This window comes from Micropterus salmoides, unplaced genomic scaffold (genome assembly GCF_014851395.1).
Source record: "Micropterus salmoides isolate LMB-PRFRI ecotype aquatic unplaced genomic scaffold, ASM1485139v1 Ms_hic_scaffold_21, whole genome shotgun sequence".
Classification (NCBI taxonomy): domain Eukaryota; kingdom Metazoa; phylum Chordata; class Actinopteri; order Centrarchiformes; family Centrarchidae; genus Micropterus; species Micropterus salmoides.
In genome coordinates this window covers 10,118,758-10,227,666 of record NW_024041262.1, presented here as the reverse complement: position 1 = coordinate 10,227,666, position 108,909 = coordinate 10,118,758, and the positions used below count along the sequence as shown (strand labels likewise).

Below are 108,909 nucleotides of genomic sequence, written 5' to 3'. Positions count from 1 at the left end.
GTTAAATAGCCTCTTAAGCTGTCTTTTGAAAATGGATAACAGTAGAAAACATTAATGAGAAATTTAGAAAAGTAATCAAACTAATTTAAACACTATTCTTACATTTTAAATAAGGTAACTTGTAAAAACACTGGAGGTCGAAAACATTTTCAGTTTTTTTATACTGTATTTAATCAGAAATGTCCCAGATATGTAACAATCTCTCTTTCTGGCAGCAAAACATACAATAAAAATGTTTCATGTAAAAGAACAAACAGGAACAGATAACATCACAGAAAGCATACCAAAATACAACAGATACAAAACATACAGGGATCAGGGGCTAAAAGGAATCATCATCATCAAATGATGGCACTTTAAAAGCAAAAATATTGTTCTGTCAAAACTGATTTTAAAATATTTTTGAACATGTCAAGAGAGGGTAAGATTCCAAGTAAAGTATACCTTGCAGCTCATTCCAAGTGTGCGGGCGTGAAAGGAAAATGTAAATTTACCCAGCTCTGTTTGGTTGTTAGGAACCATGAGGTGAATATCCTTATGATCTGGTGTTATAGCCACTGGAGAAATACGTCAGTAAACTGGATATGTACTGTGGCAATTTACCCAGGATTGCCTTTGAAATAAAATGGGGTTTTCTCCTTAAACACAGCGATGTTCATTTCATATAAGTTACAATGTTGTGTATGGACACTTGCACCAGTTAGCCAGCATGATTGACAACATCCAGTTTTTTCAAACGAGATGAAGATGCATGCATATTAATAACAGCACCACAGCAAAAAGGTACTTTTTGAAAGGAGAACATTTCATAAAACACAGGTTTCTGGAGGTTGTCAATATGGTCAACTTGTCATCAAGTCAGATGCCACGGTATTTGTAAGAGGTAATCCATTCTAGATGAGTGCCACCTAGTGTTAAGATTGTACAATCATAAATAGAGTCTTAGTTTAAAACTATTTTAGTTTAACATGTGACATCTGCAATACGTTAAAAGCAGTCTGTAAGTAAGTCTTGTCAATTTTAAATATGGTGCCACAGTATAATTAATAATGTCATCTGCATAGAGGTGTACCTTTGCTGTCATTACTCCTTTTATTTAATAGGAAATAAAATTGGTTCCAAGATAGGTCCTTACCCAGTAGTATTTTGCCATTATCTTGCAACTTTTACAGGTTTTCTAATGCTGTAAATGGTGATTCTATTATTGTAATGTCATATTGACTACTAAAAGAATGATGCCAGCTAGCATTTGGCTAATGTTAAATAGGGTCTTACTGATGCCAGCAAACCAGGCTTCTTCTTAAATGACAACCACATAATGTGAGGTTTAAATGTAAGGTTCAGTATAGCTCCTAGTAATTGTTGTGGTGTTGGTGGACCCAAGTTCAGGATACAGACATGGAGGTGAGGGAAGTTATGAAGGTTTATTGTAAAGTAAGAATGGAGGCTGGAGATGAGGAGAGGAGATGATGGCTGGTAGGGAGCAATTGGAGATGGTAGAAGGTGACCAGGCAGGAATGGAGGAATGGGTGTGAGTGTGGCTGGCTAAAGGGGTGAAGGGATAGCAGGCAGGCAAGCAGGCAGATGTAAGGTGTTGATCCTGAAGCACTGGAAATAAATAAATTAATCAGGCATAAACCTGGCACAAGGAATAGTTGCAGTAAATGAACAGACAAAGGCTGAGAAAGCCAATTAAAAGCCTTTAAAAACTTAATCTCATTTACATGGTAAATTTGATCGTCTTAAGAGACAGAAAATAGCTTTAGTATTTTAGTAGTATTAAGTAGTATTAAGTAGTATTTTACACATACCATAGGAATTTGCTTGCGTGATTAGATGCTACACATAGACAAACACACACATTGACATAAATAAATGTAGAAATATATAAATATGGAATAAACAGATGCAAGTTATATAATGACAATAAAAGTATTTGCAGAGAAAGAACAATGTGGCAGATATTTATATGTGCATTACTCCGGGTTTGTGTTGTGCAGACGTATTGCAACAGAAGAAGATATTGTTTACATAAATATATAAATTGACCAAATTAAAAAATATAGAATAACAACAACAAATGTGTAGTATTTTACAACAAATATTGTATGTTATATAGCTTGGATACAATATCATATTCACAATATCATTTAATAAATCTTTTAATTTAACTTTTGTCTTTTCATGAACTGACTGTTCATGTTTTCGTGTTTAAAACACCACATTTGTATGTAGTCCCTACGAAACTGAATACAAAACACAATCAAAGATCAGTAAAGTAACATTTACTCAAGTAAAAGTCAGAACAGAAATTAAAAAATGCTTGCATATAAATATATTTTAAAGAGTTACACCAAGATCCAGAGGCCTCAAGGCCTTACAGTTGCTTGATGATATAAGCATTTTCATGTTCGATCTATCGGACGTGTAATTGGGTATAGTAACTGGGTATATGGATACACTACAAGCTTTCATTTTATGTACGTACTGCTAATTTTGTTGGGAAGCTCAAAGTGAAGAGTGGCTTTTATATTACAACTAAATCTTGTTTCACTTTCAATGCCAAGAACAAATAACTTGTGGAAGCTACTTTTCTGTCTGTGATTGATTACGGTGACATACTGCATGAGCATGCATCCTCATCCATTTTATGGTGCCTTAATTCAGTGTACCATGCATCTCTATGTTTCATTACAAATGCAAAGACCTATTCTTTATAGTTTGGTGGGTTGGATATCATTGAAACATTTGTATCCACTGATTAATTTAGGGGCATAAAGAATGTGCTATTGGAGGTATGTGGTTGTTTTTCTTGAGCAATTGACTGGTCGCTGTGTATGAATAGCTGTTCTTTAGTTTTATTGTGGATTCTTGTATATGATGTTGTATATGTTGTTTTTTTAATATGCTGTGATTTTGTATGGCTGCTACCTTTTGTTGTAAAAGAGATTTTTGATCTCAATGGGACTGATAAAATAAAGTTACAATTTAAAAAAACATCAAGGCCTGAAATACATGTTTTCCCAGTTGTCAGAAAACTTGATAACTCTAAATGCAGGTGAGTTTCTTCAGTAAACCAAGCAGTGAGGAAACAGGATGTGGTGGTAAACAATTAGCAACAGCTGCCTTCCTGGCTGTGAAAGGTCAATAAAGCCTGGTGTGCAGGCTGGAAGACATACCACTGTGCTTTGAACATTGCATCCAACCATGCTCCACATCACACAGTCAATCAGAGTTTTCTTTATGACACTCAGGGATGGCAGTAGAAGCCGTTTGGTTTTATTCACTACAGAGTACACATTGTTCAGTTCTGGGCTTTAAAACAGCAAGGAACTAAGAAGTGGGAGTTCTAATTTGCCCTAAATAAATGATTTGATGATCAGTGGTATGTTTTCAGAGCCTTTACTTAATGGGGTAGGAAAGAAGAAAACACAAAGTTCTGCTTAACATTATTAACATCTGAGAATTTTAGAAATGTATGAATTCATGTCTCATCTGGGACACGTCAAGGGGCCCAGACATAGCTTTTTCATGAGGGGCCCAAACAAAAAATGATTGGAACCACAGGTTTACCATAAACAATGCATTTTATTTTATAAGCTTATAGTGTGTTTTTTATGTAAAATTATTACCATTTACATAACTAATAACTTTATCTGTAAAATAAATGTTTTGGAAAGAAAAGGAAAGAAACAGGATCTGGCAACACTGATTGAACAGCAACACCTACAGTTTGCTGTACACAGGGTTTGGTAGCTTTGCAAAGCCTGTGTAAACCAATTACCATCATCGTTGACAGGCTCTGCCACCCACGGTTAAACACAGAATATCCTACTTTGACTTGACACCTACTTTCTGGTTATTGGGTGACAAAGACAAAAGGGACCTGGCAGTTCAACGTAAACTCCAGTTGTTTATAAAGAAGTAGTGGAAATTGAGAAATCAACATTAATTACGCTAGGGACAACATATCTCCAATAACAACCCCATTCACAAAGCTTCTACAAAACTGTTTATCTGCCTGGTTCACAGAGAACTCATGTTGCAGACTTCAGGAGTGCATATGGGTAAAAAGACTGAATGTGCATGGGAGCTTTAGATGCATGAATAGATTGTCAGGCTATTGTTAATGATTCAGACTCAGTCTCAAGGAAAGTGCACTTCTTTCTATATGAGAAATAATGCTGGGGTGATCCGGCTTCATCATAAGGGCATCAGCAGCTGGAGCAGTGCGCTGAGAAAACACAAATCTAATGGACAGATGAGTGGTTTTGGAAAGACGGAGAACCAGTGTGTCATCCACTCTCCCCTCTCAGGATAAAGCCCCTGTCAGAAAAAAACCACTAATGAAACGAACAGGACAGTGCAATAAACCTGAGACAAACATCTTTTAGCAGATCTTTATTACTTAGGGAACAGAGCCAGAAAGAGAATGAGAAAGTCACATTATATGTCAAATTACCTCTTACATTATATATGACATTCACGGAAAGGAACATCTCATTCTGCAGTCTTTTGCCACTGGGTTTACTCTATATGGTGGAGGAGAATTGTGAATTAAAAGCCATTAGCAAAGCAAGTGGGCAATAGACAGTTTTGATAGATTAGCCAAGATAAATTATGACCATCTTTCAAGCACTGTGAAAGGAAGATCCCAAGCCTTGCTGCCATATACACATTTGTGAACCACAGAAGTGTGCATGATAGAAGCTTAATATGGTGACACTGAAATGTGGAAGCAATCTTTAGAACAATCACAAAATGTAATATACTCTGGTTTTAGATAATGACTAACTTGACTGGCCAACAGGAAAAACAGTCTAGAAGATCAACCAGAACAGCTATTAAAAATCTGCATTTTATTGGCAGCTAACCTCTCAAATTATTTTAAAAAGAACAAAAAATACACTAAACATAAATTAAACACAATTTGGTATTGACTATATAACCAATATTTGACCACTGACAAAAAAGCCCCACACTGGTGTTCTTAATAATTTCACAAACCTGTGTATTAAACCATCTCCCTACCAAATTATTGAAAAAAACACAATACCCCCTTCACCAGTTTTAATGTTGCATATACTTCCTCTCTCATGAAAATCTGAGTTATTTAAAAAATCCTCTCTAAAGATCAAGATCTGAGACCAATTTCCTCTGTTTCATTCATCTAAAAAGAACATCCTTTTTTACACCAGGCACCAGATAAGAAAATGATGTGGAAGTGTGCATGTTTGCATTACCTCTGCTTTTCAAAGGGGTCCTGCAGCATATGTTCAGGGCTCAGTTTAAGTGAGGAAATGCAGTCCCTGGCATTTTATTTATTCATAAAAGGGATGGCATTATGTTTGTTTTACTTTTCAGAACACAGAGAATTGACAGACCCACTGTCTCCTTCAGTGGGCTGCCATCTTGTGGTAAAACAAACCACGCTAACTAATGCAACTATATGACGAAATTAATTAAAACAACAACCACTTCATTCTGTTCCAGGTTCATTCCATCCCTCATAATGCTTCATGTAATATCCCCCTGGCTGGTGTTAATTCTCCTCCAGCATGACACTTGCATTGTATTTTAAGTCCTTTAATTTATTAGAAAGACTCTTCCACTAAACCTGTTGACCTCTGATCTTCCGTAAAAAAAACAAAAAATAACTGCAGGGCATCTGGACCAAATGTAATTTAACAACATATAAACATTTACAATTACAGATCTGTTGTAAAAACATTATTGCCTATTACTGACATTTATAACTACAGACTTATTGGGAAAAGGCAAAACTCATGACCCAGTAAGTAAATGTTTTGTTAACTATTAATGAAGCCTTTACTTAGAACTTATAGCAAACCAAATGATAGTTGCCTAATTCAACCCCTAGCCAAGCCTGCAGAATTATAGGCATACATGATATTATTGCTGGTTAAGTTTATGATTTAGCAAATAAGCAGTATAAAGTCTAAGGAATACTGCAAAAGGAATACTGCAACAGGTGTTGGGTGAAATACTTTATATGCTCGATTGTACTTTGATAAAGCACATCTCTCTCCCAGAGGATACTACCCATGGACGTATACCACCGCCGGTGACCAGGCGCAGTTACCCGCACATTTGTTTCCTCTGCTAACAATCCTGCTAGCAAGCCAGAAGACCATCGAAAACGACGGTCTTATTGCCGCTGGTTTTCACTGTGTATCGTTCCGCTGGTACTAGAATAAAACGTTTTGACCAATAAAACCCAATTTACAGAACTGAACATCGATTGTGTCGCTTATGCATACAAACATACGCCAATAAAACACTATTACACTATATTTCGATAATAATAGTGAACGTTTGATACGCAACACGCGGAGGGACATCACACATCTTTGCAGGTCGCTAGCCCTGAGCAGCAGCGCGAGCGCAGCGGATACAGAGCGACAGTTTCCTGTCCGTGGCGCTGGGTGAGTGCAAATGGTTCATTTTTTCTCGTAAACTTTGGTTAATGTTACGTGTTTTTCACAGCCTCCTGAAAACGAGTAGACTTAAATCAGGTTCTTGTGGGAGAAAAGGTGCTTTCTTCCTCTGGCCTGTGTTTAATTTCTCTTCAACAGAGTTTAACGTTAGGGGGCGAGCGCTTTCTTTCTTTGGGGAAGCTAGCTTATTAGCTAACGGTTGCTAACGTGTTCTGCAAAATTAATATTGTTTGTGCCATTTATGGCTTTATTGTTCGGATGTATACGTGTGCAAGACCTCTTAGTAATAGAATGTTTTACATTTTGACGCCGAAAACTCCGTTTTTAATTCACAAATATTGTCTGAATGTACAAAAACTGTGCTAGCTGATGCTTCTAATGATGTCATCACTGTGCGCCAATTAAGAGGCATGTTTGTGTCTGTTAACCGGCTTGTTTGTCAAACCCTGTGGTTTCTCTGCAACAGCGCTGATTTTTGTCTTAATGTTCAGCAAACATGCCTTTAATTTCTTCATGTGTATTAACCCTTATGGATCTCTTATTTCTTCTCATTTCTGTAGTGTTCATGAGACCACACTGAGGTCTGTGCAGACTCCTGTCTGCTCAATTTCCCACAGCAGCCCAGTCTGTCCCTGCTGCCACCATGGCCTTTGTACCCGCACCCATCCCCACTGTGGTCGACCAGACTACACTTATGAAGAAGTACCTGCAGTTTGTGGCAGCACTTACAGATACAAACACACGTAAGTTCATAGACCTCAAAGTAAATTGCTGGACGTGAGGACTTTATACAGGGTTAGGGTTACAGTCACATCTGAAAATGATGCATTTGTAGAAAACATCTAAATAAAATTCATTATTTTATTTTTGCTTCCTTTATGCTAACTGTTGGGCTTTTGTCCTATTGAGTGTGAAACTGATCAGCTGCAGTATGGATTAGTGTAAATGCAACTTATACCTTTTTGAGTGTCAGTTATTTTAAATCAACGGTTTAAGTAAGAGTTGTAAAAAGATATACAAACATCTTTTTACTAGATCTTTTAAATAATAAATAAACAGTTCATGTAAGAATTAATGTAAATATGGTCTTGTAATATTCCTTGTTTGTATTTGAGTAATTAAAGTTACACATTTAAAGAACACATTTCTCCTACATGTGATATTAATTAATTGCATGCATTTTGTCATTGCATTGAACTTTTTTCTGCTTGGTGTCATAAAAATAAATGACTGTTCAGATGAGGCACTTGTGCTTAGCATGGGCGATGTGATGAGAGCGATATTCTTTAGTCCAGTCAAAGGTACGTGTGTCTGGGAGAGTGCATGTCTGTGTGAGCGTGTTAGAAGTGTGAGTGTGATTGTTGATGTACCTTTTGATCAATCTGGACGCTGAAAGTAAAACTGATAAGATCTGAGAGTCCCAGCAGAGCACATGGAGATGGCCATGAAAAGAGGAACTATGTCATTAGCAGGTTTGATTAATGGCGACATTCTGTCCTTCAACTTCCAGCTGATGAAACTAAGCTGAAGATGATGCAGGAGGTCAGCGAGAACTTTGAGGTAAGTTTGATGAATGCTCTGTTTGATGGAGAGGATTCATTTTCTTTGTCTCTGCCGATGGATTATCATGGCTTTTAAGAAGTTTTATAGATTCCACAAAAGTGTAATTCTCTATGGATTTCTTGAGTTAACTCATCTCAGGAAAAATACTGTGTTTTTTAAGCAGTGAAATAAGCCTGCAGCATCAGAGAGAAACTTTGATAAAGATATGCACAGCACTGAAACTGTCTGCAGGATAAAGTGAGTTACTACATGACATAACATGTCTTGAGCTTGTCAATTTCAGAATGTGACATCTTCGCCTCAGTACTCCACCTTCTTGGAACACATTATTCCTCGCTTCCTCACGTTTCTCCAGGATGGAGAGGTGCAGTTCCTTCAAGAAAAACCAACGCAGGTATGTGGCTAAAGACAAAGATTCGTCCTTCACTTGCCGATTTTAATCATTTCATCGATGTTCAACAACTGCATAGACTTCCAGTGTAGCAGAAATACTGGTTTGGTCACTGACACTAGTAATAAATGCACAAGACACGTTACATGAAGACTGTAGTAGTAAACATGATCCAGCATTCACAAACTAGCTGACTTTCTTGCTGTGATTATAATCCCGTAAACCCACTTGATTTAAAGTAAAAGTTAATTTTTGGTGTTTTGGAGTTGTTCAGTCACTGAAGTTCATCACAGCACATCCCCTGAAATGAGTGAACATCATTATCTAATAGTATACGTGTACGTAAAGCTGGATCCTTCGCTTTAAAATTGTATCCATTCTTTCAGCAATTACGGAAGCTGGTGCTGGAAATCATCCACCGCATTCCAACAAATGAACACCTTCGTCCACACACCAAGAACGTCCTGTCTGTGATGTTCCGCTTCTTGGAGGTATGAGTCCTATTCTCAAAGCAGAGCATTTTACATTTTATTATTTTACATCTTTCAGTTACTGTTTTAATGTATTGTGACTATTTTAACCGCTACTTGTTGATTTTGCCTTATTTTTCCAACCGTTGAGAAGGTTCCAAAGCTTAGTAAATGCACATTGCTGGAAAAATAATATAAACCAACTCCCAAAGTCTGTAAAATGTAGCCTGTGGTGGTAATAGTTTTGTGTGTTCGAATTTTAAAAAAGAATTAATAAAATAAGTGGGCTTCACGTTCATGTTTTTACTTTTTTTTTCCCTTCACAGATTGAAAGTGAGGAAAATGTTCTGATATGTCTTCGCATCATTATCGAGCTGCACAAACAGTTTCGGCCTCCAATCTCTCAGGAGGTGAGAAGCTCAGCCTTATTGCTTGGGGATTAAAAACATTTAATGTGTGATTTTCCTTATTTTATTTTTTTGAAAGTGATTTTATAGGGCTGTCTTCAAATTAAGAAACACTTAGCTTGCTAATTGTGGATTTGACTGAAAAATCTGTCAAATTGTTTCCCTATATTTTGTACCTGTGCTGGTGAATGCAAACTTGCAGAGTGATCTTTTATGTTCTAGTTCTTATTAAAGACAAAAGTATTTCATATATTTAGTATATTTGTTAATATTCTTGTGATGCCAGATATGTGATTACCATTAAAGACAATACCTCATTTCCTACAGTAAACAACAGGCATAAAAAACACAAGTGATCATTTTTTCTGACTAAGTCCTGAAAAAGAAAAATCATTTGAACATTTTCTCTTGAGTTTATATGATTTCCATTTTCCTGCCTTCTCAGATTCATCACTTTCTGGACTTTGTGAAGCAGATTTACAAAGACCTTCCAAAAGTTGTTGTAAGTACAACCTCCACAGCAGGTGTCTTTGCTTTCAGTGAACAAGTGTTTGGCTCTGATGTGAGTTTTTACTGGAAGCACAGAGTAACTTGCCATTGTCTTACCTTCATTACCATTTTTTCCTTTCCACTTCTGCCTGTGTTTCTTCTAACCACTGTCTCTATCTGCTCCCAAAAGGCCAGGTACTTTGAGAACCCACAGGTGATAGCAGAGAACACGGTTCCCTCCCCAGAAATGGTAGGGATGATCACGTCGGTGTTGGTAAAGACTGCACCTGAGAGGGAAGACAGCGAAACGCGAACAGTAAGCCAACCAACAGATTGTAGGAGTTTAGATCTCCACTGTTTTAATCTTTGCATACAGTACTGTCTGGGACCACCGGATGGTAGTAGTGCACTGTGTTGGCACACTAACAGGAGCGTCCACAAAACTGGCCTTTTACTTCCAAATTGAAAATAAATAAAAAGTACTTTATGCTCTATTTCAGCATACATTTTCAGAGTTGTGTAACACATGCAGTTATGTCAGTTAAACATGACGCGTTACTGAATTTGTCTCATTGAGGAACTTGGTCCTTTATTGACTACCTGTTTGTGGTCTTCATTTTAAAATGTAAAATAACTGCCAAGGATTGACTTTGTTTACTGAGGCACTGGTCAATATATGTAGATGGGTGTTGCAGGTGTCCAACAGCCCTCCTCATTATGTTTCTCTCTTTGTTTCCTCTAGCACACCATCATCCCACGGGGGTCCTTGTCTCTGAAGGTGCTGGCGGAGCTGCCTATCATAGTGGTGCTGATGTATCAGGTTAGTGACATACTCCTGAACTTCTCTAAATATACCCATCACACAGTACCCTTCAATAACAGGAAAATTCCGTTTCCATGAGATAAGTTATTGCAAAATGTGTTATCTGCGTTTGCCTTAAAATTGCAATTTAAATGCAAAGGAAACCCAAAAATGACAGTGAATTACAAAGTTTAGGGTAAAATATACTTCCTTTTTAGGTGTGGAAATAATGCTGCCATTCATTTCAAAGATTTCGACACTGCTAACTCATCTGCATTTTTAGATAATTTGAGTTTAGGAAGTTTTAGCCCCCCCCCCCCCCCCCCCCCATGAAATGACATTTAAAAGCATGGAGTTTAGGAATGAATCACTTAATCTGCAGTAATGCATGTGTATTAAATTGAGGTTAGTTCTTCATTAACTGAGATTGTGTGTTTGCTCTGTCCCCTCAGCTATATAAGCTGAACATTCACAATGTGGTGTCAGAGTTTGTACCCCTCATCATGAACACCATCATGCTCCAGGTGTCCCCGCAAGCCAGGTGAGTGTACGTGTGTGTGTCCGTGCACGCTCGTGTGCACCAGCTGTGCAAGTGTATCTCAGATAGGAGTTTGAGCGTGCCTTTAACAAATGTAATTTTCACTTTAGAACCTTTAAAATGAGTTTGGGCACATTTAAGAGAATTAAAAAAAAAAAAAGTATTCCCCTCTTGCACCAAATTGTTGATGGTGTTGCTTGGCAGTTGCCTGGCTAAGTTAAAAATCCATTTAGGGAAGTTAAAATTGTAGAAATTGACTTAGCAGGAGGTGAAACCTCTCAGGGTAGGAAAAGGGTTTCAGGAAGCAAATGGAGCAGAGTTAATTTAGAAAAAAATACCTCAGCAGTGTCTGGCAGGTGTAGAGAAAGTTTCTTCCTGACCTGCAGTAACAGCTGTGACGCAAACAAACAAGTCACCCATGTAGAATTCCCAAAAGCCCCAGCATTTCATCCTCTATAATTGCCACCTACTGCAAGTGTACAACATGATTAATGTTTCTGATCGGACTAAATGGTGTTTGTATGTAAATTGTGCCGTTTCCTTTGCAGGCAACACAAACTTTATAACAAGGAGTTGTATGCGGACTTCATTGCTGCGCAAATCAAAACTCTGTCATTTCTAGCCTACATCATCCGAATCTACCAGGTACACCTGTTTGATGGCTGTTTGTTGCATCGGTTTCCACTGTCAGTGAATAGTGAATTGAACGAGGCATCCTGCCTTAAAGGAAAATAGTTGTCCACTTGCATCACTGTATGGGTTTTCTCACGAGTATTTTGCGATGTGTAATGTATACACTTAAAAAGTTTTTGTTGCTTTTGAAATGCATTCCATTGTTAGACCTGGCTTAAAAGATGTAGTAACTTAGGCAGACATGTTTTGACAGATTGTTTTATGAATATTGTGGGTGTTGGGTGATTGGCAGGAAGCAGAGTTTAACACAAGATAAAACACACATTGAAAATAATGAATTTACTTACATTTAGCTTTTCACACTGAAAAAGAATGAATGGCACAAATGCCTTCCTCTGGAGCAATCTCCTTCTGCACTGACTGTGTGCTGACATTACCAGGAACAGTGTAAAAGACAATAAAAACTCAATTGATACAAACATCAGAAACACTGATAATACCATAAAAAGGACTTCTAACCAACCTTTAATTCTATTAGTAGGGGATTTAGTGCAATGTTTTGTGCTGTTATAGGCACCCTGCCTGTGGGAATTAAAATGAAAAGATATTAAATTTACTCAATATACAGTAATCTAAAAAAATTCATTGTGCTTTTAATCATATTTCATGTGTATTTGTGTCTGTCTGCCCGCCCTATAAGGACCTGGTTGGGAAGTACTCTCAGCAGATGGTAAAAGGCATGCTGCAGCTGCTGTCCAACTGCCCGTCTGAGACCGCTCACCTCCGCAAGGAACTGCTCATTGCAGCCAAGCACATTCTCACAACTGACCTGCGTAGCCGTATGTTACACACACACACACACACACACACACACATATCTGAACTTGTAAACAGGAAAGGGAGAAGGCTGAGTGACATTTGTTTTGCTCATTTTTTCTCAGTGAAAGTTGAAGAAACTTATAGGCTAAATGTAGTTTCATGTGTTCTTCCTGGTCAAAACATAATCAACCTGGTCACACACTGAGTTTGAATAACAATTCTCTTCCAGCCAAAGCTGAAAAAGTGGCAGTAATACATTATTTATATTTAATATAACCAAAATTTCTATTATTTTTGTATGTTTATTACTCTCGTCTTGTAAAATGACTTGAATGTCTTGAACCATACCCTGAAAATATATCTTCCCGTGTTTCAGAGTTTATACCTTGTATGGACAAACTTTTTGATGAATCCATCCTGATCGGTTCTGGTTATACCGCTCGGGAGACTCTTAGGTGAGTTTTGTGTGTGTTCACGATCATTTGATCTCCTGCATGTCGGCTCTCTCTCTCTTGGTAGATTGCTCAGCCAGGTGCATGTTAAGTGTCCTACCATATTAATCAGGCAGTTCTGAGTGCTGCTGAAATTCTCAAGGAAGCTGACTCCCAACACTGCAGCGCAGATCGCACTGTCAAGTTGTCATGTACACCTGCATCTCCAGAGGGCAGGCTGCTCGCACATCCCCCTCCTTCGGTCGATTTCAAAACCCCATTGACCCTCTTCAGATGCCAAACTAGCTCACCTCATCAACAAAATTGCTGTCATTTCACATTAGTACTACATGGGAAACAAGGCAGTTGGCTGAGACCTGGCAGGACAATCAGTGTCACTCAATAGCCCCCCCACCCCACCCTCCACCCCCCCCACCACCATCTTCCTCACAGTTTCAGTTGCATCCCAAAGCACCTGTCAAGCTTTTCCTGACTTCTGCTTTCTTGATGACCTTTTAGAAAATGTCCGTTCACTGGAGCACAGCCTTTTCAGTATTCACTACTATGAAGTCATTAATTATCATGAAAATTCTGCTCTGAATGTCATTATTAACATGCCTCTCTTTCTCTCCAGACCCTTGGCCTACAGCACATTAGCAGACCTGGTGCACCATGTTCGTCAGAACTTGCCCCTGACCGATTTGTCCCTAGCTGTGCAGCTCTTTGCCAAGAACATCGATGATGAGTCCCTTCCCAGTAACATCCAGACCATGTCCTGCAAGCTGCTGCTCAACCTGGTAGACTGTATACGCTCGAAGTCAGAGCAGGAGAACGGCAATGGACGGGACATCCTGATGAGGATGCTGGAGGTAGGCAGTACAGAGCTTGCATCAGTAGAAAAGACACTGATGTATATTTCGCACACACATTGATAAAGAGATATGGAGTGAATTAATCCTTACTTTCTTCTATAAATCAGGTGTTTGTGCTGAAGTTTCACACCATCGCACGCTACCAGCTTGTCTCCATCTTCAAGAAGTGCAAGCCCCAGTCAGAGATGGGTGTGGTCGACCCAGGGGCTTTACCCGGGGTACCGGCCACACCCACTCCATCCACCACCCCTGCCATTGCACCTCCCGCTCCTCCCACGCCCGTTACCCCGGCGCCTCCGCCCCAAGCAACGCCTTTTGACCGACCTGGGGAGAAGGAAGACAAGCAGACGTTTCAGGTGTCGGACTGCCGCAGCTTAGTCAAGACTCTGGTGTGCGGAGTGAAGACAATTACTTGGGGCATCACTTCTTGCAAGGCCCCAGGAGGTGAGAGGACACAGATCTGTACTCAACAACCATGATGGCATTAGGCACTTTGTTTAAAAGCATATAGTTTTGTGTCCAGCATATAAATACATATGTATTTAATTCCTTTAAAAAATTTTTTTTACAGAGGCTCAATTCATTCCTAACAAGCAGCTTCAGCCAAAGGAGACCCAAATCTACATCAAGCTGGTAAAATACGCCATGCAGGCCTTGGACATCTACCAGGTACAGCCAAAGATCTTGACTCAGTATTTTTATTAAATCTAGGTTAATGGAGGTGCAAGCACATATAAAAATAAGCATATGGTACTTTATTTGTCACATACACACATATGTAGTGAGATTCATCTTGTGCATTTAACCCATCCCTGAAGGGAGCAGTGGGCAGCCACTGTACAGCGACCGGGGACCAACTCCAGATTGAAATGCAGTGTCTGGTCAAACGGCACTGACTGGAGAACCTACCTAACACGTCTTGGTGTATATGTATAACAGCTCATGTTTCTCCTGGCCAGGTACAGGTTGCCAATAACCAGCAGACATACATCAGGGTGGCCAACTGTCAGACTGTACGCATGAAAGAGGAGAAAGAGGTTCTGGAGCACTTTGCCGGAGTCTTCACCATGATGAACCCCCTGACATTCAAGGAGATTTTTCAGACCACTGTACCATACATGGTGGAGAGGATCTCCAAGAACTATGCACTGCAGGTATCTGCTCTTTCCCATAGTATTAGGTGTGATGTATTCTTCAGTCATAATCACTTGTGCTCATATTCCATTTCTGTTGTTTCCTAGATTGTGGCAAACTCTTTCCTTGCCAACCTATCGACGTCTGCTCTGTTTGCCACCATCCTTGTGGAGTATCTTCTTGAGAGACTGCCAGAGATGGGCTCCAATGTTGAGCTCTCGAACCTATACCTCAAGCTCTTCAAACTGGTCTTTGGCTCAGTGTCACTATTTGCTGCGGAGAATGAGCAGATGCTCAAGGTAAGTGGGGATGTTTTTGTGAGGCTAGTTTTAGTCTTTATCTTTGTCACTCTTTACTAATATCACTGTTTTCTCAGCCACACCTCCACAAGATAGTGAACAGCTCCATGGAGCTGGCCCAATCAGCTAAGGAACCCTACAACTACTTCCTGCTTCTCCGGGCTCTCTTCCGCTCCATTGGTGGAGGCAGCCATGACCTGCTTTACCAGGAGTTCCTACCCCTTCTACCTAACCTGCTGCAAGGTAAAGCCTCACACACCATTACTCAGAATTGAAGACAAGTTTGAAAAAGTATACCCCTCTGGTATACTTTTTTTCTCGCCTAATTACCAAGCTCCCCTTTCCATGCTATTAGGTCTGAACATGCTGCAGAGTGGCCTTCATAAGCAGCACATGAAGGATCTGTTTGTGGAGTTGTGTTTGACAGTGCCAGTGCGCCTGAGCTCCTTGCTGCCCTACTTACCCATGTTAATGGATCCACTGGTATCTGCCCTCAATGGCTCTCAGACTTTGGTCAGCCAGGGCCTTCGCACCCTGGAGTTGTGTGTGGACAACCTGCAGCCTGACTTCCTCTATGACCACATTCAGCCTGTCAGGGCGGAGCTCATGCAGGTGTGTGTGTGTGTGTGTGTGTGTGTGTATGGGGGAGGGGGGGTTCTCATCATCATGACCAATCATTGCACTGTCCTATGCAATTTTTAATAAGCTGCTTGGCAGGACGCTTAGATCTGAAAAGTAACTAATTCATATCCATTCATCAGGTCATTTTCTCAAATTAATGTAGCATACCTGACCTCTAGTGGTCAACAGTGAACATGGCAATATCTGAAATCAATTCACTGAATCAGGATCACTCAAACAATTTTCCCCACAATACTGCAAACAAAAATTATGACTGCTGTGCTAATAACAATAATAATACAGTAGCTAGTAACCTACAGCGGCTTACTAACTTTCCCAAAATTTTAGGTTTTAGAGTAGCAGTAGTGATTATAATCAGTCATGATAGTTTTGACAGTGATCAGTTCTTTTAAGTGATAAAGTTTAATTCCCTGCTTCTCTTATTTGCTGTTAACACTGAAACCAGTAATTTCACTCTTCCTTTTCTTGTGCTGCAGGCCTTGTGGCGTACCCTCCGTAACCCAGCTGAGAGCATCTCTCACGTAGCCTATCGGGTGTTAGGCAAGTTTGGTGGTAGCAACAGGAAGATGCTCAAGGAGTCTCAGAGGCTGCATTATGTGGTGACTGAGGTTCAGGGACCTAGCATCAAGGCAGAATTCACTGACTGCAAGGCGTCTATACAGCTACCCATGGAGAAGGTAAGACCATGCTGCTATTTTTGGTAGTGGATACTTGCATGATATTTTGGATGATTTCCTGAAACCAATCTGAAGACCCTTTCTCTCACTTTTTCCCTTTTGGTATTTGAGGTTTAGAAAGAATTGAACCTAGCTATAGCTTGATATTCCTCATTATTGTGCCCCACCGAGAGCAATATATCTTTGTCAGGGGTTTGTGTGTGAGACAGAGTGAGTGAGTGAGGGAGGTGTGTGTGTGTGTGTGTGTGTGTGTGTGTGTCCTCCAGGTAATTAAATTCATCTCCTGTTTCTCCTCCTCATCCCCAGTCAGTAATCATCAATCTAGTGTGGGCCACCATGACGGCATTATTTACTCTCACTAATGGCTGCTCCTTCTTTCTGGCTATCCATCTGTGTATTTGCCATCATCACGGGCGCAGGCAGCACACAAAGACTCGCGCACTTTCACATGCTGCACACGCATGTGCACAGGCTGAAGGCATGAGTCTCTAGCAGGCTCATGATACAGCCATACGGTTAGTTGGCACATTGAGGGAGAGACAGTTAAAAGTGCTGCAAGGTAGACAAAGATCAAATAACAGGCATTTGAATAACTTGAATCTCTTCAAGGTTGTGTAAAAACAAATCACATGGGATTTGAGCTGCACATCTCTGTATTTCTTTTGCTTTTACCTTTCAAGGTCTCTTCCGATTCCATTGTGCCTCTTGAATCTCATTTCTTACTGACCGCTTCAGAAATATATTCCAGGAAATCTGTGATTTTAAAAGGCTCAAGTAGAAAGCTGTGTTTATTTCTGAAGTTTGCATTCAAAATCTTCTTCTTCTCTTCAATTTCATACCCATACTCAGTCCTAGTAATGGAGAACTTGTTAGAGTCTCAGTCCTGACAGGTCTACAATTCAATTCTGCTGTGCCCTCATCGCTCCTCAATTCTTGTGCCCTCATCTCCCTCAGCTCGTGCATAATTTCATCTTCTCCACCCCGATTCTGAGTGGCATTAATTAGTTGATTTTCTCCCTTTTTAAGTGCCTGGTTGCTCTTGCTTGTCAGCTCATAATGTAGAAATCACAATGACCTTTGCTCTGCCAGATGGTGCCCTGTGTTACCTTCTGCAGGTGAATCACGTATATAGTTCGATATCGCAATTTAATTCTATATGTCCCCTGAGTATTGACATTTTGCAAAATAGGATCTTGTCATTTCAGAAAGATTAAGTGAAGATTCTGAAGTAAGATTTGTCTGCATATTCTTTCCCAGGCGATAGAGACGGCTCTAGACTGTCTGAAGAGTGCCAACACAGAGCCCTACTACAGACGACAGGCCTGGGAAGTCATTAAGTGTTTCCTGGTGGCCATGACCAGTCTGGATGACAACAAGCACGCTCTCTACCAGCTTCTGTCTCATCCTAAGTAAGTAAACATTCTTGGTCTGATTTGTTTTTCTTTCTAATTGTCTTCTGTTTCCCTTTTTTACAATAATGCTTTCTTTCAGATGTAATGCAGTTTTGAATACTAAATTATAGATGTTTTTACTACAGAAATTAATGTATTTTAACGAACATCTTTACAATCACCATAGATTGCTACTTATGTCTTTACAAATGGCAGGAGGGGATAACATTACATTTCGCACATTTGTTGTTGAGTCCATACATTGCCAGGTCTCCGATCAACCATCCCTCTATTCAAACTTAAAACCTAGTTCACACTACACGATTCTAAGCCCAGTTTGCCGGTTGGAAACTCAGCGACCATCAGGCTGTGATCAGGGGTAAATCGGTGATTGATCTGCGGTCACCATTCGTTATGTGTGAACTACTCAACGAATGCATCAAAACGGCTCCCTGACCCATCACTTACACATCGCCCATGTCTGCCAGATATCTAGCATGCCAAATATCTGGAAGAGTCGGCCGACTCGACAGCCACATCCAGCCAATCAGAGCAGGCAGCTGGCAGAACAGGCAGCTACTTTTTCACAGCAAAACACTTTTTACTCACCTCCAGCTCTCTCTGTAGCACAAATGATCCCTGCTACCTGCGTGTGCTAATCCATCTTTTCGCCCATATTCTTTGTCTTATAATTGGTATCTTTATAATAACAAACAACAGCTGTTTTGTGTGTAGGTTCGTGTCATTTCCTGTTTCACATTTCACGTGTGTTTTATTGATAAAATGTGGTTCGGAGACCTGCGTCGGGTTACACAGCCGTTGTCAGCACGTGTAGTGTGTGACCCCCTGTCACTGATCAGTCGCTTAGTGTGAATGCCACAACGACTTTAAGACTTCCGTCACAAGACGGCAAGTTGTGTAGTGTGAACAGCACAGCCGTCGGCCGACGCTGAAAATCGTGTATTCTGCAGGAGCCTTAACTTGACTCATCGTGACCTTGACCTCTGTCCCCGCCCCTGCTTCCCCACCATTCCTGTCTGATTGCTAGCCAACCCCACCCACTTCACCAGCTCTGTGTATTTTGTCCCACCTCGCCCATTAACTCCACCTGTAGACATTCCCGTCTTTCAGTGTCTGACGTCACGTCTTTACCTCTCTCCCCACCACACATTTCCTCATCAATTCCGTCTCGAGAGACGGAGCTGCTAATTACACCCTTGCAACCCCCCCACCCTCTGGCAGGCGTCACTGCGAGGCGGAGACACATACATGAACAGACAAACAGGAAGGGGGGTTGGCTGTCGGGTGGGTTAGTCACATTACTATCATTGATCCCTGGGCAGGGGCTAATTGACTTTCCCCTGTCTTGTTTACGCTACACCATGCCCCTTACACTCTCCTGTCATTACGCACTAACACACACATGCACACAAAGAGACGTCTGTGTGCACATTTCTGCCGGGATAATGAAGTGTGTCAGTTATGATCAGGGGCCCTGCACCTGCCGCCTCCTCTTGTCAGATGTCTCGATTTGTGGTGTCCCCTCTCTCTTGAAAGATTGTCTCTTTTTCCTCCCTCTCTCTTTGCTTCACAAGTGCTCTCTTTGCCTTAGTATTTGGTCACTATAAGTATAGCCTTCCAGTTTCAGAAGGAAAAAAAAGAAGTTACATAGAGCATATCACGAATGCCAATCTGGGAAACACACACACACACACACACACACACACTCACACACTCACTCTCAGCCCCCCCCCACTTCTTCTCTCTCTTCCTCCAAAGAGTAGTCTTTTAAATAGCAATAATGAAATGAGTCGATCCATCAGGTCTGCCCCTGGCGTGTGGCATTATAAAACACAAGCTCAAGCATTGAGAAAACAGCTGCTCAATCACACTGCGGCCCAGTTGCCTTCAGCTGCAGTAAATAACAAAAATACCAACGGGGGACAAAGAGGGAGGCAGAGGAATAGAAAGGCAGAAGGTGCTAAGAGGAGAAAGAGAATTTAAGGAAAAAGAGAATCTGAGGTACAGGTTTGGGGACTGCAGGTATGCAGCTGAAATGGATCTTTTATTTTGAAATATTGGGTGAATGGGTCATTAAATGATTTTTAGGTTTTCATCTTAAAGAAAGTTTCAGTGCCACTGCCACATGTAATTGTGTTGTCCTTGTTAATATGTAATCCTCTAATTCAGTGTGTGGGTTTTTCTCCCCCATTAGCTTCAATGAGAAGTGGATCCCCAATGTCATCATCTCTCACCGCTACAAAGCACAAGACACGCCTGCCCGCAGAACTTTTGAACAGGCCCTGACTGGGGCATTCATGTCTGCTGTGATAAAGGACCTGAGGCCCAGCGCACTGCCCTTCGTAGCCAGCCTGATTCGCCATTATACCATGGTCGCTGTGGCTCAGCAGTGTGGTAAGGGACTGCTAGTGCTCTTTGTACTCTCTACATTGAATATTAGCTTTGCCTTGGCATTGGCATTTAGTCTTTCTCTGGTTTTAAAATTCTGGCTTTTTAATCTTACATTAGACACAACGTATAAAAAAGATAAATTTAAAGTTATGCGTTACATCTAGGTGTAGTTGACAGTGGATAAGACACATGCCTTTGGTGTGAGACCCGGGTTCGAATCCACTGTGAGACACCACTGTGTCCCTGAGCAAGACACTTAACCCCTAGTTGCTCCAGAGGTGTGCGATCTCTGACATGTATAGCAATTGTAAATCGCTTTGGATAAAAGCGTCAGATAAATGTAAATGTACTCGCCCTTCATCCCAGGTCCGTTCCTGCTGCCGTGCTACCAGCTGGGCAGCCAGCCAAGTACGGCTATGTTCCACAGTGAGGAGAACGGCTCAAAGGGCATGGATCCGCTGGTTCTGATTGATGCCATAGCTATCTGCATGGCCTATGAAGAGAAGGAGCTGTGTAAAATTGGAGAAGTGGCCCTGGCCGTCATCTTCGATGTGGCCAGCATCATCCTAGGCTCCAAGGAGAGGGTATGTCATGTAGAGGAGGGTTGTTTGTGAATGTAATTAAGACGTTGGCTCATGTTCATTGTGCCAATTGTTTTGTAGCTCCGGTATAGTTTTTAAATGTGAGTCAGTTAATCATCCTGGCCTCTTGTCTACATCTTCAGGCATGCCAGCTGCCCTTGTTCTCCTACATTGTGGAGCGTCTGTGCGCCTGCTGCTATGAACAGGCCTGGTATGCCAAGCTTGGTGGTGTGGTGTCCATCAAGTTCCTAATGGAGAGACTGCCTCTGATCTGGGTGCTACAGAACCAGCTCACCTTTCTCAAGGCCCTGCTCTTTGTCATGATGGACCTCACAGGAGAGGTGAGAGGGCATGACTGAACAATCTAATATTTAGCAAATAATTCCAAAAGGAGTAGATTTACCTGCTTCTATTTTTTGTCAGCTTTTGTCTTCACGTGATGTTTACAGACTTGCAGCAGGTGCAATTTAACAACTTGTAAAATTGCTCTCTGTCTTACAATTGCACTGTCACTACAGTGGCCTTGTACTTACTACCGTATTGATTTTCACAATAAGGTGTCAAATGGAGCAGTAGCCATGGCTAAGACCACCCTGGAGCAGTTGCTTGTGCGCTGTGCCACTCCACTGAAAGATGAAGAAAAGACGGAGGAGCTGCTGGCTGCCCAGGACAAGTCTTTCCACATGGTCACGCATGACCTTGTCCGAGAGGTCACCTCCCCCAACTCAACCGTCAGAAAGCAGGCCATGCACTCCCTGCAGGTGCTCGCCCAGGTCACCGGCAAGAGTGTTACCGTCATCATGGAGCCACATAAAGAGGTGAAACAAAAGACTGTCAAGTTTTCTATGTATGCCATGATTTCATGCTGTGCACGCTTATATAAAATGTAACTGTGTTTTCATCCTAAACACAAAATAGGCAACAATCGAGGAGTACGTTTGATCATCCTGGACTGATACCTTCTGAGAGTCTTCAAAGTGAAAAACCAAATATCTACAATAATTAATGGTTTCCTTCTTTTCAGGTGTTGCAAGATATGGTTCCCCCGAAGAAACACCTGCTCCGCCACCAGCCTGCCAACGCCCAGATCGGCCTGATGGAGGGCAACACCTTCTGCACCACCCTGCAGCCTCGCCTTTTCACAATGGACCTCAATGTCATGGAGCACAAGGTCTTCTACACAGAGGTATGCAATATGCAGAAGTCACAGACATTATTCAAATCTACTTTTCCTAATTGTTTTGTTAATTTTATCTCATATTAGTTATTTTGTTCTTGTTTTTATGGCTGTTGAATCAAACATAGTCAAGCAGAAGCAAACTTTTTTCCATATTAAATGTATTTAAATTACATTTTGCACAGTGTTATTGCAAAGGCATCTCACACATGATGATCTTGCATGTTTTCACAAAAGATAAAAACAGAAATGTGTTCTACCTTCCACCTTTTTACAGACAGTGGACCCCTTCAAACATTAATATCTTAAATCACCACCTTAGCATTCTGATTATTAATTTCTCAGCTTGGTGTGTGTCTTTTCTCTCTTTTTAGCTGTTGAACCTGTGTGAGGCAGAGGATGCTGCTCTGATGAAGCTGCCCTGTTACAAGAGCCTCCCCTCCCTGGTTCCCCTTCGCATCGCTGCTCTCAGTAAGTAGGCCCTAATGCTTGAAATTGGTCCCTTGTATTGTTGGAAATTTGCAATTGAGGTTTGTGTTCATTGCAAGTTGTTCTGGATAAAGCTAAATACATGAAATTTGCAAACTATTCATAATTAATTATAATTTAATGGTCCAATTACTGTTATGTTAGCGGAGACTGTTTTTAATAATTAACGTTGACCATATTTTGTCACTTGGTTTTACCACTGTGTGAATTGATTTATTGACTATATTAGTAAAATTGTTAAAGTATTTAAATAATCTGATTTAATCTGATTATGTTTGGATTATTTAATTGACCATCTCTTGTCTGTTTCTTGCCAGAAAGGAACTGATTAATGCCGCTGTTGTTCTTTCTTTCCGGTTTAGATGCCCTGGCAGCCTGTAATTACTTGCCACAGTCCAGAGAGAAGATCATTGCTGCCCTGTTTAAAGCCCTCAACTCCACCAACAATGAACTGCAGGAAGCGGGCGAGGCATGTATGAGGAAGGTCAGTGCAACATAACACATTACATTATGACCTACACAAAATGTTACACGTAAAATCTTTGTATTACGCGTGAATGATTTCTCATTTTCAAAAATCACTTATTAGACTAACTATGTAGAATACCATGTTGTCATACATCCAAAATCCCATTGTGCTGTGTCATGGAACTGCACATTTTCAAGTGGCCTTTTATTGTGGCCAGCCTAAGGTACACCTGTGGGATACCCATGCTGTCTGATCAGCATCTTGATATGCCACATCTGTGAGGTGGATGGATTATCTCGGCAAAGGAGAAGTGCTCACTAACACAGATTTTGACAGATTTGTGAACAATATGTGAGGAAAATAGGCCTTTTGTGTACATAGAGAAAGTCTTTGATCTTTGAGTTCAGCTCATGATGAATATGGGCAAAAACAAAAGGGTTGCATTTATAATTTTGTTCACTGTATTATCATTTGCACTTATTTTATTTTCTCTTTTGCTTGTTTTGTGTTTTCTAAGTATAGTTTTTTATTATCTTGTTTCCCATTGCTCTCTTCTTTCCTGATTCATTAGCCTTTTATCAGTATCACTCATGTCGTTTGCCATCTTAGAAGTCCTTTGTTAATCCTCCCCTCGTAACATTTCCCCACCCACTTATCTTCATATGGACCTCCCTCTGCTTTATCACAGTCTCCCTGAACCTGTCCTACCTCTATTTATCAAGTATCCATACCATCTTCACCATCAATCTACCCTGAGCTTTTTGTCCCTTTTTTCCTTCCATTTCTACGTCCTTCATTTTCTTTCTTTACCACCGTCACTTCTTTTCACTATCCTGGTTTTTTTTTGCCTAGCCATTCTTTGCCCCCTCCATTCTTTCATCTCTGCCCTGCTAGCACTAATGAGCGTTGCCATGGCCCGATCGATACAGGATGGAGTGTTTGTTCTCGGCACAGAGAGGAAAATGAATGTGGCTGCCATGCATCATTCCCTCTCGTCTGTGTGAGGGTGTGCGTGTGCGTCATCAGTGTTTGGTGTTGTCATGTGTGCTTATTTACGGCTGGTCATGCCCTCATTTGAGTGGCCTTAGTTACTTAATGGAGACACAAGGGGTTGTGAGCAGTTCAAAGGGCTAGAAAGCTTGACAGGGCCAGATCTAATGGTGGAACATTCTGTGGAGGCATATATTTACAAACTAAACCTCAGATTTTAAGGGTATCTTGTTTCTTTTACAATATTAATTTTAAGAGTTGTTAAAAAAAATGTTGAAAGTTTTTGAAATTGTAATGGGACTTTCCCTGTTACCTCATTTTAGTTCCTGGAAGGTGCAACCATTGAGGTGGACCAGATCCACACTCACATGCGCCCCCTGCTGATGATGCTGGGTGACTACCGCAGCCTGACCCTCAACGTGGTGAACCGCCTAACCTCTGTCACACGGCTTTTCCCCAACTCCTTCAATGACAAGTTCTGTGATCAGATGATGGTGAGAAATGTCAGCCTCTGTCTTCCTCCCCTCTCACAATATCTTCTGTTCAAAACACTTCACAGCACAGAATACAGTTCAACATGGCGACCAAACCCTTTAACTGTGGCAATGTTGGTGCCAGGTCTTAAACTATAGATTATTTAGTATGTGAGTATGTAAATATTGGATTGTCTGTCTTTTTTTAAAATAAACAATGTTCAGTTACTAGTTTCTTGTATAATGTTTCAAATATGTATTAATATTATTAGTAATAACCGCAATAAGCAGTAGGAAAAGTTTAGGGATACGATTATTGTTGGTAGCTGTCCCTTTTTACCTGTTTATATTTTTGTGTGCCAGTAGGGCTCATGGTTAGTACAATGTGTCAGGTCATAGTGTGGAAATAATTATTGTCGCCACACTTATCTGCTGTATAATAGTTGTATGATTAAACATAGTACACATTTAGTTTATTTGGTGTAAATGTGTTATTTAATACTTGAATTTCTTTAGTAAACGTTCAGTCCTTGTTGGTGCCCTGTACTACTAGACAGATGTGTAAAAGCACTTACAAACACGCAGTCTCAATCTTATCTGTCTGTCTCTCTCAGCAACACCTGAGGAAGTGGATGGAGGTGGTTGTTATAACACACAAGGGAGGCCAGCGCAGCGATGGCAGTGTAAGTATATACATTTCAGACAGACCAGACAGTTACACACACCCACACCTTACAGCACTGGGAAATTGAATGCAAATTTGAAGCCAACATCACTCATAACATGTAGCTGTGTCTTGCTTCTTTCATCTACTTTTGTAGTAGCCTTGTTTGAATACAGCACAGAAGCAGCCATCTCCTATAGGAGCAGGTCAATACAGCTGTCTACTGACACCATTTTTTGTTCAGTTGATCTGCCCTACCAAAATCAAACAGCACTCACTGAAGGGGCCGAGGGGCAGAGAAATTGCACCCTTATACACACAAAGCCATAGTCGCATAGTAGTAGTAGACACCTCCTCAATGTGGCCTCCTCCCAGATGAATTGTGAGTGGCCATATTACAATCAATGATTAATTAGGCGCCAGGCAGGCGGTGGTGGGCCCAGCGCTGCGTCTGCTCATTATCTCCCCGACAGATAACCTTGTAAAGGCAGAGAAAAGGTGAGAGAGAAGGAGGGGGGGAAACAGCTGCCTCTCCCTCATAGAAATAATGCCCATTTTTTTCATCCCTTCTTTTAAAGTGAGTTCTTTCTGCGGCATCTCAAAATGGTGTTATAATTGGATGCAAATTGGCCCATTGTCTTTCCTTCCCTCCAACTCGTGGTCTTTGTGCATGTTGACATCAAGGCTGGCAGTAGCAACAAAGCCAGGGTCATGGGGTCAGTTAGCTTAGCCTGATAAAGACAAAAACTGTAGAAAGAGGGATGGAGAATGGCTAAAGAGGATAGTCTGAAGACATATAGGCATGGAAGAGGGTTTTGACAGAAAGGAGAAGTGTTTAAGGAGTTAAAGAGCGCATATGAAGGAAAAAGAACTTATTTTGCTTTGACTGAACAAAAACAAAATGTCAGTTTCTTTGTTGCTCGACTTAAAGCCCAAATATACTCTGGAGCGGACGCACACACGGACAGCTGCTGACAACTTCTGTTTATACTACTTTTTGGAGTCAGCTTGGCGGACTTGTTCCACACATGCACAGTAGATCAGTTGGTGCCTTGGTAGCATCCGCGCAGTCATAAAAAACAGGAGGCACGTGGACGTCCGCAGATAACGATTTTTTCGTCACATGGACCCTCCCGTACTCGTGGATGCAGAAAGTGCAGAAAGTATAATCCTTGCTTTACAGTCCAGTACGGCCCCTGCCTTGTTACTCACTCAGTGTTGAGAAAAGTTGTTCGCGAGGTCACTCGTAAAGGTTGCTGCTGTCTCTCCATTCATTTCATTATCACCCTGTCTTATCTGCTCACCTTCCATATGGAACAAAGACAGACATCACACAGCCACACAAAAATGCACACATACTGCTCTGCTGACTCTGATCATTGTCTCCCGTTCCGGTACAGCCTGCGTTGGAGGGCGTTGAGGTGAGATGTGATCTCGTGTTGCGCCCTCTGTTGGTGACACTCTGTCAGTGATTTGAACTTAGTTGAATCAATGTCGTGGTAATGGTGCCGGTGGAGTTGCCTTATATTTCTGTGTCTGTGTGTCAGTGGTTGTCTTCAGAAATTTTACTGTCATCTCAGCCTAACCTCACATTTTGACTGTTTTGGAAATGTCCAGTTCTCTCCCTTCCCTTTGACTTTTGCACCTCTAAGATATAAATAACACAAGGTTTATGAAAATTATCATGGAACTATCCGTTATTTGTTTGTACTTGTACTTGTGCGAATGTAATCTAAGAACTTATCCTTCCTGTGGGAACTTAACTGTCCAATGAGCACAGATTGCATTGTCATTTGACTAAATCCTCGTCTTTCCACAGTGGCTGTCCATCAAGACGGTCTTTTTGAAATAATGTCCTTGTCTAGTTCCATCATACTTAGAAGAATTTCATCCACTCACTTTTTTCCTTGCTCCTTTTCTCTGACTCTTCCTCTAGGAGATGAAGATCTGTTCTGCCATCATTAACCTTTTCCACCTGATCCCAGCCGCACCTCAGACTCTGGTCAAGCCTCTGCTCGAGGTGGTCATGAAGACAGAGAGGGCCATGCTCATAGAGGTAGGACACCAACTCCACTGTTTAGACAGACTTCTCGGGATTGTACAGTCCTACTTCAAAAGTAGCATAAAAAATAGATCATAAACATGCAGACAATAAAGGCAGAGATGCTAGAGTTCAAGAAAAGGGAGGCTTTAGTTGATGATAATAGAAGCTATTCCTTGTTATTCATACTATCCCTTGGCCTTATAAGGGCAGTTGTGTCGTGTAGAATGAATCAAGAAAAGAAGAGATTGGTCTAATGGAAAAGATGATGAAAATGTCTTGAAGAAAAAAAATTAACAATGCTTGAAAAATGGTAATTAACATTAGTTGAGACATGTTGTAGGCAGAGTAAGCAATGCAGGATAAATTTACAGTAAATACTTGTTAATCTCATGATTTCCATCATGAGATAAGCTTCGCAATCCTATTTGATCTGTATCTGATGTATAGTATTAATGGCACGTTAAGCTCTGCTGTTAAGCACAGATCTTCACAAGAAAGTGATAAAATCTAAATCTGCATTTGCTTTCATTAAAATGTTTTCCATTCCTCCTCCTTTTTTGCCTGTTTCTTTTTGCTATTTCTTTTCTCCCCCCTCACTCATCCCTCCTGTGCCAGGCTGGCAGTCCATTCAGGGAGCCTTTGATCAAGTTCCTGACGCGTCACCCATCTCAGACAGTGGAACTATTCATGATGGAGGCTACGCTGAATGACCCCCAGTGGAGCCGCATGTTCATGGTCAGCCGCCAGCAGCTCTTAAGTAGCATTCCCTTCAATCTTTTCATTGACACATTTGCCATTAAAACTGCATTTTGCTGACTATCTAATGGGCTATATTCAGGGATATGTTGAGTGTTTTGGCTCAGTGATCCTGTTGACACTACATTTAAACTGATCACTCTCAGTAACAATTCTTAATTGTCTGTTTAAATGTGTTTTTGCAGTTGTTGATCCAGTGCAGCAAACATGGTCTCTAGTCTTACTATATGTAATTTTGTGTTATAGTTAAAGTATGTGTATGTGTTTGTATACAGAGTTTTCTGAAACACAAAGATGCCAAGCCTCTAAGAGACGTGTTGGCCTCAAATCCCAACCGCTTCGTCCCCCTGCTGGTTCCCGCTGGCACTGCAGCAACTGTCCGACCTGGATCTCCCTCCACCACCACAGCCAGATTGGACCTACAGTTTCAGGCTATCAAGGTATACAGATTTTCATTACAATTCTATCAATTAATACATTCTGTAGGACACACACACACACACACACACACACACACACACACACACACACACACACACACACACGTGTGTAAAGCTAACTGTCAGGTGTCAGTGGTGCTTAATCCTAATGTGAATACTACACAACTCTCAGTAATACCATCATACAACCTCTAACCTCTCAAACCTTTCTTCTTCATTCCCTCTGCACAGATCATAAGCATCATTGTGAAGAATGATGAGGGTTGGCTGGCAGGGCAGCACTCCCTGGTCAGCCAGCTGAGGCGAGTCTGGGTCAGTGAGGCCTTCCAGGAGAGACATCGCAAAGACAACATGGCTGCCACCAACTGGAAAGAGCCCAAGCTTCTGGCCTTCTGCCTGCTTAGCTACTGCAAGTATGTAGACTCATTCAAATTGTAATGGGGATGAATATTTCCTAAATGTTGTCGCAAGTGCTGACAATGGACATTTCATATGAAAATCTAGGAAACAAAGTGATATGACACAATAGGGCCAAGCCTATCTCTGAAAATTAGTGTAAAACTTAAGTGACCTTGAGTAGCATATTTGAGTTATTAGCTTGTGTAAGGACTACAAGCTAATAATGCAATTAGTATTATTATTACAACAAATGTTAGTGCAGTTTCTAACTAATTTAATGGAATTCCAATCATGAATGGCCTTCTCACTCCACCTCTCTGTCTGCGCACAGAGAAAGTGCTTAAACATTTTGTGCACTAGGCACTTAGCAGATGTTTATTTCACACTGTTAAATTAACCTTCAACCGCTCAGCCAGTAATTTTAAAGTGTATGTATTCACTCAACCTTTTTTTGATAACAAAGTGTAAAACTAGGTAATAACCGGAGTCTCACTGGTATAATATTATTTGAGAGTTCTGTTCATATCACAGTTACATTACATTACACCCCCCCGTCTCCTCAATAGGCGTAACTACTCAGAGATCGAGCTGCTGTTCCAGCTGCTGCGGGCCTTTACAGGTCGCTTCTTATGCAACATGACCTTCCTGAAGGAGTACATGGAGGAGGAGATTCCCAGGAACTACTCTATTGCCCAGAAACGGGCCCTGTTTTTCCGCTTTGTCGAGTTCAACGACCCACACTTCAACGATGAGCTTAAAGCTAAGGTATGTACACAGGAAATCAGAGTGGGGACGTTAATTTATGATTTCATGCCACAGGTACCTAAAATTCCCAATGACTTACTATTTTGCAAACATCTTTTGGAATTGACATTCAAATGATAGTCAGAGGTTTATTACTTCTAACCAAACCACATGGGGGAATAATTACCTGTATTTGACTTGTGGTACGAGTTCAACACCGAAACTAGCCTACTACTCGCGGGTCCACCAGTTGAAGTAAGGAGAGAGTGAGATTAAATTTGTTTGTTATTACAATGTGTCTAAATTTAAATGGAGTTGTTATAATGTGTGAGAATTGGTTAGTTTTAGTGAAACACTCAGGTTCAAGTCAGCAATGAAGGAGTATGCAGCTTTGTCATGTTTCTCTTTTCTTCTAGCACAACAGTTATTACTGATCAATGGTCTTATAAAGCCTGCTAAATAAATAAGTAGATATTTAAATTAATATGCTAATATAGAACTGTAGGACATGTGTAGCCCTAATTGGAAACAAAGAAATATGTTTTGGTGGGGGAAAAAAAGATTAAAATCTTGTATCGTCCATAAGCTTACCCAGTCCTACACTGAATAATGCACAAAAAAATCAACCAGAGTTCTAAATTTTTTTAGCATCTCCTCAGCTTACTTACTTACATTGCTTCCTCAGTGTGGGGCCTGATCTGTGTGACCTTTCTGGTTGGTGCATTTTGTACCAGAAGTTGTTTGATAGAGTCAGGAAGGTCATTTTGTCTGGTTGTAGACCCTCAGAGGCTCACAGATGAATGCTTCTGTCCTCTCCACCTGACCTGCTGCTGCAAGCATTACAATCATTCGGGCTGCTTTTTAATTAAGCTCACTCTCCCGCTTGCATGCTCTCATGCAAGCACACACAGACAGATGCGCACACACATACACACGCATATTTTGCACAGCTGTAACAGGCACACAACCTGGCACAGAGGAGCAACAGCACTGCTGTTAAGTACAAACGGGTCAGTGGGGAAGGCCTGCCCTGGCACACTCCAACTCATAGCCAAATGGCTGTGTGGCAAAAACACAACTATATATACACACACACACACACGAGAAGCTGGAAAGTGCACACAGACCCCAAAATTCAAGGACATACACTTGATGCTGCCCACCCTTCCCTTTTTGCTCTTGTTCAGGTCACGTTGCTTCAGCAGCATATGGACAAGGGAGAGACAAAATAAAGGCAGGGGAAAGAGTTCAGCCAACTCACTGTGCTGACCAAAATGCTGCGTTTGAATGTACTCACTCAGCTAGTGGAGCCGCAGCACCCCCACCTCCCGTCAGAATTTTGCTCATATTGTTTTTCCATTAATTGTCCTCCTCTGGTATGCAGCAGATGCTAGCTGTGCATGTGAGGCAGAGAGACAAACAGACAGCCAGAAAGAGACAATGTGTTTCTGTGTGAATATGTTTGTGTTGATTTGTGTACGAGTCACGAGAAAGTAAAGGAGTGTGGGCGTTAACGCTGCTGACATTTAAATAATTGCCTTTAACATTTTCCTGGAAGCATAATATCAAAGGGGTGTGTGTGTGTGTGTGTGTGTGTGTGTGTGTGTGTGTTCTTAGTATGCTTTCAAGTTAGCTGCTGAGGTTCTTGTGTAGCATCACGGGATCTGGGAGAATATTTTACTTTGAGCTAGACACAGGAGAGGAGGCAGTGTGGGACAGCAGCAATGAATCATCTATGATGCACAGACTGACCTCATGCTGCTCCTGTATTGCTTCTTTTGTTTTGTCCAAACAGTTCTTATAGAAAGCAGCTTTTGTGCTGCTTTTTTGTTCACATGTGTTTGAAAATTCATGGAATAGATTTCAAGCAGGCAAATAAATAAACAAGTGAAATTGTGGTAGCACAGCACGTCTGTTTTCTGTTCTGCTACTTCATGACATACAGTGTAGTAGATTTTTTTTGTGTCTATATGCTGTGCTAGTATCATCTCCTCAGTGGAGATTGAAATCAAACTGCAGTGTTAAGTTGAAACAACAAATGCATATATTTTTTAGTAGTTAAATGCCTCCGTATGCCTTCTGTCATGTGAACTACAACAAAGTAGATTAAGATTAGAAGGAATCTAAATTTACAAGCAAAGACTTTCCCCTGGAACAAACCGACAGGTGTGTGTGTGTGTGTGTGTAAGGTGTGGGTGAAGAAGCATAATGGTGTCACTGTTTTTCACTCACATGGAGTTACTCTTCATTTTTTAATTTCACATTTAGAAATGACAAATGAAACAATAATAGAAAAATAACGCCAAAGTACTTTTAAAAACAGGTGTTGATCTTTTTAAACGCTGTACTGAAACATGAGTGGAACTGTATTATCAATACAGATTAATTCATTGAATTAAATGATTGAAGCAGTGTCGTTAAAATATTCAGCTTACTTTGATGTAATAATGAGTGAAATATTATCCTGCTGCTCTTCACCTAACCATGTGTAAAACTCATCCACTGACAAAAGAGTAAAAAAAGAAAGTGCTTTGAACTGAGGTTTTCAAAGTGGCGGGCCGGGGGGGCTCCAAACTGTTTCATGGGAGTCTCTGAAAAAATTATATTAGTTATTACATTTATTATCAAAAGGAGATGTAGAATTTCCTTTTTCCAAGCTTTGTCTGAGGGGAGGCCCACAATCTCAGCCTTTTGAAAACCCTTGCTTAGAGTATCTAAATGTAGACTTGTAAATGTAAACCACCTTATAACTTACAACTAACCTGTGCGACTGTTGAGTGGCTATCATTCAAGACTTTATGTGGCTACAACAAAAGCCATACATAATTTGAACATTAATGTTGTTTAGGGGGGCATAATACATTTTCTGTCCCACCCTTGCTCCCTTGCCACTATCTCCCTACTGTTGTGTTTGGAGAGGACCCTAGTGGCACTGCAACACACACATGTGTATGTGCACACATGCAGTAACACACACAGCAAACAGGAGCACAACATCTAATGGCATTACAGAAATATGCTGTGTTCTTCTTGATTGATGTCAGAGAAGCTTAAAATGAACAGAAACAGATGTGACTGATGAACAGACTGGTGCTCCATGCATTTTCTATGTGTCTTCATTTCGGGCTGCGTGTGTTTCTGCATGCCTGTGAGAGTCTATCAACCATGCATGTATATTGCGCAGAGTGTGTGTGAATAATGGAGGAGCTTGAACATATGCTGCCACAGCTCGTCCTCGGCTGAGCAATGCCCTGTCCCCACCCCAAATGATGGATTGAATAAGGGGGTTCATTAACAGATAGCAGCTTCTTTAATAAATGCAGTCGTTAGCTATATTGTGGTTGGTTTATTCTGCATTTTACCAGCTAATCAAGCCTGCGTCTTCATTCACAGATCCCTGGGAACAGTCCCTGCTGGTTTTAGGGTGTTTGGAAACTGCATTTTAAACCTTTCCTCTGTGATAGTTTAGATTTTTTTTTTGGCTTTCAATGCTCATGGATTAATTAAGAGAAAATGTAATGGTTCTTTAGTATTGTTTCGTGTAGAGATTTTTTTCTTCTTCCTTAAATGTGACTCCTTTTTATTACCATTGTTTCATACATTTGACATTACTGTGCCTCAAAGTCTGTCTTGAAGTTCTTTTTTCCTCTCTAATGAATCAAAGTTTTCCTCTGTTATTATCATTTGGAAGGTGTGTCCCTCTGATTTTAGAGTAGATCACTGCTTCATCACTTAATTATGTGCCATGTAGAGCTGAGAGTGTGCACATTTTTCTTTTATGCAGCTTTTAAAAGACCACACCAGGCGATTTCACTGATTAGTGATTTTACTGATCATTTCTTGAAGGTGTGCCATCAGTGAAATCATCCATTGTAGTTTTTGAAAACCTGAAGGAGTGAAGGTTGCATATTCCCCTAAGTAAGTGGGAAAATGTGTGTGTTTTTTTTAAATGAGCAAAATCAGTTGAAGATGTGGTTTTGCTGTTTCATAGGTGCTTCAGCACATCCTGAATCCAGCCTTCCTGCATAGCTTTGAGAAGGGGGAAGGTGAGCAGCTGCTTGGACCTCCCAACCCCGAAGGAGACAATCCAGAAAGCATTACCAGTGTCTTCATCACTAAGGTACACATGCACACACGCTTGCAGGTATATTTTTCCTGCTCTCAACAGTCTTCACATTCATTCTCCCCCCTTTTTCCTTTGTTCATTATTCAACAGCTTTGTCTCTCCATCCGTCTCTCTGATTTCATTAACTGCTGCATTTCCTCTCATAATGTCTTATCAGTCCAGTACATCTCTATACTCTCAGTCACCATCAACTACATCCCACTTAGTCTGATTCTTCATCTCTCAATGCATCCACACATTACTTTATCACTTAATTGCTGTCATTCCATCTCTCCCTCCTTCCTTTTCATCTCTTCCGCCTGTCTTAGTTTTTCTCTCTTCCTCCCACCATCCCACGGGTCCCTCTTTCATTAGCTTTTGTTCGTCAGGCCAGAATATAATTCCTGGTGTAAATGTCACGGTGTGACCATGCTAAAGGTCAGCATATATGTTTGTGCTGTGGCAGATCTCATCACTGACTAACACCGGTCCTGATGGCTGCTAATGGCTCCTCTACGGTCTGGTTAAAACTCATTTCCTCACTTAACTCCCTCTCCCTATTTGCTCTCCTCCCCTCTGTACCTCTCTCCAGCGAATTCAGATGGTGATGGGTATTTTGAAGGGGAAGCTGTCTTTTTGTAAGAGGTTTTATAAGTGAAGAAGGATATTGTTGTGGCGGTGTGATTTTGGGATGTAAATATCAGTCACAACTGCAGAATACAGGCAAACAGTAGATTCTTTTTTTTTATTTTTTCACACAAGGTGCATTTAGTAAGTAAGCTTATTTGGACCACTGTCGGCACCTGGTAAGAAAACAAAAAGAAAAAAAACCTGGAAAAATAATCGTTCATTCACGTTTACATAAACTCTGCTCACTCCCCTTTTAACCATCTTTGCCATCCCTTTCCAAGGTTCTGGACCCAGAGAAGCAGGCTGACCTGCTGGACTCGTTGCGAATCTGCCTGCTGCAGTTCTCCACCCTGCTGGTGGAGCACGCACCCCACCACATTCATGACAACAACAAGTCACGCAACAGCAAGCTGCGGCGCCTCATGACCTTCGCCTGGCCATGCCTACTGCCCAAAGCCTGCGTCGACCCTGCCTGTAAATACAGTGGTCACTTACTTCTGGCCCACATCATTGCAAAGTTTGCAATTCACAAGAAGATTGTCCTGCAGGTGAGGAAGAAAGTAAAGAAGAGTAGAGCGTGTAGCAGATGTACACATGCCCAGTTAACAACAAAAGAATTAGTAAGCATCAATGTTTACCTTTCCTTTGTACAGGTCTTCCACAGCCTGCTGAAGGCCCACACCATGGAAGCCCGCGCCATTGTACGGCAGGCCATGGCCATCCTGACCCCAGCTGTGCCTGCACGCATGGAGGACGGCCACCAGATGTTGACCCACTGGACTCGCAAAATCATTGTGGAGGAGGGACACACAGTACCGCAGCTGGTCCACATACTGCATCTCATTGTGCAGCACTTCAGGGTGAGCAGGATGAAAGAACACACAGATTAAGAGTTGGTCAGTAGAGCCCTTCCTTCTGTCAGCCAGTGTTGAATGTATTGATTCACAGCGTATTCATCTGGGCTGGGTGTGGCAGACAGAACAGTAAAAATTTCTGTCCCCTGTGATGTGCAGTAATCATGAGGGACTTGTCTGGACACTCTGGGTTCATTTAAGTTCTTTGGTATTCATCCCATTTAGACCACACTAAGTAATACCTTTTTTGAGGGAGAGTAATCACTGACTATCGGATATCAGCATCTTATACTTTTCACATGGAGTGAGAAGGCAACTGCCACTCTTTTTTTACATTCACAGCAATTTGTTGCTGCTGCCAGCTCCATGCTCAGTGTCGCTTCAACAACTGCAGGGAACCACATGGAGGGGGAAACCGTTGAGAAGCTATTTTTACTGATTATCTGAGTGCCCTGAATTATATGATGCCTCCTTAACCACTCCTAATAGGAATGGAGTATCATCATTAAAAGTTGGATTATCTTGTATGGCCCAGTTAATAGTTTTATGATATTAGTTAGTTAACTAAATTTGAGTTTTATATTGACAGTAGCCATGCCTACTGCCTGTAATTGCGTTAATGCAGATACATCCCTGACACACGCTCCTCAGTGATGATCAGCAGAGTCAAAGGGCGCCTAGTCTGTTCACAAGTCAACCAGCAATGGATCATTGGCCTTTATGTTCGCCTTCCTCCTCAAACTTCAAAGACACTTTCTGCCCTCTCGCTCCTTCAGCTGATGTTCACCGCCTCGCTGGTCAGAAAGCAACAGTCTCTTAGCAGAAGACTGACATTTTCCACAGCTCCCCTCTCTATCTCACTGACAGGCTGCTCTCACTGGGCCAGATGACTAATCTAATGTAATCACATCAGCATAATTACACTGGGGAGAAGATAATGACAGACAGATGAGAGACTTTGTGCGTGTGTGTGTGTGTGTGTGTGTGTGTGTGTGTGTGTGTTTAATAAAGAAATAGAGAGATTGCGTGCGTGTTTGTCTGTGTGCACACGTGATGGACAGGGCTTAGCCACACTGTCATTAAGGGGCTGTGAAGCCCTGCTCTATCAACTATAATTACCCTCAAAATGAGAAGCTTTAATATTCTTTGACACTGGCAACAGCCCTCAGATAGACATCTCATCTCTTGCTCTTTTGTCTGCGTGTTTGAGAGTCCCAGTTCAGTTTGCGATGAAGCTAAGTGACTCTTGAGTTTGACACTTGAGAGTGTGAATTCTCAGGGCTAAGTGTGTGTCATCATGTCCTTGAGACTAAGTGGGAATACGACTTCAGAGTTTGCTTCTTCAGACTCGATGTCTCAGAGTGATTGAGCACCCAGTTTAACTTTGCATGTGTTATCACCCCAACATCTAGAGCAAATTATTGGCAGTGTAGAATAAATTACATTACATGTAGTTGCCTTTGATTCACTATTTATTTATTTTTTAGACCAGGCAGATTGATTGGAAACCTCAGTGTTTACGCGTTTAGTCGAGCAGGGCCTTCTTGGGTTTGCTTCTGAGAAGAGAATCACACAACATGGATGCTGCAGCTTTTTGAGATGCATAGACCGGCAACATGTCTCACTCATAATTGTTTTGGGTAGATGCTAAGGCAATGGATGCCAGTATCATTTATATGTGATGATTCTAGCAAGATAATCAGTTTAACATGAAGTTGAGGGAAGGCAGAGGTTCTCGTCTGTTGTGGATGCTCTCAGAACAAGTTTGCCAAACCAGTAATATAATTAAATATCAAAACCAATGTAAAATTAATAGGAAAAACCTTCATGTTTAATCACATAATTATAAATTTTACTTCACTTTTTTGGGTCTTACTGAAATTTATGGGCGTGTAGGCGGGAGAGAGAGATGTTTTTTGTTTGAGGACCCACAAAGTGGATTGTTTGGTTATAATCCTACAACATATATCACTATACCACTCTTCTTTCTATACTTGAATTCTGCATCTGGTGATTGCAAAGAGTGGAAGCTCAAGTTGTGAGATGTTCAAATAAAATTAAAGAATGCAAAACAAAACTGTCCCCAAGCTATGATGGCATTTTATGTAGAAATTTGGGTTATTTACAAACTTGTCGGTCATCTGTTCAGCCTGGCTGGGTATCATTTCTCATGTGTACTACTTCTGTTTCTTTTAAACTCTGCCATTGGCATCACTGACCATCTGCCACTGGTGATAATACAGCAAAGTCCTACCTGATACTTTGTGTTTAAAATATCAAATGTGGAAGCTTCTGTTAACCAGATATTCAATATATTGAATCGCTACATTTCAAAATGATTCTATTATATACTTTTTTACATATTGTTACTTACATTTTTACTTTTCTCTTTGCAGGTGTACTACCCTGTGCGCCACCACCTGGTGCAGCACATGATCAGTGCAATGCAGCGTCTGGGCTTCACCCCCAGTGTGACCATAGAGCAAAGGAAACTTGCTGTGGACCTGGCCGAGGTGGTCATCAAATGGGAGTTACAGAGGATCAAAGACCAGCAGGTGTGTTCATGGATTGCCATAAATACACAGTCGCATCAAAACCCGGGCTAAGAGGCCCTGTTTGAACTACAAACAGCTTTTATTGACTTAAAATGGTGTCAGTTTGTATCCAATAGAAAGTGTTGTGGCCACATAAAGTGCACTGTGCCACTAAATTATGTCCTTCACTTCGCACAATATTTTTTTTAGCACTGGAGATGCTTATTATTTCACAAGAAAAAGCCATTTGCCATAGAGATTAAAATATACTCATGACTCATAATTCTGTGGTAGCTGATCGGAAATTTTGACGAGATATACACACGTTTCATTCTGTAAACTGTAATTATGTCCTCATCTCTCCTCTCCTGTCTGCCTGTCTCTTCGGTGCGGCAGCCGGAGTCAGAGGCCGAAGTAGGGGCTGTCGGTGAAGGGACGAGCGCAGGCACTGTGAAAAGAGGACTATCTCTGGAAGCTGCTGGTGCTGCTGGACAAGATGTCAAGAGGTTCCGCGCGGCAAGCGGAGCCACCTCCACGGTGAGCTCAGTCCATTACTCAGTGGCCAGCAGAATGCGGTCATGAGTGCCCGATCACTTTAGCCAGCATTTGGCAATAAAATACTTCATTACCCACCAAAATCAACATTTGCATCCTTTCTACCTGCAAAGTTCTTGCTGGCTGCCCCGTGTTCTACACTTCTCTGAGTGATTGCAGAACTGTTTGAAAGATTCTTTGATCAAACAGCCCTTTTTACATCCGTCTGAGACACAACCTGCCAACAGGAGATGTCAGCAGGATTGTTGTTGCCTTAATCCATTTTTCCTTACAAGAGTGTTGCAGCCTCACATCTGTTTCATCTCGAATCCCTCTGTGATCTGTTGTTTTCAGATGCCTTTGTTGGAAAATGTGCCTGTTCTAAATCTCAGTTGTTGAATCTGTGATAAATACAAAAGTAATCTTCCAAAGGGCCGTTTTTATTTAAAATAAACACTTTGAAATTGTCTGTTAACTCCATTGTCTTGCTATCACAGCCCCCCAGGTTTTGCTAGGCTCAATAATACTGCCTTGACTGCACCTGCAGTCCCACCACAGTCAACAACATGTCTGTGCGGCTATGTGTTGTAGACTGGATAGTGATTGGGCAGTGAAAACAGTCTTAGTAATAGCACTCTTAATGAGGATGCAATTTTACCTGATGTCAGGAGAAAAACGCAATAGCAGCATTTCTTTCTACTTGAACTGAGAAAATGTTAATTTCTCAGAAAGTTACCAGCATAGTTATCAGACAATCGTAGTTGTAGCCTATTTTCTAATAAGCTATGCAGGCAAAACCCTGGCTTTGTGCAGGCTCTTTGACATTCCCTCCTAAATAAGGACTGTGTGCAGCGTTTGCACGGCTGTCAGAGTTTTATTATGAGGTCTGTTTAGTTTCATAGCCACTGAAAGTTTAAAATCTTCTTTGTTTATGGAATCTTTCTTTTCTCTGTATTCAAACAAAAAAGAAGCTGACATATTAATAATTATAATGGTCGTTTGTGCGTCTCTAGGTGTTTGGCCGTAGCCAGTCCATGCCAGGTACAGAGACCATGCTCACAAAGCCTGTCGAGAAACAACATACGGACACAGTGGTCAACTTCCTCATCAGGATTGCATGCCAGGTAACACCCCCGCGATAACCACGACACACACACACCCACACGCGCACACACACACCCACCCACACCAGGTAAAGTTCTGCCATCCATAGCGCCTGCCAGGTAGGACAGAACTATCCTAACCCCTCAGTAGTGAAGGTAGGACACACCTGGTGGCTGTCCTAAACACGTCTCTACACACACACACACACACACACACACACACACACACACACACACACACACACACACACAGAGTCCTTTATGTGTCTTCTCTCAAAGCTGTCCCTTGGTCTGGTGGCAGTGTTGTCCTTGGTTACAAGCCTGAAATAGACTGTTGAGATTTCACTCACCTTGACTTTTTCTACTTTCTTTTTTGGGCCAAGCTCCATTCTCACTGTTCATCCAACCATCTCTGTTGAATATAACCTCCTGTAATACTGCTGGGGGTCACTCACTGCGCACAGAACAGACCAAAGAAGCATCTTTGTATTCGACGTGATAACAGTGTGTTGTGATACTAAACTGATCCCTGTAGAAATATTGTATCTTTTCACGGGTGCCAGGGGATTACCGTCAACCAAAAGAAAACCACACCTAGAGCTGGTACAGATTCATTGTCATGCTCAAGGATGTTTCTGCAGGATGGATGCTTCTCAACGTGTGAGGGCTTGTGCATGGCTTCCTGATTGCAGATTCCTGGTCTCTTCTTGCCCTTTGTGATTTCACACCTCACCAGGACAACTTTGTGATGAGATGAAGACCCATCGTCATTGATAACGATAATGATACCAACCTCCCTCCCCCTCTCCCCTCTAGGTGAACGACAGCACCAATGTGGCTGGGTCTCCGGGGGAGCTGCTGTCCCGTCGCTGTGTTAGCCTGATGAAGTCTGCCCTCAGGCCTGACATGTGGCCTCGTGCCGAGCTTAAGCTACAGTGGTTTGACAAGCTTCTTATGACAGTGGTAAGATGCCATATGCTTTCAGGATGACTAAGTCATTATGTGCCTTTATTAGGCTGCCTTTATGTTTAAAATATCCACAGTCATGCTAATGTTGTTGACATTTTGGTGCTAAGCCATTGTCACTATGTTTCTGCACTGCATCTTCCAGAGTTCAGAGTATCAAGACCTGTAATGGTTTTCCTTGGATTTTCCACTGCGGAATATTAACTTTCTGCAAGTGTCTGGCTTATCTTTTCTGTTTTTTGATGAGGACTATTGCTTCTGAGTCCAAAAACCTTGATATCACTGGTTATTTGAAGTTGCTAGTGCAAGTCTACTTCATCAACAGTGTTTTTGGCAAACACATTTAAATAAAATTTAAAATATTCAGGCTTGTTGTTACAACTCCAAGCAATACGCAGCAAACAGTAAAGGATAACTAAGGCGACTGTGCCATTCTCCTTCCTGGAGACTGCAGAAGTTTTCCTGTTCCTGCTTAAGCTCCAAGTGTTTGCTTAAAGTCTCTGAGTCCTTTGTCTGTTATCAGTAATACATGAAGTGAGACGCCAACAACCATAATGACAAAATAATGACAGTGGTGAGATAACAGGAGTCTATCCGGGTTGGCCTGTGCCTTCCCGTTCAACCCCTCCACCCCTCTTCATCCGAAACTCCTCATCCTTGCCTTCTGTATGCCTCTCTGCTTCACTCCTCGCCTTCTGTCTCTTGCCACCACTTCCCCCTCTCATCTCTTCTTTTCTTTTCTTTTCAGCCTCTTATCGCAGCCCTTGTCTTCTTCTATTCTTCTTCTCTTTCTTTTTATCACTTGCTCCTCTCCTTCTCTACTCATCTCGCTGGTCTGATTCAGCGCCACTGTTCAGACAAGCTTATCACCATGCGCCGGCAATTGTCACGTACTTCCCTTGTTCCTTTTTGGGGATCACTGCATCGGCCGTGCCTTTCTCTGTGCACACACACACACAAACCCAATCAGCCCCTGCAGATCCCATGGGAATGGTCTGACAAACAAGGCTTTCTGTGGGTCTGCCTAGCCAACTTACTCAGACTAATGAACAATGCTCTAAATCGGATTACCTTTTATCATCTCAATGTACTGGTGTCGCAGTGATTAAGAGTCAGTAGGAGTGGAGTGAGAGGGCAAATGAGGAGGGGCAGGGGACGCACACACACAGAACATACATACATGCATATGCCCTATCTGCATGGCTCCAGAGACGAGGTCCCTTTCTGTTAATACAGAGCCAAATCAATACTACCCTAATATCTACCATGAGTCTATCGCAAGAGTCACCTTGTTCATTAGCCAAGATTTGTGCCATGGATCTGTCCCAGATTATCCTCTTGGCCCTGCCATCTTTGTAAAACTTGACTGCAATTTAGACAAAATTAGGACCCGAAGTTGGCAATTGATCTTTAGTTTAGCAGCAATCACATTACCTTGGTTCTTTTGTTGTGAGAAATACCTCTGTGTGTAGAATATTGATTTCTCTGTTGTCTGGAATTTGTATGGAATAAAAACCTAAATGATTAATGCATCTACTGATGAATTTGCACTTTAGTTTTTCTGAAAAGATAAGCCTCAATGTTTTCCTTGATATGGGGATCACATTTAATTTATATGTCTGTCCTTCGTAACACACATGACTACTTGTTTCACGTACACACTTCTTTAAACCCACTGTTCTTCTCCGTGTCCTCTCAGGAGCAGCCAGCACAGGCTAACATCTCCAACATCTGCACTGGACTAGAGATTCTCTGCTTCCTTCTGACAGTGCTGCAGTCCCCAGCCATCCTGGCCCATTTCAAACCCCTCCAGCGGGGCATCGCTGCATGCATGACCTGCGGCAACACAAAAGTCCTGCGGGCTGTCCACTCCCTCCTTTCTCGTCTAATGAGCATCTTCCCCACAGAGCCTAGTAAGTTGCCAGTGCTTAATGCCTAATTTCTATCTGGAACTTAGTCAGGCAGGCTATACTGAAAAAACTCAGGAAAGCACTATCTGAGTTCTCTGACGAAAACCAAAAATTACAAACTCCCTTCTGTGTTCATTAAAGACATGCCCACATATTTGGATTATTGCTCTCTTGATTGATGCTTAAATTTATAAGTTTGCTTTTTGCTTGCTACGTGCTAAAAGCAAGGGGTTGATTTAGATGCTCAGCTTTTCTTTGTTTGAAGCATACACTGCTGTCTCCCTCTAGGCACATCAACAGTGGCATCCAAGTATGAGGAATTGGAGTGTCTGTATGCCGCTGTGGGCAAGGTCATCTATGAGGGACTTACCAACTATGAAAAAGCCACAAGCAACACTAACCCCACACAGCTCTTTGGTAAGATCTTCAGCGCTCCCTTTATTCTTCTTCTCACTTATGCCTTTCTACTCCATTGTGCTCTGTTACTCTCACTTTGTTGCTCATAAACCCAGTATTTTTTTAAATATGTTTTTCACACTCCCACTCTTTCCCCTACAAAAGCCAAGCTACCTCAGTCACTTTTAGCAATTAAGCCAGTGAGTGGGTCGTTAAAATGCAAGCCGATGGGCCCTGCCACTTGGGCTAACATCTGGTCTGTTAAAACAGAGGCAACAGTCCAGCGGTTTGGGAAAGGTTGTCTCGGGAAGGATTGCTGCTTTCGGCCATCCTCCCTTTACGAACATTACTGTTATCCTCCCAGATGTCAGACAGTATTTATGGAAAAAGCTTACATTAAAACGTATTCCAAGAAGTTATTTGATTTTTTTTTTTTTTCCCTCTTCTTTTTATTTGAAATATACAATAGCTTTCCAAATAAAGTGCCCTCAAGGTGTCAAATGGCTGTAGGAGAGCAGTCTAAAGGTAACACTATTTGATAGTGTCCCAAAATGGCAGTTGTGGTCAATAAAAAGCTTTTGGTATCCCGCTGTCGCAGAGAGGTAGCGCTGATCTGATGGGGTGGTGACATTTTAACATTTGTCTCCCCTCCAGGGAGCAGCAACAGAGAGGGACATTACTCACACCTGTCCCTTCGTCTCTCACACTCTGGAACTTTTGTTAGATGCCCTTAAAAAAAGACAAAAAAGTAAAGTCCTTGTCATGCTGAGTGTCTGAACACATGCTGACTGTAGGTGTGTGTGTCTGTTACCTTGCCCCACAGAGGTTGAGGTTCTTGTCAGATTATTGTATTACCCTTTCCCCCCTCCTTTCATCATCCCCCCTTCCCCTTCATTTGTCTTCCAGGAACACTGATGATCCTTAAGTCAGCCTGTAGTTACAATGCCAGCTACATCGACCGCCTCATCTCTGTGTTCATGCGCTCACTGCAGAAGATGGTGCGGGAACACCTGAGCCCCCAGCAGGCCAACCCAGGGGTCACCGAAACCAGCACGGGTACATGCATGGACATGAATTCAGTGGAAAGATATGAGGAAGCCAGGCTCAGCCAGTACACATATAGAGACACACATATACAATAACACTTGGAAAATGTGTAAGGGAAGGATGTAGTATATTATTTAAGAAAATACAAGTTATGTAATCATCTATTGATACAAAATTGATGACCATTGCATAAAATAGTCAATTTTATTTAATAATTAAGACGGGCAAGTATTGCCTGATCGACAGTACAGCAATACCAGCAATTAAGTCTCCTTGTGTGGCTCAATTATTTAACCAAGTTCCTTCACCTTTAGAGCTGTGAGATCCACTAGACTGCATCCCAGACATCAACTGCCATTTCAGTTGAACGTCTTCTGCAGGGATACAGTCAAACCTTGCTCACATTATCATTATCCCTGATCCAACAAGGGGCTCACTGTGTGTGAGGTCAGTTGTACACACAACACACTCACCTGGCGACCTTCCTCAGGCTCAGTTAGGGCTCAGATATCCCATGTATCTCAGCAGCAGTGCTCGGCTCCATACAAAAAACACTTATCAAAAGTTCTATATCAATGGCCGCAGCTGTGTTCTCAATAGCTGACGTGGTCAGGGGAGATCCACTCCACAGATAGTCTGGTTTCACAGGGAATATTCCACAGCTCTAGTTCCCACTCTGTATTGTCTCCTAGTCTCTCTCTGGATAAAGCAAACAGAGGGTCACCTTGTGCTGTTTTGCTGTGGGTTCAAAAAGGTAATGCCTGACAGCTTGCCTTGTTTGTCAGCAAGGGTAAAGAGAAGAGTTTCAAGTTTAAGTGTTCTTTTTCTCATGACTATTACAAAATTAATCTGGGTTTCCTGTTCTCTATTCTTCTCCAAGCTTGGCTTCATACAAGTCAGGCAGTACATAATTCTGTTGCTACTTCTCAGATGGGAGGTAATGGCTGTAAGATGCTATCGGTGCTTTAAATGGGCCCCTAATGACTATATCGGGAAACACAGACATTTACCCTCCACTAAGAGCAGTTATAGTCACCGAGACCAAAGGCCATCTGACCACCGAGGCCTTTGCCTCTAAAGATTGTTAACGTGTCACTAAACCAATAAACTGAAGTAGTTCTGTCCTGATTGTATTGGAGCTGTTTAGTTGTATTCGGGCTGCTGTCAGTAAGTGCACGGCACACATAGCAAATGCTGAATTGGTGATGTGAGCATAAATGTGTTCAGCTTGACTCGTGAGAAAATAGGACACCAGCTGAGACTTAATTTTTTGTTGCAGCTCAGATTGTAGAATAGCGAAAAAAGAAAAAAAAATACATTTCTTATGCTGCTTGCCTATCTAGCAGATATAAAAGACAAGCTCAACTCAGCTTTATACAAAATCTCAATCAGTTATCCATGTCAGGTAATGCCTCCCATCAATATTAGTACTAAATTGCTGATAGTGTGACTCTCCTCTCTGTTCTCATAGTGACCAGTGAGCTGGTAATGCTGAGTCTTGACCTGGTGAAGACTCGATTGTCTGTCATGAGCATGGAAATGAGGAAGAACTTCATCCAGGTCATTCTCACTTCGCTGATTGAGAAGTCACCTGACCCCAAAATCCTCCGAGCTGTCGTAAAAATTGTTGAGGAGTGGGTGAAAAACAATTCTCCCATGGCTGCCAATCAGGTAAGGAGGAGGTTTTCTCGGTAAGACAGTTCAGAATGTTTGACTGTGAAACAATATTGAGTTATATAAATGTAATGTGTAGAAACAGGTAGAAGTGCATGACTCAGCAGATCATCGCATTATTTCTTTGATAATGTGGTGTGAGTAACAGAGCTAAATCAGCAAAGTACATTTGAAATGTGTGAAACCTTTGGACAAACAACAAGCAAAGCACATTTTCTAAACCCAACATTAACATAATACCCACAGAGGTGTCTTTGGTCTTTATTTTCTTTTAAGCTGTAGAAGGATAGCAAGCAGTAAAGGGCTGAGGTGGACAGAGATGCAGTCAAAAGAGTAAAAAAAAACTGAAAAAAATATCTGTTTTTATTTTCTCCCCTCTTCCTGCCCTCTATCTCTATTCATTTTTATAACACCTTTTCCCCGGTCTCCCTTTTCTAACTGACGTCCCTCTTTTCCTCCTCCTTCCAGATGCCCAACTTACGCGAGAAGTCTATCTTGCTGGTGAAGATGATGACCTACATAGAAAAGCGTTTTCCCGATGAACTTGAGTTAAACGCCCAGTTCTTGGACCTCGTTAATTACGTCTACAGGTAATTACCACCATTCATCACATGGCCAAATGGCCGTGCCACTGACGCCATGCTGCCCTTGTATCCATCTTAACAGGCGGGATGAAGGTCGGGATTTTTAGGCTAGGAAAGACACGGGTGTTTGGGTCAAGGAGCAACGGAAAATGGAGATGAGGAGGGAGGGGGTTTGAGGTATGAGCAGGGAACAATTTGTCTTCTTTTTTTTTTTTTTTTTAAAGATGGAAGCAAGGATAGGGAAACATAGATCATGAGAGATAGATGGGAATAGTTAGAATCAGTTGGTGGTACATGAAAGCAGAGGAATTAATTAATAGAAATCAAAGCTGTAGATGTAATAAGATGGCGAATTGGAGGTGTGGCATTGTGCAGAAAGACAGCAGGTAGTGATAGAGATAGATAACGTGCCAGGGTGTTTCAGAGGGCTACAGTAGTGTCAGGATTCATGACAGGACACACAGCAGGTGGGGCCAGAGGGGAGAGACTGTCTCACTACCCACTATTCATCAAACCATAGCTCTTTGTCTTTCTGTCTTACACACACACACACATTTAATCAGCCAAATGCACCCTGTATCCCTCCACCCCATCTGGTCTTCATGTCAAGAGATTTAAAACAAGCAGTAAAGCCATGATGGACAGCAAATAATGATAATGGAATGATAAAGCAGCTGTGCCAGTACAATGTGTGATCAAGAAAATGCCGCAAATAGGGGCAATATGCAGCTGTGGTAGCCTCGCCCCTTTTGTCGCTTTTATCCCACCTTCCTTCTGTTTTGTGAATGGTACCCATGAGGCCCATTCAGTGCAGCAGGATGATGTAGGAATGATGGCATTTTGTTATACAAGTGTTTAATGCATGGCTGCTTTACTGTCACTGGAGTCTCCACATCAAAGATACTTAATTTCACCCAATATTTGGCGTTAACTGCTCACACTTCAGGTTCAGTGTGTAATATTTCTGAGGATCTATTGACAGAAATGCAATATAATATCCATAACTATGTTTTCAGTGGTGTATAAACACCTTACATAATGAATCATTATGTTTTTATTACCTTAGAATGAGCCATTTTTATCTCCATAGCTGCGGGCACCCCCTTCTATGGAGGTCGCTGTATTTTGACGTCATGTTTCTACAGTAGCCGACAAAGGACAAACAGCGCTACAGAGTGCGTTTCATCATCACGGCGTTCTTCTTCTCCTTGTATAATTCCGGCAGTGTAGACGCCTGTCACTACATTAAATGCGTCCTTAGAAGAAGAGGAGGAAATAATAAAAACAATAATATGCAGTAGTCTTCTGGTTTATTAGAGGTAAGAAGAGAAGTGACATTTGGACAAATGAATGAGCACACGTGTTATTTAGCACAAGAGCCTGTGGATCTTTATACCATGAAGCCATACCGGAACAGATACGAACAGCTGACGGCAGAAATCACGGATGTGGATTTTCCCATATGGAAGACTATAATGTGGGACAGATGTTTTCAAAGCGGAGCTGAAGTTGTCTGTTTTCTGATGGACAGGTAATTAACTTAAGTTTGTCAGACTTTAGCGATGCAAATGAAAGCTGTTGTTTGATAGCTTTAGCTTGAAGCTGGCCATAATCACAGAGAGGTGAGGTGTTTTCCCTGTCAATATGTATTTGCATTAATTTCATGTCGCCTACTTATTCTCCAGCCTGTGGGTTGACTTTGCCGGTTAAGTTAGCCAGACAATCAGCTGATCAGTAATGTTAATTGGCAATAAAACTGTAACCTTAGCTTAGAGCATGGAAGCATCAGCCAGCTAAACTTTTACTGCCCTGGTAGAAAAATAATGTAACGTTAGTTGCATTTGTTTATTCTCCAGAGGTGGCTTTGGCTTGTGGTGTAAAATATGTAGTTGGATTAATTTCATGTAGTTACTCTCTCTCCAGCGATCTTTTTTGGCTTTGTCAGTTAAGTTTGAGAATAATAATAATCAGCTGATCACTAATTGGCAATAAAATGTTAGCTTACAGCTGGAAGCTCAGATCAGACAGCTAAACCTTTACTGCGCTGGTAGAAAAAATATGTTGTTTGATTAGTTCGCTCTCTCTCTCTCTCTGTCTCTCTCTCACTCTCTCTCTCTCTCTCTCTCTCTCTCCAGAGCTCTGTTTTGGTTTTGTTAAGTTCCTGAGACAATCAGCTGATCACTAATTGGCAATAAAAGAAGGCAGCTTCCAGCATTGAAGCTGAGATCAGCCAGCTAAACTTTTATTGCACCAGTAGAAAAAAAAATATGTAGTTGGATTGTAGTTTCATGTAGTTATTCTCCAGCCTCTGTTATGGCTTTGTTACGTGGACAGAAATGTGCGGTTTCCTTCCTGAGACAGATGATGAATATTATTGGTAATGAAACAGTAACAGCAGGGAAGCTCAGATCAGCAGCTAAACCTCACATTTTACTGCCCTGGTGGAAAACATGTATTTCTTTTTACTGCTAATGATGATGTATAACAATACCGTTTGCCTATCAAGTGACCAATGATGAATACTTTAAGAATTTGCATTAAAAAAGGTGTTTTTGAATATTGATTTGCCACTGTGCACACAAATGTGTAATTTGTACTTGCACATGCTAAATGGCCATTAAAAACATTGCACCGTTTTACCACAAGCTGAAATTATGGCTACTTTGTGTTTCTGTTCCATTTTAAAATATTTAAAAAGACATTTTGGTAAGATTTGCAGACTGCTTATCTAATTAAGCAAAGCCAGAGGAGCCTTGATCCTCACCTGACAATGCATTTGTAAACTTTATGTATTATATGGTTTATAATAGACTGTGGTACAGAAACATTGAGGCTTACATTGTCCTGTTATCTGTCAGTGGTCATACTTGATGCACAAGACGTGATAGTGTTTGAGATGTTCTTCATTCAACCCTCCCAAGATGTAAAATACTGTATTACAGGAGTATGAGACATCATGTAGCATTTAATTTCTTGATGTGGCTGTTGTTTATTAATGAACAAATATTGATTGATTGAGTGATTTTTTTTTTTTTTTTTTTGAAAAAGGTGGTATTATGCTTTTTGGCTTTTTCCCTCTCCTTTATTGAGTTATATACCTTTTTTGTGCATGTAATAGGTTTGCAAAGTGAAAAAGACCAAAGTCCACCCCAAGGGGAGTTCCCATCTCGCACAGAAAACACTGCTCTGAACTACATGAAAACAACTTGTTTGTAGTCCTGCCGCTTCCCTTTCATCCTTGTGACGACACAGGGAAGAAAGCTAAATGCGCCTCATATAAGGCTTGCCAAGTGGCTACTCCAACAGCCCTCAAAAACACCAGTAGAAAAACACTGAGCTGCAGCACACACTTCCTCTCCCTTCCAAACACTAGCTACCCTCCAGGCAGTCAGTGGACATAAAGTTGTTACTGTGATGTAGAGACGGAGCTCAGTTAAAACTTTATGGATGAAAAATACTTTTGTTACAGATTAATAACTCACCGCTCTGAAACTCTTGCTCCAGTCAATGTAGCCTACAGCTGAACCAAAGCTGTTTATGGCTTTTTGCTGACCCGCCCTTCTCTGCTTCTGATTGGCTAGTAGCCTTCAACACAGGGCGAAAAGAGGAGCTGCAGCAATGTGCACTATGAAAGAAAAGATGGTGTGTTCTGAAAATTAAACCATGTAAACCTGTTCTGGTGCTACTCCTAAATAGCATTTTGAACCTGAAAATTAGCATAATACCACCTCTTCAATACACGTACAACTGACCTAAATGTAGTACACCAACGGCACAGATGACTGCTTCCAAACTGACCATAGAGTTGAATCAGCACGTATATCTCTGATATACTTTAAACAAAAACTGATGTGATAAGCTTTTTATTTCAGGTTATGGGTGTTTCCATCTTTCTGTTATTTCAGTGTGTACTTTATTGCAAAGTAGTGTTTTACACGTCCGCACGGCGACTAGCACTACCAGGGCAACAACCGATCTACTGCGCATTGTGAAACGTGTCCGCCAAGCTGACTGCGGGAAGTAGTATAAAAAGTGGTCCGCGTCGGCTCCAAGTATATTCGAGGCTTGAGATGTCCACCACAGGTTTACAGAGTTTTATTTTCTTCCTGTAAGCAGGAATCAGGATCAGAGTGACCCAGTGGAGCACGGGGGACGGCGTGAAAGGCATTGCTAACTGTGGTGTAACGTTAGCAGTGATCCAAAGTGTTCCCCTCCCTGGTTGGACACTTTATAAACTGCCTGTATTTGGGGAGTTCTTGGCAGAGGTTTCCTTTGTTAAAGTCACCAAGAACAATAACAAGGGAGTCCATGTTTGTATGCTCCACACACAGTATCCGGTCAGCCAGCATGCGCTGTGTGCTGTGCACGTTGGTCTGCGGTGGAATGTAAACACCGACCAGAGTGGACGAAGCAAACTCACGGGGAGGAAAAAAACGGTTTACACTTAATAATAAAGTATTCCAGATCAGGAGAACAGTGCTGCGCAAATACTGTCACGTATGTACTCCATGCATTGTTAATATAAAAAGAGATACCTCCACCAGCTGCAGCGCAGAGTCCGGTATCAGATCACATAGCCACGTCTCTGTGAAGCACAGAACAGACGATGATTAAAAGCCTCTGTTTTTCTCCGCCAGTAGCTGAAGATCGTCCAGTTTGTTGCACAGTGAGCCCACGTTGACGAGAAATATTGCCGATAGCGGTGTGCGGAGTCCCCGCCGGCGGAGACGCACGAGCGACCTGGCTTCTTTCCCTCTCCTGCCGCAATTCACAGCCCGAACAACAGCGAGCGTGCCTTTCACCAAAATGTCCAGTAATTCCACTGATGACAGGAGAAAAGTGGGAAATAAATCCGCTGGTGTTCCCCTGATGTTCATGAGCTCTTCTCTTGTGAATAGGGCTGCAACTAATGACTATTTTCGTAGTGACTAATCTGTTAATTATTTATTCAGTAGTTTTTTTGTCACCCCCTAACCCTAATTAGACCATTGAACTAATTAAATATCTTTCAAGTGAATTACCGATCTCCAGCACACAGCCTAATTAGCTAACCTTACCATTAAGTCAATGAGGTTTACTATTCAGAATGAACACCAGTATCAACGCCAGGGGGAAACCAGGGAAGAAGACAAGACAGCGTAGGCTACTCCTTTTAACTGTTTAACAAAGATTTTTGCTTTGGAACTATGTAAAATAAAAACAAATTAAAAGAAAGTACTAAAACCACAACTGTACACTAACAATGTAATGTCTATTTAGAAAAATAAAGCAACAGTCCCCTTTCATACTACTGCTGTAGTTTATTTTTCAAAAGTGCTTAAGTTTTATAAGTGGAGAATGTTCTGTAGGCTACATCACGAGCCAGATGTTCCTCGATGTGCTTTAAACCATTACTCATTACTAATAACTTTTTTAAAGCTGGGTCTCCGACATTGCCAGCGTTGTGTTAGACAGATTTGTTTATGAGTGAGAGATGAGCGAGAGGATGTGCTGTGTGAATGCCCTACTGCGCTGATCTGCAATCAAATACGATTTTAAATAGGATAGCATTTAAATAAAAACTAAAATCAGTACCAGCGTCAGCGTTGATATTATGGCAGGCCGCCACAAATATTTGAACGTATAGGAAACACTGCCTTTCCTCTGTTGTTGCTGCTGCAGTGGTCTGAGTAACCCAGAGGGCTTTGTGGGCCTGACTGGCCGGCCGGCTGGCACTGTTAACTCCACGGGCACTTGTGGAGCTTATCAACCCCCGAAAACATTTGAGATTCGCCATCAACTTTGGTAAAACTGCCAATATTCAAGTTCTACACAGTTGATTTGTGTTTAAAAGTATATTTAGTGATTAAATAGCGTACGTTGTTGAAAACACCTGCTTAAGCTAGCTCACCTGCCAACAGCAAAGCAAAAGTGTCTAAAATGTTGCTTTAGGACAGTTTTGTGGAGTAATACTTGATGCTTGTGCCACGCTTCACAAAGGGAGCCACCAGCCTTCACTCTCACCTGCCTACAATCTGGCCTGGATTGACGTCGGCTTGCTTTTAACACTGGGGCTAAGATATAAACAATGGCCTGTGAACCCTGTGCGGACAGTTTTCTCCTTGAAAAAGCACAAAAGAAAATTGCTGACCTTAAGGAGGATGTCCGACGGCTCTCTGATGAACTCCAGCAAAGGAACTCGCTCCTGTCCTGCTTTAAGGCCCGACTCCCATTGCTTTCTAACTTCGTGATGACAGAGCACTCACAAATGTTAACTCCACAAGAGATTGGTGGCTGACAGCGCATAGACCTCTGGCCAAACAACGGGCAAGCCTCTTCAACCACCATCCCGCTTTGCAACTTCCATTGCTCGGTGAAAAATCCTGAAGGAGGCAGTGCTACGGCGATCCGAGGGTCTTCCTTACCCGGAGTCGGAGGGCAGTTGCCCTACCAGGTGTGATGCTGCTTCCCCGCCGAGTCCGCCGGCCTCCGCAAACGGTGTGGACAGCCTGGATCACACACCCTCCAACTCTTAAGTCTACACAATCACCATCTCTTCGTCCCCTTTTCCTCCCGACTACCCTGATAGTTGGAAACTCAATTATTCGGACCATCCGGTTCTTCACTGCCGCTACTCATTGCTTCCCTGGAGCTACAGTCCCGGTCATCCTGGATAAACTCCCAGAACTGCTCCACTCATTCCCACCCTCCATTTGCCGTGTAGTCTTGCATGTCGGGGCAAATGATGTAGCTCGGGGTGCCTCTGAACTGACAAAAGGGGATTCTAACAAACTTTTTAAGTTCTTAAACGGCTGTGGAAAATCAGTTTTTATTTCCGGTCCTATTCCCACGCTTGGTCGCGGAACGGAACGTTTTAGCAGACTTCTTTACCTTCATTCCTGGCTCCAGTCAGCCTGCAAAACTCACGGCTTTGGTTTTATTGACAATTTTAATCTGTTCTGGAACCACTCCACATATTTCTGGACTGATGGGGTTCATCCCAGCAGATTAGGCAGCCGCATGTTGGCTGCTAATATCCAGCACACTGTACAATGCGCCCCACGTGTCTGACTGACTAGTTACGCTACACACCCCCTCCACAGTAGCTGCCACTTATTCTATGTCCACAGCTGCACAGGCCTGCGCCGTTTCCATCAGTGGCTCCCCCTGGCAGTTACCCTCATCTTTGATTTTGACAAGTATAAACATGCATCACTCTCATATTCCCATAGTAACGGTATCTGTTCGGCCACCTAAATCAAAAGTGAACAGAAAAACAGCTGTGCCTAACAACTTAATAAAGATTAATACAACTGCTCCAAAAGAACATAATAGCATGAAAATTAAGTGTGGGCTATTAAATGTCAGATCCCTCGCTTCAAAAGCTGTACCGGTTAACGAATTAATATCGGCTCATAATAGAGATTTGTTCTGTTTGACTGAAACCTGGCTGGGTCATGATGATTGTGCAAGCCTCAATGAATCCACTCCTCCCAGTCATAGTAATACGCACATACCTCGAGGCACTGGCCGAGGTGGTGGAGTTGCAGCTTTTTCATTCAGACCTTTTAGTCAAGTCAAAACCCAAACTAAGTTATGGCTCTTTTGAAAGCCTTGTTCTTGGTATTTCAAACCCAACCTGGACAAATATGCAGCAGATTTTAGTTATCGTGTACCGTGCTCCCGGTCCTTACTTCCAGTTTTTAAGAGAATTTGCTGAATTTTTATCTGACTTAGTCCTTAAAACAGACAAAGTGATGATAGTATTTCCGCTTCTTGCGTGAAGGCTTCTTCTTCGTGGGTAGTCTCACAGTCAAGCAGTCATGGCAGACAGTGGAAGCGATACTGCCCCCAGCACTTCCTGTAGTGCGTTGCAGTTAGAAATAAACAACCAGAAATGTTCCCGATATCTCCCTTAAATGGCATCTGTTACGATGCGTCAACAATGAAATTTACCGACGAATCTTTATAGTCGACGTTGTCGATTACGTCGACTAATCATTGCAGCCCTACTGGTGAAGTAGCTCCGGGAATCACAGGTGAAAACTGGATTAACACACAAAAACAAAACAGAGCGCACCTAACTCCGAGACAGCTATACCATCTTGGAATATCTTTTAATATCGTTTAATAGATATTATAACTTGATTCTTTTACAATTGTCTTACTGTAACTGTTTTTTTATTATCAACAAAATGCCTGTTTTCTGCTGCAAATAATACAAATGTCTCTGCACATGTAAATACTGTTTCGTCTCGTGACCTGGCAAGTCTGATCTTTGTTGTTGTATATTTTTATATTGTCAGTTTATATATTTATACAATATTCTCTTCCATTGCGTTACTTCTGCACGGCACAGACCCAGAATAATGCACATGTATAAATCTGCAACGTTGTTTTTCCATTCCATATTTATATATTTCTACATTTATTTATGTCGACTATATGTTTGTCTACGTGTAGCACCTTTATCACCACAGCAAATTCCTCGTATGTGTAAAACACTACTTGGCAATAAAGCGCCTTCTGATTCTGAAAGTAAAATGGGTAAGCATGCAAGCTCTGTCAAATAAATGTTTCATCAATTACATTATTCAGGGACGAGAGCCTTTCGGGAAGTGACATCACATCGAAGTTGGAGCCAGCCTTCCTCTCGGGGCTCCGCTGCACTCAGCCACTGATCAGAGCCAAGTTCTTTGAGGTGTTTGACTCCTCCATGAAGCGGCGCGTCTATGAGAGGCTGCTCTACGTCTGCTGCTCTCAGAACTGGGAGGCCATGGGTAGCCACTTCTGGATCAAACAGTGCATAGAGGTAAACAGAGTGCTGTCTCTGATCTTACCGTAGGCTGTTTAAGCCTTTTATCCAGCATTAAAAATAATGTATTGTTGACTCATAAAACAAGTCTCCTATTTGTTTATCTCTTATCTCTAGCCTCTTGTCATGCCTGTCACTTGCCATGGCATTTACTGTCACTGATCTTCGGTTTTACACTTGTTGCTCTTTGCGTGTGTGTGTGTGCGCGCGCGCTTGTTAGCTGCTGCTGGCAGTGTGCGAACGAAACACCATCATCGGCACCAGCTGCCAGGGATCCATGCTGCCGTCTATCACTAACGTCATCAACCTGGCCGACAGCCATGACCGTGCCGCCTTCGCCATGGCAACGCATGTCAAGCAGGAGCCCCGTGAGAGAGAGAACAGTGAGACCAAGGAGGAGGTGGGACACAGACACCAAAACACAAACACACATCAATGCATCAAGAGACATGCTCTCTCACATAATTGAGCACATTACCCCGTTGGGAATGTGTTGCGTACTGTGGTCCCACGAAGAAGACTCTTGTCTTAAAATTAGTCTCCGTTCTCTTTTGTCACCTAATGCCCTTTCAAAACAGCATTGTGTCCAACATGACAGACTGTCAAAGTTCTCCAAAATGATGATTTTCTCTTGTGGTCTCTGGCAGGATGTGGAGATAGACATAGAGTTGGCACCAGGTGACCAAACAGCCATCCCCAAGAGTAAGGAGCAGGCTGAGAGAGATGCAGGCAACCAACTGCACATGCTGACAAACCGCCATGACAAGTTTCTGGACTCGTTACGAGAGGTGAAGGTAAGGCTGGTCCTTCTGAAACCTTGTCCTTGTCCTGGAGTGTACCAAGGGGTTGATGACTTTGACATAGCTACGGGAACTGAGTGGAAATGAGAATGCAGTGTTTGAGGTATTGACTTTCATCCCTTTTTTCCCCTCATCTATATTTGAAGAAGATGGTCCAGAATCCTCCTGATTTTTCTTCTAGCTATAAAATCAGGAGCCGATTTTGACCTGGTCAAATCAGCAGTAGTCTTGAGTCCTGAAGACAAGGATTAAGAACCACTGCCTTGTTGAGTCAGCAGCTGTCATTTTTCTCTGCTCTGTGTTAGACGGGGGCACTTCTGAACGCTCTGGTCCAGCTCTGTCACATTTCCACACCGCTGGCTGAGAGGACCTGGGTTCAGCTCTTCCCTCGCCTCTGGAAGATCCTCTCTGACAGGCAGCAGCATGTGAGTATAACTTACTGGCCTCTTCCTAATTACACCCAAAGCAGAGGAACACAGAGCTGGTATAAGGGAAAGTAATGCATGCCAAAATACTTTACCTTTGCACATTGTTTAAACTAATCCACTCCCTTCATCGTTTTCTGTATCGACGTAAGGAAGCAGACACTAACTCTGACCTTGACCATCCAATTTCTTAAAACATGCCATTTCACTCAGTGAGGACAGATTAATTTATGCTAAATATGGAAATGAGAAAGCAGAGGGGGGGAAAGCTGTAATGAGTTTTTAACAAACCAGATCCATATATTATTTTTGAAAACTGTTGAAAGGCTTTGATTTGAAGTGATTGAGCTCTTGAACATCTAAAAGATGCAGCCAATAGAAAGATGGCTTCACAATGATTTTTTCTTCCTGTGAAGTTACAAATATGTCACATGTGTTTATTCTGATTCCTGCATCAGCTCTGCGTTTCTTGTCATCATTACACTCTATCAGTTTATGGGGAAAATAGGGTGATTGCTGCAGCTCAAGCTTTATATCTCTGGGCTGATTTATTAAATGGAATGATGGAAAAGCATATTCTTTTTAGGAAGGAATTTACTTATGTTCACATTGGCCTTCTCCACCACCAGCCTAATTAAAGTGACCATCAAGGCATTAATTATTCCATGCTGCTGTCAACGGGCTGTGAAAATTATATTCATTACCAATACATCATTTATTTCTGAGTGTGTGTCAGTCATAATTATCAGAGCAGTAACCCCATGGTCACGCTCAAAGTCTATTCTGTGGGCATTCTGAGACACTCTGATTAGACATAGAGTTGGCCTGTGCTGTTTAATCAAGCAAATACTACTTTACCACACTTCTTGCATTACCTTGACCAAAACTAGAAGGGCTAAATAGTTTTCATTATTTGAAGTGTTACTTGGTTGTAATCACTTTCATGATAATACTTTCCAATGTTGACTGTCAGAATCAAATGACTTATTCAGGGACTTGTGATGAATTGTCGATCATGTTCTTTCTGAATATACAAGAAAGCTCATTACAATTTGCCAGGTGTCCCCTCCCAGTCATCTTACCTTTTTCGTCTTGCCTTTTCTTACTGTTTTTTAACAGCTCTTTGTTACTGGAAATGAACGTCATGTTGCACCACACACATGCAACAGAATGCCTTTATTAATATACTGTATCAGTGCACTGCTGCTTAAATGAAACTGGGTAGCTGATGAGCTCTCTTTGTCCCCTCTCCAGGCTTTGTCAGGAGAAATGAGTCCCTTCCTGTGCAGTGGCAGCCACCAGGCCCAGAGGGACTGCCAGCCCAGTGCCCTAAACTGCTTTGTGGAGGCCATGTCCCAGTGTGTGCCTCCTATTCCCATCCGACCTTGTGTGCTGAAGTATTTGGGCAAGACACACAACCTCTGGCTACGCTCCACTCTAATGCTGGAGCAGCAGGCCTTTGAAAAGGGCCTCAGCCTGCACAGCAAACCCAAGCAGAGCACAGAGTTCTACGAGCAGGAGAGCATCACACCGCCCCAACAGGTAATGCATTTTGATTTTAAACCTGCAGTGCCATACCTTTGTCTCCTTCTGGCAGCGAGAGCACAAACGCATGCTTATGATGTGTTCCTACAAGTGAGCTTGCCCCCGGTCTCACGTTCAGAAATAGTAGAGACATTTCCACAGCTCGAAGACAGTAATCCATTATTTTGGTAGAGTAAATGTTATACATACATAACCTACTCCAAATATTTTATAAATACTAATCTGTCCAAGAGCAGTAACGGGACATCTCTGCCTGCCCTTATTCCCTTTTTCACTCTCCAACAAGGAAAAGCTACACCAATGGTGTTTGTCCTCGACATTGATCCCTTTCTTTTTTTAACTCTAATCCCCCGAACATCGAGTTTGTTTTTTATCTGAAAGATTCTGCATTAATCCTAGTTGCTGTAGCCTACTGGTTGCTACGGATGCTCTAGAGCCATGTAGAGAGAGAGTTGTGTTCATTTCAATTCAGGTGGTTTTATTGACATGACTGCAGGCAATTACCTCGCCAAAGAATATTAACTAAAACTATATAAACAAAATAAACTAACAATTCTCAATAATAAACGTTCTCTCTGATGGATTTTTTATTTTAACAGCAATGGCGATTGCTGGTAGGCATAAAATGTATAAATACTGGTTTACCACAGGCACAGATTCAGATGGTCCGGTACATTATGAATACAGAGAGATTTAGCTGGCGACGACAGGCTTAATCAGCATTGTAGGAACTTGTTTAGCAAGGGCTTGAATATGAGGGACATTAATTTATATGTAAAAGTATTCCATTCCATAAGCTTGGAGTAGGCACCATTTGTTTGTTTATGGCTGATCAAAGACTTTTTTATATTGGATATTTTTATTTAAAAAAATTAACTTGACAGTTGATAATCTTCATACAATGTAGTGTTTCCTGCAGGACTTTGTCAGGGAAGGAAAACCTAAAAAAGCAGACATCAACAGACCAAAGAAAATCTTTTGGGGTTAGCTTTTTTTATTTTATTTATCCTTCTTTTCCACAGTGGAGGATCTGGAAATATATTTTGTCTCATGTGTGCAGCCTCATGTTTAAAATTGGCAAATCTGCCTTTTATCCTTTTTGAGTCATTGCAACTTTTTCCATTTGTTCTGCTGCTGTCGACATTTTGTTCTACTTCACTCTAGGAGATTTTGGACTCCCTAGCAGAGCTCTACTCTCTGCTCCAAGAGGAGGACATGTGGGCCGGCCTGTGGCAGAAGAGGTGCAAGTTTCCTGAGACTGCCACGGCCATTGCCTACGAGCAGCATGGCTTCTTTGAACAGGTGAGAGAAAGGCCACTTAAAAATGTATGTATGACCTTACCTGGTATACACTTTTACCAATTTATTAGGTTCACTGTCCTGCAAATAAATCACGAAGGTGTTATTTAACATCATGGTCATTTTGAAAGCTGTAATTTGTGGTGCTGTTAAATTGTATTGCATTTTACTGAGAGGTGTTTCTAATATTTTGTCCACACCATTTATATTAATGAGGACAGGCAAAACGTTGCTTCAGGTTGCATCAAGGCAGTCGTGTTGCAGTGATAATAATTTTATTTGCCTCAAAAAGTTTGTGCTTAAAATTTCATGTGTATGCTCAGGCCCAAGAAAGCTACGAGAAAGCAATGGAGAAGGCTAGAAAAGAGCATGAGAGGAGCAACGTCTCCTCAGCCATCTTCCCAGAGTACCAGCTCTGGGAGGACCACTGGATACGGTAAGATTTCCAGAACTGAAAAGATGCCGTTATCCCAGTCTGTCTTACACATCAAGAGAGCCAGCAGAGCACAACATCATAGTGAATTTTTACTTTAATACCTTCATATATATATACTGTGCACCGCTGATTGTACAAACCAGATAACATTTATTCCATTCATCGCACAAATTATACAGCAGCACATCCTTTCTGGACAATATTTGATAATATTAGAAGAATACAATGAACAAATTGAATTTATGTAATATGTAATTTTTTCCTCTAAATCTGTCCATGTCACATTTTTCTGCAGGCTTAAAAATTATTTTTGTTCATTTATGGATATGTGTTTTTACTGGGAAAGTATGTATCTGTCAGCAGGGTAAATTTCCATCCATTTTCTTTGTGATGTGTCTGAATTAAATGGCTTCTTAATAACAACTTGCCACAGTTTAGGAGGACCACCATGCCTCCCTGCAGAACTAAATTCTCTACAGCTATCTCTGTATGTCTGCCTTAATTGTTATTTTACATAGACTCCGATATTAAGTGTATTTTACCATGCAAATCATTCATAAAAAAAGGAGACCCCCAACTATATGGATGAGACTAAGAAACCCCAAGGGGCCTATGCAAATGATGAAAAAAACCCCCAGAAGAATGTTAAAAGCCAAAATGATAAACAGCTAATTTTTAGCCAGGCAGACCTCACACAGTGACTGCTCCAAATGGCCCACTCTGAATTCGAATAATGTGAAAGTTACAATTTATTTCTAAAATCTTAATTAGCACAGCTGTAGCACATTTAAAAGCATAAACAGTTTGAAGTTGCTTAAACTTTTCCTCTCCCTTTTCATGTCCAGCTGTTCTAAGGAATTGAACCAGTGGGAACCGTTGACAGAGTACGGCCAATCTAAAGGCCACTCAAACCCCTATCTCATGCTCGAGTGTGCTTGGAGGGTTTCCAATTGGGCCGCCATGAAGGAGGCTCTGGTGCAGGTGAGGAGTGTGCGGTCACCATGTAAATATATACATGTGTATGGATGTCTACACACATACTTGAATATCCACACACAAGTGCACTCTGTCTCTTCCACAGTTTGACAGAAAATAGAAACTATAACCACAAGTTCTCACTAACACAATCACAGGCACACTGGAGCCTCTGGGCTCGAACCCAATGAACCAGAGACTCCTGGGTTCTGACACAGTGCTGTATATTAAGCCCAGGCCTCATGTCAGTGTGAAGTATAGCAACTTGATATTGGGACTGCCCGGCACCTCTGGAACCCCATCACTCCCCAGGGAGAACGAGAGAGCTGGCCGTAAAGCTGTGGAAATGCTGTTCAGCTGTTTGGTTTGTTAATTTATTGGCCTCATGTTTCCTAAAACAAAGTGTGGACGAGTGGCGAGCGTGTGATAGTACCTGACGTTAACAAATACTCCTGCTTTGCTCTTTCAAGGAGACTTGGAACCAATCCATTGAGCCGCTCTGTCCTAAGGTGACACCTAATTAAATTGTCTGGATGGCGGCACCAAGTCCACTATATCCCTTCCTCTGCGTTTGATTCCTTCCTACCTCTGTGTGCCCATTTCTCTTTCTTTTGTCTCTTACTTCTCCAACTTCCCTTCTTTACTTGGTTTTCTTTTTGTTATGGCTTCCCTCTCTACTTCCACCTCCTTCGCTTCATCTCTCGCGCTGCAGCCCTGGTTTTAGTGGCTAATATTTACGACAGCTGCGTGCGTGAATAATTACTCTGGCATCTGCTGCAGGGTGATTTGTTTTATGGTAGAGGAGAGGAGCGAGGCTTTCAGTTGCCTGCCGGCCCACCGCTCACTACCTCAGAGGCGAAGTCCAAATGTCCCCGCTTTCAATTAAAGCTGGCTCTTGATAAGGGCGGCCCTGTCTCCAGGATATTCATCAAGTGTCACCCCTGATAAGTGTGCTTTGACCGATCACTGTAATTTTCTCCAACATAGGACGAGCTTACACAAATACACACCTAGGTTTTCTCATTCTCTTGCTCTTTTTGGTTGTCCCTCATTCAGTCTTTCTCTCACTCACTTTTATAAACGCAACAGCAAACCACAGGTTTGACGTAGCAGACTACTTTTTGTTTAGTGTGAATGCACTCAGAGTTTTAATCAATAACAGAGCCTTTTCCTCTCCTCCACCTTCATGTCAGACTTGTCAGGTTGATTAGTCATTAGTACAAAAGTCCTGCTGAAACCATTCAGAAAATGAATTGGAAACAATATTGTTGTGTATTTGTCCAAGTACTAAATTATGCAAGTGTCATAGGCCCTTTCCCCAAGGATGTTTACATTTAATTAAAGCTGCCACACTCAACAGCACTATGAAGAGTGCGCTATTCTGCTTGGCATCATGGGGACAAATGCACACAGAAAAACAGCATGCCACATGCACCAGCTGTGTGGTTTGTAGAGAATACTTCACCAATTCCAAATTTATTTAAGTGTTGTTTTTTAGCTACAGCTAACAGCTAGTCTGGCAGTGATTCTGTCAGTTCTTCCCAAAAGAACTGTTGTTTTGCATGCAGAACGCTGCACGTTCTCGATGTCGAATTCTAACATCCTAACATGTAGAAAAACAGAAGGATAAAGTATGTCATCTTTCTGTTTGGTCTACAGGTACACTATAGGGAAATTGCTTTAAATAAGATATTTACTGAAGAGATTGGCAGTCTTCTTAATATTTCATCTTCTCAATATTTTATCTCCGCGTTTTATCCTGTTTGCTACCATATGGATTTTGCGGAAAAACTGGTGGATTGCTTCACAACATGAAAGAGCAAGATGAAGCTGTTTTTCAGTGCAAACACAAGTCTAGATAGATTTTCTGGACATTGGGGTTTGTAAAGAAAATGTTTTTTTTTTTTTGTCATAGTTATACCATGGTGCACCGATTCATTTGATAGTGGTACATTAATTGAAGTCTTACTTACTGCCTACCTATTATCCTTTAAAACGACTATTAATTATATATTATATCTTAATATATTAAAATCATTGATTACTTGCCACCAGAAATTTGTGTTTTTTTAGAAAATTGACTTTCTGTGTGAACTTCCAGGTGGAGCTGAGCTGTCCTAAGGAGATGGCGTGGAAGGTGAACATGCACCGTGGCTACCTGGCCATCTGCCACCCAGAGGAGCAGCAGCTCAACTTCATCGAGCGGCTGGTTGAAATGGCCTCCAGCCTGGCCATCCGCGAGTGGAGGAGGCTGCCTCACATCGTTTCCCACGTGCATACGCCGCTTCTGCAGGTCAGTTTATAAAATGCTTTTTGTTTTGTTTTTTCTTTTTTCATTGCAGGGCTCCATTTCGACTGACGCGCGCAGTCAGGAAGCCAGGAAGAGTCGCGAGGAGAAGTCAGTTTATTGTGTACTTGAAGAGACACATGTCGAGAGACCATCAGTAGCCCCGAGACGCTGTGTTTTTGAGTGACGCTGATAACGGTCTCTATCTCCTCTCACTACTTTTTTTGTAAAACTGTAAGCCTCTTTGATTACACCATGAGAGATTACAATAGACCAGGGCAAAGACGAAAAAGGAAAAAAGAAAGAGAGACTAAAGGCGATGGAAATTGAAAAAGGTAGAGAGGGAACAGAATGGGAGGACACAGGGAGAAAGAGAGAGAAGAAGAGGAGGGAAGAAAGAGTTGGTTTAAAATGGCTGTAATTACTTCCCTGCCATCAGATACCATTTGATTAAATACCTGTAGCAGAATTACATTTACATGATGAATGGGACGGTCTGAATGAAGGTTAGAAATGGGCCATCAGCTGATATTAACAGATAATTGTGAAAAATATTGTATTGCCTAATTTATTTTGTTTTGGAAGATTTGTTTTTGGAGCGGGGGGGTTGAGTCAGGTTCAGCACAGCTCTGATTCACTACATTTATCTTTTCAAAATGGGTATTTGAATTGGGTGACTACGTTCTTTGTTATTGTGTGTGTATGTGTGTGCATTTCTTTTTTTTTTTTTTTTTTTTTTTTTTTTTGGGTGTGCGTGTGCTCGCATATGTGCAGTCCAATTATTTACCCTAGCCGAGGGAAAACAAGCTATTTATTCCTCTACCCAGCCAAGCAGCCTGTTGTAAATCTCCATTCCAAACTCTATATCTCATATTCACGACTCCATGAGCCTTGGAGAATGAGAACCCCAGACTGCAAATACAGTGGGGTACAAATACCATTTGAATCAAGTTATCATCAAATCCCAGCTCTTAGCAGTGACTGACGATCAATGGATTATCACCCACACAATCGATTATGAGGGTTGGCATTAATATTGATTGAGCAGTTATAATGGAATGATTGATTATATGTTCAGAAAGCGGCTTTGGGCCAATCGATGAGGCCTTTTTTTTTTCTCTCCATGGAATGAGATAGAAACCCTCGCTTATCATTTTCCCATCTCCTTGTTCTTTTTTCTGAGCCATATCAGAACAGAATAGCTATTGAAGTACTGTAGGAAGACATGATTATTTTGGTTGGATAACAATTTTTTTGCTGGACTGTATTTCAAATGAAAATAATATGTTTGTTTTTTTTTCTTGTGGCATTTTCACTATATGCAAATCCCAAGTTCCTTCAACTAATTATTTAATAAAATTGGCCTGAAAGAGGAAATACAAATCATGCTAATGTTTGGCTATGAGAAGGTATTGCTTTTTCTCAGGGCTGTTAGAGATCTTCAGGTCTGGCTGTTCTTAGAGGTAGATGTGTTTGGTCACTTTGATCCTTCTTGTTTGTGGAGGCTTTCAGCCTCTGGAAATGTTCAGTAAGCCAGCAGTCTATAGGAATCTCTATCATCTTTATGTTATTTTTACTCTCGACGCTTTTACACTTTTATAGTCTCTCACAGTCATTTTTCCATTAACGCAGCAGTCTCGCACAGTATCTCTTTCTTGCGTCACCTTTCGTCGTCTTCCTTCCATCTAGCTCATGATCGTTGTTCTCCACATCTCCCACGCCATCTTCCCACCTCACCTAAATCCTGACCTCCAAACGCTCAATTTCTGCTTTCTAACCATGTTATCACCGTATCTTCTTAATCTGTTTCTGTTCCTCCACTGTCTTTTCATTGAATACATTGAGATATTCTAGGGATATTCTGCCTGATTGTGCAGCACACCACACACTGAAGACAACAAGAAATATTGGGAGACTCTTGATAGCTCACTGCACTAAGAAATCTAAGGATCCATGCCAAAACACCCTAAAGCAAGCAAAGCTTAAATCTATGTTTGGTTGTGAAGCATCAACATGTGTGTAATGCAGTGTAAAGTAAGCAGTAAATTTTGGCTAGTAGCATACATTTGTTGAGATGTGTAGACAGAATATTAACAAGATTAAGGGCAGCTGGTATACTGTCTGGACTAAATCTTTGAAGCAGACTGTAGAGCAGGCCTGGGAACACGCAATGTTAACTTAAAACAAGAAAGTTAGCCATCACAAGCGTGAGAAGCTTTTGCCATTTGCTGCTTCAGATCTGCCACCTTGCACGCACCAAGAAAGTTAGAGTAAAGTGAGTGTGGTCCATATTCTCAATGTGACTGTATGGAGATACAAAAAAAAAGTCCAGAGCAGATTTTCACTTATAATTTCTCCCCAGGCGGCACAGCAGATCATTGAGCTGCAAGAAGCGGCCCAAATTAATGCAGGGCTGCAGCCAGCTAACCTGGGCCGCAATACCAGCCTCCACGACATGAAGACTGTGGTGAAAACCTGGAGGAACCGACTGCCTATTGTTTCTGATGATCTGTCCCACTGGAGCAGCATCTTCATGTGGCGCCAGCACCACTACCAAGGTACAACACACACTCGTTTAACACCAGTGACACTGAAACTTGTATTTATGTTTCACTTTTTACACATTGTACGTGTGTTATAGGGTGCCACTCTCATGCAGTTTGCTGCTTAGGTTTCCTCTAGTTTCCGGAAGTGGTCTTCTTTAAAAGGCCACGATGTGCAGACCCCCCTCAGGGTCTCTGTACATTTCCAAATGTCAGCTTGCTAAAGCACTCTCTCTCTCACTGCAGGACATGACGCACATACACACTTTGACACACACACATATTTACCTTGCTCAGTGCTCCGCTCTCTCCTGCGGTGACTTTGAAACCAGTCAGAGAGGCAGCCACTGCAAAATGTGATGTCTCAAGCAACTTGAGCTCCAACTCGCACTGTGAGGCGTTGAAATAATGATAGCACTGGTTCTGCAGCACCATGCCAATAAAATCCACTTCATTTATACGTGACAGCCTTCAAACTTATGTTAAAGTGAAATGGAATTTTCTTGATGAAATTCATCGCCATGGCCCATTTACCATTCAATACGTTTACTGTCCCCAGTGCCCTCCTCTGCATTATGACAGTTGAGCTTTCAGAGTGTTAGAAGATCCCTAAAGTTCATACTGCTCTAAGCACTCCTCTTTTTGCTTACTTCTTCAAATATGCCACTGGTATAAAAAGAAAAGCCATGTTCATTCCTGTTTTGTCTCTCTCCACAGCCATAGTGACAGCATATGAGACGAACACGCAGCATGATCCAAACAACAACAATGCCATGTTGGGAGTACATGCCTCGGCTTCTGCTATCATTCAGTATGGCAAGATCGGACGCAAACAGGTACTGGTTTGGGCTTATGAGCCCCTTTTAGTGAGAAAGTGTGAATGAATACACACAAAAATTTTTTTAATTGTGTCTGTGAAACCACATCATACTTTTGTTTCCCCAGGGTTTGGTGAATGTGGCTCTGGACATCCTGAGTCGTATCCATACCATCCCCACAGTGCCCATTGTTGACTGCTTCCAGAAGATCAGACAGCAGGTCAAATGTTATTTGCAGCTGGCTGGCGTCATGGGCAAGAACGAGTGCATGCAGGTAAGATGGAATGTGACCATCTCTCCTAAACTATATTTCAAATTAGAGAATCATTATTGTGTATTTATTTGGCCTGTGATCTTAACATGGATACATGTACAAGCATTATCTTACCGAACTCTTATTCTGTCCCCATTTCTATGATGTTGTAACAGATTCAAGCTTTTGTATCTGAAAATGAAAACGGTGAAAGTAAGCATGGTATTACCATAAACAGTAATCGCCCTTAACTGATATGTCATACTTATGAGCCCCAGGATTGTTGGCTACAAGTCTGCCCATAATGAGTAATATATTACAAGTGTCAACGTATTAAGGACTGTGTTTGTCATGTTCAAAATCTCTCTTGGTTTTATTAGCAAATACGTCAATATTTATTTCATCTTGTGAGTAACTCATGAAATATTTTATTGGCAAAATCACTCCTTAGAAAGAACAAAAATCATTTTGTTTGTACAATTTAATTATGTGTGATCCAAACATAATAAATATATCGTACCCGTGTAACACCTGCACCATAATGCAGCACAGCTGCAAGAGATCTGGACCGTGGTAATGCATGCTCCGATTTGAAATAAGCCATCCTCTACTGGAGAGCAACACTTTTGATGCATTTAGTGTGATTTCAGTACTTGGGTTGGTTTGTGTTAGTAGTAGCTGGAGGCGTAGTTAGTGGTACTTCTGGTGGGAAATGTAGTAAGAGCAAGAAGTGTTTGGGGTGGCTCTAGGTGACAAGTTACAGCAGGGAGACTTATAAGAGAGTGTAACTCAGGAGCTTGCTCTTAAGCCCACTGAGTACTCTGATTAATAGAAGCAGTTCAGCACACCACAAGTCATTAAAAGTGCCAGTAGACACTCTTCTCTCTCTTTCTTTCTCTCTTCTATCTCATCTCCTCTGGTTCTCTCTCTCCCGCTACACATCGTTTGTCACAGCAGTACATGGGGGACACCTAATCAGAGGCTCACCATAATGGAAGTTTAGTTCTCTCAACACCTCTTTTCTTACTTCTTAATGAACACCGAGCAGTTTGTTTGTTTTTCACATGTGATTATGGCCCTGTCTAAAACAGAAAGTCGCAGTATCTTCTTTGCGATTCCTCTCCCTAATGTCGGCGGCAGTTTCTCTACTACGCATTAGTTTGAAGTTAAACCTGGGTTTTTCACTTCCCTGTCTGTTAGGGTTTGGAGGTGATAGAGTCAACCAACCTGAAGTACTTCACGAAGGAGATGACTGCTGAGTTCTACGCTCTAAAGGGCATGTTCCTGGCTCAAATCAACAAGTATGTCCATCAGTGCCTTAGCAGTCTAGTCTTTGGCTACCTTTCGATCTTTGGACAAGCATTACCTCTTTGTAGTCAACCTTAGATTTAGCTTATTTCATCTTTTTGTTGTTTACGGTCTTAATCTGTTGTTCTTTTTCTCACTGTCTCCCCTTTGTTCATTATAACATTGTCATGTATAAGTGGTCTCATACCTCTGCGTGGGTGTTCTATTTTGTCAGGACATGGCAGTCATATTTAATCAGCACTTCTTGCCTAAAGATGACGCACCTCTGAGATTATGTTACTTGGTAACCCCCGTGACGTGACTTAGATGTTAATGTACACCTGTATCATCAGTTTGTGACAGTGTCAGTAATGTGTTTTTGTCTGCAGGGATTGCCTGTAGAGCATACGGCTGGTCTCGCCATTCTTCGCACACAGCCACACGCTTTTAACACCCCTTCAGCACCCCCTATTCACCCGTCATCTTTGACGTGACATGGCGTCCTGAGGGGTGAAAGACAAATTGAGGAAGGCTTATTAAATGTATATGCAGCTCAATAATTAACTCGAGGCAATTTGCAGGAATCTCTGCGATCAGCAGAACTTGCCTCCACCTCAGCAGGGTTTATTGCAATCATTAAGTTTCCCCTACACCAGGGGAGAATTAACAGCAGAGTGGGGGTTAGGGGTTGCGAGAGTGTGTGTGTGTGTGTGTGTGTTTGTGTGCATGTGCAACCACATGTGTTAAGGATTTTGGGATCATTCAATTAAATGGGTGTCAGAGATTTGACAGTCTGTTGGGTGCCTGTGCTCCTGTTGAGCCGGGTAGTAGAAAACCATTAATGTACTCTAACACTGGCAAAGTGACTGAGGCAACCCCATTAAGTATTACTGGAGGGTCTGACTCCCATAGCAATCAAGCTCCCATTTCTTAATCACATGCCAAAATGCCTTTTATAATAACACATTTTAATTGATTGGCAGGGGAGACATTTCGCTGTAAGTTAGTTTTGGAAGCACTCCTAAAATGGAGGTCCATTTACCAACTGTACATCAGTAAGGCTTTTTCAACGACAGGCCTGTCTCCTTGTTTTGACTGCAGGGTAGTGCTTCTCGGGGTGCCTCTTGCATCTTATTTATTAATCAAAGGCTGAAAGGTGTGTAAAAATTATTCAGACTGGGTGCCAATGAGTGGTTAGAAGCCGCTTGGCGTGATGAAAACAGCTGATGATTCAGAATATATTTTCCCTGTCAGCATAAATGGTACAGTCAAAATTTTGGGGCCCTGCCAGATTTCACCTGTCTCTTTCTTTGCTTGCTTTTTAACAGCTTCTAAATCAAATACTCAAAAGTGTGACTGCTAGATTGCAGTACCAGGATTAAAAAAAAAAAAAAAAGAATCCCAAGGATCCTCAAGTTTATCAGCCTCTAGATTTCTTTAAGCTGTAGCAATGCTCTTCACGGTCAATGTATTTGTATCGAGATAAATATAGCCATTACGCTGAGGTTTTTACCTTGCTGCGGGTCTGTCATTTCTGATAAAATAGGAAGATGTTAAGCTCATATGTCACCCAGTATTAAATGGATTGATCTGCACAGTAAGATGGGCTTGGGTTGAACTCGTGTTACAATATGGCAAAACGCCTGAACCCTTGGTGACATTAATTCATGCTGGGTTAAATGCTTAAAGGCCTTGAAGATTACAGCAAATGAAATATGATGCTTATTGATGTGTAGTACATAATTCAGAATATGATCATCATAATCTGTCTTTTGCACACTCTCTTTTTTCCCTCTCCTTTCCCTCAAGCTACCTCCCTTTGCTCACATGCCCTTGACATTCTGTTACCTTGAGTCTACCCTCACTCTCAATATCTCTCCACCTTCCCTAACTTCTTGTTCCAGATCAGAGGAGGCCAATAAGGCCTTTTCAGCAGCGGTACAGATGCACGATGTCCTGGTGAAGGCCTGGGCCATGTGGGGTGACTACCTGGAGAATATCTTCGTCAAAGACCGCCAGCTTCACTTGGGAGTCTCTGCCATTACCTGCTACCTCCACGCATGCCGCCACCAAAACGAGAGCAAGTCCCGCAAATACTTAGCAAAGGTGATAAGAGACCTGGGAAGAATACTGTTTTGTGTGATTATCCGTGTGGTAGGCAAAATGTGAAGTCCTTGTGAAATGGTTATGGTATATCAGCAATAGGGATGCACCGAAATGAAAATTCTTGGCCAAAACTGAATTTAATGAAACAAATTACAGCATACCGAACAAGTACATTCACACCTTTTACATTTATTTTGCCTTTTTTTCCCATTGCATAAATGAGATAGTAAATAGTCAACATGTGCTTTTTACATGTTTAAATGTGTTTCCTACAGGATTTGGAGAGACTATGGTGGGTAGGTCTGAGGCCCAAGAGGGTCTGGTAAAGTAACTTACATGTGTTCATTTACTTTTAATGTACACCTGTAATGTGTTTTATTCATTTTATCATTTTTTTTTTTCTGTGAATATAATCCAATTAATCTTATTTCCATACTGTATAGACACCTTGTTTTGAAAACCGGACCGCGCTAAATTCATCAAGTCCGACCCAATTGATGATAAATAACGTTGTAAGTAGGGGTGGTAATCACCAGAGGCCCCATGATACGATATTATCACGATATTTATGTTGTGATTCGATTTTATTGCGATTTTAAATATATTGAGATATATTGCAATTTATTACCTTTTTCCAACTTCCAATTAGGTCCCTAAAGTCAAACATCTGTTTATCTAAAAAGATACTTTTCTCTGTTTGTTCATATCACTTTTTCAGTCCTCTATATGGTCCTGTTAAGTTTTCTAGTGGACTAAAAAAGCAATAGATTTTATTATTCTAGTACCAAAAAGTTAAAACTCCCATCTGCAATTTATATAATAAAATATTGATACTTGGCATCCGTGTATCGATATAGTATTGCCATGGCAAATATCACGATATTATGCTGGATTGCTTTTTTCCCCCCACCCCTAGTTGTATGTGGTTCTTGTATCGCGTAACATGAAGACTTCATAGCCTCTCTTCAGGTAGGACTCTCATACTGCAACACTTGTCTTTGTTAAGAGAAACTGACGGGATAAAGTCGCTAACCTGCCTGTCAGCTCGCACTGGCCCGTTTCAGTGGATTTACCATGAAGGCTTGAATACGCGTGCACTCCAAATTTAGGTGAGGCTAGCTTAATCTTAATTCTCTCAGACGAGTGACAGAAACACTCAAAGCGGGTCAGACAGTTTTTCGCATTTTCTAAGAAGTCAGCCACAAATGGAGTGAATGTGCTAGGAGACAATTCAGCAGAACAGTGTTTGCAAACTGCGATTTTGCATCTTTCTCAGACACTTTAAAATGCTTCCACACTGCTGATATATCAACGTAATTGTTCCGTAAAATTTGTTTGGCGTTTTTACTTATTAGGCCGAACACCGAAAGTACTTTTTTTTGCTATTTTCGGCAGATTAATTTCGGTGGCCAAACATTCTGTGCATCCTTAATCAGCAATCTTTGTTTCTCTTGTGTTCAGCTGAATGAGTTTTTGTTTGCTTGCCCTGAAACAAGCATGTCACCAACCACATCTGCACCTCTAACCCCTGTTTCTATAAAACCATTAGCCTCAATCAGGCTTTTGTTTTTTCAGATAGGGTCACTTTTAATTCCCCACTCTCCTGACCCCATCAAGCCTATACATTATTGGTGCTGATGAGAAGAAAGGTGGTATTCCCCTTCCCCCTGCCCCTCAGACCCTGCCACAGTTACAAGCAGAAAGCAGTAATTTCATTGATTATAGTGCAGCGGTGGACAGTGTGGATGGGTTCCCACAGCAGATCGATGATGGAGTGAAGGCCATCCTCTGGCACGGGGGGGGTTAACAGACTAATGGCCTCCCCTGATACTCCAATCTCATGACCCTCCACACGGACCGACCTTTCTCCAGTCAAACCAGTGCTTACCACACTTACCAGTTGTGTAAGCCCTGTGTAGGAGGTAAAGAGATGGACTCCTTGCTAACAAGCTCCTTACACAGACACACACCAACAGCCTCATCCAGAGGTTAGAACAGAAAGACTGAGACTTGCTGCCATACTGTACTCAGGTCAGGTGGCGGCAATCTCAAATCAGGTGATCACAGCACAAAATGGAAGACAATTATGGCAGATTTCGGTAAACTCTTGGTAAGTTTTCGCTTCATTAAAAATACTAAAACAAACTGGATCTTTTTCCCCCCTGTTATTTATGAAAGAATTGGTGGGGACTGAAAAAAACTTTACTAAACTGCCTGCTGGGTCTCTGCTTTCAAAGAGCTACGGGAGATTAGAGTGACTCATCCAGATAGCAAAAGACCAGCTACCTCTATGTGTCAGGCTGTATAAATAATAAATACCGTCTTGTCACGTCCAGTGTTAGCATCAGGCATTACTATCATTATCTGTGCTAATAAAGGCTGCTACCAGCTTCACATTCCAATTAGATGTTTTTCTGGTTGCCCCCCTGGTGTTGTGCTGCCAAGCAGGGTTGGCAGCATTTAGGCCTGATGGGTGAAGTGAGATGACCAGTCATTATCAGTAATTATACACAATCTGTGTACCCGGGTTGGCTTGCTGAAGAGAGCCTGGGGCAGTTGAGTGGGGTTAATGTCTTCATCATAATGTAGATGCACACACAAGCACACCAGGGGAGGAGAGATCAACTCCACATTGGCTCAGCTTTGATCATAGTAAGGATTGCCAAGATGGTTTCGTTCCTTGCTCTGCAGTCCCTCTCCTGCTATGAACAGAGCCAGGGAAGCAGCAGTGGTCTGATTAATGTTAGACCTTACCTCTTACCTCTTGCTACTTGGTGTCTTCCAGTTGGTACTTTATTGTAAAATTTATGGAGTGTTTCACTGTGACTGCCTTGGCAGAATAACCAGTGTTGCATTAAATTTGTTTGTTTCTCCCTTCTTTTCTTACCCGGCTCTCCTACTGTCTTCACTTTCCTTCCCCCCTTCTCACATTTTTTGTGTTGTTTTTTTCCACTGTAGGTGTTGTGGTTACTCAGCTTCGATGACAAGAACAACCTGGCAGATGCTGTGGACAAGTACTGCATTGGCGTCCCGCCCATCCAGTGGTTAGCTTGGATACCACAGCTCCTGACCTGCCTGGTTGGTTCAGAAGGAAAACCTCTTCTCAACCTAATCAGCCAGGTGAGGCCTTGTGTCCCATAGCCAGATATATAGATCCCCATTGAGCTTAAGCCAACATCCTCTTTGTCTCTGTTATCAGCTGTTTGTCAATGGAAAATATCTGTCCCATTTGTCTAACAGTCTTGCTGTTTAGATGTGATATGTTTTCTCTTTCCTTTCCTTGTTGCTTTTTTCATTTGGTCTTTTACAGTTTCATGTCTGCTCCCCCCATCAATCATTAATTTTTCTTCTCTTGGCTAAACCCTTTTGGGGAAGCACATCTGGCTGATGTGTTAGCATTAGTGCTCATGCACGTCTTTCTAATCAAGATAAATTAACTGCATTCACGCCAAAGTGGCCTCTCTCCTGCTTTCTATTTACCGAATTAAGCATTCTGATTATTTTACTGTCCCTTTTACAGCAATTTATTGGCTTTCACCAGTCCCTGGTGAATTGGTTTTTAAATTATTTGTTCAAGAAATGATTATAAAGTTAATATCGTATGCATCCGCACTGCGGGAACAGAGCTGGTAATTAAACCGAGGTCTAATTTGCTTTGCTTAATGGAGTATTATTTCCGCACAATTTGAAGAGGGTGATCTTCAAAGAGTAGTCTGCTATAACAAACAGCCATCCTCTCGGCAGAGCAGGAGTATTGTATAGAGAATATGAAGGGAAGTGTGGAGGAGGGTTAAGAGAAGAGAGGGAAGAGGCATGGTCCAGAAATACAAGTGGGCAGTGTAAGAGATAGATGTTGTGTCATGGAAAGACAAAGTGTGTGATGCAGTTATGATTACTTTGGGAATCCTGTACTTTTCAGCATGTAGATGAAGAGGAAACATCACACTGATGGTTGGTTAAGTTTATTAACAGGCTGGCTTAATGCAAGTTTGCTGTTAAATAAACACAACTGTAGAAACATACTGAATAATTTGCATTTATGTTTTTATCTTGGAGTTATAATGTAATATACTAATATAATGTGTTGTCATTTTAGCTGTTTTATTAATCAAGAGGACACTTGAACAGTTCTCAAATTTTTGAATATTGTGTAAAAGTAGAAACATTTTCTGCTGAGAAGAGCTGTAATCAGCTAATAAAATCAAAACACTTGCAAAGGTTTCCTGATCCTTCAACCTCACATTCTGGTTCTGATGCTCATAATGAACTGTTACATAATATTCAAATTTCAGAGATGCACCTGTATATGAATGGATAGAAACCGGTGACTGTATAGATTTTTCATATATGGCGAGGCAGTCCTCTCTTTGGTCTGTCTCGTCGTCCTGTAATGACTGAAGGGTAAAAGGTTGCTACCCTTTTCTTCATTCTTTCTTTATGTGAAGAGAAAACCACATTTCAATGCCTGGCAGGCTTTGTCTCTGCCGCTCGCTTGAATTATTTAGAGTTTCTCTGCGGCGGCGGGATGTTTAAAAAACGTATGTTGAAATATTGATGAAGGTGAGGAGAAGAGCGCCTGGGGGCAGGCGGGAAGATGAATCAGAAGTTAACAGCAAATCTCACCACCTCTCCACACACGCGCTCCCACCCTCCCTATCTGCCTCCTCCTTGTCTACCGTTCACCATCTTCCCCTCAGCCTACCTCAGCTTCGCCAAAATATGACATGTCTTATCTTCCCATTAGCGGGCTGATCTCTGGTTCCTCCTCTTCCTCTCTGCCTCCCTTCCTCTTTCATCTTTAATGCTGCGGTTAGCTGCCACTTAGAACTCCCCCTTCCCATTACTCCTGACTCTAGTACTTCACTTCTCATCTCAGTAGTGTATTCTACCCTTTAAATCTCTTTCCTCTTTCTGTTTTTGAGCACTGTGAAAAGGACAATCATTAAAATTACACATTTACTGTATTATGTATAGTATATCAAAGTTAGAAGCTAGTGTGTAAACATTTGCAGAATACTTCATATGTATAGGGTGTACAGATGCGCGCAGTTTAATCTGCAGTGGGGCGTACACGGCTTCCATGACATATTCACTTAACAGATACGGTTGGTTTATACATTTCTGCAAATTTGCAGGAGCTGGTGACATTAATTGATTTTGATGGCTGTGGCTTTTTGTATTGGAAGCATTGTATAGGTGGCTGTAACTTAGCCACAAAAGAGCAGTTATGGTGGCTGAAGGTGCTCCATAGCTAAATTACCTCACCATTGAGGAAGTGGAAAGTGTTTTCCTAGATGTTCAATTTAATAATAGTTTTCGCTCTTCCTTTTTGAATCGTCTCCAGGCTGTCCAGGCTTAAACCTATAACAGCAGCAACCTCTTTCACCACTTAGTTAATCCTATCTGTCTCCCCTGCCTTGGTGCTGCCTTTACAGCACTCCACCGCTGACTGGCCGGCCATGTAGAGTTGTGAGTTACACGGATTGAAGGAGCTAAGAATTTGAGACCTGCAGAGATCTGGAACAGCTGCTCTTTTAGTAGCCCTGTCTAAGGAGAACTCCGCTATACGTTCTTGTCGAGCCGTGTGCAGACCCTTTCTCACCGCTTTAAACACAAGCTAGTTTTTGTGTAATCTTGATCCCTCTGAAGACCTGCGCTAGATGTCAGAGGAATGTGGATAGAGTCAAGCGTAGAGGGTCCAAAATCTGTTTAGCCTAAGGCAGAAGTGTGAAAAAAATGCTTCTACTCTTTCTTTCTGTCCTGAATCTCCATCCACCACCACCATCTATCCTCGACCCACTTTTACTAATATTGAGCTCAGTTTTGTTGTTCAGATGTGGAGCTATCCCTTTCTGCCCTGCAGGCGTATAGTGAATATAGAAGGGATCAAGTAGCTGTGTAATTGCAGCCTATGAAACTGTGCTCCGAGACCTGAGAGAACCTTGTGGTTTGGTCTTCCAGCAATAGCCATTGTGCCAAAAGCCAGACACACAGATCTCTCTTATATAGAATTTCAAGGAACAATCATTTTTTGTTTTTTATATAATCTGGTTGTTGTTCGTGTACTTTAAGTCATTATTTCAGTTTTTTAATTATTTGATATCACTACAACAGGGTGACAAAGAGGAACTTAAGGGGTTAGGACTGCATGTTACAAACAAACTTTCAAGTTAGCCATATTTTTTTAAACCACATATTTGGAGATTAGACTAAAAGTAAGCATATCTGAAATGTTGATTACAATCCTTAATCTCTGAATATATGATACTCCTGGACTACATATATGTTAAAACTGTGTTTTAAGACCACCACCAAAAAAGAAAACTGCTTTAAGTTTTACCTCTGAGTATAGTTAAAAAAATAAAATAAAAAATCAGATCTCTGTTCTCGCCTCTGTAGAATTTTAGGAAGCTTTGTCACAGCTCATGTTCTACCTTTAGGCACTCGCTTTGTGCAGTCACGGTGATAGCCAAATGTCACATAATAGTTGAGTGTCGCATTGAGTCCACTTTTCATTTACAATTTCTGCGTGTGACGTGTCGCATTGGTCGCCCCGTATTAGAATGTCATTTGGTGACAAGTGTGGAATTGGTATTATAGCCGCATAAAGGGGACATTTGAGAATTTGTTCAGAGCTGAATGTTCAAGACTTTATAGAAAGGTGAATTTGCCTTCATTGGGGTAAAAAAAAACTCCAGACGAAGTATTCTGGTATGGTAGTTTTTTGAAACATTATTTTGCAGTTAATTTCTTGGTCTAGTCAGACATTTTCAGTAAATACAGAATTTTGATTGTTCAAAATAATCTAGCTTGGATGTTGAGACTATGTAGCTAACTAACCCTACTTTCTCAATGAACTATGACCTCTGTCAGATATGTAAATTATACACCAAAGGGAGACACTGCTTTTACCTGTTGAACTGCTTATCAAAGGAATCCTACTCCACCAAGTTTGAGGTGAATTTGCAGTGTGTTTTAAAACTTAAAATCTCTTATGTCCTGACTTCAACCATTAAACCTTCCAATGTTGTCAAGTGACTTTTCTTGAAAGTCTTGAGGGCAATTTCATCATCAGTCACATTGAGTTTTGTAATTCACCCATGACGTGTCTTTAACTTCCCTATCTCCCCTGACTCAAAGCTTCAAACACTCCCTCTGTTACAGCAGAGGTCTCTGGCTGTATCAGTATGATCTCTCTCTCTCTCTCTCTCTCTCTCTCTCTCTCTCTCTCTCTCTCTCTCTCTCTCTCTCTCTCCCACCCCCACCCCACAGTCCAGAGGGGGAGTCTTTGAAATGTAATCTGTGACCCTCTTTTATCTGCTAGGTGGGACGAGTGTACCCCCAGGCTGTCTACTTCCCTATCCGCACCCTTTACCTGACACTCAAGATCGAGCAGAGGGAGCGCTACAAAAGTGGTAAGTAAACATGGCTGGCTTTAGTGTGTCGCCTCATTTCCACATTGAACAATAAAAGCTCTTAAAGTTAGTTATTAAATGTTAAGTACTAATGGGTTAAGAAAATGTGTTTATAGCATATGGGTCTGCTATGTAACATATAACTTCGCTCAGTGTTATTGTGGATTGCACATCTGTTTATCTGCTCTTCAAAACGGTGTCTACTTTGAGAAACCATAGAATTACCCTCTGTTTTTCTGTCTTTGCTTTTCTAATCCTGATGAACCCTTCTTTCTCCTCTTTCCTGTCACAACTCCCTTTCCACCACTCATACTTTGCTCCTCTTACCCACTTTCCTTCCCCAGATGCGTCTGGACAGCAGCAGCCCAGTTCAGTGGGGGCCCAGCCTCACTCGGGGGCCTCCGACCCGGGGCCTATCCGGGCCACAGCCCCAATGTGGCGCTGCAGTCGGATCATGCACATGCAGCGTGAGCTACACCCCACCCTGCTCTCCTCCCTGGAGGGCATCGTGGACCAGATGGTGTGGTTCAGGGAAAACTGGCACGAAGAGGTAAGAAGAACAAAGGTGTTGGCTTCGTGCGTGTCTGACTTTGTTGCTACGTGTGTATTTTTTTTTTTTTTTTTTTACCGGATCAGATGGTGAGAAAATAATACAGCTGGTTTGGAGAATTTTTTTGTGTCTGTGCTTATGTGTTAAAGCAAGTAGGAGTGTACATCTTGTGTATATGTGTGTCACGCCACATGGTCAGCCGTATGACCACAGTTTGGCAGATCCTGCCTCTCTGGTGGGCCGACACATCTGTTTAGTGTAAGGTGTTCTCCTGACATGTCTGTGAATAGGTCATCTCTGTCTCCCTTTTCTCCCAATGGATTATTATGTTTCCATATTCCTATTATTATATTATATATATATATATATATATATATTCCTATATATTATATTAATGCTGGATTATATTCAAGTGGAACTGCTAGTAAATTCATGTACATTTGACAAGTGGATTTCACCCTTAATTTCATTATTTCTTGCCTGGGATGGTATTTTCCCATTCTTTTTGTTGGAGCACATTGTCCATTCAGCCAGCAGCGCTTTTCCTCCTAGGTAAATGTGTGGGTGTCTGTACAAGAGGTAGGCATGACACGATCCTCCAAACTGAACTTGGTGCTGCCACAAATTGCTTTAGCCTTGCTAGGCAGCATCCAAATGCGAGGTAGCTGGTCTGTGGGTGGAGGGTGTTGAGGCAGCAGGAGGAGAGAGGACTGAGACAGGTGATGGATGGGTGCAGTGAGCGTGTAGGATGGGGCGAGGGATTTAGGGCCCGAAGTTTGTTGGTGTGTGTGTGTCTGTGTGATTATCTGTGATGGTTTGGGGCTGTCGGCAGCAGGTGCGGACTCTATGCTTCGTTCCACGGGGCAAGCAGGGGCAGAAGCATGCTATACCATCATCCTTCCCTCTCTGCCTTGCTTTGGTTGCTGTGTGACACACCTTTGTTCCTTAAGAAATGTGCGTGTATGTCTCTGTTTTTTACTTGGGTGTTCATCGAGGACTGTAAGGTATAAAGTATGTCAGAGATCTGACTCAACAGTTGTTTTAAAATTAATTACAGAAAATGTCTTTAATAAACATACCTGTAACTTTTTCTCTCTATTTTCCTCCTCTCTCTGCAGGTCTTGAGGCAGCTCCAGCAGGGCCTGGCTAAATGCTACTCGGTGGCCTTTGAGAAGAGTGGTGCAGTGTCTGACGCCAAGATCACACCACACACGCTGAACTTTGTCAAGAAGCTCGTTAGCACCTTTGGCGTTGGATTAGAGAACGTCTCCAATGTTTCCACCATGTTCTCCAGCGCTGCCTCTGAGTCGCTCGCACGTCGGGCCCAGGCCACAGCCCAGGACCCTGTTTTCCAGAAGATGAAGGGACAGTTCACAACAGGTTGGTTGGCTTTTAAAGAGATACTGGCTGTTTTTGACATATGACCATAGAACAGACAGAAGAATAAGTGGAAGAAGAGCCCTTCCATTCTGAGGTTGTTCTTGTGTTTACTTTTTGAACTTGGTTGTTTGTTCACTTTAGTTTTTTAGTGTTAACATCGCCGGTTTACCTCTTTGTATCTTCACTATGACACTTGGAAATTTGAAGAGGCATAACATGTGAAGCGTTTGTTTTCAGGCAACTAAACGAAGCATCCTTCTTTTGACTATTTGACAAGGTGTGACAACTGGCCAGATAGCGAAACCAGCAACACCTTCTAGCTCTTCTCTCTAAAGCCTGGCATCAGACATCAGCCACCTTTCAGTGAACAAGAGCTGCGCTTGTGTTTACTGTATGTCTGCACTAGTTTAAATGATGAGACAGGTACCCAACTGGCCTCTGCTGCCATTTATTGAACCGGTCACGTTATATCTGCTCGGACGCTTGTGCTGCTCATATCAGAGCTGGCAGGACAGACCGCATTGCAGCTTGGAGCAGCTGGAGTATATAAGGTTTTCAACCAGGTGATGTGATTTCATGACTGAGGCTGGTGACTGGTCAGAAATACAGGTGCTGGTTATATAATCAGAATATCATCAAAAAGTTGATTTATTTCAGTAATTCCATTCAAAAAGTGAAACTTGTATAATGTATACATTCATTCCACACAGACTGATATATTTCAATTGTTTATTTCATTTAATTGTGATGATTAAAACTGACAGCTAATGAAAATCCCAAATTCAGTATCTCTGAAAATTAGAATATTACTTAAGACCAATACAAAAAAAGGATTTTTAGAAATGTTGGCCAGCTGAAAAGTATGAACATGAAAAGTATGAGCATGTACAGCACTCAATACTTAGTTGGGGCTCCTTTTGCCTGAATTACTGCAGCAATGTGGCATGGAGTCGATCAGTCTGTGGCACTGCTCAGGTGTTATGAGAGCCCAGATTGCTCTGATAGTGGCCTTCAGCTCTTCTGCATTGTTGTGTCTGGCGTATCGCATCTTCCTCTTCACAATACCCCATAGATTTTCTATAGGGTTAAGGTCAGGCGAGTTTGCTGGCCAATTAAGAACAGGGATACCATGGTCCTTAAACCACGTACTGGTACCTTTGGCACTGTGCAGGTGCCAAGTCCTGTTGGAAAATGAAATCTGCATCTCCATAAAGTTGGTCAGCAGCAGGAAGCATGAAGTGCTCTAAAACTTCCTGGTAGACGGCTACGATGACCTTGGACCTCAGAAAACACAGTGGACCAACACCAGCAGATGACATGGCACCCCAAACCATCGCTGACTGTGGAAACTTTACACTGGACTTCAAGCAACGTGGATTCTGTGCCTCTCCTCACTTCCTCCAGACTCTGGGACCTTGATTTCCAAAGGAAATGCAAAATTTACTTTCATCAGAGAACATAACTTTGGACCACTCAGCAGCAGTCCAGTCCTTTTTGTCTTTAGCCCAGGCGAGATGCTTCTGATGCTGTGTCTTGTTCAAGAGTGGCTTGACACAAGGAATGCGACAGCTGAAACCCATGTCTTGCATACGTCTGTGCGTGGTGGTTCTTGAAGCACTGACTCCAGCTGCAGTCCACTCTTTGTGAATCTCCCCCACATTTTTGAATGGGTTTTGTTTCACGATCCTCTCCAGGGTGTGGTTATTCCTATTACTTGTACACTTTTTTCTACCACATCTTTTCCTTCCCTTCTCCTCTCTATTAATGTGCTTGGACACAGAGCTCTGTGAACAGCCAGCCTCTTTAGCAATGACCTTTTGTGTCTCCTCCTTGTGCAAGGCGTCAATGGTCGTCTTTTGGACAGCTGTCAAGTCAGCAGTCTTCCCCATGATTGTGTAGCCTACAGAACTAGACTGAGAGACAATTTAAAGGCCTTTGCAGGTGTTTTGAGTTAATTAGCTGATTAGAGTGTGGCACCAGGTGTCTTCAATATTGAACCTTTTCACAATATTCAAATTTTCTGAGATACTGATTTTGGGGTTTTCATTAGTTGTCAGTTATAATCATCAAAATTAAAAGGAATGAACACTTGAAATATATCAGTCTGTGTGGAATGAATGTATACATTATACAAGTTTCACTTTCTGAATGGAATTACTGAAATAAATCAACTTTTTGATGATATTCTAATTATATGACCAGCACCTGTAGGTGTGTGTGTGTGTGTGTGTGTGTGTCTCTCTCTTTATTACATTGTGTGTGCACACGTCTACATCTACAAGCTGGAGCAGCACTGTGGTGATGATCTCCACAAGCACACAACCTGCCCAGGTTCAATCAAATACAGCAGAAGTACTAAGTACTCTTAGCATCTCAGCTGAAACTATTAAATGGTGAACTCGGTTTTAAAAGTTCAGTCTTTAGTCTTAGTAGGGTTTAAAAGCCTGTAAAAATTCTACATCTCTCTACACAAACTGTTACTGTAATGAAATTATTTTGTGTATGTGAGGGTGAAATGGATTCACAATGCAAATTTTAGAGACTCATAGACCACCAGAGACTGAGTAAAATTATTTCCACCATATTGGCATAGGGCAACTTTGGCCCCTTTTATATTGAAATGTAAATATAGCGTAACCCAAGTTAGGTACCGCGTGTTATGTGAGACTAGAAATGATGTCAAAATGAAGTGACCCATTGATATTGTCAAATATAGACAGTATGTAGCTTGTATCTTCAAATTGACTACCTTTTTTAAAATCCTGTATCATCTGAAAATTCCTAATAGTACATTTACCAATCTGTAGTATCTGTGTGGTTGTACACTGATGTGACATCAAAGATTAGGAGGTGATAAACACACTGCAATGAGAGTCAGTTCTCTGATCCATCCCCAGTTTTTGGATTAACACATTTCAAAGCACGAGCTCTGTTGATGTTCATGTGTATGCTTGTAAGGCAATAATGAAGCTTCCAGTCATGTTGGCCTGCATGTTCAGATTCATATGCAAGCTGTGGAATCCAACAGGACAGGTGCAGTTCTAGTTTAGCCAAGCCCCCCTCTGAGCCATTTTTCTCAAAACAATCATTCCCCTGTTTTTGGGAGCCACGTGTCTGTTTTCCTACATTGCATAAGGGAGTTGAACCACAGTTCAGTGGACCCGGTTTAAACAAGAACCGTCTGCAGGTCCCCCAGCTCTCAGCGTTCAAATAAACCTCTTAGCTCGCTCCTTTTCACGCTTATGGACTTGACTGCACATACATGTTAGTTGAATTACACTCTCAGTAAACGGCCCGGTCTCTCCATTTTATTGGATTTTCTCACAGCAGCTCCGCCTCAGCTCTTCTGTCTCTCCTGTGCTTTTCCCCTCCACTAGTCCTGAGAGTGGCCCATAGAGCTAATGTGTTTGGCCCTGGGATAGAGGAGGGCAAGAACATCGAGTGAATGAAAAGCAGCTAGGGGAAAAATGATCACCTGACTCAGAGAGGAAAAAATAATAAGGTAATAAGGATGAGCCAGAGCTGACGAGCATAGAGAATTACAGAAAGGAGCATAAAAGATGGAAGAGAGGAGATTAGCAAATAAAAAAACAACAAAATAACAGTCTGAGTGAAAACATGGAGACAGGTGTGATGACATTAGCCAGCCAAAGCATGGGAGCGGCGCACGGACTGACTGAATGAACAACACAAACAAGAGTGATTGAGACCCGGAGTGAGCGCTGTACTGATGAATCTTACCAGATGTTGCGGTGCCAGCTGTGCTCACGCAGCCAGGCGTCACCAGGGCTTCTGCCTCGCAGGGTGCCTGCCGACCATCGCTACCCAGCTGTCCCCACAGCGACGTGGGACCAGGGCTGACGGAGACTGAAACCACACAAGCCTTCCAGAGCGGAACAAACAGGGTTTACAGAGCTGCTGAGCAGCTAGGCTCCCACTCCCTGCACCACGTTAGGGTCTCACTCGCTTTCACAGGGTTTGTGGGCCGGAAAATATGGGTTTATGTGTGCACATATAACATTTGGCAGCAGGGAGGCATTCAAATCCAATTACGGCGAACGCTATTTGCATGAGTTACTGTTTTAGCCGTGGATCTGTTCCAGAGACTTTTGTCAGAAGAGTTTCCTGGCTTTTAATTCTGTGCCTATTGAATAATCATTTGTCATGCTAAATGACATTCAGCATAGTTAATCCTAACTCAGTATAATTCTGTATAGCAGTTTGGATCAGCACATGTGTACCTTCAGTTAGTTGTCATAAGCTTTAAATGTGAACTTTTTATTGCCCACTACACCCATGTACGCTGCTGTGATGACCTCTGAAACACTCACCAATCAGATAATAAAGTTGAGATGGCTGCATCCCACAGCACACATTCATACAATCCCACACTGAGTCATGAGGGAATGATGGTTCTATATACAGAGGTGGCCCACCTCCTGAGTCTGGATCCATAATTTGGTGCAGCAGTGCAGATCCTCTGCTGTGGTGTGTCAGGCAAGCCAGGTAGGGCAGAATACCAGCCCTGGTTTTCGACACGCAGGTCAGGAGAGCAGCCTGGCTACTTTCCACACCACACTCCTTCTCTCAGCATCCTATTCCCCCAGCTAGCTGACAGAGCAGGGGTCAAAGATGAGTTCAGGGTGACTGAAAATAACTCTCTTCTGGTCTTGCTGGCTGTATTGCACTCGCCACAGAACACCCCTGTCTGCAATTTAATATCATCACACGTTTAAGGATCAAACTAAATAAATGTGCTTTGGCACATTGTTTTTATTCTTGTTATAAATAGTACTATAATGTTAACGTCAGAGCACCACTGGGTCATTTTTGACAAGGTTTGCATAAATATCTGAAGTCTCAAGGCCAATGGATGAATTTGAAAATGTTTCAGTGTAGTGAAAGTGACATGTGCAGCATCTGAAACGCTTTTCACTGGCTGACCTGAGGGTCGATGGGTGCTACATCGTTTCTTCACACATAAATGTGACATTCACAAAGCACCACTGATCTGATTTTAACATACGGTGTGGAAGTGTTGCAGCTGACCACTGCATTTTAGGATTCAAATGTATAGAATGTCCCAAGTTATAACTGCCAGGTAAACTGTTAGTTACTAATTGGTCCAGAAAAGGTTGAAGATCTGCTTGATGATGCTTTAAATATTTAGGTATTTTTACAAGTTGTAACAACATAATGTCCCTGTCTTATGTGCAGCCGTCTCCAGATTTAAACAGGTCAAATGTTTTATATCCCATCAAGATGGAATTATATAACTACTGTTTCATGACTGGAGTGTAGCATGTGTCGCCTTTTGTAAGCATTATACACTTATATGGTGCTGAATTGTAGTCTGGTTGCAATTCCTCAGGACTGTTTCAATTTTACCTCAGCCATCGAGGCAGGTGAATTGCAGGCAGACGGATAGCGAAATAGGGCCTCTCCGAAAAGAACATTGGCTGTTTTAAAGGGCTTATTTAAAGTATTAGGAGGTCTCACTCTGGGAGAGATTGAACAGGTTTGAAATGGCAAGGCCTTGCAGTTTCATGGATTCATTATAACAGGCGGCACAACAGGGTGTACTGAAATAGGAGAGGTAGGGGGGGTCTGTGTGTGTGTCTGTGCACACGCATTCATGTTACAGAGGTGTCCTGGGGGCTTTACTCTAAAATGGAAAACCTGCCTGGCTCACTTCCCCACCTTCGGTTGTTATTGCTGCAGCTCATCACAATATGTTATGTGCAATATGAGTTGTGACTTGAAACAGGAATTTAATACTTTAAGACTCTCATTTTTATAGGTCTAATTTAATCAGCTCCCAGCCTCCACCGGGGAGTTTTAAGTCGATAGAGCAAACAGTTCTCCTTGTCCTGCCAGCCATGCCATGAATAACTTATCCACATAGTTCCCTCAAGCAAGGCACCACACTGCTGGAGTGGAGTGGGCAACAGTGCAACGCAATATTTAGAAGGACATTTCCCAGATGTAAGTTTTTGTAACCGCTGCCCTCCCCTAAGCCATCACTGTGGAAAAACAAGGTGTCCTTAGTCCATGTTCCTGAGTAAATAACAGTAAAGTGAATACCTAGGTCTCACTTGAAGTAATCTTGACGGTTTGTGGTTTCCTTGCAGCGTTTGCGTTAAAATGCTGTCTGAACAACACACTTTCTAACATTGTTCTCTTTGATTCTATTTCTGTTTTCTTTAGTCAAATTTCACTGTACTTTTGCCTGCACATGTTCCTTATAGTATTGTATTTGGCAAGGTTATTTAGAAACATATGCTTTTTTTATAGCACAGGCTTGGGCGATATAGGGCGATTCTAACAACAATTTCTCTTTTCTCCCGCACCAGACTTTGACTTCAGCGTGCCGGGCTCCATGAAGCTTCACAATTTGATCTCCAAGCTGAAGAAGTGGATCAAGATCCTGGAGGCCAAGACCAAGCAGCTGCCCAAGTTCTTCCTCATTGAGGAGAAGTGTCGCTTCCTCAGCAACTTTTCTGCGCAGACAGCCGAGGTGGAGATCCCCGGGGAGTTCCTCATGCCCAAACCGACGCACTATTACATCAAGATCGCAAGGTAAAGCACTCTTCCTACACATAGATACCTGAGCCTAGTAAACATGTTACATATCAGCAGTCATGAGCCCAAATCCACCTGCCAGTTATACGTTACTCTTTAAAGAAGTCCCTTTCTATTCTAAAAATAGTTGGTGAAAATGTGTAAGTGTTTTACCTGCTTCTGCTGCCTGTGGATAAAATAGAAAACAGACAGCAAACACACTTGGACTCACACAGAAGAACTGTACCCACATATCATTCCTCCCACGTTGTTTATTACTTCAGTTCTGTCTCTCTGCCCCTCTCTAGGTTCATGCCCAGAGTGGAAATTGTTCAGAAACACAATACAGCAGCACGCCGTCTCTATATCCGCGGGCACAATGGCAAGATCTACCCTTACCTGGTGATGAACGACGCGTGCCTGACCGAGTCACGCCGAGAGGAGAGGGTCCTGCAGCTTCTCCGCCTCCTCAACCCTTGTCTGGAGAAGAGGAAGGAGACCACCAAGAGACACCTCTTCTTCACTGGTAAGACCAGGAATGGGAGAGATGGGTGCATGCGTGCGTGAGGTTCAAACACATAGACAAGGGACATTTCACCAGGATTATGTTGTCATTTCCTCTGTCACCATGTGTACTAATCACAAATGTGCTCTGAGCTTTCTGTCTTTGGAGATCAGAAACACATGATCGCCTCTAGTGCTACTGTACAATGAGAACAATTGGCAGTGACAGTGACCCTCTCTTTTCATTTGTCTTCTCTTTCTGCCGCTGTCGAACTCACACAGTCACCACACACACACAATTTCTATTCCCTTTCAAGCACTATTTCCTCTCCTGCCATCCTCTTGTGGTTTGCCTCCACCCAGATGTTTGCCCACTCTCCATTTATGCACTGATTGGTTTGTTTAAGGGGAAATATGGATGGGGAATTCAACAGTCCCTTCCAACCCATTTCCTCCCAACTGGAATGGCTGGTATTGATTTGATTTGGGGTGCCAGTGTATGTAAATGTTGAGGCTGCTTCCAGTGGGCGACCCATGCACAGCCTTTACCTTCTTTGACCCTGCTTGTTGTTGAGAGATGTGCACACCTTCAGAGCAGCTGTTTCCCAAGTCCGGAGTATTTTAGTTGTTGGTTTTGATCTGTGGTTTATGCTGTGGTGAAAAAGGGACTGTTTGCAGGCAAGTGCAGCCAAAGGTTTACAGTTTGTGTGTCACTGACTTGGTTGTTTGCCACTCTGTCCTCCTTCCCCCCCCCATCTCTTTCCCACCTGTATCCTGTTTTCTTCCTCTCCCTCCCTCTATCACTCCAGTGCCCCGAGTGGTGGCAGTGTCGCCTCAGATGCGGCTGGTAGAGGACAACCCTTCATCTCTGTCACTGGTGGAAATCTACAAACAGCGCTGCGCCAAGAAGGGCATCGAACATGACAACCCCATTTCCAGATATTATGATCGTCTGGCCACTGTGCAGGCCAGAGGCACACAGGCCAGCCACCAGGTATGGAGAAGATCACAAAAACAGATCTGCATACTTAAACACATCATATAGACAGTGCATAATACAGCTGTAACCTCTTTAATCATATGCGTCCTGGGTGATTGAATTGTAATTTAACAGTAGCTTCCTGCAGCCATGGTCATATAGGAAGCATTTTGTCACTGTCCTGAGAAAACCTGCATCTCCAAAATAACTGTTCTCAGCTTTGTGATTTTTTTTTTTAGATAATCCAATTTGTTTTTATATGTTTTATGTAGCGTAAGACAGGAGAATTTTCTCAGCCTGTGAAGGAAGACATAACATTTGAAAAGTTTTTAAAAAATCCCACTGGACAGGGACGATTTGCTCTCATTAGGGACTTTGTCTCTGGTGGTCAGTCAAACTTAATTTTCAAGTTACTAGTCAATACATGTGTTCTTTATTAAAAAAAAACAAAACATCAGCATGAATCCTGCCTGGACCTGATTGGCTGAATTCCTCACTAATTGTGGTGTCTTTTGGTTTTACGTCAAGGTGGCAAACCTTAAAATTATGGTGGCTGTTCCTGGAGACTGAATATCACCTAAACTCTCTATCCAAAAGAAAAAACTAGGCTGACCAGTTCTGTTGCTTATCTCTTAATTTTTTTAGTAGTTGCATTGCATTTTGTTCTACGAAGCTCTTTTTGGTGGAGAAAATGTATCTCTGCCTCATTTATAATGGATTTGCACTTTTGATTCTTAAATACAAAAGCCTAATAATTATTGTTGATATTTGTAGCTGAACATTGAATTATATCTAACAATTGCCAGTGACAGTTGGCATAATAAAGTAGAATGAATGTGAGGCTCAACATTCGCTGGACCATGGCCGCCTATCTGACTTCTGCTCCCTCCTCCTGTCTACCACCAGGTCCTGCGGGACATCCTGAAGGAGGTGCAGGGGAACATGGTGCCTCGCAGCATGCTGAAGGAGTGGGCTCTCCACACCTTCCCCAACGCCACCGATTACTGGACCTTCCGGAAGATGTTCACCATCCAGCTGGCCCTCATAGGCCTGGCCGAGTTCATGCTCCACCTCAACAGGCTCAACCCCGAGATGCTGCAGATAGCACAGGTAGGAGATGCATACACAAGCAGAAAAATGTTGAACACTGTGTCAAGGGCGAGTGGGATCCAGGTGACGGAGGCTAATTCAATAGAGGCACACTCTCATAGATGCATTAAGAGATCACCATTACCCTCTCCATATCTGGCTGTATGAATTACCATTCTCCCCCATGACTTTCACGCTAGGCCTATCCGTCAGCCAGCGCCTGTCAATGCGAAGGATGTTTTGACAGAACGTTATATTCAGTCCCTCTGCTCTACAACTATCAAAGACGTTTCAATTTGAAGAGGCCATGTTGGTGTGTGCGTGCGTCTGCCTCTCAGTGCACACACATCCGTCTGGCGCTCAGGGTCCGCAGATAGCTTTCTCAAAGTCATTATTAAAGATGATTGTGTCGGTCGGCCACCCCTCCCCTCTGATCCTAATCGGCCTTTGCTGACAGGCGTTCCTCCGGGCAGCTAAGCACTGGTATTAAGCCCCCTCTCTGCCTGTTCCACTCCGTAGATCCCATTAGACACAGGAGGATTACGGTACGGAGAGTGTGCACACACAAACACACGCACACAAACAGAGAGTGCAAGGACAGGACATCACAGCCATTGCATTGTGCCCCACCTTGCATAAATGGAGACCTTAACTTCCATCAAGTTGGCACTTGTACAGCTCAGTGATGCTTCAAGGCATCAACAAAAAAGGCACTGCTCTGTCGTCAATCAGTTATAGACTTCATTCTTTCAACACCTGTCTTCATAAAGCATCACATCATCTCTTGAGAATCTGTTGAATTTCCTCTTCCTTTCCGTTAGGGCTGGACCCGAATATTCGATAGCGTGGTACACATTCAATTTTTTATTATATCAATAACCTACATTTTAATATTAATCAGTAGCCTAAACTGTAGGCTACAACAAACAAACAACAACATAATGAACACATTTAAATCATTATAGTAGGCCTGTTGAAGAAGAACATGTAGTAGGTTATGATAAAAGTTAAAAATGATCACAAATAACAACAATTCAATAGTTCTCATCCCGTCTTCTCTCCTTGGACGCCTGTCTGTCTAATATATTTCCGTATTCTGCTCTGGACCTGCTCAGTTCAGCCTCTCAGTCTGGACCCTCAGGTAGGTACAGTTCCAATCTGCTCTTCACAGCAGCCACCAACCCCATTCGGCACTCACCTAATCTTCCGCTTTTCCCCGGCTCAATCTACCGTCCCTTCAACCCGTCAGTAAATATTCTTCTCCTCGTTGTCTTAGTACTGCACTAGGGTCTACTATCCTAGACATAACACAGTTTAAAAACAAAGTGTTGGTAATAATAACTTGCTGTTTAAGTTATCTTACACAGTGAGAATAAAAAAAAACCGCGCACGCTCTCTGTCTCTCACACACACACACACACAGACATTAATGAGCTGCCGCTATCTCACCCACATCAGATTCTCCCATTCTCCCTCACTCATGTCATTGCCAGAACCTCTTGGGCATTTATCCTTCTTTTGCTGTTCTGATTATATCTATCAAATACTTATTAAAATATGTTTAAACAATCGGCATAACGCGACCACTGTATCACCCCCCCCCCCGTTGAATCTGTTAATAACTGTTGAAGCTTCGAAGCTAAAAAAAAATGACTTTCAGGCCAGCCCCACTTTCCTTTCCTTTCCCCGTAAATTCATAGCCTCAATTTATCACATGTGAGTCATTAGCGTTGCGTCATCCCATTCATGCCAGCCCCCAAAATGAAGCCATTGCTGGCCGCTGGTGTGGTGATTTAGCATTCTGAGCGCTGCCTCCATGGCCAACTGTCTGCAGGCTTATCTGAGCCTCCTGGGGGTAGCTGGTGTCTCAGCCCACTGCCTTGAGGCCCTCCGCTGGGGCCTGGAGGAGCAAATGACTGTAAGAGAGAGAGAGACGGGAGGGGAGGGAATTAAGGAGGGAGGGAGGGAGGGAAAGATGCGAGACAGAGGAGGAGAGGGAGCAGGATCTGGAATGAAATGCTCTCCTATAAAGCCGTCAGAGCCACTCACCTTTTCATATAAGGGAGATTATCGTCTCCGGAATGGCTGCTCGTGTAGCGGTCCCCTCGCACATAAATGCAGGCTTATGGATGAAAACTTGGCTGTATATATTTAAGTCAGCAGGGAGCGACGGGGGAGAGGGGAGTGGGAGTGAATTGAGGATTATAGATGTTCTGCTGCTGATAGTTTGACATGTTAAGGTGTCTGGGGTACGCAGATCAATAACTGTAGCCATTTCATTGGTGGGAGCTTGTTTTGTAACTGCCCTAGCCTTTCTGAAGAAGACTTATCTTCTTGCAGGCCTTACGTGGTGTAAGGACTGTGGAGAACACTGCAGAAAGGAATATTCATTAATCATTTTTCTTTATTTACTGCTAGTTATGAGCTTATGGTTATGTTAACTACGTTTGAACAATGCTTTATTTAAAATGTCCTCCCTCTTATGATCTGATACATAGAGCCTACCTGAAATATACATACTTGTTTGTAAGACTATCCAGCAGCTGACATGTACCTTTTACTCTGTCTGTTTTCAGGACACAGGAAAGCTGAACGTCTCCTACTTCCGCTTCGACATCAACGACGCCACAGGCGACCTAGATGCTAATCGGCCTGTTCCGTTCCGCCTGACACCAAACATCTCGGAGTTCCTGACCACCATCGGTGTCTCCGGCCCACTCACTGCGTCCATGATCGCAGTGGCACGATGTTTCGCACAGCCAAACTTTAAGGTAACTTGTCTGCTGTACATGTTGTTAGATTATAATGATTATCTTGTGTTTTCAAATAAACTCTAGCTCAGAATAAGAATGTTTTATTTTACAAATGAATATAGGAATTGAATATAACATATGATGTGAGGTATAGGTCACACGTGAGCCTTTTTATACACTGATCACTTGTATGTGAAATAATAACACATAATTTTCACCCAGCTCTGCATTTCCGCTTAGCTCTACAGAATGTTTTTGCATCCTTCACCTCATTATTTTGGTTTTATGACCCTAGTCAAACACATCTAAAATGTCTGTTATTGCAGCTTGTTTCTGCTCCCCCTAACAGGCCAAAGAATTAGCTATTACAGATTTAAAGATTACATCATTTGCATTATTGTTGAAACATTCTGGTAAAATGTGCTAGTTTCATCATAAATGTTAGATCACACTCTTACGATGCATTCAAATGTTAAAATAATTACTCTTGAAAAATTACACTGAACTTGACTCAAATGACATGAGTCTTGGAAGGGTTTTAGAAGAAGTGTATTTAAGAGGTTGAGGTTCAAGCTGGCAGTGTCCATGAGGATGCATTTAATTCTGTCATGAGGACGAAATGGTTTGTTTTCACATTTTAGCTCCGGCTGAATTCTCCAGATATTGTTTAGTACTTAAACTTGGATAAACCCACAGAGGAAGTTCACAACCAAACAAAAACAATGCAATGAAAACATGAGTAGTCAAGAAGGGTTATATAACGTAGCAGGGCAGTAATGACAGGCGTGTAGTGTCTATGTTTAGGTCGGGCTCATACAAAAAAATAAAGTCTGACTGATGTGGAGGGAGCAGAAGTGCTTAAGATGCAAATAAACAAAACACTCGACTATGTGAACTAGTTAAGACCTGTTGAGTGCCAGAAGCCAGCGCTTCTTGTGGGCAAAGAAAATTGACGTTTCCAGGGAAAACGACAAAACACAACAAGCACGTAACAATCATCCACTCAAATACATTGAAGCCTGAAACCATATAAACACTTTAGGTAAGTGTAGGGAACAGTGTGTACCTAGTTACGTGGTGATTTCTAGTGTTATGGCCCCATCATGGTTTCACTGGTTATGTATTCAGTTCTGTGTCACCATAATGAGCTGGTAACAACACAGAGATTTCCCTAAGGGTGATTGACACACTCTTAATTGCACTTGGCATCTTTGTTTTATGTGTATGTTTGAGATTGGCTTTAAATAACCGGAGGTTTTATTATGTTTCATTGCTCTCATTCACATGACGGACACTTTAAACAAACAGCTTAGGAAAGAACCCAGAAGATATTCTGTACATATAAACTGCATTCATTTGACACATTATTGAGAACTTCAGAAAGATGCAAGTTACTGAATAGGCAAGGAATGTCATGATATAATGCATTACCTACCAACTATATTATATTGTTATACTACAGTGAAGTAAATGGACCTTGTTTTTTTGCTTCCAAGGTCACCACTCATGGAAGTATTTTCTTATGTTATTGTTGTTAAAAGTAAGTAAGTTATATTAAGTAAATCAATGAATTAAATTAAGCAAAGGTAAATTAAATAGGTACATTTTTTACAGACTGGGAAAATTTTTGGAACAAAACTATTAATTAGTTTGAAAAGATGGCCCAAAAAAATGGTTGTCTGAGGATCCAGTTACAGACAAAATGTTTTATTGTACATGTTTCTGCACCATTAAGTCTTGAAATGTGCGTTGTCTTTTGTCTCTGTCTGACAGGTGGACGGCATCCTGAAAGCTGTCCTTCGCGACGAGATCATTGCCTGGCACAAGAAGACCCAAGAGGACACGTCCATGCCTCTGTCCCCGGCGGGCCAACCCGAGAACATGGACTCCCAACAGTTAGTCTCGTTGGTCCAGAAGGCTGTCACGGCCATCATGACCCGTCTCCATAACCTGGCTCAGTTCGAGGGAGGAGAGAGTAAGGTCAACACCCTGGTGGCTGCAGCAAACAGCCTGGACAATCTGTGTCGCATGGACCCTGCCTGGCACCCCTGGCTCTGAGAAACCGGTTTCTCTTCACTGTAACAAAAGCCTGATGGACTCTTTTTCTCTTGATCAAAGTACACTGAAATAGTTTGGCAAGTGGAATCAAGTTACTACAAACAGCCCTGTGACAAAGACTCACGCTGGTAGTTTGAACAGGGCTTGCCAGTATTCTTAATAGTTTTACCTGGACCGATCTTTTTATGAAAACACAATTTCTCCTTCAACCTATATTTATTTTTGTATCTAAATGACAGGGACTCTATGTGTGATATGCCAGTTGCCCTGTCTTCAGGATGACAAGGAGACAGTGCAAACATTTGTGTAGGTATCAAAATGAGCCACTCACTCAAGCTTATGGGAGTTTATTTAAGAGATGGGGAAATGTTCAAGAGATGGGGAAATGTTCTGTTAGTTGCTTTAGTCGTCTGTGTTGTATTTTGCTAGCATCGATAGCTTACAATTGAAACAAAATAGCCATTCGTCCTCTCAAATTTGTATTTAACTTCAAAAACATGTAGCTTTTTTTCTATCCCTGCCGAATGAGGAATTGCGTGTTCCTGTGAATAACAGATGATGCTCTTTCTTTTTTATTTCTTTTTTTTACCTACTGGCTGAAGTATATTAACATGTCTGACTATTTGAAAAGCCATTTTACTTTACATGTGTTTTGTCATTCCATCAGTCCTGTTGTAAAGTATTAAATTAAAACTACTGGGTGAAATGACAGCAGAATAAGCTATAATAGCTGTAATGCAAATACGTCATTCCCAAAGCTGGCTGTGTATGCATATCCCTCCCTTTTTTGTAAAGGTACAAATCTCTTGCCTTGTAAATAAGCATTTTGTTTTAATAAAATGCTCTTTTTTTAAATACACGCTGTGTGTTTGCTCTTTAAGGGTAACTGCAGGGTCTTCCTTTACGCTGTATATTAGTACAACTTCAAACAATGAATTTCAAAAGTGAGTATCCCCTATGCTCACAATTACCATAAAACAAAACTCACAATTGGAGTTCTTCCTGAGTTTTTAACCAGTTGTAAAACAGCAATAATAACCAGTAATCCCCATCTGCGCTTCATATCTACTACATCACTGTCACAGCCATAATCATCCTGAAGGACACACTCTTGGATATTATTGTGGTAATAACTCGTGCTGTGAAATGACTCCAGACAAACCGTTCTCTGACGTTGAAAAGTCTATTGCCATCATCCTTGCGGTTCACAGTTAGTAGACATTTATGGAGAGGCATTTCAGCGCAGCAGTGTTGAATCAAAGTGCGGCTATGTCTTGTGGAGGTACAATAACCTTGTGGTCATTCCCTCCCTCTGGTTAGAAAGTCCTGCGGAGGTGTGTTGAGGCGTTTCTCTCCTCCCCTGGTGCTTGATTAATGCGTGCCAGTAGATCTCCGAGTGGGCTGTCCTCGCTTGACTTATACACACTGTCAGCCACCCCGCCTGCACTCATAAACAAAGGTTATATCTCTGTTCGCCTCTGTACAATCCACACACACAGCCTCTGCCTCTCAACATGTTTACACACTGTCTCTAACATTTCTCTTCCTCTCTTGATCCACACAAAAGAGAAAGTACTTTTGTCTATAATTCTCAGCAGCTGGTAGTTTCCAACATTAACCTTCTAGTTTCATGTATTTCCCACTACTTTTTTTATATTTAACCTCCTGGTAAACATTTGCCAGTGTTTTCAAGAGGGTTGGGGAAGTTTTATTAAGCGCTTACCCGTGGATGTGCAGGGAATACATGTGATAGTTTGTACAAATGCTTTGAAATCTTTGTCATTTTTAATGTCTTATAACATAAGGAAGATGCTTGACATCAGAGTTTTTATTACAGCAGACCAGCTTGTTGCTGGATGCCTCACTTCCCCAACAGAGTCATACTGGTATCAACAGAAGCCAGGCTGACCCCGTGACCTGGAACCAATGCCTCTCTGGAAACAAGAAGAAATGACAGTGACGTTAAGTCTAAAAGGCCAAAGCATGATGGAAGGATTTAGTCAGACAGACAGGCATCCTGTGTTTTGTTCAGAGTCTTTTTGCATGATGGTGTTTGAAGTTCTGGGCGCCCTCTGTTGGGACAGACATCCATTTCACGCCCCAGGTGTCTGCTCCGATTTGAGGGAGATTAGGTGAAATATGAAATCCACAACAGGAGAAAACACACGCATACACACACATGCCATCCCCCAAAGACCTGTCATAGCTCGCCTTCTGGGGTCTTTTCTTGACTGCAGACAGATATCACAAGAGCAGAGACTCCACTGGAGGCTGCAGCGACCCCACCTCCACCTCCTTTTCTTTCCTTTTCTCTGTGACTGACATGAGTGAAGTGGAGACGAAGGCTTCACCACCCCCAACCCCCACATCTCCTGCCCTCTCCAGTGTTGTGAGAGGAGTGGAGGTGATTGATGTGCTCCGGTGGGAGTGGAGGTGTAGCGTATCATCATCAGCCCTGGCACAGAGCAGAGATCTCAGGGGACACACCAAAGCAGGAATAGATCCTGGCATGGCCAGATGATGAAATCTTCCCCCTCCAATGATCCTTATCCCGGCAGAAGATGGCTGAGGGGGGAGGAGGAAGGAGACTTTCAGAAACTGTCTGTTTGGTTTATGTGGCAACTAAGCTGTCATATTTCCGAAGAGACACATTTGGATGCTGTGTAATGAGAACTTACAATAGACACACAAGTACACAGATCAGTGGTTGTAACGGAGTCTGCTGAATCACAGAGATATGGATGAAGCTGTTCTGAGTGTGGAGAGAACAGAGGTGAAAAAGTACTTTACCAGCACCCTAATCCACTTCTTTCCTCTCTTCACAATTCATCATTTAAGACCAGGATGGCACCAACTCTTTTTCTGTTTTCACAGCCAGTATCCAATTAAATCTCGCATTGTATCCGGCATGTAGCGCAGTAGGGGGAGATGCTTCTTTGTATCATCATGTAAACAAACAGTATTAATCAAATAAAGAGTGTGTGCTGATCTAGTCTGGGAAGCGGCACATCTCATATCTAGCAGTGGAGGATTTGTTTTGTTACTCAGCGAAGGAGCCCCATTAGGACTTCTAATGGCATTTCCACTCAGAGGAGTTGAGCTCATTAGTTTGGTGTCTAAAATCTGCCATTATGATTTTAATTGCCCAAGCTGTACACAGCAGTATGGGAAGCAATCAAAGTCACTTTTTTCCCTCAGTGAGAGTGATGCAGCAGCACATCAACAGCTCACATGCTGATTTGAATATGCACTGATACACTTTGTGAAGAAGGACAGCGCAGGGCTTTAGAGTGAAAAGGACTTAAGTGACTATTTCAGAAGTTTAAATGGTTTCATGTTCAGCTCACCTTCTTTTCTTTACTGAGCAACCCTGATTTAAGTATTATTTAATCAACAGAGCTTGTGGTTACACATACTGTATTTCCAGTATATTTTCAACTATCATACAAGGCATGCCATCAGGGAACTTTCCCTTCAAAGCTACTTTCAAACCTTAAAGGAATAGTTGCACATTTTGGAAAATAGACTTAATTTGCCTATAGACAAGCTCAAATGTTTGTTTTAAGATGTTTTGTTAGTGAGACATGGCCATTGTTACATGCTGAAAACTGTGTAGCTTCTGATGTGTTTCAGCAACTAAATTTGGAACTTCCATTGATTTTCAAATAAATGTTCACACTGCACTTTTAAAAAGGATTTTGAGAGGTTATTATCACTTGTGGCACAAATGATCTGCGGGCAGCTTTTAACCTGTTTGTAGTCATTTCATTAAACTCAACTTTATTGCATTGATTTTGACACATTTGACACCCCTTAATAAGACAGGTAAACAAGACTATAGTATAATAATACAACTCCATGTTATTTCAGCTGTTGTACTCAAGAGTTGTACTGTTTAATCCCAAACATATATTTTATTAATCAAATAGCATAACAACATAAGGAACATAAGAACTTTTATTGGCATTGTAATCACTACAATGCATTTCTGTTTGGTATCTCAGAGACAGCGGCAAGACACAAGAGTAAAAATACACAGCAGACGGTAATAAATAAATGTATCAACAGCATATGGTGTTTTACAGTACCATTAACAGTCACACAATGACTCTGGTGCTTTTGGCAGTAGCTGACTCTGGCCAGAATGTAATCCAGCGCTGCCTATAGAGATGCAAAGTGGAAGGAGCAATTTTGGCCAAAGCATTTTGTTCTTCAAGATTACAGTGTTGAGAAAATTGAAAACACAATCTGCAGCTTTAATAAATTTACTTTTAAATTCTGGCTGAATTGTGGATGAATTCAGCAACTATGACGCCATATTTTGTTCTCTGTTGCAACAACAAAGGGATTTAAATTTGTTATCACTCTGATTCGTGTCTCTGAGTGGCATCTTCTCCGTAGCAGCCGAGGCTCATGGGTTTTGTAGTATTGTGAGCCGTCTGCCAAAATTATGAAATTTAACCATAAGAAAAACCTGTATTATTATTATCATATCATATAGACTCAAGTAACATGAAGATTATGATTAAAAGAATACATTTAAATGGGAGTACAGTACCAGAACCTGCGGCTCCTCCCACTTTGCGACTCCATTGGGACCCTCTGGGTTGATGATGTCATCATATGGTTAATTTAAATTGTGGCTGAAATTACATCATTCTCCTTCATTGTTGTTAATTGCCAGTTGGCAACATCAGCTGTACTAGAGTGTGAAGCAATAGAGCATGATTAATTATGGAGTACTCTTGGCACTGAATACCATGCTGAAGTGGTATTAGTGTAAGTGTGCTTGAAGTATTGGTTAAGGGTATTTCACAGTGGCATTTCTTAACACTGGACATATACTCAGTGTAAGTACATAGTTGCGTAGTCAAACTTTTCCCCTCAAAACAAAAGAGTGTATTTTTTGTAGTTGCTCACATTACTACGATATTTTCAACACAATCTACTGTATTACTTTGTTTTAGTTTAAGATTAGACTTGTGCCTTTAGCTCTTCTATAGTGTAACATATGGATAAGTAGGCTGCAGGTGGACAAAGAGAAGTAAGAGTCCAGCTTTGGAACAGAACAATATTAACGTGACCTAACAGTCCTGACTAGGAAAGAAATACATGAAATATGAATGCCCTGAATTCTGTTTTAGTACTGCGTGACTAAAAATAAAGTTTTTCACTTGTTCTGTCGAATGCACTTTATGAAGTATCATCTGCTGGTTGTTCCCCCCCCCCCATTCTTCAGTCTCTCTTAATTAGGGTCAAAGCCTATTCCCTGCTTAAATCAAGCTTTTTAATCAGACAAGTGGCTGGCTGAATGAAGTTCCCCTGATTCCTGATGTCAAGCTGTATTTAGCACATCTCAGTTTTTCAGAAATCACTTCTTGTGTGGTGAATTCTTGTGATGTTTTCTGCTCCTGCTGCACACATTGAATCAGTGCTACGTACCTGTAAATGTGCTGGCTGTTGTCAGTGGTACTTCTCCTTTGATTACAAGATGTGGCACAGTTCTTACTTAAAATGCATGGTGAAACATCTGACTGAGGCGTTTGTGTTTTTGTTGCCAGTTAATTTCCCTCTCTTTGGTAAATCCAATAAATAACAGCTCTGCATTTTGTAATTTATAGTTTTACCTCCATTCACAAATCAATTTGTAAAGTGAAAATCTATGATATAAGCTCATATCTGACTCATGACCACATTCACATTATATTTTTCCCATTAGCTTTTATAGCAACGAGCTGTGTTCTCATAAAACCTTCCCTCAGTGGGTACTTTACAGAATATCCAGCATCCATTTTTCTGTCAGGTATCTTTCCCAGGTGATGAGGTAAATTTCATAGCTTTTTGAGTTAAGTGAAAAAGTAATACAGAGAATATACACTGAACAAAATTATAAACGCAACACTTCTGTTTTTGCCCCCATTCATCATGAGCTGAACTCAAACATCTAAGACTTTCTCCTGTGCAATACCCATGCTGTCCGATCACCATCTTGTTATGCCACACCTGTGAGGTGGATGGATTATCTCGGCAAAGGAGAAGTGTTCACTAACAGATTTTGACAGATTTGTGAACAATATTTGAGAGAAATAGGCCTTTTGTGTAAATAGAGAAAGTCTTAGATCTTTAAATTCAGCTCATGATGAATGGGGGCAAAAACAAAAGTGTTGCGTTTATAATTTTGTTCAGTGTATAATACATGCCAGCAGGAATAAGTCAGTGGATCAGTTTTTTTGAAGAAAATTCCACCTTACTGTTATGATCAATTCATTCCAGGGGTTATTTTGTGATGAAGTGTTGTAATATATCTTTGGTTTGCCATCACTCCCCCTCCAGCCTGCCTTATCTGCTTCTATAAAGTTAAAGTGTGAGATTTCCCGGAATCACTTTCAATAACTACCGCACCATACCTGAATTTGCTGCATTGAGCTATGTTTTATATGCATAGCCAGAGACCGTAAAAGCACTAGTGACGGTGGTAGGTAGTAAGAGCAAAGGCGCTTTTCAGTCAATAAGTTGCACTTGTTATTCAAAATGCAGCCTGACTTTGGCTAACACTGCAATATGTTTTTCCTTTAGAAGTTGCTGCATTCACCCGGTGTCTCAGGTCTAAATCATTCCTTATTAGACGCCAAATGAAAAGCAGCAGGACTGGAGTGAGGAAGTTCTGCTCCAGTCGATTGAGAACACTGTTGGTGGGGAAATTGGCAGCTCTCTTTCTTGGGTAATGGATTTCTCTCTATATGATTGTTGAACATTGGCATGGAGGAAAACGGTGTTATATGATTAGTATACCATTGCCTTGTACCATTGATACATTTAACATATTCCTCATGTTTAGCCAAACTATTAGCTCTTGGCATGGCAACGCGAGACTGAAATATCAGAACTATTGGATGGATTGCCATTAAATTATTGACGATTAATGCTAATGACCTTATAGATCCCATGGCTTTTCATCCAGCGACACATAGGTTGACATTTGTGGTTGACATTTAAGTGACATATCTCAACAACTGTGGGGTGGAGTGCCATTAAATTGGGTGCCCATACTCGTGTCCTCCAGAGGATGTATTTCAGATAACATTGGTGATTCCTCCCTTTTTAAATAGCACCATCATCAGTCAAACTTTCTAATTGTCCAGTACTTTGGTTTATTACCTTCAAAACCTCAGCTGTATTTTGTGTTCAGTGCTAATTAGCAACTGTTAGCGTGCTGACATGCTAAACTAAGATGGTGAGCATGGTAAACATTATACCTGCCAAACTGCTGAACACCTTCAGCATATTAACATGTACGCGTGGCTGTAGACTAAACATGTCAACTATGTTTGGCCTATTTCATGGCAATAGGAAGAATTGGCCAGCAAACAGGCTGGTGGGGATCTTTTTCCGCCTTGCAGCTCCTGTTGCTGCTTCATCTCTAGTAAGACCTTTAATTGCTTGCCATCATGGCTTTCTCATGGACATGGCCTGCAGCAACAGAGCCGTCTCCCACCAGCGCTCCCCTCCATCCCGAGCCAATTAACGATTCCCCTTCCTAGGATGTCCTGATCAGACCAGGCAGAAAGCTTCTCAGCCAGGTTGACAACTGTTCCCCCTCCACCCTCCCTGCCCTCCACCCAGCCACCCCAGCATCCTCAGCACTCTTGCTCTCCTCTGCGCCCAACCGCGTGATTTAATTTGTTTGGTAATATCAGGATTGGCATGTTCAGCCCAGCTTCACTCCAAAGTGAAATTGGACAAGGGCATTGGAGCCTCACCATGTAAAACCGGCCCACCTTGACAGCTGCTTGAGTGGGCAGCGGATTGCAGTAGAGAGTGGAGGAGGAGGGAGGAGAGGAGACGGTGTGGGGATGAAGGATGTACCTGAGAGGAAGGCAGACACCATTTCACTTCTCTCTTTTCCACCGGGGAGTTTTGTGTCAGGAAGGGAGCCAGCCATGAAGACGGAAGCTGTTTAAAGTGGAGACAAAGCACCAGGTGCTACTGGGGACCGATCTGTTCAACAACAACATGCTGGAGCTCGTCCAATCTGTCCAATAAGCTTCAAAGGAGACTCTGGCAAGACAGCTCATCCTGTACTGTGTGATGGATCTTGTTGTAATTTGTCACATTTATTTTGTCAACTCAGATCTTCAAACTCTGCGTTTGATTGTAGAGATCAATGCCAATGATGTGCACAGGAGAGCTACTTTTGATGTCCAGATTTTCCCAATCCTCTGAAAATCCACATTTGTATTTATTGGCAAAAGTTGTTGTGGTATTCTCTTTGCAGTACTCTAAAAGCAATGCAAATATCTTTTGTAGCCTTCATTTCCCATGAATAAGGAAAGTCCATTATGGGCATTTTATGGACAAATAATAACATAATTGCAATGACAAATGTAATCCTCTGGATTATTAGTAGGTGCAAAAAAACAAATTAATTCTTCTTCTTGCCAAGATAGTTGAGAAGATCGATACAACTTTCATGTTTGTCTATTGAGCTGATTAATTCAGGACACAATTAGCTTAGCTTAGCATAAAGACTGGAAGCAGGGGGAAACAATTAGCTGCTCTCTCTAAATTTCAAAAGTATGACTGCCAAAACCAGCTTGCTAGTGAACATGTTGTATTTAGTTTGTTTATTTCAAACACAAACAGAAATAAAAAAATAAACCACAACATGTTTTACATTCCTGTTTGTGTTCATATAATTCAGTGTAACAGAGCTAAGCCAGACACCCCATGTCACTGGGTCTTTAAGAAACACCTTGGCTGCTTTGTGTTGGGTGGAGGATTGATGGACCGGAGGCTTGTGTCTACATCTGTTTTGCCATTTATTGTCTGTATAGGATGTCAGTCTAGCAACTATCTGAACATAGATTATGTCATATCGTAACACTTACAGCTAATTTCATTGGAGCTCAGAAGCACTAAAGTTATAGTGTGTAACTCCTGAAGCTCAATTTTCTCAATACTGATAATCTAGACACTAGAACAGAAAAATGAACTCTATTTCATTGCATTTTGAAGAGTAAACACATACAATACTTTTGGAAAGGAATAATCGACACAATTTCCAACATGATTCACAAAGAAATCCCTGTAGGCCCAGAGTGGAAAGTAAATTGGTTAACCTTTGCCTAATACAAGCGAAGCATGTTATTGCTATAGACACTGGAAAAGTGTTTGTTGTCCATCTTTGAACCTCTGGATTACTGAGCTTTCTTCTTGCATAGCGATTCAAAGGCTTACATTTACAACCAGTCATATTTTTCATAAAATATAACTTTGGAATCGAGACCTGATAACTTAACTTCTTAAATTTGTCATTTTTCCCCCCCTTTCTCAATTTATATGCAGACATGTTTGTATGCATTTATGTGAGTATATGTGTATATCTACAGAAGTAATTTATTTTCATTATTAATACCATTTTTAAACTATTGTTCTTAGCTACTCCGATTGCTCAGAGTTCATGGGTAGGAGCGAGGGAAGATGTTTTGAGGGAGACATTTTGGAAAAAGTGATGTGTCTTGTTCAAAATCAATAAACATATGATAGAAAATAGGGGACTTCTTCCCAAAGTCCCTGAGGCTCCACATAATCATACAAGTAGGAATCCAGGTATGTCAGTAGGCTAACTAGCTTTACATAAATGCACATTTGATTGATGGGAACTCATACTTGGAATTACTGAAAGTCACCGAATTAAACAGTCCTTCATTGAACTTCACCGTTCAACTAATAATTAATTAATGTTTTATTTGCATTTGTGCTTGAATGGCAGTTTAATTTTGGTCACTCTCAGCAGATTCTCTCTGATACTGCTGCCCCGCATCTGAATTGTGAAACCCACTAAGTTGACATTACATTATGAAAAAAATAAAGTAAAAATATTAAGAGTGTGCAGAGGAGAAGCTGGGTTTATGTCTGGAGTGACAGCTTAACAACCCTGCAGACAGACAAGACAACCAGTGAACCTTATTACATGTATATATGGAAAGTCCAGGTCGGTGCCTCAGCTTCTCCACTGTAACTCAAACTGTAAAAGCTCTCAGACCAGAAACACGCTGAGGCAGCAAGGAGAGATGGTAATCAGATTAGTTTCCCCAAAACTTTCATGCAAGGCAGATGGTCATCATTTGTGACTATGTCACTCTGTCAAGGCCTCTGTTGATCCTGATAACTCGGGGCGGCTTGATGGACAGTGATGAAGAGCAAGAAAAATGCGAGTCCCTGAGTGTTTAGCTGACTCCACTGCTTCAGAGCATCAAATCAGCCAGAGAAAGAATCGAAGGTAATTGGTTTCAATAAAATTGTGCTGCAATTGATCATTCTGTAGTTTTGGAAAGTTGAAGCTTTGGCTCACAGACATACACAAATGTGCACACGCGCACATCCTCTGCTCACACCCTTCAAGTCAAACAAAGTGAGATGGCCTAGATAGGTAGACAGGGAGACAAGCAGGGTGTTAGAGGGAGCAGAAAGGAGCAGGGATCTGAGGCCAGATTCATTTCCACCTCCAGTGGAGGGAGACCACCTATTTAGCCTGTCTGTGAGAGGCCAGGCCACAGGGACGATAACAGATCACAGCCCATCAGCCGCTGGAGCTCAGATCTAACTGATGGCCTTGAGAAGAGAGCTCATGACTGGATTTCACGAACTTACGACTTCAATTTCCATTTCATTAAGCTTGTCTGCATTAGTGCATTCCAGTTTCCATAAATCCACAGCAATGCGTAAGAAACAGTTGTCATCAATTCAACAGTGTCAGTCTTGTGTTGTTTATAGGTTTATATACAAAACTCACTCATTTGAGCTTTTTGCGTTTGTCTGTCATGTTACCAGGATATAACGCTGTTACACTTTAAGGTACACAGCAATATTTTGATGTGTTGCGTACATGTTGCAGTGAATGATCTTCCTCTCTTGTTTAGTGAGTGAAAGAAGGAGGTGGAGCCCCAATCTCCTGTCTTCCCACCTCATTACCCACACCTGGATGGGACTGCGGGGGATCCTAATTTAAGTCACTCGTTAGCAACGTCCTAATGCGTTCTGACAGCAACAAGAGAAGGGGATGGAGGGAAGGTGAAAGAGAAAGATCGAAGGAGAGAGAGAGGGTGAGGGAGTGAGAGGCACAGAATTGTCTTGACATACAACTGCGGGACAGAAAACCAGGAGGAGGGGAAGCATCTGTGTGTTACAAGAACTGTTCTTATTTCTTGCTTTGATTTCCATAAAATGAGCATCACACTAAATCATCTGAGCCCTTCGCTGTTGGCCTCGTATGCATAAACCATTAGATTCCTTTGCTAATGCACATAAACTAATGAACACAATATCGTTTTCCACTACTGTATGCTGCAGCACAACAGGAAATCAAATGAAACCCTGTTTACCAAATAAATTCCTCTGTGTCTGTTAGGTTTGCCTCCGGTTGATTGTATGTTTTGCAGCAGACGCAGCTGCACGGCAGCTACAAACAACACAACACATCAGTGTGCTGGGTAATGGATCGGAAGAAATTATCAAGAGAGTTGGGGTAAATTTGACTTCTGAGAGTGAAGCGTGGTGAATTTACACATCCAAATGAGTTTGAAACAAGGTCGGAAAGATTTTCAGTGAAAGAAAATCCCTTTATCTGCCTGATATGTGGAAGGATATATCCTCCATTACCTTACAATTGTAAGAAACAATGTTCACTTCTAACACAAATCTCAGTTCGCTTCCCCCCCAGCAAAAAGTTTTACAAGATTTCCATATTAGGGCAGTATAAGCCATATTTAGTAAGTGAAAGTCAGTGAATGTCTCTTCCACATGACTGCTGGTAAAAGACAATCTTATGATTCATTTGAGGGAAAAAGGGGCTTTGTAGGTCTTTACCAAATGGTTCAGAGAGACATTTAGTAATAGTGCAATGCTTAAAATGTCTTAAAGCAGGCTGAAAGCTGATTTTCATTATTATTTATCACTGGAGAGCATTTCTTTCTAAACTTGTACTTGATTGTGGCAGAAAAGAAGTAGAGACCAAAGAAATGCCAAAAAAGGCCTCAGGTGTAGCAGGTGTCTTAGGTCAACTGAGCCCTCAGGATACCCATTATTTCTACATATAATCATTCAAAAATGTCCATTTCCTGTGATATGAAAAGTCCGAAATGTTTGTGTCTGAAGGCTGAGTGTCAGTTTGAGTCTGAGGCTGTTTGAGTGAGAGCAAGCGCAGCCATGGATTCTTCCAAAACTTGAGACAACAAACTGAATAAAGGGAGGAGGTTGGAGAGGCAGGGTATCAGCGGGTTCATCTTGATAAATATGAGAAAATATTCCAAACCCACTCATTAGTCCTGACCTGGAGTATAATTTGGGCTCTGCAGCCTGTCGAGGAAGTGGGGTGAGAGGCAGGGGAAGGGATGTGATAGGAAAATCGCAGAGAAAAAGAACAGCTGGTGACAATACACTTCACATTTGCAGATGAAGAGAGACCCTCTGACTTTAAAGGCACAGACAGAGGAGTGTGAGAAGAAAAAGGAGGAAATAATAAGAAAGTGTCAGAATTAATGGACCTGCAGTAGATATCACCGAGGACTTTGACACTTGTTATCATTGATAGAAGATGCTAAAGTCATGGGTGTCACGGTTTGGTGTGGGTGAGGCAGGTTGGAGGACCCAAACGCAGGACTCAAGGCAGGAGGAGGTACAGTACAAAGGGTTTTAATGAACAAACCAAAAGCGAGCACACTTACAGGTGAGTGGCTGAATACAGAGTCCAAAAACTAAGGTAGTCCAAACAGAGATCCAAAGGGAGCAGGGTAACAGGGAGACCCCACAGCAACTCCAAGAGACAGCATACAATGACCCAACAAAGACTGAGGAGGAACACCAAACATATATACACACACACCAGGGACTAACGAGCAGGGCGGGAGTGACACAGGTGACAGACATGAGGCAGAAGGAGGGAGAGAGACAGTGAGCAGAGGGAAACAGAGAGACTGACATGCAGGCAGAGTGACAACCGGGGGAACAGACGGAACACAGGTTACTGAACACAAAACAGACCAGAGTGAACACTTAACATGAACTAAGGTACAGGACTGGGAACAAGGACAACGAACTAAAACGCAGGAACAAGAGTTGAGGCAGTGACTAAGAAACAATATAACAACTAGACTACCAAACCAAAGCAATATCAAATCAACACAGGACTACAAGCTAGAACACCAGACAAGACGTAAACACTAAGGACACAAGGAAACGAGAAGAACAGGTAAACAGAAGGACACCAGAAACAAATGGCAAAAACTCAAACTCACAGGGAAAAACTACAACTCATGACAATGGGGCAACCTTTAGTTAACTGACATACATGATCTCTTAGAGAAAAAAGGTGTCAGTTAAATGAATACATTAATGTAAATGAAAAGATTATAAAGCTATAAACATCAGGAGAGATTTTCTCTCAAAAACAAACAAACACATAGGCTATACATTTTTGATCTTGACAAATAAACATGGACACCAAAATCAAATTTGTCCCAGGGCTTGTGAGGTAAGTGCACTAAATATAGGTCAGCCACTGACTATGACACTTAAAGCCAAACCACTAAATGGTAGGTTGTCTGAAATAACGTTGTGTCCACTCTGTGTCGCAGAGTGATGAAATAATAAAAAACACAACAGCAAAGTAATATTTGACATACAATTTTCTCTAGAAAAAAGTGCAATAGGAGACTGTCTGCAACTGAAAATGACTATATTTGATTGTAAGTCAAGAGTTAGCAATTTAAAACTACCAGAGGATGATTAGTAATTTTGGTGGCGATGTTTTCACGGTTGTAATGTGTAAGATGGCGGACGGGAAACTCTCCCAAACGCTACATTTCGATATGTATTTCTTTCAGTGCCAAAATATAAGATACATCTTAGTGGAGTGAACATCTACAAACCCCAGTTCAACCTCAATAACCTACTCTGAACATTATTTCATACAGTAAATCAGACTTTTAAAAAGTGGTGGACACATGCTATGATCAATGAACATGAATCAAAAATTCTGCAATATTTGCAGTAACAATTGATGAAATGATTGGGGTGACAAACTCAAAGAGTTATCCCACTGTGTAGTTTTTCTCATTCCTAATAAGTGTTTAAGCATCTTTAAGCTTGTTGTTTTGGTTTTACAACCTGTGACTTTACTGTTTGGGTTCACTCTCAGTGCTCTCATCGGCATCATTTTTAGGCAGCTGTTGTCAGGGGAAAATCCACTGTTCACTACCTGCCCCGCACCAAAAAAGGTGAGTGAATATTGAACGTACATTCATCAGGTGTCCAGAAACACAAGTGAATGCTAACATTGCTCTTTGCCTGCTCACTGCCTAAATAAGTTTTGTAACACGTTTGCCATATCAACCTGTAAACCTTCATTTACTTTTTCATTACATGTTCTGTATATTCTTCCTGTATAGCTGCATGATGGTCTAAATACTGTTTCAAAAAGAGTCAAATTATTTGACATTTAGTCGAAATAAATATCAGAAAATGTGTAACATGTGGGTAAATGTAAACTCCTCCTCAGATCAGGAAACGCTAAAAATACATGACATCAGCATCCTCAGTGTTAGCCACGGCCCTGAATCGTTCTGGCTTCTATGTGCAAATTCTAAAAGGCCATTTGACAAATGAAAAAGAAAAGGACTCAGAGGAGGATTACAGTAACACTGACATGGGCAACTTGAAATTAGATTACTGGCCTGATGAACCAGCTAGATAAAGACCAATTTTGAGTCTCAAACGTACAAGATTTGACCCTCATCTATCACTGAACTCATTTCCAGCAGGTGCAACAGGCAGGTAGTTTCAGTGTCACTTGCTCCTTACAAATTCTGTGTGAAACATAACACCAGAAGCAGCAACAGCATATCGCACGTCGTATCTTGCTTATAATGTTTAGTTAGAAGACTTGCAATACTTAAATAAATGCACTTAACATGGCTATCTGTTCTGACTGCAATATATGTTTAGTGCTTGATAGTCGCAGAGCAGAAATAAGGGCTCTTTCCGAGCACAGCATGCATGCATTTCAGCAGGTGAGATAAATATGAATATGCAGTATAAATAACTACACAATTAATATTTAATCTTGTCCTTTCTGTACCCTCCCATGGTGGTGATGCAGCCTCACCGTTTACAAATATAACAGATCGCTAGTGATACAATGCTGAATAATTCTCTTTCTGATTGGAAATAATATTGGGAAGCCTGGAACCCAAAGATATAAGTTTTAATTTGGTTTGCTGATGCATTCTAAGAGATAAAGAAATAGATAGCTGTGTGATCTTAGATAGGCAGAGATGGATTTCCTGGTTACTTTCTTATAGTTTGTGTAGCATGCTGGTAACACACTGGTAATGAGATTTTTAAGCTGAAATGACATTCAAATATGGGTACATATCAAGATGGATGAGGAAAGTTCATGTGAAGGAAATATTCATCAAATAATTTAAGTTAGTTACAGTTCTGTCTATATAGGCTTAGCTATCTGCAGAAGATGAAAATGGTTTGCCTTTATGGTTTATCTGACTGCCGTTTGAGAACATTATTGGTAAAATCCATGCCACTGTCCATGGTGCTGAAATAGTGAATCTCTTTGTAACCCGCTATCCGCCCTTACGTCTTTGTAGGTTTCCCCTTGCATCTATCTTCATCGTCGTAAAGCCAGTTGGCTGTATATGCAATGAGCCATCAGCTCCGCTCCGGGGTTTATCAAATGACCATTAGCTAAACTCGTCCCCCAAACAGCGATTATCCAATAGCTTAGCAATGGTAACTTGTGTATTTTTTAGCCTTTCCAAAACCAAATACACAAGAGCAAAGGTGTAAAGAATGAATTAAACCATTTTAAATATTTCCATATATTAAATATTTAAATATGTAATATGTTACATTATTAAACCAACAGTAGTAACCAGGCATAACTGGTACTTCCAAGGCCAAGAAGCAAAATAACAGATTAGTACATAAGTTTGTAGTTTTACAGCTTACAAAAAAGAAAAAACTTGTTCATGAGGTAGGTAGGCTAC

The 108,909-nt window shown here is 41.7% G+C and overlaps 1 protein-coding gene across 2 annotated transcripts; it reads left to right on the top strand.

The window, feature by feature from the left end:
• Window positions 1-6,377: 6,377 nt before the first annotated feature.
• LOC119915668 (transformation/transcription domain-associated protein) lies at window positions 6,378-93,707 on the top strand. Of its 2 annotated transcripts, XM_038735318.1 has the most exons (72): window positions 6,378-6,446; window positions 7,019-7,201; window positions 7,969-8,018; window positions 8,305-8,415; window positions 8,799-8,903; window positions 9,209-9,292; window positions 9,735-9,791; window positions 9,969-10,094; window positions 10,521-10,598; window positions 11,033-11,121; window positions 11,667-11,763; window positions 12,452-12,590; window positions 12,947-13,025; window positions 13,636-13,870; window positions 13,981-14,317; window positions 14,445-14,542; window positions 14,833-15,027; window positions 15,115-15,306; window positions 15,384-15,549; window positions 15,662-15,918; window positions 16,425-16,625; window positions 17,883-18,034; window positions 20,232-20,431; window positions 20,795-21,012; window positions 21,153-21,350; window positions 21,567-21,827; window positions 22,034-22,195; window positions 22,561-22,657; window positions 23,038-23,159; window positions 24,458-24,628; window positions 25,222-25,290; window positions 27,208-27,327; window positions 27,931-28,050; window positions 28,347-28,511; window positions 28,743-28,924; window positions 29,477-29,675; window positions 33,646-33,774; window positions 34,671-34,937; window positions 35,043-35,249; window positions 37,640-37,798; window positions 38,174-38,314; window positions 39,325-39,435; window positions 40,231-40,377; window positions 42,080-42,293; window positions 42,579-42,707; window positions 43,593-43,742; window positions 45,205-45,404; window positions 45,876-45,997; window positions 54,569-54,782; window positions 55,006-55,185; window positions 55,433-55,579; window positions 55,891-56,010; window positions 57,265-57,552; window positions 58,720-58,857; window positions 59,178-59,290; window positions 60,136-60,271; window positions 62,367-62,558; window positions 64,915-65,110; window positions 65,813-65,931; window positions 66,041-66,187; window positions 67,367-67,467; window positions 69,358-69,559; window positions 72,518-72,679; window positions 76,884-76,974; window positions 77,319-77,524; window positions 78,643-78,904; window positions 85,258-85,483; window positions 85,774-85,991; window positions 86,779-86,963; window positions 87,855-88,058; window positions 90,614-90,808; window positions 92,564-92,848. In XM_038735318.1, exons 2-72 carry the CDS (start codon window positions 7,102-7,104, stop codon window positions 92,846-92,848), a joined length of 11,535 nt encoding a protein of 3,844 aa, XP_038591246.1. In that variant the 5' UTR covers window positions 6,378-6,446; window positions 7,019-7,101. The 2 variants fall into 2 exon arrangements, with proteins under 2 accessions (XP_038591246.1, XP_038591247.1); XM_038735319.1 differs by lacking the exon at window positions 6,378-6,446 and having other exon boundaries at window positions 7,102-7,201; window positions 92,564-93,707.
• Window positions 93,708-108,909: the final 15,202 nt, after the last annotated feature.

Bases quoted from the DNA above. Each gene is read 5' to 3' on its own strand.
- LOC119915668 (XM_038735319.1), top strand. From the start codon at position 7,102: ATGGCCTTTGTACCCGCACCCATCCCCACTGTGGTCGACCAGACTACA. The intron at 45,405-45,875 runs GTAAGGAGGAGG...TCCTCCTTCCAG, and splicing joins CTCCCATGGCTGCCAATCAG to ATGCCCAACTTACGCGAGAA. The intron at 72,680-76,883 runs GTGAGGCCTTGT...TTTATCTGCTAG, and splicing joins TTCTCAACCTAATCAGCCAG to GTGGGACGAGTGTACCCCCA.